At 47.3% G+C, this 144,179-nt stretch overlaps 1 protein-coding gene across 1 annotated transcript; it reads left to right on the top strand.

Annotated features, from left to right (window-relative positions):
* Window positions 1-52,964: 52,964 nt before the first annotated feature.
* On the top strand, window positions 52,965-111,679 carry LOC142314449 (calcyphosin-like protein). The gene is made up of 5 exons (XM_075352469.1): window positions 52,965-53,107; window positions 86,630-86,773; window positions 108,079-108,256; window positions 108,707-108,916; window positions 108,997-111,679. The coding sequence occupies exons 2-5, from the start codon at window positions 86,637-86,639 to the stop codon at window positions 109,096-109,098; spliced, it is 627 nt and encodes a 208-aa protein (XP_075208584.1). The 5' UTR covers window positions 52,965-53,107; window positions 86,630-86,636; the 3' UTR covers window positions 109,099-111,679.
* Window positions 111,680-144,179: the final 32,500 nt, after the last annotated feature.

Raw genomic sequence — 144,179 nt, 5'->3', positions numbered from 1 at the left:
AAAAGGGGAAGCACACTTGTAGATCTGGCCGGCCATCGTTATGCTAGTTTATTGGTTACATATAAAGATGAATGATCTGGTCTTTAGACAGTAACCTTTTGGGTGCCCTTACGTGCTATTGGTTGTATGTAGCATGTGAGGACAGAAATAGGAGAGAGAAGGTTACGAGTAGCATTTAGAAGGTGGGACGGGGGAGAGTTAGGTTAGTAAGTTATTATGATAAGCTTGTCTGAAGACATGTGTTTTTAATGTACGCTTAAAAACTTGGGGGCTGGATATTAGTTGCATTCTTTGGGGTAGTGCATTCCAGAAAACTGGCGTGGCACAAGAAAAGTTTTAGAGACGGTGGTGTGAGGTTCGTATTATGAAAGATGTTAGTCTAAGATCATTTGCGGAATGAAGGGGGTGGATAGGATGATAGACAGACATGAGGGATGAGATATATGGTGGGGCAGAGCTGTGGAGAACTTTGTGGGTTAGGGATATGAGTTTGATTGTATTCTGTAACTGATAGGTAGCCAGTGTAGTGACTGGCACAAGGTGGAGGTGTGACACCCTGGGCAAGCCAGGGGTCACAGGTCATCACACCACCACACCCTACACCCCAGTTAGGAACACCAAAGCTATCAAAATCCTTGTTGCCTTCCTCCAGGGGCTGATGTTCACACCAGGGGGTGGGCCAGGTGGTTGGCTCCGCCCACCGAGGAGTACACAGCCCTGGAGGCGGGAAGAACCAGGCAGATTAGCTCAGGGGGAGCTTGAGTGAGGAGCTAAGTGAAGGAGTAAACAGTGAAGTGTAAAGAGAGTGAAAAGTGACAGAAGTAAAGCCTGAAGTTGGTCCGGCTGTGTGCCAGGACAGGGTCAGCAAGGTCAGCAGATGGCGGTGATTGTCTGGAGGGGGACTGCTCGGAGGTTGCTGGAAGGACCGCGGACGGGTAGTGGCCCGGCGCTCTGGAGCAGTATACAAAGGACAGTCAGCACCAGGGCAGGGGCCTTTCGGATCCCGGCAAGGCTAGGAGTCGCCATAATTTGCCAAATCCGTCAGTGAAGGGGACGACTGTCTCCCAACAACCAAGTCCCGATAGAAGGCAACAGTCCAACCGTAACGGAGAGACACCGCCACGGCCAGGGCACCAGTTTCTCAGGGCCAGCGCCTGCGGGAAAAGTAGGGCTCCTCCAGCCCATATCCAAGCCGGGGAGCGGGTTACCGGTGGGAACCCATCGCAACCAACATCAACTCAGGTGCAGGACAGAGGGACCGTCACCGTCACCTACTGGGGAAAGCAAGTGCAGCCGTCCGTGGGAACCGTCTTTCCAGCCGTGTGTTTTACCGAGAACTGTGCCATCGTCTCAGGCTGAGTGAGTACCACAGTGCCGCAAGGCACAGCGCTGCCCCCCGCGTCCCTGCGCCCACCAAGCCCTGCATCACCCACCTCTTCACTGGGCCCCGGGATCACCAACCCCTACCCACGGAGGGGCAACACAACAACTGGCTGCTCCATACCATCCTTCCCAGGATCCCCATACAGAGCAGCGGTGGTGTCAACCAAATCACCACAACCGTGGGTGGCGTCACGGACAATAACCAATCCCCACATCCAAAATCCCCCTTTCACTCACGGGCGAGGAGCGCCGCTAGAGTCCCCGGGATCCGGCTCATCGCTCGAGCCACCGAGCAGCAGCAGGCCGCAGCAGCCGCGGCAGCCGGACCCGAGCAGCAGTGGGAGAGCGCGGCGTCCCCTCTTCCGCCCGCGACAACTTGGCGTCACGAACAGGATCTTACCGCTCTGCCATTGGGTAGAGGTGCGCCTTGTGACCGCCGGAGATATCCGGCTGAAAAATTTCAGAAGTCGCCATCTTTGGCGCAAAAAGTTCCCGCTCGAGCGTCTTCTCGAGTAGCAGAGGCGCGAAGGCCAAAACCCCGCCCCAATAGAGGAGGGGCCGGAAAGAAGCTAAGGGTGACGGAAACAAGATGTCTGCGCCCGACGGAGCCGCTGGAGGAGCGGCGGTCGCAGCCGCAGTGGCACCCGCGGATGGGAATGGGCCTGCCCAGGTCCCGGCCGCGCTAGCGGGAGGTGCCGCGTCCCCCGCGCTCGCTCAGGTGATGCCGTTCTCCTTGCCCTATGCGCCCGGAGCTACCTGGCTACCGCAGTATGACGGGAAACCTGACGCTTTACAGGTCTTCCGGAAAAAGCTTAACCCGTTGCTAGAGCTGTACCCCCTGACCGATAAGCAACGTGCGGCGGTAGTGCTGGGCCAGTTGACCGGTGCAGCTGAGCAGGAGGCGGAGACCTGGGCCGAGGGGGACCGGCTCTCTGTAGCCACCATCTTTGAGAAGCTACAGACTGCCTTTGAGACCCGGACTGAAGCTGAGCTGAGGATGCAGTTTTACCAGTGCCGGCAACGGGCTGTGGATAGCATTCGAGACTATGCTTTACGTCTGCAAACCGCCCTCCGCACGCTAAAGCGGGTGAATCCTATCAATGAGGCGGACAGCAACAAGATGTTAGTAGAGCAATTTGTGCAGGGGATGAGATCCCCTGAGGATCGCAAACAACTCCGGCTGTGGGCCCTGGAACACCCTGATGTGGACTTTGCTGTGTTAAAGGAACGGGCCATTAAAGCACTACAGCCCCCAGCTTCAGAAGTCCTGGAGCCAGACCCGTGGCCCATTGAAACGGCCCCCGTTGCGGTGACCCCTGCCCTACCAACCTCTCCAACACCTGCAGCCCCAAGCACCACTATGGAGGAACTGGCAGCCCAGGTCCATCGCATGGACGGAGACATCGCCAAGATTCTTGCTGCACTCCAACCTTTGACCAGATCTCAACCTTCAGCACAGATACAGCTTGCCGACAGCCCTGAGGATGTCCCCTGGATGCAGCGGAGAAGTAATAGCAACCCGCGGAGCAGACCTCCAACCTGCTACAAGTGCCGTAAGCCTGGGCATTACATCCGACAGTGCCCGTTAAACGAGCAACCCCTGGGGCCCCGGGCCAATCCTCAGGAGTAGAACCCCGTGGCCCCCCGGACTGGCGGGACTGGTATATCGGGGCCCAGCCCATCATCCCTGTGGCTGTGGACGGCATACCGGTGATGGCTCTCTTGGACACTGGATCACAGGTAACCACCATACCATACACATTGTACCAGCGGTATTGGGGGATAGACGAGCTGGCACCCCCAGATACTAGTATAACGCTAATTGCTGCCAATGGACTCCCATTGACCCAAGTGGGGTATAAACAGGTGGCTATGACAGTAGGGCAAGCTGAACTGCAACACCAGGGTATGATTGTGATCATGAATGAACCCAGTGATCATAACCCGAAGATAGTGCTAGGAACCAATGTGATGGAGCACTGCATGGGTGATGTGTTGGCCCTACTGCAACAGCTGGCCGCCACGGCGGCGGGGAGCCGACAGAGAGCTGTGCAGCGTGAGATCCGAGCCTTGATGTACCGCCAGCATGTAAGCTTAACAGGAGGAGAGATCGGTGGAGTGAGAGTGATGGATGTTGCTCCGTTGATTGTGTCCCCTAGGAGTGAGATGATGATTTGGTGTAGGGCATCATGAGGGCCTCAGGGGCGTGACTACCCTGCCATGATGGAGCCCATACCCTCCGAGCACTGGCCCACTGTAATGGCCGCCCGAGGGGTGGTGGACGTGAAGAAGGGGAGAGTGCCCGTGAGGGTGCTGAACTGTGGGGAGGAAGAAGTCAGGCTTCCCCGGTATGCCACCATTGCCAAGCTGCTCACCCTGGATCCCCACACCATCCACGAAGCCAGTCCCTCAGTCTCCCCACATACTGCCAGCACTTCCCCGCCTCAAGGGGAGGTAAATGAGTGGTACCAACAGCTACACGTGGGCACTGATGATACCCCTACACATCATAAAGCAGGGGTATACAGGGTGGTGCGGGAGTATGAACAGGTTTTCAGCAAACATCCCCTAGACTTTGGGCAGATAGATTAAAGGGGTCCAACACCATATCCCCACCGGTGAACACCCCCCTATCAAAGAGAGGTATAGGCCTATTCCCCCTGCACATTACCAGTGTGCCAAAGATATGTTGAGGAATATGAAGGAGGCAGGGGCTATTCGGGACAGCTGTAGTCCCTGGGCCGCTCCGTTGGTACTGGTCAAGAAGAAGGATGGTACCATGCGGATATGTGTGGACTACCGGAAGATTAATCAGATAACCCATAAAGATGCCTACCCACTGCCCCGTATTGAAGAGTCTTTGGCCGCACTGAGAACTGCAAATTACTTCTCTACCCTTGACCTCACCAGTAGGTACTGGCAAGTGGCCGTGGCACCGGAAGACTGGGAGAAAACCGCCTTCACCACCCCGATGGGGCTCTGTGAATTCAATAGTATGCCGTTCGGGCTGTGCAATGCCCCAGGAACCTTCCAACGGCTGATGGAGTGCTGTCTGGGACACCTAAACTTCGAGACCGTCCTATTGTACTTGGATGATGTGATTGTTTACTCCCAGACGTATGAAGCCCATCTGGAGCACCTGGCCGAGGTGTTCGCGTCCCTTGCCAAATACGGGATGAAATTGAAGCCCTCTAAGTGTCACCTGCTGAAACCCAGAGTGCAATACCTGGGGCACGTGGTAAGTGCAGAAGGTGTCGCCCCCGACCCTGAGAAGATCACTGCCATACAGGGCTGGCCGAGACCAACCACGGTGAGAGAAGTAAGGCAGTTTCTGGGTCTGGTGGGGTACTACCGGCGCTTTATCAAAGGGTACACGAAGTTGGCTGCCCCCATGCAAGATCTCCTCGTGGGACAGACCAAAGGCGATAGACCCATCGGAGCCCCACTGGTGTGGGAAGAAAAGCATGAGGAATCCTTCTGCCAGCTGAAAGCAGCTTTGACCGGAGAAGAGGTCCTAGCGTATCCTGACTATGGCTGCCCGTTCATCCTCTACACAGATGCCAGCAATGTGGGGCTAGGAGCAGTCCTGTCCCAGGTCCAGGATGGGAAGGAGAAAGTGATTGCTTATGCTAGCCGGAAGCTTCGGCCAACTGAAAGGAACCCTGAGAACTACAGCTCCTTCAAGCTCGAGCTCCTGGCATTGGTATGGGCTATCACCGAGCGGTTCCGCCACTACCTGGCTGCAACAAAATTCACCGCTTTCACGGACAACAACCCGTTGACTCACCTGGACACGGCCAAGTTGGGCGCATTGGAGCAGCGGTGGGTGGCCCGGCTAGCCAACTATGACTTCACCATCAAGTACCGAGCTGGTCGTGTCAACATTAATGCTGATGCACTCTCCCGAATGCCCCATTTGTCAGAAGAAGGGTGCGAGGATGACGACCTCGAGGAGATTGAGTTGCCTGCATTTCACCAGCCACCAACTGGGAAGGTACAGGTACACCAACAATGGGTGGACCTGGATCCACGGCCCAGTCAAGAGTGGCAGGAGGCTCAAAACCAGGCGCCGGCTGTCCACCTCGTCAAGACCCTGGTGGAACAAGGTGCTGTTGGAATGGACCCTGCCGCCCCAGCTGAAGCCCAGCGCTTGTGGAAGGAGCGGAAACGGCTGTATCTACATCAAGGGAAGCTGTACCGTGAGCTGATTAACCCGAAGACTCATGAGAAAATCTGCCAGTTGATTATTCCCCAAGCTGATGTGGCTACTGTTTTGCGGGCATACCATGATGATGCCGGGCACTTCGGGTGGAAGAAGCTGGAGATGCTGTTGAGAGAGCGGTTCTACTGGAGTGGGATGCGAGAGTTGGTAGAGGCCTGGTGCCGAGAGTGTGGTCCTTGCACACTGAGAAGGAAGGACGAGACCAGCCAGAGGGCGCCCCTACACCCAATCATCACACATCAGCCGCTGGAACTGGTCGCCCTAGACAATGTCAAGCTCACCCCCAGCAGAAGAGGGTATGCCTACGCGTTGACCATCGTAGACCACTATTCAAGATTCATGGTGGTTGTCCCCGTCAAGGACCTAACTGGTCGAACTGCTGCTCGAGCGTTCCAGGCTTATTTCTGCCGACCACATGGATATCCAGAAAAGGTGCTCACTGACCAAGGCCCGGCTTTTGAAGCGGAGGTGTTCCACGAGTTCTGCCAGTTGTACGGCTGTAAGAAGATCCGGACCACCCCTTACCATGCCCAGACCAACGGCATGTGTGAGAAGATGAACCACTTGGTCCTGGGACTCCTCAAGACGTTACCGCTGGAAGAGCGGAACCTGTGGCCGGAGAAGCTACCCGACTTGGTCGATATGTACAACAATATCCCGTCCAGCTCGACAAAGTGCACCCCAGCATATCTGATGAGGGCTCGGCCCGGCCCCCTGCCGGTGGACCTGGAAATGGGGTTGGAAGCCCCAGAAGCACTCCCTTCGACAGCTGAATGGGAAACTCGGCGGAGAGCACAATACCGGCAGATTCAGGAGTATGTGGAGAAGAACTTAAGTCGAAGTCGAGAACAGCAGGAGCAGCGATTCAACCAGAAAGCGTCTGCGGGCCCTTTCCAGCCTGGAGATGTGGTGTTAAAGCGGAAGAGGAAGACCCACAAGCTGGATGATCAATGGGAACAAATCCCATACATCATCCAACCCACAGGATGGGAAGATGGAAAGGCCTACCAGATCAGTCGTGACCAAGGGGGCACTTTGGCCACGGTTTCCCGAGACCATCTAAAAAGGTGCCCACCCGCGTTGAGGGCGACGACTGAAGTACCGGTTCCTCCACCAGCAGAGAAGGCAAAAGAGGTGATCCGCACTGTGATGGGTGACTTCCCAGCAGACTGGCCTACACAGAACGGCGCGGTGATTCTACCAGTGATACTGTTCCCACAACCTGTGGATGAAGAAGTGGTGGAAGCGGTCGACCGTGAGCCAGAACCAGTGCCAGTGCCCAGGGATGAACCTGTGCCCAGCTCCCCTATGCCTCCGCCTGCCCCACACGATAGCCGGGAGGAGGAACCGGTTGTTCCCTCTGCCCCACTGCATAGCCCCACTGACACCGGACCCCGGAGGTCCACCCGTCCCAACCTAGGTAGACCCCCACTTAGGTACAGGGAGACCGTCCTTTAAAGAGGGGGTCAGGAAGTCTGTGTGAGTTGTTTTGTTTGTTTGAAAGTTTGAAAAATGATAAATAAGTAAAATGATTACCGAACAGTTACCTGATTTACTGTGATTGAGAAAACCGGCCGTTGCCGGCACCGTTGTCCCCGTGGGACCGTTTAAAGGTTGCATAAGGGACTCCTTATGGACAAGCCCGTGAACTTGCAGGGCAACCACAAACGTTAGTGGAATGTAAATAAGTTGTTTACCGTTACCGTTTCCCGCATTACCACCTCCGGAGAGGCAGGTTGGAGGGAGGGCCCGCAGTAGAGCCAGCTGGGGCCCAGCCACCACAGGGACCGGTGGCTACCCTCTGGAGGGGAAGGACAAATCCCGCTCGGGTGACTTGTGCTGGACTTGGGTCAAGGGGTGCTGCCTGGGCTTTAGGGGCAGCATCAGGGCCAGGTTGCTTGGGTGGGAGAGAGTGGAAACCGTAGCCGTAAACCGTTTTGCAACGTTAAAGAAATGTGCCTCCCGTTGTGGGATGATGTTATGCATTAAAACCGTTACCGTTTACTTTTATATATTTTTCAGAAAATAAAACCGGTGTTGGACGGGCAGCCCGCGGACGGTCTGCATTTTGCTAAGGGGGAATGTGACGCCCTGGGCAAGCCAGGGGTCACAGGTCATCACACCACCACACCCTACACCCCAGTTAGGAACACCAAAGCTACCAAAATCCTTGTTGCCTTCCTCCAGGGGCTGATGTTCACACCAGGGGTGGGCCAGGCAGTTGGCTCCGCCCACCGAGGAGTACACAGCCCTGGAGGCGGGAAGAACCAGGCAGATTAGCTCAGGGGGAGCTTGGGTGAGGAGCTAAGTAAAGGAGTAAACAGTGAAGTGTAAAGAGAGTGAAAAGTGACAGAAGTAAAGCCTGAAGTTGATCCGGCCGTGTGCCAGGACAGGGTCAGCAAGGTCAGCAGACGGCGGTGATTGTCTGGAGGGGGACTGCTCAGAGGTTGCTGGAAGGACCGCGGATGGGTAGTGGCCCGGCGGTCTGGAGCAGTATACAAAGGACAGTCAGCACCAGGGCAGGGGCCTTTCATATCCCGGCAAGGCTAGGAGTCGCCATAATTTGCCAAATCCGTCAGTGAAGGGGACGACTGTCTCCCAACAACCAAGTCCCGATAGAAGGCAACAGTCCAACCGTAACGGAGAGATACCGCCACCGCCAGGGCACCAATTTCTCAGGGCCAGCGCCTGCGGGCAAAGTAGGGCTCCTCCGGCCCATATCCAAGCCGGGGAGCGGGTTACCGGTGGGAACCCATCGCAACCAACATCATCTCAGGTGCAGGACAGGGGGACCGTCACCTACTGGGGAAAGCAAGTGCAGCCGTCCGTGGGAACTGTCTTTCCAGCCGTGTGTTTTACCGAGAACTGTGTCATCGTCTCAGGCTGAGTGAGTACCACAGTGCCGCAAGGCACAGCGCTGCCCCCCGCGTCCCTGCGCCCACCAAGCCCTGCATCACCCACCTCATCACTGGGCCCCGGGATCACCAACCCCTACCCACGGAGGGGCAACACAACAACTGGCTGCTCCATACCATCCTTCCCGGGATCCCCATACAGAGCAGCGGTGGTGTCAACCAAATCACCACAACCGTGGGTGGCGTCACGGACAATAACCAATCCCCACACCCAAAATTCCCCTTTCACTCATGGGCGAGGAGCGCCGCTAGAGTCCCCGGGATCCGGCTCATCGCTCGAGCCACCGAGCAGCAGCAGGCCGCAGCAGCCGCGGCAGCCGGACCCGAGCAGCAGTGGGAGAGCGAGGCGTTCCCTCCTCCGCCCGCGACAGAGGCATCGGTGAAGCGGCTGGACAGGAATATGACCCCTGGCTGCTGCATTCAAGATGGATTGGAGAGGGGAGAGTTTGGTCCGAGGGAGACCAAATCAATCAATAAAGAGTTACAGTAATCCATGGAATGAATAAGAGCGACAGTAAGGGTTTTTGCAGTTTCGAAAGTAAGAAATGGTCGGATTCTGGAGATGTTTTTGAGATGTAGGTGACATGTGCGAGTGAGTGATTGTATATGGGGAATGAAGGAGAGTTCTGAATCAAATATGACCCCAAGACAGCGAGCATGCTGCATGGGAATAATGATTAAATTATCGAAGGTAATTGAGCTGTCGGGTGTAGGTTGGTTGGTAGAGGGAGGAAACACAAGAAACTCAGTTTTGGAGAGATTCAGTTTCAGATAGAGGGAGGACATGCTTTGAGAGACAGCAGACAGACAATCTCTGGTATTTTGTAACAAAGCAGGGGTGATGATTGGAGATGTTGTATATAATTGGGTGTCATCAGCATAGAAATGGTATTGGAAACCGAATCTGCTGATGATTTGTCCAATAGGGGTGGTGTATAGAGAGAAAAACAAAGGGCCCAAGACTGAGCCTTGAGGAACCCCGAAGCTGAGGGGGAGAGGAGTGGAGTGAGAGCCAGCAAAGGAAACAGTGAAGGAGCGGTCGGAGAGATAGGAGGAGAACCAGGCGAGAGCGATGTCCTTGAGGCCAATAGAGCGGAGCATGGTGAGGAGAAGTTGGTGATCCACCGTGTCAAAAGCAGCTGAGAGATCCAAGAGAAACAATAAGGAATAGTGGCCTTTAGATTTTGCTGTTAATAGATCATTTGAGACTTTGGTGAGGGTTGTTTCGGTGGAGTGTAAAGAGCGAAAACCAGATTGAGAGGGATCAAGAAGTGAGTTTTCAGATAAATAGCGGATTAGCTGGGAGTGGACCAAGCGTTCCAGGAGTTTAGAGATAAAGGGAAGCTTAGAGACTGGTCTGTAGTTAGCGGCACAGTTCTGATTGAGGGAAGGTTTTTTAAGTAGAGGGGTTATGATGGCATGATTAAATGATGAAGGAAACATACCTGATGAAAGAGAGAGGTTAAATATATTGGTTAGATAGGTAGTGACAGCTGAGGAGAGAGCCTGAAGGAGATGTGAGGGAAGAGGGTCACTGGTGCATGTTGTTGGGCGGGAAGAGGCAAGGAGATGCGTCACTTCTTCTTCTGTGACAGGCTCAAATATTGATAGTGAGCTTGAGGTGCGGAAGAGGATCGGATGCAGGCTCTGAGGGGATTTTTCAAAGATTTCTTTGCGGATGTCGTTGATCTTTTGTAAAAAGAAAGTGGCCAGATCATCAGAGCTTAGGTTAGTGACCGGGGTCTGTGCTTTAGGGCTCAGGAGGGAGTGGAAGGTTTTAAAGAGTCGTTTAGGATTGTTGGCTAGTGAAGTGATGAGAGTGGTAAAGTATACTTATTTAGCCAGATGGAGAGCAGAGTTATAGGTTTTGAGCATGAACTTATAGTGGATGAAGTCTTCAGCTGAAAAGGATTTTCTCCACAGACGCTCAGCACACCTAGAACAGCGCTGTAGGAAACGTGTTTGAAGCGTGTGCCAGGGCTGCCGCTGCCTGTGTGGTTATTTTCTGCATGTAGCTGGTGCAGCTTCATCCAGGGCACTCTGCAATGTCTTATTATAATGTGACACTGCAGAGTCTGCACAGGAGAGAGAGGAGATGGGAGCCAAGGATGACTGCAAATTGTTCATTAGCAGCTGGGTATTGATGGTGCTTAGATTTCTGTATGGGTGATAGGTGGGTGCATCCCAGGTTTCAAGACAGTTTGTGATGGAAAAGGAGAGAAGGTTGTGGTCAGAGAGTGGGAGAGGGGAATTGGTGAAATCATGAAGAGTGCAGAGGTGGTAGAAGACCAGGTCCAGCGTATTCCCATCCTCATGTATAGGAGACTTAGTGAGCTGTGAGAGGCCGAAGGATGAGGTTAGAGAAAGAAAACGGGCAGCAAATGGGGAGAGTGGGTCGTCAATAGGGATGTTGAAATCCCCCATGATGAGAGTGGTAAGGTCACAGGATAAAAAGTGTGGAAGCCAAGTGGCAAAATGATCAAGGAACTGATGGGAGGAGACTGGAGGGCGATACACAACTGCCACTCGCAGGGAGAATGGTTTGAAGAGTCTAATGGTGTGGACTTCAAAAAAAGGAAACATGAGTGAGGGTACTGAGGGGATGACCTGGAAGGCACACTGGGATGAGAGGAGCAGACCAACACCTCCTCCTGATCTGTTCTCAGGTCTTGGAGTATGTGAGAATTGAAGCCCACCATGTGAGAGAGCAGCAGCAGCAGTGGTGTCAGAGTGCTGGATCCAGGTTTCCGTTAGAGCAAGAAGGTCCAGGGCGTTGGAGAGGAAGAAGTCATGAATGTAGAGGAGTTTGTTGCACACTGACCTTGCATTCCAGAGTGCGCAATTAAAAGGGGCGGGAGAAGGTGAGCACTGGATATTGATGAGATGAGTAGGGTTTCTATGTGTTGCAGGATGAGAGTTATATGTACTAAAGGATGGGGGCCCGGGGTTGGGGGAGATGTCACCAGCAGCTAGGAGGAGGAGAAAAAAAGAGAAAGAGCAGGTGATTCGGTGTTTTGTGTCAGTGTTTTGTGTGCTGTGTGGGGGTAGTGGATGGTTTAGAATGGTTGAAAAATGTCAGTAAGGCCTCAATGTTGTACATGGGAGAGGGAAGGGGAGAGGGGCTGATATAGAGAGAAGGCACAGAATGTGTAGGAAGGGGGTATAAGTGAGGGAGTGCAGAAACCAAGACATTTAAGAAACTAAGCGATATGACAAATGAACAGTGTAATAGATCAGAACCAGAATCATGATTGTGAGATATGTATAGAGTGATATCTGAGAAAATGTATATCGGCTCAGTGGATTTTTTTCTATAAATTTATCATGCTAAAAAAATTAATGAAAAAAAATATAAAAATATTTTTTTGTGTGGTCTGTGAAGCATTTTTGATGTATGATGCCTTGAAGTATATGCAGAGAGAGGTTATTTGTACTTGGACTTTGAAGCAGATTTTTATTCAAAATCCAAAGACTTAAAATATATTTTTTCAAAACTTTGTATTGATATCAACGAGAAAACATGCCTGTAGTGGACATAGGATTTAATACATGGTGTTTATTTTCAAACTTAAAAATGAAAAAACATATCAGTTCTTCAGGTTTTCTGCTTAAAGAGAACCAACCAGCAGGATTTTCATATATAAAGTAAAGCCAGTGCTATACTGGCACTAGGAGGCTGAATGGAAGCATACCTTTTGTTCTGGATGTTTTATTTCAGAAATATGTGCAGGTAAAGTTACAGAAATGTACTGCGATTTGATTGATAGCAGCTATAGAATATCTAACATGGGCTTTTGTGATGGTGGAATATGGGGGTTGTGTATAATTTTGTGTAGGTTCATATTTTAGGCGTGGTGCTCTGTCCATTCTGTGTACATTGTCCTGTTAAGTTAGGTTAATCGCCCCCTGCCAGGCTTTTGTCCCTAAGTCTGGGGAGGGGCATCTGTGATCCATCTAAACTCTTTGATTACCTGGGAGATGATTCAGTCAGGCTGGGAAGGACAAGAGACAAGCAGGAAAATTGATCCTCTGTGGGAGAAGCTGATGCTCCCCAGAGAGACCTGGACATTTATCCCTTACTGTACTGTATCCGTGTTCCTGGACTACTTTGCCCGCTGTGTGATGGATTATTTGAGGAACCTACTGGATTGCATGGAATAAGGTTCTTTGGATTGCTCACTCATCTTTCTCTTTGTTGATTGTTTGATATCGGAGAAGGACCCCGTGACAGTTTTGTTACCTATTCCCGCCACTGTCTGGTGCCTGGCCTTGGTAGATGTTAGACTGTATGGGCTGCATTTCTAACACACCCCTATGATGTGACAGAAATGAATCACCTGGAAGGAGCCCATACAGTCTATCATGTACCAAGGCCAGGCAGGCAGAGAGGGGTGGAATAAATAGAAAAACCCAACCCACATATCCCCACCCCTGTTGCACCTGTCAATCAGATAACAGTGGATTGCTGGAACGTTACTTGCACATATTTCTGACATAAAACATCTGCTCTCAGAAGAAAAGCTATCCTTACATTCAGCATCGTAGCACCAGTATAGCACTGGCTTTACTTTATATATGAAAATCCTGATGGTTGATTCTCTTGAAGGCCCCCTTCCCTTCACACGTGCATTTAAAACACGTACATGAAAAACGAGTGCCAATGTCATTAGTGTTTTCCATCAGTGTGCCATCAATGTATCAGCTAAGTTTTTAGGGTCAAAAATGAAGTTATTACAAATCTTATCCTGTACTTGCAATGTTAAACACTTACAGCACACAGATGCCATTCATATGCTGTAGGTGTTTTTCATGGACCCATAGACTTGTATTGGACTTTGTCATCCATGTTGTCTCCATGTAAAAGCGCAAACATGTGAGCAGGACCATAAATTATAATGTGAATGTGAGGTATACCTATGCTACATGTACCGGAAGCACGGACATGTGAAGGAGGTCTAAATTACAGGTCAAAATGTTGTTGCTGAATGATAAGTAGTTGAAAAAAATACCCTATACACAAATACAGCATAACAATATAGTTATAATACAATAAATAGTGTTTCTAATGTGGATTTTGAAGAATCGTGAATATAAAAAAAAATATTGAAGCATTTCTGCTTGAGAAACAGTTCTAAATATTACTACTGAACGATAAGCATAAAAGTCTATAAATATATAAAAACACTTCAAGGTACATACAAAATCAGCAGAAAATTTTTTGAAGTTTACTCCTCAACACTATGGATAGACATGTGATATGCAAATGATGATAACATGGAAACAAAAAGGGCTGTGGATAATAAACATATCTGTCGATATATTTACATAAATGTGCGGGATTAGGAAACACTGTACATATGATAATAGCATGTAGAAAACATGGCAGTGAAAAACTGGAAGCCAGCAAGTGCAAACAATAGGGTCTTATCAGATGGCACCAAGCGGGCAACTTACTTGGAAAACTCACCTTGCATCGTTGTGTGAGTCATAACTAACCGTAGAGCGCTGGTCTCACGACACGGACTAGGGGAAGGTCCAGCATAAGGTAAAACACACAACTGGCAGAGATTACAACAAGACAAAACAGGGGTGCACCGGGGACACTTAAACAACAGAGTGCCCTAGGACTAGTAAGAGGGAAGATGAACACCTCCTCCATTTACCTGCCGCTGTACCCTGCATTCCTTGACAGTCCCTATACAAGTTCTTCACCTGTCGCTGAGCCTGAAGCCCTGAAGAGACCCTACAATAGTCCTTGTCTAGGGAGTTGGCAGGTGAAGGACACTAACCCCACCGCTGCAGTGAAACAACACACCAGGGAAGGAAGGCAGACAGGGGGGAACGCCACAACAGACTGCTACAGTCAGTACAGAAAAGACCAAAGACCAAAGGAAGAAGGGCTGTAAAATCATTATGTCAATCCCCAAAGATCTCTTATATTGCCCTTAAAGTAGGATTAAATGTCTGGAAAAACTCCATCATAATGACTACTAGAATGGTGTGTACACACACAAAAAGGAGTACGATTTCCATAAAATATAGTAATCTTTATTAGAAAAATAGAGTAAAAACACTAATACATACACAATAGTATTACATCAATTGTGAGGATAAAGGAGGACCTCTACCAAAACATCACCCCCCACAATAGTGTGTGTGTGTGCTCAATAAGAGCATATAATAATGCCTGTGACAACCATGCAGACAGAAAAAGTAAACATATCCTAGAATCAGATAGTAAACTGCTGCATTGATTGCACAGAGGCTCCAAAACTTGGCCAAGGGTAAATACCTACATACCAATCATAAGAGTAACACCAGATGGAGTAATTAATATAACTTACCCATGCAGGGACAGAAGGAGCACAAGAGCACACACAGTGGGGGGAAGAGGAACCGCAACCAATCCCGAACGCGTATCGCTATTGCTTCCTCAGCAGGACGGAGGCAGGGGTGGAAGTGCGTTCATTCCCCAGTGATCAGGTTTAAATACCCTAAGTCATTCAATCAGTCCCCAGGTGGCGCGCCAGCGTCATAGCGGTGCACGCGCAATGAGCAACCCCCAGTGATTGTGTACTTCACTGTGCAGCACTCACGCCTCAGTGCGCATGTCCCGGAAAAAGTTCCGATGACGTCATTGAGCATGCGCACTGGGCTAAAAGAGGCCGCAAGGTGCATACACCTGGAGGGACTGCCAGAGGGCGCGCGCACCAACGCATGCACGTCACAGGGGGACAGAGAGCAGCTATAAACACCAACAAAATACATAGTAAGTATAGAAGGTACAATGTAGTCCCGATTTCCCCGATGTACATGCAAAACAGACATGCACAGGTGGAGGAAATATTAACCATCTAGAGATGGATGGAATATATATATGATCATTTCTTCTCTACAGTAGGGAAAAACGATCCACCCTGGCGATAATCACGTTATTACAGCACTTAGCTAAGTGCATTACAAACATATGTGTGCATACATGTATAAATACATACATACGTCCAAGCGATTAAATATAGTAATAGCGCCAAAATTGGGACCACGGGTGGCAGAGAAGCAATCCACAGAGGTGGGAATCATCAACTAGGTTATATTCATACCATAGATGTACCATGAACATATATAATACATATACGAGGCCATATGCAGAAAAGCCACAATACGACAAGGCATATGTAAAAATTAATAAAGAACATTCAGTTCCATCTTATTATTACAAAAAGTCAAAGGTCATATGTAGTTACCACCAATGGGAAGTTGTGTCACCCGGGGTACCAAAGCAAGACAAAACATACAATAATTATACAATGCAAGAAATAGTATCAAGTAGATACAAAGTCCATAAATTCCATGTATGTATTCGTCAGCTCAAATACACTGGTGTCTCCTCCACACTAAAGATGGGGATTCGGGTAAACAGGTGGTGTTCCAGAATGCTTGGCTCCATAGGATTACAAGGGCATAAATCCAAATGATGCAACATCACTTAAAAACAAGAGAACAAACATAACACAATTAAAAATGAATCACAAAATACCATAAATAAGAGTTTACTCCTGACCCTCTACAAAAATGGGGCGAAGCTAAGCTTCTCATTAAGCCCACTTGGTGTCATGGTGCCAAGGGTGACTATCCATCTACACTCTAGTTGTGCCAGTTGTTTTTTTAGGTCACCTCCTCTGATACCACAATGTAAGATGTCAATGCCTTTCAGCTTTAGTCCAGACGCGTCACACCCATGGAAAGTTTTGAAATGTCTGGGGATTGTCCTGAGGGTTGTATCATCTGTCACCTGTCTCGAGCTTATAATATCTCGAACGTGCTCCCTCGTCCTTACCCGAAGTTGTCTTGAAGTCAAACCGACATATAGTTTGGAACAGGGGCACGTAGCGAGGTATATAACAAAAGAACTCTTGCAGGTTATGTACTTTTGGATCTTAAAATACTTTTTACCATCAGATGATCGAAACTCAGTACCCTGGACAATGGTGTTATCCTTACAGGCCAAGCATTCACCACATGTAAAACAGCCCCTTCTCCTGATGGGCTGTTGTGTCAGGAATGGATTAGTCACTTGGGCCACATAGTGGCTATCGACAAGAATGTCTCTGAGATTCCTCCCACGACGTGGTGTCATCAGGGGAACCTCCAAGACATTCCCGGCTAAGATCTTATCTGATTTTAAGATTGCCCAATGTTTTTTCAAACAATCTCTCATTCTGTCCCATTGACAATTGAATGTTGATATAAACCTAATCTCATTACTTCGACTTCTCGATCTCTTTGAGTCAACCGTTTTGAATAATAGATGTTGCCTAGTGGTGTGCTTGGCTCTGAGGTATCCCCTCTTTATATCGCGGTTACTGTATCCCCTCTGTTGGAATCTTATCCTCAGATCCTGTGACTGCCTTTCGAATTTTTGGTCCGTCGAGCAGACACGCCTCACCCTCAGAAATTGGCCCATCGGAACGGCCCTAATCGTGGACTTGGTGTGAGCCGATGTCGCATGCAACAATGAATTCACGGAAGTTTCCTTTCTATGAATATCAGTGTGCAACGCGCCATCAGCCCCCACTTTAAATTGAATATCCAAAAAATCCAGTTGTTTTTGACTTGCAATATGGGTTAGTCTAATATTCAAATTATTTTTATTCAAATAAATCATAAATTCATCCAGCAGAGACGCAGCACCTTGCCACAGGAACAGCACGTCGCCGATGTATCTATACCAACATATCACATGTTGGGAGAAGAGGACATCCGCATGGAACAACCCCCTCTCCCACATGCCCAGAAATAGATTTGCGTAAGATGGCGCACATGCTGCTCCCATGGCGGTGCCACGTCTCTGGAGATAAAATCTATCTTTAAATAAAAAAGTGTTATGAGTTAAAATAAAATCCAATAATTCTAGAACAAGTTCACGAATAGGACCGTCCAGACGACTGCCATCGAGAAAAAGGCGTGCTGCTTCTAGACCATCCCCATGTGCTATACACGTGTAGAGGGACTCCACATCCGCCGCCACCAACCACATATTAGGCTCGATGTGGAGTCCCTCCATCTTAGTCAGCACATCGGAAGTGTCACATATGTATGAGGGTAGATCTTGTACTAGGGGATTCAAGTAAAATTCCACGAATTTACAAATGGGGTCACAGATGCCACCAATCCCCGAGACGATGGGACGCCCAGGGGGATTGGTGGCATCCTTATGGACCTTGGGTAGCAAGTAAAAGGTGGGCACCTTGGGGTGCCTAACCAAGAGACCCTCCTAAAAAAGAACTGAGCTCTGCAGAATTGGCGAAACTAAACTCTGACATTGAGATTGATCTTACAAAGTGGGAGGGGGAACTGAAAACAACTAAAACTAAAAAATTCCAAAGGGATCTGACTGATCAACAGAGTAATCAGATCTACAGATGGAGAAATAAAAAATTCCCCCTGTTTCACAGGAATAGATCAAGATCTCAATCCTTCTCCTCTGCCACCTCTGGTGAGGGATCTGACATCGAGGCTACAAGAAGTGGACAAAATCTTTTCAATCTCTTTAGGGGGGGACCTAAGGAACCCTCCAAGACTAACAAGGGAAAAGGTCCCGCTAAGAGGAAAAATATATCACCTGGGGTAGCACAAGAGTCCAAAAGAAAACAAGGCCATCTTGAGGTAATTAACCTTTGAACACATATTCTCTCTGAGGCCCAAAAACAGGTTCTGGGCTTAGGTCTAACATTTGTTCCTAACAATTCCTTTGATTACTTCACGGCAGTTAAGGATCTTTACCTTTTCTCCCGGAAGTTGATCTTGAGGAAATTGCACTGTAAGAGGGACACACCTGGGACTCACCTGACAGAGGCCGAACAAGAAGCCATTTGTATACTAGAAGAATTGCTGAGGGAACAGACAGTGGACCCAGTACAAAGGTTTCCAGTTGCTTTGTTGCCCAGATCAGCCTCTTTTCCCCCCTTGTCGGTATGCTCACAGATCGAAATATTCACTAAATTGGTCCTGGAAGACTTTGGCAAGATCTCCAGGTTCAACTATGGTTATAATCTCTCTAATGACCAACGCATGGCCCTAAGAGAACTAAGAGAGATGAAAGATATTGTGATCAAGAGTGCCGACAAGGGGGGCAACGTGGTCATCTGGCCAACAGTTCTATATGAACGCGAAGCATTTTGCCAACTAAGCAATAAAACAACATATCAAAAACTAAGCTATAATCCTACCTCTGAATTTAATCAGGAATTACAGGAGATTCTGGATAGAGCTTTTGTACAGGGTACCATCCCAAAGAAAGTTATGGAGGGTCTCTTGGTTAGGCACCCCAAGGGGCCCACCTTTTAATTGCTACCCAAGGTCCATAAGGATGCCACCAATCCCCCTGGGCGTCCCATCATCTCGGGGATTGGTGGCATCTGTGACCCCATTTGTAAATTCGTGGAATTTTACTTGAATCCCCTAGTACAAGATCTACCCTCATATATACATGACACTTCCGATGTGCTGACTAAGATGGAGGGACTCCACATCGAGCCTGATATGTGGTTGGTGGCGGCGAATGTGGAGTCCCTCTACACGTGTATAGCACATGGGGATGGTCTAGAGGCGGCACGCCTTTTTCTCGATGGCAGTCGTCTGGACGGTCCTATTCGTGAACTTGTTCTAGAATTATTGGATTTTATTTTAACTCATAACACTTTTTTATTTAAGGATAGATTTTACCTCCAGAGACGTGGCACCGCCATGGGAGCAGCATGTGCGCCATCTTACGCAAATCTTTTTCTGGGCATGTGGGAGAGGGGGTTGTTCCATGCGGATGACCTCTTCTCCCAACATGTGATATGTTGGTATAGATACATCGACGACGTGCTGTTCCTGTGGCAAGGTGCTGCGTCTCTGCTGGATGAATTTATGATTTATTTGAATAAAAATAATTTGAATATTAGACTAACCCATATTGCAAGTCAAAAACAACTGGATTTTTTGGATATTCATTTTGAAGTGGGGGCTGATGGCGCGTTGCACACTGATATTCATAGGAAGGAAACTTCCGTGAATTCATTGTTGCATGCGACATCGGCTCACACCAAGTCCACGATTAGGGCCGTTCCAATGGGCCAATTTCTGAGAGTGAGGCGTGTCTGCTCGACGGACCAAAAATTCGAAAGGCAGTCACAGGATCTGAGGATAAGATTCCAACAGAGGGGATACAGTAACCACGATATAAAGAGGGGATACCTCAGAGCCAAGCACACCACTAGGGAACATCTATTATTCAAGACGGTTGACTCAAAGAGATCGAGAAGTCGAAGTAATGAGATTAGGTTTATATCAACATTCAATTGTCAATGGGACAGAATGAGAGATTGTTTGAAAAAACATTGGGCAATCTTAAAAACAGATAAGATCTTAGTCGGAAATGTCTCGGAGGTTCCCCTGATGACACCACGTCCTGGGAGGAATCTCAGAGACATTCTTGTCGATAGCCACTATGTGGCCCAAGTGACTAATCCATTCCTGACACAACAGCCCATCAGGAGAAGGGGCTGTTTTACATGTGGTGAATGCTTAATGTAAGGATAACACCATTGTCCAGGGTACTGAGTTTCGATTATCTGATGGTAAAAAGTATTTTAAGATCCAAAAGTACATAACCTGCAAGAGTTCTTTTGTTATATACCTCGCTACGTGCCCCTGTTCCAAACTATATGTCGGTTTGACTTCAAGACAACTTCGGGTAAGGACGAGGGAGCACGTTCGAGATATTATAAGCTCGAGACAGGTGACAGATGATACAACCCTCAGGACAATCCCCAGACATTTCAAAACTTTCCATGGGTGTGACGTGTCTGGACTAAAGCTGAAAGGCATTGACATCTTACATTGTGGTATCAGAGGGGGTGACCTAAAAAAACAACTGGCACAACTAGAGTGTAGATGGATAGTCACCCTTGGCACCATGACACCAAGTGGGCTTAATGAGAAGCTTAGCTTCACCCCATTTTTGTAGAGGGTCAGGAGTAAACTCTTATTTATGGTATTTTGTGATTCATTTTTAATTGTGTTATGTTTGTTCTCTTGTTTTTAAGTGATGTTGCATCATTTGGATTTATGCCCTTGTAATCCTATGGAGCCAAGCATTCTGGAACACCACCTGTTTACCCGAATCCCCATCTTTAGTGTGGAGGAGACACCAGTGTATTTGAGCTGACGAATACATACATGGAATTTATGGACTTTGTATCTACTTGATACTATTTCTTGCATTGTATAATTATTGTATGTTTTGTCTTGCTTTGGTACCCCGGGTGACACAACTTCCCATTGGTGGTAACTACATATGACCTTTGACTTTTTGTAATAATAAGATGGAACTGAATGTTCTTTATAAATTTTTACATATGCCTTGTCGTGTTGTGGCTTTTCTGCATATGGCCTCGTATATGTATTATATATGTTCATGGTACATCTATGGTATGAATATAACCTAGTTGATGATTCACACCTCTGTGGATTGCTTCTCTGCCACCCGTGGTCCCAATTTTGGCGCTATTACTATATTTAATCGCTTGGACTTATGTATGTATTTATACATGTATGCACACATATGTTTGTAATGCACTTAGCTAAGTGCTGTAATAATGTGATTATCGCCAGGGTGGATCGTTTTTCCCTACTGTAGAGAAGAAATGATCATATATTTATTCCATCCATCTCTAGATGGTTAATATTTCCTCCACCTGTGCATGTCTGTTTTGCATGTACATCGGGGAAATCGGGACTACATTGTACCTTCTATACTTACTATGTATTTTGTTGGTGTTTATAGCTGCTCTCTGTCCCCCTGTGACGTGCATGCGTTGGTGCGCGCAATCTCTGGCAGTCCCTCAAGGTGTATGCACCTTGCGGCCTCTTTTAGCCCAGTGCGCATGCTCAATGATGTCATCGGAACTTTTTCCAGGACATGCGCACTGAGGCGTGAGTGCTGCACAGTGAAGTACACAATCACTGGGGGTTGCTCATTGCGCGTGCGCCGCTATGACGCTGGCGCGCCACCTGGGGACTGATTGAATGACTTAGGGTATTTAAACCTGATCACTGGGAAATGAATGCACTTCCACCCCTGCCTCCGTCCTGCTGAGGAAGCAATAGCGATACGCGTTCGGGATTGGTTGCGGTTCCTCTTCCCCCCACTGTGTGTGCTCTTGTGCTCCTTCTGTCCCTGCATGGGTAAGTTATATTAATTACTCCATCTGGTGTTACTCTTATGATTGGTATATAGGTATTTACCCTTGGCCAAGTTTTGGAGCCTCTGTGCAATCAATGCAGCAGTTTACTATCTGATTCTAGGATATGTTTACTTTTTCTGTCTGCATGGTTGTCACAGGCATTATTATATGCTCTTATTGAGCACACACACACTATTGTGGGGGGTGATGTTTTGGTAGAGGTCCTCCTTTATCCTCACAATTGATGTAATACTATTGTGTATGTATTAGTGTTTTTACTCTATTTCTTTGTCGCTCCATTGGGAGACCCAGACAATTGGGTGTATAGCTTCTGCCTCCGGAGGCCACACAAAGTATTACACTTTAAAAAGTGTAACCCCTCCCCTCTGCCTATACACCCTCCCGTGCATCACGGGCTCCTCAGTTTTATGCTTTGTGTGGAAGGAGGCACACATCCACTCATGCATTCTCATTTTAGTTATATCGGTTGGAAGAAAAGTGGGCCCCCACGGGGCCCCCGGCATGTTCCCTTCTCACCCCACTACGTCGGCGGTGCTGTTAAGGTTGAGGTACCCATTGTGAGTACAAAGGCCGGAGCCTCATGCCGTCTCCTTCACCATCCCTTAGCGGCTCTGGGAGAAGTGGGATCCTGACCGGTCATCCATTCACTGGGACCGGGCTCCCTCCGCAGCCCCTGTGGGAATCTGTCGGACAGGAGTTTATTTATCCTCAGGGACCGGGCCCTGCAACACTAAGGTACTCTGTACCCCCATGGGGGATGTGCATAGAGCGCCTTCATCCCGGACGCTGCAGCAGCTGCTCTTTTGTGACGGCCGGCGGACTTCCGCGCCGACCACGCCTGTTTGTCGGCCGCGGTCTTAAATTTAGTCCCCGGCTTCAATTGCGGCCTAGTAGCAAAACTCCCGCCCCCGGGCCTGTCTATCAGGGGTAAGGGCGGGACTGCCGACCTGACGTCGGAGGTGAGGGCCGGAGCATCTTGTATGTTTCCTCCCCCCTCACTGATCACTGTGGGGACTCCAGATTCCCGCACTTTTCTAGACGCCGCCCACGGCCCCACTCCTCCCCAGAGAGCTCCGGCAGCCATTTCTTTGGCATTCTGCCGGTGGAGGATTTCCTGGAAAGAGCTCTGCAACGCTGGGAGACCTAAGGCAGGGAATCTGGAGGGCACACACTCCGCTTTTTAGCGGTCGGTAAGCCACACCGGTCACCCGGTGCTGGTCCCCTCAGGGTGCTGGAATAGATACTATATATATATATATTTCTGTTCGGTCGGGCTGTATACACTCCCCATATACCCTCAGTGATCACTCTCCTAGGAGACAACAGCATGTCGTCCACAAGGAGCAAGGGTGCCAAGGCACAGGGTTATTTTGCGACCTGTACCTCTTGTGCGGCTAAGTTACCTGCGGGTTCCACCTACCCTCACTGTGAGCAATGCTCAACCCCTGTTTTGCTTGCTCAGCCGGAGCCTCATTCACTAGTGGGCCCCTCGGCTCAGGTAGAACCCCTTACTCTCCCTGTCCAGGCGGCAGGGACAGAGTTTGCAGTTTTTGCTGAAAAACTCTCTGAGTCACTCTCACAATCCATGGCTCAGTCTATGGACAAATGGTCTGCCAAGCTGCTTGAAGCTTTGCAGTCCAGACCGGCCCTTACACAGGCCCCGGGCCCTGTTGGATCTTCGCCTCCAGGCCCCTCTCTGTCCGCGCCGCAGCACGTTCCCAGGGGGGGCCCTAGGTCTCACGTGGAGGACTCCGGTCCGGACCGCAGTCCCAGACCGGCTAAGCGGGCCCGCTGGGAATCTTCCTCGACTTCTTCACGCTGCTCGGGTTCCCAGCTTGAGGACTCTCTGGAGGACGAGGCGGACGTCGCAGCTCAGGGCACTGACCCTGACGTTGCTCTCAATCTTGACACACCTGAAGGGGACGCCATAGTAAATGACCTTATCTCGTCCATCAACCAGGTGTTAGATATCTCTCCCCCGCCGCCACCTGTGGAGGAGTCGGCTTCTCAGCAGGAGAAACACCAGTTTCGGTTCCCTAAACGTACACGGAGTGCATTTTTCGATCACTCTAACTTCAGAGATGCTGTCCAGAAGCCCAGAGCGGTTCCGGACAAGCGCTTTACTAAGCGCCTTACTGACACACGTTACCCCTTCCCCTCTGACGTTGTTAAGGGTTGGGCTCAATGTCCCAAGGTGGATCCCCCAGTCTCTAGATTGGCGGCTAGATCTGTGGTATCGGTTGCAGATGGCTCATCGCTTAAGGATGCCACTGACAGGCAGATAGAGCTCCTGGTGAAATCCATCTATGAAGCCACGGGCGCGTCTTTTGCCCCGGCTTTTGCAGCCGTGTGGGCACTCCAAGCTATTTCAGCTTGTCTGGCTGAGATTAATGCGGTCACACGTAATTCTGCTCCGCAGGTTGCGTCTTTGACTTCTCAGGCGTCAGCTTTTTCTTCCTACGCCATGAACGCAGTTCTAGACTCTGCTAGCCGTACAGCGGTGGCATCCGCTAACTCTGTGGCAGTCCGCAGGGCCATGTGGCTGCGCGAATGGAAGGCAGACTCGGCTTCCAAGAGGTTCTTAACCGGTTTGCCGTTTGCTGGCGACCGCTTGTTTGGTGAACGATTGGATGAGATTATTAAGGAATCCAAGGGAAAGGACTCCTCCTTACCCCAGTCCAAACCAAAGAGACCTCAGCAACGGAAAATACAATCGAGGTTTCGGTCCTTTCGTCCCTCCGCCAAGCCCCAATCCTCTTCGTCCAGCAGGCCGAAGAAAGGCCAGAGGAACTCTTATGCGTGGCGGTCCAAGTCACGCCCCCAAAATGCCGCAGGAGGCACTGCTTCCAAGGCGGCCTCCTCATGACTCTCGGCATCCCCGAACCGCATCCTCGGTCGGTGGCAGGCTCTCCCGCTTTTGCGACGCCTGGTGGCCACATGTTCAAGACCGATGGGTGAGAGACATTCTGTCTCATGGTTACAGGATAGAGTTCAGCTCTCGTCCCCCGACTCGTTTCTTCAGAACATCTCCGCCCCCCGAGCGAGCCGATGCGCTTTTTCAGGCGGTGAACGCTCTGAAGACAGAAGGAGTTGTGATCCCTGTTCCCCTCCAGGAACATGGTCGCGGCTTTTACTCCAACTTGTTTGTGGTTCCAAAGAAGGACGGCTCGTTCCGTCCCGTTCTGGACCTCAAACTGCTCAACAGACATGTGAGCACCAGACGTTTTCGGATGGAATCTCTCCGCTCGGTCATCGCTTCGATGTCACAAGGAGACTTCCTAGCATCGATCGACATCAAGGATGCTTATCTCCATGTGCCGATCGCACCCGAACATCAACGCTTTTTGCGTTTCGCCATCGGGGACAAACACCTCCAGTTCGTGGCATTGCCTTTCGGCCTGGCGACAGCCCCACGGGTGTTCACCAAGGTCATGGCATCTGTTGTGGCGGTCCTACACTCACAGGGCCACTCGGTGATTCCCTACTTAGACGATCTCCTGGTCAGGGCACCCTCTCAGATGGCGTGTCAAGACAGCCTTTCCGTCGCTCTGCCGACTCTCCAGCAGTTCGGTTGGATCATCAACTTCCCCAAATCCAAGTTGACACCGACCCAATCACTGACGTACCTTGGGATGGAGTTTCATACTCAGTCAGCAGTAGTCATGCTACCACTGGACAAACAGCTTTCGCTGCAGGCAGAGGTGCAATCTCTTCTTCGGGGTCAGTCACACCCCTTGAGGCGCCTCATGCACTTCCTGGGGAAGATGGTGGCAGCGATGGAGGCAGTGCCCTTCGCGCAATGTCGCAGGGAAAATCCTTCCTACCCCCCACCTGGGCTGTGGTCACCACGGACGCGAGCCTGTCGGGGTGGGGGGGTGGTTTTTCTCCACCACAGGGCTCAGGGAACCTGGACTCCGATAGAGTCTTCCCTTCAGATCAATATTCTGGAGATAAGGGCAGTGTATCTAGCCCTATTGGCTTTCCATCGGTGGCTGGAGGGCAGGCAGATCCGGATCCAGTCGTACAACGCCACTGCCGTCGCATACATCAACCACCAAGGCGGCACTCGCAGTCGTCAAGCCTTCCAGGAAGTCCGACGGATTCTGCAGTGGGTGGAAGCCACAGCTTCCACCATCTCCGCAGTTCACATCCCGGGTTTAGAAAACTGGGAAGCAGATTTTCTCAGTCGTCAGGGCATGGACGCGGGGGAATGGTCTCTTCACCCAGACGTGTTTCGAGAGATCTGTCGCCACTGGGGAACGCCTGACGTCGATCTCATGGCGTCACGGCACAACAACAAAGTCCCGGCATTCATGGCCCGGTCTCAGGATCACAGAGCTCTGGCGGCGGACGCATTAGTTCAGGATTGGTCGCAGTTTCGACTGCCCTATGTATTTCCTCCTCTGGCGATGCTGCCCAGAGTGCTGCGCAAAATCAGGTCCGACTGTCGTCGCGCCATTCTCGTCGCCCCAGATTGGCCGAGGCGGTCGTGGTACCCGGATCTGTGGCATCTCACGGTGGGTCAACCGTGGGTGCTCCCAGACCGCCCAGACTTGCTGTCTCAAGGGCCGTTTTTCCATCTGAATTCTGCGGCCCTCAACCTGACTGTGTGGCCATTGAGTCCTGGCTCCTAGCGTCTTCAGGGTTATCTCAGGATGTCATTGCCACCATGAGACAGGCCAGGAAACCAACGTCCGCCAAAATCTATCACAGGTCTTGGAGGATCTTCTTATCCTGGTGCTCTGGTAAGGGTTTTACCCCCTGGCCCTTTGCCTTACCCACTTTTCTTTCATTCCTTCAATCCGGAATGGACAAGGGTTTATCTCTCGGCTCTCTCAAGGGACAAGTGTCGGCGCTATCCGTATTTTTTCAAAAGCGCCTAGCCAGGCTTCCGCAGGTCCGCACGTTCCTGCAGGGAGTTTGCCACATAGTCCCACCTTACAAGCGTCCGCTCGAACCCTGGGATCTTAACAGGGTGCTATTGGCTCTTCAGAAACCACCTTTCGAGCCGCTGCGGGATGTCTCTTTATCACGTCTTTCGCAGAAGGTGGCATTTCTAGTGGCAGTTACATCGCTCCGTAGAGTATCGGAGCTGGCAGCGCTGTCATGCAAAGCCCCCTTCCTGGTTTTTCACCAGGATAAGGTGGTTCTGCGTCCGGTCCCGGAATTTCTCCCTAAGGTGGTATCCCCTTTTCATCTCAATCAGGATATCTCCTTACCTTCATTTTGCCCTCATCCAGTTCACCAATGTGAAAAGGATTTGCACTCGTTAGATCTGGTGAGAGCACTCCGGCTCTACGTATCTCGCACGGCACCCCTGCGCCGTTCAGATGCGCTCTTTGTCCTTGTCGCTGGCCAGCGTAAGGGTTCGCAGGCTTCCAAGTCAACCTTGGCTCGGTGGATCAAGGAACCGATTCTTGAAGCCTACCGTTCTTCTGGGCTTCCGCTTCCTTTGGGACTGAAAGCACATTCTACCAGAGCCGTGGGTGCGTCTTGGGCATTGCGGCACCGGGCTACGGCTCAGCAGGTGTGTCAGGCAGCTACTTGGTCTAGTCTGCACACTTTCACGAAACACTATCAGGTGCATACCTATGCTTCGGCAGACGCCAGTCTAGGTAGGCGAGTCCTTCAGGCGGCGGTTGCCCACCTGTAAGAGGGGGTCGTTTTCGGCTCTTTTTTATCGAGGTATTCTTTTACCCACCCAGGGACTGCTTTTGGACGTCCCAATTGTCTGGGTCTCCCAATGGAGCGACAAAGAAGAAGGGAATTTTGTTTACTTACCGTAAATTCCTTTTCTTCTAGCTCCTATTGGGAGACCCAGCACCCGCCCCTGTTCCCTTCGGGCTGTTTGTTCTTTTGTGTACACATGTTGTTCATGTTGAATTGTTCTTTTGGTTCATGGTTTTCAGTTCTCCGAACATCCTTCGGATTGAATTTACCTTAGACCAATTTATAAGTTTCCTCCTTCCTGCTTTTGCACCAAAACTGAGGAGCCCGTGATGCACGGGAGGGTGTATAGGCAGAGGGGAGGGGTTACACATTTTAAAGTGTAATACTTTGTGTGGCCTCCGGAGGCAGAAGCTATACACCCAATTGTCTGGGTCTCCCAATAGGAGCTAGAAGAAAAGGAATTTACGGTAAGTAAACAAAATTCCCTTCTTTTCTAATAAAGATTACTATATTTTATGGAAATCGTACTCCTTTTTGTGTGTGTACACACCATTCTTACAGTCAGTACAGAGACTGCAACCACCGCTGCAACATCAACAGAGGGTTTTAAGCAGCTCTTTCCACCTCCAGGAGTCTCCTAATGTAACATGGACTTTGCGACATGGTCCACCTCCATGGGCTTGTATGAGGTGGTTGTCCTAGTGGGGTGGAGCAACATGGGTATCTGAAAGGTGGGTTCCAAAGGTGAGGCTCTCCTCTCCTGGGTAACCTCCCTGGCATGCTCGTGGAAATGTAAGTCAATACGGGTTGCCAAGGAGGTCAGGTCATCCAGGATGGAAGGTACATCCCGGCTGGCCAGTACGTCCTTAATTCCCCTGGACAACCTCTCCCAGAAGGGGAGGTTCCTTCTGAGTTTGGAGGAGAGAGTAAGGATCTCGATGGCGTACTGCCCTACCGTGAGATTCCTCTGGTGGATTCTCATGAGTGACGAGGCGGTGAAGGCAAGGCGTCCTAGCTCATCGAATACCTTGCGGAAGGTAGTTAAAAAAAAGACAGGTGTTGGATGATCGGATCATTCTTCTTCCAGAGAGGATTCATCCATGCTCAGAGCTCAAACTTAAATAGATAGATAAAACAAGCGCACTATGAGAAGCACCCGTGGAATCCTTTTAGCGTTTAAAATATTAGAATTGCTCACCTTTGTTGGTTGTGCGCCCCCGCACAACTTCAGTGTAAGCTTATCAGTCTGGAGTTCCTCCGAGCAGATCCTGTAACCAGGCTTCAGGAGTCCAGATTTGGGGTAACGTTGTCAGCTACTGATTTCCACCGGCACCATGGAATTCAGGTTTTTTTTCCTTCAATCCTCCAGCTACCAGCTGGATTTTTTGATATGTCAGCAGGTCCTTTGCAGCTATTACCGATTCCCAATGGGGAGGGGGTATATGAAAAAATTCTTTCGGTCTAATATAGCGCAATAAGGATATATGCTGATATTAGTTATTTAAACTTTATTAATTAGGCGCTCCTATTATTACAACGCGTTTCAGCGGAATTGCTTTCATCAGGTAAAATAGGAGCAGTATAAAAGGATCAGTATAAAACTTCTTATATAGATTAAAAGACTAAAGCTGGTGTCACACATAACGACGACGACAACGACGTCGCTGCAACGTCACCATATTCTGTGACGTTGCAGCGACCTCAACAGCTACGTCGCTGTGTGTGACACATAACAACGATCAGACCCCTGCTGCGAAATCGCTGCTCGCTCCTGAATGCTCGAAGTCATTTTTTGATCGCTGCTATCCCGCTGCGCCATGCTGATAAGCTGATAATCCTTGTGTTTGACACCGCAGCAGCGACGCTACGCTACGTCTGAAACCACACAACGACCGTCGACGTCGCTATGATCGCTGCTCCGTCGCTGCTTTTTCTAACATGTTTGACAGCTTACTAACGATCATCGATGGTCGCTGCTACGTCACAGAATATGGTGACGTTGCAGCGACGTCGTTGTCGTCGTCGTTATGTGTGACCCCAGCTTTAGGCTCTGTGCGCACTAGAAATGTGAATTTTATCAAGAAAATTTCTTGAGAAACTTCTGGGAGTGGAAGATTTCCGCACCTGCGGAAAAATCCGCGGCAAAAACGCATGCGGATTTGCCGCGGATTTACCGCAAGTTGCTCCCTGCGGTTTTGCAATAAATAATATAGATAATCGATAGACAGATAATGGATAGAGTGAAAGATGGATAGATAAATAGATAGATAGGCCTGTTTCACACGTCAGTGATTCTGGTACGTTTGTGCTTTTTTTTAAACGTACCAGAATCACTGACATACGCAGACCCATTATAATGAATGGGTCTGCTCACACATCAGTGATTTTTCACTGCACGTGTCTCCATGCGGCGTACCCGCGTGTGCGTGATTGCCGCACGGAGATATGTCCATTTTTTTCTGGCATCACTGATGTCCCACGGACCACGCAGTGGTGTGGTCCGTCAAACACGTGCCAGAAAAAAACGTGCTTTTAAAATAAAAAACATTTTTACTCAACCGGCTTCAGCGGCGCTCTCTGCAGCCCGTGCAGCTTGCTGCTTCTGAGCCGGCTGATACTGTCGCGCATATTCATGATGCGCGACACAGCCGACCCGGAAGCAGCTGCTGCGGGGGTCAGCGTCGGCCGGATGCTGCACCGCGGGAGCGATCAGCACCATAGAGAGCGGGCCACGGAGAATGGAGCCCGGATTGCACTTAGACAACACACGTGTGCCGTAATCAGGGCCGGATTATAGGCGGGGCAGGCGGGGCTCCAGCCCAGGGGCCCCCACCAAAAGAGCTTCTAAGGGGGCCCCCACCACCAGGGCCATACTTGTCAGCATTTTTTTTTTCTTCACACCCTCTCCCCCTCCGTAAAGACAGTCTAATAAATCAGCTGTGTTTTCGGAGGGGGGGGGAGTGGGGCAGTGCACCGGCATTTATTTGTATCTGCGTCTTTAAGACGCAAAAACAAACTGCGGGCACAGGACGCTGAATGACCCCGGAAGTACCAGTGCTTGCACTTCCGGGGTCAGAGGTGTGCCAATGACCTCCCTATGTGCTGCGGCCGTCATGGGCATACCCAGCGAGGGGCGGGGGGCACCTGCCCCCCCCCAGAAGCAGGGACATGGTGTAATGGGCCGCTGTATGTGCAGCCACGCTCCTCCGCAGTGTGTGCATGCAGGCCCGACACACTAGCTGCAGCAGGAGGCAGCGCTGTGCTGTGCCGGCTCTGCTGTGTGCTGTGTGTCCGGCATGCACACAATGAGGAGTGCAGCGGAGCCGGTGCTCGCAGCTTCCTCCTTCTTCCTATTCAAATGTATTTGCGTCTTTCAGACATAAATACATTTGAACAGCGCGCCGGGACTGGGCCCCGCCCCCGACATGCAGCAACGTGATGAGATCAGCACCTTGCTGACGTCATCACAGTGCTGCGGGCGCCGGCACACAGGGGACATCAGATGGTAAGCGCTCCATGAAGGAGCCGAAGAGACAGGTTTAAGTAATGATGATGAGTGGGGAGGGGCTGAGGACACAGAACGGGGAACATCTGTGAAGGAAGTGGAACACAGCTTTGTGGCAGGCAGAGGAGGAGTACTGTGTTCCGAGGGAGGGGGGGAGGCAGGAGTGTGTAGGGATGGGGCAGTGTGATTTGTGTGTGTAGGGGGTGATGAGGGTTGCATTGTATTGTGTGTGGGGGGAGGGGTAATGGGGGTGCATTGTGTGTGTGTGTGTAGAGGTGATGGGGGGTGCAATGTGTGTGTGTGTGTGTGTGTGGGGGGGTGATGGGGGGATGCATTGTGTGTGTAGGGAGTGATGGGGAGATGCATTTTGTGTGTGTAGGGGGTGATGGGTGGGTGCATTGTGTGTGTGTGTGTGTGTGTGTGTGTAGGGGGTGATGGGTGGGTGCATTGTATGTGTGTTTTGTGTGGGGGGAGTTATGGGGGGTGCATTGTATTTGTGTGTGTGTAGGGAGGAATGGTGGGTGCATTGTATTTGAGTGTGTGTGTGTGTGTGTGTGTGTGTAGGGGGTGATGGGGGGTGCATTGTGTGTGTAGGGGGTGATGGTGGGTGCATTGTGTGTGTAGGTGGTGATGGGGGGTGCATTGTGTGTGTGTGTGTGTGTGTGTGTGTTTGTGTGTGTGTGTAGGGGGTGATGGGGGGGTGCATTGTGTGTGTGTGTGTGTAGAGGTAAAGGGGGGTGCATTGTGTGTGTGTGTGTGTAGGGGGTGATGGGGGGTGCATTGTGTGTGTGTGTGTGTGTAGGGGGTGATGGGGGGTGCATTTTGTGTGTGTAGGGGGTGATGGGGGGTGCATTGTGTGTGTGTGTGTAGGCAGTAAAGGGGGGTGCATTGTGTGTGTGTGTGGGGGTGATGGGTGGGTGCGTTGTGTGTGTCAGAGCTGTGTGTGTCAGAGCTGTGTGTGTCAGAGCTGTGTGTGTGTCAGAGCTGTGTGTGTGTCAGAGCTGTGTGTGTGTCAGAGCTGTGTGTGTGTCAAAGCTGTGTGTGTGTCAGAGCTGTGTGTGTGTCAGAGCTGTGTGTGTGTCAGAGCTGTGTATGTGTGTCAGAGCTGTGTGTGTCAGAGGTGTGTGTGTCAGAGCTGTGTGTGTGTCAGAGCTGTGTGTGTGTGTGTCAGAGCTGTGTGTGTGTGTCAGAGCTGTGTGTGTGTGTGTGTGTCAGAGGTCTGTGTGTGTGTGTGTGAGAGCTGTGTGTGTGTGTGTGTGTGTCAGAGCTGTGTGTATGTGTGTGTCAGAGCTGTGTGTGTAAGAATCAGTCTGTGCAGCACCCCAGAACTATATGGGTCCCCCAGAGCGCTATGTCACCTATCCCAGTAATGAGTACACCACCAGAGCTGTTTGCCACTCCAGTAACGTCTATGCTCCCTGCCCCTCCTGTAATGTATATATTGTAGCCCCCAGCCCCTCCTGTGATGTATATACAGCAGTGCTGTCAGTGTGCAGTCATGTCTGTTAGTGACAGCCATCGTGAAACACAGCCACATGTCCTAAAGGAGCTGGACGGAAACAAGCGGGAGAGGTGAGTGAGGCTGCTGGCGATTTCCCCATATTAATACCTGTAAAGGCTCATGCACACGTAACTGCTGAATATTCTGCAGCGATTTGACAGCACATGTGCGCGTCAAATCGCTGCAGAAACACTGCATAATGGATGCAGTTTTTCTTTACAAAAAATGCCGATTTCATGCGCTCTGGCTGCTGCCCCCGCCATAGACAGAGCGGGAGCTGCATCCATAGCACACGGAATAATTGACATGCTCATTTTATGAACTCACAGATTTGGGTCAACATTTTAGCACCCAAATCGCTGCGTTCATAAAAGCAACGTGCGCACGTGGCATGCACAATCTACATAGATTGTGCTGGGGACGCAGGACGCATGCATTTACACTGCAGTGCTATACGCAGTGTAAATGCATGGAATTACACAACGTGCGCACGAGCCCTAATGCGTCTGTGTCTGCATGTGTGTCAGTGTATATGACTGTGCATATATTTGTCTGTTTATATGTATTTTTCTGAATTTGTCTTCAAATATGTATATATGCGTGTCTGTGTGTGTATGTGCGTGTCTGTGTGTGTATGTGCGTGTCTGTGTGTGTATGTGCGTGTCTGTGTGTGTATGTGCGTGTCTGTGTGTGGATGGGGTCCACTGAGACTCTTTCACCCGGAGGCCACAAAAACCTGGAGCCGGCCCTGGCTGCCTTAACATTGGGATCAATAAAAAGTATGTGAGTAATGTTCTGTACGCACGTTGCGTATTTGCATGCAGTTACGCTGCGATCTGCACCGCAGCGTAACTGCATGCGTCCTGCGTCCCCAGCACAATCTATGAAGATTATGCAGGAGCCGTGTGCATGTGGTGTATTAGAGCGCAGCGATTCGGCTGCTGCCTGAAGCGCTGCGCTCTAAGAAGTGACATGTCACTTCTTTCATGTGCTTTGGATGCAGCCCCTGCTCTGTCTATGGGAGGGGCTGCAATCAGAGCGCATGAAATTGGCTTTTCATTACGGACTCTTTCTGTAGCGATTTGAAGCGCATGTGTGCTGTTCAAATTACTGCAGAAATTTCTGCAGAGACAAATGCAACGTGCGCACATAGCCTAACTCTACTATCTGTGTATATGTGACGGATGTGAGTGATCCTGGACTGTGTCTGTATTGTAGTACTGTAAATCTGAATGTGGCAGAACAGGATAAGATAAATGTTCATTGGATTTATATCTAAATGCTACGGTTCGCGCTCTACTGTTATGGCTAAAAATGTTAACGTTATGGGGCCCCCACCAGATTTTCTGCCCAGGGGCCCCCACCAACCTTAATCCGGCTCTGGCCGTAATTCACGACACACGGAGGGACATGTGCGTGTTTTACATGCGAGTGAAAAACGTCAGTGTTTTTCACTGACGTGTGAAACGGGCCATAGATAGATAGATAGATAGATGAGAAAGACCTATAGAATGTCCCACTTCCCTGCATTTTCTAAGCTGGCACCCTTTAGTGACTTTCATGTGGCACTAAAGGGTGCTTAGCCTTGTATTTAGCCATAAAATAAATAAATAATTAAAAAAAAAACGACGTGAGGTCCCCCCCATCTTTTGTAGCCAGCTAGGGTAAAGCAGTCGGCTGAAGCCTGCAAACCACAGCTGGCAGCTTCACCTTGGCTGGTAATCCAAAATAGAGGGCACCCCACGCTGTTATTTTATATTAAATAAATAATTTAAAACAAAATCGTGGGGTCCCCCCCCCAAATTGGATCACCAGCCAAGGTAAAGCGGACAGCTGTGGTCTGGTATTCTCAGACTAGGGAGGTCCACTGTTATTGGACACTCCCCAGCCTAAAAATAGCAGGCCGCAGCCGCCCCAGAAGTGGCGCATCCATTAGACGTGCCAATCCTGGCGCTTCGCCCCAGCTCATCCCGCGCCCTGGTGCGTTGGCAAACGAGGTAATATATGGGGTTGATGCCAGATGTGTAATGTCCCCTGGCATCAAGCCCTGGGGTCGGTGAGGTCAGGCGTCTATCAGATACCCGACATCACCAACCCAGTCAGTAAGAAATAAAAAATAGACAACAAAAAAAGTTTTATTTGAAAAAACACTCCCCAAAACATTCCCTCTTTAACCAATTTATTGACAAGAACAATCAATTCCACGTCCGGCGTAATCCAATAAGGGGGGGGCACGGCGATCCATACCATAGTCGCTGTCCCAGTCAATGAAGAACAGAATGTTCCCCATTGGCTGGGAGAGCAATGCAGTGACCTGAGCTAACATCAATAGGTCAGCCCAGGTCACTGCAGGGGATGCCGAGCGCTGCCATCAGGAGCATAGATGAGATCATTACCTTCTGTGATCATCTCCTGTACTGCTGACGTCAGCGCTGTCACTGACTTCTATGCCCGCCGCCTTGTCAGAAGTATCGCGAGAGCCCGTGACGTCACCGCTAGTGACAGTCTCGGGCCGCTCGCGAGACGAGCATAGACAGCAGTGACAGCGCTGACGTCAGGAGGCAGGAGATCGTCACAGCAAGTAATGGATCTCACCTCCTGACAGCAGCGATCGTCATCCCCGCGGCTCCCAGCACTGCAGGGTGTCAGTGTCTGCCTGCGCTGCCGCGTGACAAGCTGCTGACACTGCGGGCAGACACTGACACCCTGCAGTGCAGTGTCAGTGTCTGTCTGTGTCAGTGTCTGCCTGCGCTGCAGCGTGACAGGCTGCCGATACTGCGGGCACACACTGACACTGCGGGCAGACACTGACACCCTGCAGTGCAGGCAGCCGCGAGGCCGGAGCAGGACACAGACTGCACGGGACAGACCTGGAGGTCGCACGGAAGTGCTTCTGTGCGGTGTCCAGGCAGTGTGACGTCTGTGTTTACTCTGCTCCGCTTCCTCTTCCTGGCATAATGACATCGCTTCCTGCAAAACCGCAGGCAGCGATGAGCATTACCGCAGGTAAATCGCGGCTATACCGGGGGTATACCGCACATCATTTGCTACCTGCTGTATACCCCCGGAATTTCGCGATTACATTACAGTGAATGGAGTGAAATTCCGGGGGTATACCGCAGCTACCTGCGGAAAATAATGGACATGCTCATTTTCTCAAGAAAGTTTCTCGAGAAAATTTTCTCAAGGAAATTTCTTGAGAAAAATCCGCAGCGTGCGCACAGCTATTTTTTTTTCTCATAGGATTTGCTGGGAAATGTCTGCACAAAGATTGCAGACATTTCTCAAGAAATTTCTGCAGAAAATCCGTGGGTAAATCCGCGGGTAAAACGCACTAGTGCGCACATAGCCTAAGTCTTTTAATCTATATAAGAAGTTTTATACTGATCCTTTTATACTGCTCCTATTTTACCTGATGAAAGCAATTCCGCTGAAACGCGTTGTAATAATAGGAGCGCCTAAGTAATAAAGTTTAAATAACTAATATCAGCATATATCCTTATTGCGCTATATTAGACCGAAATAATTTTTTCAGAGCTCAAACTTGGCAGCACAGAGGTGGTGGTCCAGACGTGGCAGCACGAAGGTGGTGAATAAGATGTGTCAGCATGGAGGTGGTGGTAGTGAGCAGACTCTAGGACAAAACACAGGTTAGGAACACGAGAAATGTTACTGGGACACAACAAGCAGAAATAGATACTGTAGCATAATGGGACCTGAAAACTAACAATGCACTCAGGCGCCTCACCTAAGTGGAGACAGATGTAAATACCTTTAGGGCAGGGGTGGGGAACCTTTTTACTGCCGGGTGCCATTTGGAAAATTCTACCAACCTTCGGGGGCCACAAAAAATTATCAATTTGAAAATGACCCAGCTACAGTATATTTGGTCAAACAATTAACTCACCCCTATTCCCCTACTGTGGCGGCCAGAGCTGCTTCTCTTTGGTGTGGCTGTAATGTTTGCTTCTCACAACTGCTTTTTCAGGTTTGTCTTTTTCTGGAGCGCAGGCAACTCTTCATGATAATAAGATTGGGAAATCATATATATCACACAGGAGACACTGTACATAAACACACACACACAGCCCCTACACACTGGCCGTATACTGTACACAGCCCCGACACACTGGCCGTATACTGCACACAAACTTGACACACTGGCTGTAAACCACACATTGTAATCACACACTGGCCAAATACTGCACACAGCCTTGAGACACTGGTCATATTGTACACCACCCATGACACACACTGGCCATATACAGTACATGCACAGGAGATACTCTATCTGTTGCGCCCTGGACAAGCCAGGATGTCACAGAACAACACCTACACACCCCACACTCCTGGTCAGGCACACCAAAGTCAGACAAAAACCCTTGTTGCCTTCCTCCAGGTGGCCCCGCCCACCGAGGAGTTCACAGTCCTGGAGGCGGGAAAAGTAAGGCAGAGATTAGTTTGGAGGAGAGTTGAGAAAGGAGGAAAGTGGCAGTTAAGCAGCCTGAAGTTGGTCCGGGTATGTGGCCCGGACGGATCAGCAAGGTTGGCAGACGGTGGTGACCGTCTGCAGGAGTGGCCTATTGGAGCTAGCCGTAAGGACCGTGGATGGGCGGTGGCCCGGCGGTACTGGACCGGTACGCAAAGAGAAGCCAGCACCATCCGGCAGGGGCTTACGGACCCCGCAAAGGCTAGGAGTCGCCGTGAATTTGCCAAATCCGTTAGCGAAGGGAACCTCCTGGGTTTCCCAGCAGCCAAGTCCCGTCAGAAGGCAACCGTCCAACCGAGAGAGGGATACACAGTCACCGCCAAGGCTAAAGTTCCCAGGGCCAGAGCCTACGGGCAAAAGGGGCTCCTTCAGCAACCCATCCAAGCTGGGGAGCGGGTTACCGGTGGGAACCCATTGGAACCGTTACACTACATAGGTGCAGAGAAAGGCAGTCACCATCAACCTGCCGGGAGGAGAAACACCGCAGCCGTCTGTGGGACCCGTCCATCCAGCCGTGTGTTTTAATGAGAACTGTGTCCTCATCATTGGCTGAGTGAGTACCACCGTGCCATGTGGCACAGCGCTGTCCCCGCGACCCTGCACCTCACCAGGCCCCATAACCCGCCTGCCATCCATCCCTACCCCATCACCGGGACAACCAACCCCCTACCCACGGAGGGGAGAACTAACATCCAGGCTGCTCCCAGTCATCGCTCCCGGGATCCCCGTCCAGAGCAGCGGTGGTGTCACCAATATCACCACAACCGTAGGTGGCGTCACGGACAATAACCAAATCCCCACAATCCAATCTCCACCCTTTTCACTCACGGGCGAGGAGCGCCGCTCGAGTCCCCAGGATCCGGCCCACCGCTCGAGTCACCACCGAGCAGCAGCAGCCGCAGCAGCGGCCGGACCCGAGCAGTGGGAGAGCGCAGCGTCCCCTCCTCCGCCCGCGACATATACTGTACACAGCACTCACACGCCATATACACAGCACACACACGATGTATACACAGCACACACAAGCCGTATACACAGCACACACACATCGTATACACAGCGCACACACACGCACGCTGTATACACAGCAAAGGCCGTATACACAGCACACACTCCATATACATAGCACACACACAGCACAGGCCGTATACACAGCACACACTCCATATACACAGCACACAGCACACGCCGTATACACAGCGTACACACAGCACGCGCCGTATACACAGCGCACACACAGCACGCGCCGTATACACAGCACACACACAGCACACGCCGTATACACAGCACACACACAGCACACACGCAGCACACGCCGTATACACAGCACACACACACAACACAAACATACTGGACATTGAAGTCACAAATACATTAGATACAGTGCCTACAAGTAGTATTCAACCCCCTGCAGATTTAGCAGGTTTGATAAGATGCAAATAAGTTAGAGCCTGCAAACTTCAAACAAGAGCAGGATTTATTAACAGATGCATAAATCTTACAAACCAACAAGTTATGTTGCTCAGTTAAATTTTAATAAATTTTCAACATAAAAGTGTGTGTCAATTATTTTTCAACCCCTAGGTTTAATATTTTGTGGAATAACCCTTGTTTGCAATTACAGCTAATAATGGTCTTTTATAAGACCTGATCAGGCCGACACAGGTCTCTGGAGTTATCTTGGCCCACTCCTCCATGCAGATCTTCTCCAAGTTATCTAGGTTCTTTGGGTGTCTCATGTGGACTTTAATCTTGAGCTCCTTCCACAAGTTTTTAATTGGGTTAAGGTCAGGAGACTGACTAGGCCACTGCAACACCTTGATTTTTTCCCTCTTGAACCAGGCCTTGGTTTTCTTGGCTGTGTGCTTTGGGTCGTTGTCTTGTTGGAAGATGAAATGACGACCCATCTTAAGATCCTTGATGGAGGAGCGGAGGTTCTTGGCCAAAATCTCCAGGTAGGCCGTGCTATCCATCTTCCCATGGATGCAGACCAGATGGCCAGGCCCCTTGGCTGAGAAACAGCCCCACAGCATGATGCTGCCACCACCATGCTTGCTGTAGGGATGGTATTCTTGGGGTCGTATTCAGTGCCATCCAGTCTCCAAACGTCACGTGTGTGGTTGGCACCAAAGATCTCGATCTTGGTCTCATCAGACCAGAGAACCTTGAACCAGTCTGTCTCAGAGTCCTCCAAGTGATCATGAGCAAACTGTAGACGAGCCTTGACATGACGCTTTGAAAATAAAGGTACCTTACGGGCTCGTCTGGAACGGACACCATTGCGGTGGAGTACGTTACATATGGTATTGACTGAAACAAATGTCCCCACTGCCATGAGATCTTCCCGGAGCTCCTTCCTTGTTGTCCTTGGGTTAGCCTTGACTCTTCGGACAAGCCTGGCCTCGGCACGGGTGGAAACTTTCAAAAGCTGTCCGGGCCGTGGAAGGCTAACAGTAGTTCCATAAGCCTTCCACTTCCGGATGATGCTCCCAACAGTGGAGACAGGTAGGCCCAACTCCTTGAAAAGGGTTTTGTACCCCTTGCCAGCCTTGTGACCCTCCACGATCTTGTCTCTGATGGCCTTGGAATGCTCCTTTGTCTTTCCCATGTTGACCAAGTATGAGTGCTGTTCACAAGTTTGGGGAGGGTCTTAATTAGTCAGAAAAGGCTGGAAAAAGAGATAATTAATCCAAACATGTGAAGCTCATTGTTCTTTGTGCCTGAAATACTTCTTACTACTTTAGGGGAACCAAACAGAATTCTTGTGGTTTGAGGGGTTGAATAATAAATGACACTCTGAATAAACTTTTCACAATTTAAAAAAAAAATAAAAAAAGAAATAACATTCTTTTTTGCTGCAGTGCATTTCACACTTCCAGGCTGATCTACAGTCCAAATGTCACAATGCCAAGTTAATGCCGAATGTGTAAACCTGCTAAATCTGCAGGGGGTTGAATACTACTTGTAGGCACTGTATATGGTGGTATATATTAGATATAAACACACTTAGCTCACATATAAGTACCTGATGCTTAATTGCCCTGTAAGACCAAGTTCAGCACAAGTTCCTGCCTGACGCATGATTTATGCAGCAGCTCAGCTCAAGGGCTGGCTTCATTCTCGTCTTAGCTCTCCTCTGCGGTGCTAGACTTGAGCAGCCGAGCACAGAGGCAGAGTGCAAAGAATGGGAGGGTGACAGGCAGAACGAACGGCACTATACAGGCCCATCCCCCATCACTGCTTCTAGCTGCAATCTCACAGGGAGCATGTAGGAGCCAGAGGGAGGGAGGAAGTCCCACCCCTAGTGCTGTCTGCCGGCCGGCAATAGACAAGATGAGTGGCTGCTCGAGCACCGCATCCACCAGGAATCTGCCCCAGGGGCCGCAGAAAAGGTCATCGCGGGCCGCATACGGGCCGGAGGTTCCCCATCCCTGCTTTAGGGTAATGGGTGTACTAAGGAAACACTTCCGGGTAATGAGACATCGACCCTTTAAGAAAGGGGGCGTGGTAGCGCGCACCCAATGGGCACTCAGAAAAGGTCTGCGTGTGGCCTGGAAACAGGAAAAGGTGGCGGCAGACCCCAGGGACAGGAAAGGGGTGCGTGGAGCCACCGGGCAGGTGAGGAGAGCATCGACCCCCTCTGAGGTCTGGGAGTTGTTTCCATCCCTTTTGTCTTCATGAAGTACAGATGCCAGGATGAGATTTCACGTCCCATCTTTCCAGATTTCCCTCTTCTCCATATTCATCAGCATTTTACAACACAATGCCCTTGAAAATAACAGGATCATTATACTGCCCCATAAATATCTCCCATGATGTACCCTGGAATAAATAATTGCTGTGCTTCCATCACAAATATCACCCCCATAAACTGTCCCTTGCCATAATATTTGCCCCACGCCGTCCTTCATCATTTTCCCCCACGCTGCATCTCTCCATCATATTGCCCCCAGACTGCCTCTCTCCATCATATTCTCCCCATGATACCCCTCTTCATCAAATTCTCCCCATGCTGCCTCGCTCTATCATATTACTGCCAGGCTTCTTCTCTCCATCATATTCCCCCAGGATGCCTCTCTACATAATATTGCCTCCTGGCTGCCTCTCTACATAATATTGCCTCCAGGCTGCCTCTCTACATAATATTGCCTCCAGGCTGCCTCTCTCCATCATATTCCCTCCAAGCTGCCTCTCCATCATATTCCCCCCAGGCTGCCTCTCCATCATATTACCCCCCAGGCTGCCTCTCTCCATCATATTTCCCACCACTGCCCCAGTGTAAAATATTACACACACACTCTGCCCCTCTGAATAAAGTACTCCCTGTAATTTCTCTCGCAAAGCTGTGTCCCCTTTCAGTTTCACCCATTTTGTGCTCTACCCACTTATCCACATTAATGACACATGTCATCTTCAGCTCCTCTTTGAGTGCTTACCGGTAGAGATGAGCCACCCCACTAGTGTTCGAGTTCGGTTCGGTACATCGAACGGCGGGTGTGTTCGTCAAACGTTCGACAAACGTTTGACGAACACCTTTGAACCCCATTGAAAACAATGGCACACAAACACATACAAACACCTAGAAAACACCTTCTAAGGTGTCCAAAAGGTGACAAACAACTCAGAAGACACCACAAACACATGGAAAAGTGACAAGTACATATACTCATGCTGAAAGAAAAGAGCTGGACGAGTAAAAAAAAAGGAGAAGACACAGATATAGGCATGTCATGCCCTTCTAAAATCATGAAAAACACAGCAAGGGGACTCACACAAGAGTCTCCACTTTTTAAAAAAATTGGGCCATAGTCACCACTTAAGTGGCATCATTTGTCAGTTGCAAACTTAACATGTTGATTTGCATGAAGCACAATCAAAAATACACAAGCCTTTACTCTCCCCAGGATGACACAGGGGTAGAGAAGTCCTTGCGGATCCATGACTTGTTCATCTTGATGAACGTTAGTCTGCCCACATTGTCACTGGACAGACGCATGCACTTATCTGTCAGCACACACCCAGCAGCACTGAAGACACGTTCCGAGAGCACGCTGGCTGCGGGACACGACAAGATCTCCAAGGCGTAAGTGGCGAGCTCAGGCCATTTTTCCAGATTGGAAGCCCAAAATGAGCAAGGCTCCAGTTGCAGAGTCATGGTATCTATATTCACTTGGAGATACTCCTGTATCATCCTCTCCAGGTGTTGACTATGTGTCAGACTTCTTGTGTCTTGTGGCCTTGCAAAGGATGGTCTAAAAAATTCATGAAGTCATTCCATAAAATTGCTGTTACCACCAGATATGGTGTTGCTGGTACGGTTTGAGTGATGATGACTCGACAGTCCCATGGTTGCCAAGTTAGAACTGTGAGATTCACTCTGTGCACCACTGGTGTTTAGTGGCAAAACCGAGCTAAGATTGCGTAACAGCTTCTGCTGATATGCCTGCATACGTGCGTCCCTTTCTATGGCTGGAATTATTGCGCCAAATTTTGACTTGTACCGGGGATCTAAGAGTGTGGCAACCCAGTAGTCATCATTACTTCGAATTCTGACAATCCGAGGATCATGTTGTAGGTAGTGCAGCAAGAAGGCGCTCATGTGTCTTGAGCATCCAGGAGGACCAAGTCCTTGCTGTGTTGATGGCGGTGAAGTGAGAATCATGCTTCCTTCCTCTGCCCTCTCCCCCCAACCTCACACAACAGAAATGTGATCAAGGTCTCCCTCATCTGCTGAGACTTCCATGCCCATCACCAGTTCGTCCTCCATTTCTTCCTGGGCTCCGGCACCTTCCTCAACAGTTTGGCTGCTACCATGCGCCCTTGTTAATCCCTCTCCCCCACCATCCTATGCCTGCCGCCTTGGTGCTGCTGACCGTCTGGACCTTGTAGATCTTGGTATTCCTTTCGCATATATATCCTCCTGTACTTCCTCCCCTTCCTCTTGTCCCACCACCTGACTCTGAATACTGTTTAGAGTGTGCTCCAGCATGTAAATGACTGGAATTGTCATGCTGATAATGGCATCGTCAGCGCTAAACATCTTCGTCTCCATGTCGAAACTGTGCAGAAGGGTGCATAGGTCTTTGATCTGAGACCACTCCAGCAGCGTGATCTGCCCCACCTCTGGATCTTGTTGGCCCAGGCTATACGTCATAACGTATTGCACCAGGGCTCGGCGGTGCTGTCACAGTCGGTGCAACAGTTGAATTCCAGAGTGTCGGCACATCGCATTTCAGCCGGTGAACCGGCAGGCCGAAAGACTTCTGGAGCGATGCAAGTCATTCAGCTGCGGCGTGTGAACGGCGGAAGTGAGCACATAGTGACCATGCCCTCTGCAGAAGCCCATGTAGGCCGGGATAGTGGGTTAAAAAATGCTGGACAACAAGGTTCAACACGTGAACCATACAAGGCACGTGTGTCACATTGCCCCGGCTAAGAGCCGCCCCTAGGTTTGCAGCATTGTCGCACACGGCCTTACCTGGCTGCAGGTTGAGTGGGGACAGCCATTGATGAAACTCCTTCTCCAGAGCTGACCACAAATCGTCAGCTGTGTGACTCACATTTCCCAGACATTTCAACTTAAAGACCGCCTGATGCCATTGAGCTCTGCTGCCAGCATAGTACGGAGGTGTGCGGGATTCCTTGTGCGCAGTTACAATGTGGATGGCCTGACCAGACAGGCTTTGGGCAGAGGTGGAGGACCCAGATGAGGTGGAAGAGGCAGAAGCAGTTGAGGAACTTCTACATACAGAGGATTGACACACAACTCGTGGGGACGGCAAGACTTGTACAGCAGACCTTTCTCCATCTCTCACCATAGTTACCCAGTGCCCAGTCAGTGACATGTAACGCCCCTGTCCATGCTTACTGGTCCAAGTATCTGTGGTGAAATGCACCCTGTCACACACAGAGTTTCTAAAGGAAGCGGTGGTGTTGTGTGCGACATGCTGGTGTAGCGCAGGCACACCTTTCATGGAGAAGTAGTGGCGACTGGGCATCGGGTACTGGGGCACTGTGACAGACAAAAGGTCTCGAAAATCCTGTGTGTCCACCAGGCGGAAAGGCAGCATTTCTGTAGCCAACAGCTTGCAGATGCTGAAAGTCAACCTCTTAGCTTTGTCATGGTTAGGAGGAAATGGTCTTTTACTTGTCCACATCTGAGGGACCGAGGGCTGGCTGCTGTGCTGAGACGGCGTTGAGTAGGGTGTCCCTGGAAAACTGCTGGGCTGTGAGGAAAGTGGAGGTGGAGACATAATGTCGCCTTCATCCAAAGGTGGTGCCCTCGATGTCTGCGAGAGCTCAACACCAGCAGCTGTTTCCACTTCCAAAATAACTGACAACCTGGCAATCACACTGCCTGTTGTGGGTAAAGAGGTGGAAGGTCTGCGTCCAAAAGCACGAGTGACTGCTGTCCCCACAGTCACAGAGGATGAAGCGCACATGGATGCACTTAAAGGGGTAGACGGTGGTTGGCCGGCTCCGCTAGGTCGCATTGAAGCACAGTGAACTTCCCACTGCGACTTATGCTTCATATCCATGTGACGGTTCATGGACGAAGTACTCAAACTAGTGAGTTTTTGGCCTCTACTTAGAGATTGGAGACAAATCTTACAGATGACATGATTTGGGAGATCCTCTGCGATGTCAAAAAAGGACCAGGCTAGGCAAGGCTTAGAGCCCATGCGACCTGCAGAGCCACCCCGACTTCTGCTCAGAGGCAGAGTTGTGGCTGAGGATGCAGTTGTTGACGTGCTTCCAGTACTCTGTCTCTGTCCAGGAAGGCGCAACCTAACCTCGTCGTCAGTAGCATCCTCCTCCACCTCCTCTGCTGACCTCATCGACTGCCTGACTTTGGGTTGACAGCAAGTGGGATCTCCAACCTCATCATCACCCTGTCTGTTGGTGTGACGCCCTAGCCTATCAGGTCGTCACAGGACATTGTGCAATCTGCCCTTCTGCATTGTGTCCATCTCCTCCTTGGTTATGGGTCCCTGGAGTTTGGTGTTGCTAAGAACAAGCAAATCAAAAATCCTAGAAACACTCTGCACCACACCCACCAGACACACCAATGGGTAGCCTCAAGGGAATAGGGCCGCCCACTGGGGGTTGGTTAGGGAGCGTCAGGAGAGTCAGGAGTAGTCAGTTGTGTGGTGACTCTCAAAGACAGACGTCACAATTTAGTTGGAGGAGGTTAGGAGCTGGGCTCCTCAGTTACTAGGTGGCAGACGTTGGTTTGGGCCTGGTAGGAGCTGGAACCCCGGTTGCAGGGGATCATGTCAAGGGGCACGGAACTGCCGAGCAGGACATCTGGTGGCCTTGAGCCATCTCCGGGCAGGGGCCAGGGCACGGTGGGGTACGTGGACCCTAGGCCGGGAAGTAGCTTCAAGCGTCCTGGTAATTTACCCGACGAGGGCGAAGACTTCATGCTTCGTCCTCCACCCGCTCCAAAATCGGGGTACTAGCGCAACGAGGAGGATAGTAGAGTCATGGCCAAAAGTTTTGAGAATGACACCAAAATTATATTTTCACATGATCTGTTGCCCTCTGTTTTTTAATTGTGTTTGTCTGATGTTTACATCACATATAGAAATATAATTGCAATCATATTATGAGTACCAAAAGGTTATATTGACAGTTAGAATGAGTTAATGCAGCAAGTCAATATTTGCAGTGTTGACCCTTCTTCTTCAGGACCTCTGCAATTCTCCCTGGCATGCTCTCAATCAACTTCTGGATCAAATCCTGACTGGTAGCTGTCCATTCTTGCATAAGCAATGCTTGCATGTTGCCAGAATTTGTTGGTTTTTGTTTGTCCACCCGTCTCTTGATGATTGCCCACAAGTTCTCAATGGGATTAAGATCTGGGGAGTTTCCAGGCCATGGACCCAAAATCTCTATGTTTTGTTCCATGAGCCATTTAGTGATCACCTTTGCTTTATGGCAAGGTGCTCCATCATGCTGGAAAAGGCATTGTTGGGCGCCAAACTGCTCTTGGACAGTTGGGAGACGTTGCTCTTGGAGGACATTCTGGTACCATTCTTTATTCATGGCTGTGTTTTTAGGCTAGACTGTGAGTGAGCCGATTCCCTTGGCTGAGAAGCAACCCCACACATGAATCGTTTCAGGATGCTTAACTTGGTAGCGCTCACCTCTTCTTCTCCTAATAAGCTGTTTTCCAGATGTCCCAAACAATCGAAAAGGTGATTCATCTGAGAAAATGACTTTACCCCAGTCCTCAGCAGTCCACTCCCTGTACCTTTTGCAGAATATCAGTCGGTCCCTGATGTTTTTTCTGGAAAGAAGTGGCTTCTTTGCTGCCCTCCTTGAAACCAGGCTTTGCTCAAGCAGTCTCCGCCTCACAGTGCATGCAAAAGCACTCACACCAGCCTGCTGCCATTGCTGAGCTAGCTCAGCACTGCTGGCAGTCCGATCCCGCAGCTGAAACAGTTTTAAGATACGGTCCTGGCGTTTGCTGGTCCTTCTTGGGCGCCATAGGAGCCTTTTTGGCAACAATGGAAGCTCTCTCCTTGAAGTTCTTGATGATGCGATAGATTGTTGACTGAGGTGCAATCTTTGTAGCTGCAATACTCTTCCCTGTTAGGCCATTTTTGTGCAGAGCAATGATGGCTGCACGTGTTTCTTTAGAGATAACCATGGTTAACTGAAGAGAAACAATGATACCAAGCACCAGCCTCCTTTTAAAATGTCCAGTGGTGTAATTCTTACTTAATCATAACTGATTGTTTGCCAGCCCTGTCCTCATCAACACCCCCACCTGTGTTAATGGAACAATCACTAAAACAATGTTAGCTGCTCCTTTTAAGGCAGGAATGCAATGATGTTGAAATGTGTTTTGGGGTTGAAGTTCATTTTCTTAGCCAATATTGACTTTGCAAGTAATTGCTGTTAAGCTGATCACTCTTTATGACATTCTGGAGTATATGCAAATTGCCATTAGAAAAACTTAAGCAGTAGACTTTATAAAAATTAATATTTGTAGCATTCTCAAACCTTTTGGCCATGACTGTACTTTCCCAATACATAGTCCAGAAAATCCCAAGCGTGAACCCTGAGAGCAAGCTCACTCCGTTAGCCATACAGGTGAGCGGGACCCGACTAGGTCTATATTACAGGGGCCAACGAGTAAAGAAAGTGCCAAGGAAAAGGTCACAGGCTAACAAGCAATACCATCGGGCACGGGATCCCAGTGTGCTCCCTCCCTGCTACAGCGGTGCTAAGAATTCCGGTTTACAAGTTGTCGGTGTTAGCGTTATTGGACTGAGTGAGTATGCAGTGACCCCTTTCCTCACCAACGGTGCTCCCCTCTCACCATCACCAAGCCGCGGGGCACTTCCCCCTACCCACGGAGGGGTTAACACATGTGGCTGCCATTCCATCGCCACTGGGCGCTCCCAACAGCAGCGGTGGTATCTCACCTTACCACACACCGTGGGTGGTGTCATGAACTATAACCACAAAATCCCCTGTAAATACCCCCTTCTATTTCGAGTGTCCGCTCGGCCCCTCTAAGGTCCGGAGACCGCTCGAGCCACCGTGGATCCGGATCCGAGCCGCAGCCCAACTGCTGGCGCTGGGGCGGTACATTTGCACTCCCCTCGTCCTCAGAGCCAAACTCTTCCTGCCCTGACCGAATACTAAGTTATCATTCCAATCAGGTATCTTAGTCTCATTGTTATCAGCATGTTCCTCATTGTCTCCACCAAGAGAAGTTACAGTTTGGGAATAAAGGTCTACATTATGTTCAGAACCTTCTTCATCTGGGCCTGAATCTGACTCACAAAGCTTCTGGGCATCAGTGCAGGTCATTTCCTTGTCTGGACTCAGTGCAGCTTTGGAGCAGACCTCTGATTCCCAGGCTATAGTGTGACTGAACAGCTCTGCAGACTCAACCATCTCTGTTACCTCATACTCTGCAGGGTGGGTGGAGACTTGAGAGCTGGTAGAAAGCAAGTGCGATTGGGGTGACAAGTCAGAGGACTGGAGTCTTTGGGATGTTGATATTGAGGTGGAGGAGAGGCCACTTGATGGAGCACTTGAGATCCATTCAAGCATCTGCTGTGTTTGTGCCTCATCTACCTTTGGTAGCAATGGTCGTTTATATAACAAAGGGATCATATCAGATTGTCCACGGAAAGTAGTAGACATCTTACTTTGGCTGGAAGATGGTCTTTCTTCAGCAGATGTTACTGTTGCTTTACCACCTATCCCACGGACACAAACTTTTTTTCCCCTTTCCAACACGCCTGTTCCCCTCTCCACCAACATCTGGCCTTTTGCCACTCATTTTGTTTGTGAACAAATTGGACACTGTTTGTTGCAGTTAAAAATTGGATAGTAGAAATGGAGAGGTGGTGTAGAATGGAGAGGTGGTGTAGCTTTCTTGACAGCAGAGGTACGTCACTGACTATCACAGACACTAATACTATCCCCCAAAGAATTGCCTGCACTTTTTGCAGTTAAAATTGCGTAGCAGAAATGGAGAGGTGGTGTAGAATGGAGAGGTGGTGTAGCTTTCTTGACAGCAGAGGTACGTCACTGACTATCACAGACACTAATACTATCCCCCAAAGAATTGCCTGCACTTTTTGCAGTTAAAATTGCGTAGCAGAAATGGAGAGGTGGTATAGAATGGAGAGGTGGTGTAGCTTTCTTGACAGCAGAGGTACGTCACTGACTATCACAGACACTGATACTATCCCCCAAAAAATTGCCTGAGCTGATTTAGACAGACGCTGTGAAAAACCCTTGCACAGCGCTGGCACAGACCTGCCTAGCAAAAATGAGTATGAACTGCTCTAATCTAGCCCTGAAAAGAGCTGAAATTACAAGTAGTCCCTAATCCCTAAACCGATGTCTCGATTGCACTGTATAAGTGTATAGCGCCCACAGCAGCAGCAGCATCGGGAGCGGTGACTGATACACACCCGCAGCACTGAGATAATGGCGGCGATGGGGAAAAGGGCCGGGTCTTATAGGGCAAGGACATGTGACATGCACAGCCAATGAAACATGCCCTTGCTTGTCTGGCAAAAATCCACTTTGCTGTGTGTGTTCCTGTGATTGGCTCACAGCCTGGCCCGTCCCACTGTATGCGCGGTTAGGAAAAAAAAAAAATGGCGAACGCCATTCTTTCAGCACTCAGCAGCACTGATCTAAACCCCGTCCCCCCCGCACACTGTACGCTGAATTTTGATAATATCATTATTAACAGTGACTGACAGTATTACAGTGAAAAGCCAGCTGGTAACTAGCTACGCTTTTGGCGATCAAACCATTATCGAACGGTAACTCGAACGGTCGAAGGTGAAGCAAATCGTTCGAGTTCGTTGAACGACTCGAACATCGCCCAAAACAACTCGCATTTGAAATTGGCGAACGGTTCGCTTCGAACATCGCTCATCTCTACTTACCGGTGACCGACGTGTCTCTGCTCGCCATCAGCAATGTGATAACGTCAGCTAGGTGCTGACCTCATCACACTGCTGCACATCAGGCTCCCAGTCCCAGCACTACACTGATCAACTATATTCACTTCTTAAACACGCCTATACATTTATTAGGAAGTAGGGAGCAGCGTCAGACTCCCAGCTAAAATCAGCAGGGCTGGGACAGTACATGACAGGACAGGTCCTCCTGATTTCAACCTTGCAGCGCAGCATGATCGAGTGCTGAAGGCAGCATGCTGCAGAAGAGTGGCGATGCCCGTAGATTCAACATCCCACAACAGGCACCAGCCCTTCTGGCATTTGACAAAATTTCCCTATGGCCAGTCCGGCCCTGCATGTAGGTCATCATACTGTGAAGGGGGATCCATATGCGAATAATAATGTGTGGGGGACTGTAGGGACATTATACTGTGCAGGCGGCTGTGGGGGGGATCATTTTGTGTATGGCTGTTGATCGTGGTACTAAGGCTGAATAACAGGAGCAGTATGATTTATAAACTTTGCAAAAAGCAGTTAATTAGATGATTTTGATTAGTTGCTATTGATAAGAATACATTTTACAATAAGCCCTATTGTAACATGTATTAGCAGTAGCAGCTAATGAGCAACTTAAAACGGCACACTATTAAATGATAAAACAAATAGAACATGATAATAATAATGAGCAGAATTAAGTTCAACATGTTGGTTCGGTCCTCCACAATAGTTATGGTTTCTGATGTGGCCTCTCAGGAACGGAAAATTAATTGCACATCCTTGGGTTATGTTCTAAATAGAGGGAATTATGAATCTTTAGGTACCTATTAGACAATGAAGAAGAGGAGAAGGGCAGGGTTGTCCCTTGGGTTGTGCTCTGACGTATAATGACGCAGGAGGATGCTGATGTTACTAGGGATACAGGGTGTATACAGTAGTACAACTTCATTGATCAGCTGTAACTACTGAGTGTGCCCTTCTCTGTATCTGACAAGTTGCCCAGCTCATATACAACTAGCAAATACAGGTAAGATTATTATACTGCTATCTATACTGTTAATATATACTTTTTTCATCCTTAGTGAAACATTTTGCTTGTTAAAAAGTTAGCAAAGAAAAAAGGGATGCCCTTCAATGATCATAAACGTGTACTACTCAATTAAGGTCATAAACAAACATTGAAGTACATTAAAGCTATGATTTCAGCTTCTTGCGCATAAACAGCCCAGGATTCCTAGTCACAGGTGCTTAGAGTAGCAAATAAATAGTTGTCTTATCACCCAATTTTGCCAGAACCAAATATAGCTAATAGTGAGAATGTTGATTGTAGGGCAATGCAGTTATATTTTTAATTACTTCTTTAAGTTTAAGTAGAAATGAGCTTTAAAGTCTTTTTAGACTGTAAACTATGTTAATATTACTTGCTAAGATCCTATCTAAAGTGATACAATTGTTAGGGTGAACTCTTAACCAGAGATCACTAGTTGCCTGCTGCCTGGCCGAATTGGTGTATACCAAGTGCATGCATAAAAGAATTCACACCAGACACAGTCGGATATGAAATCTCTTCTTGGTCACAGTAAAGATGGCACCGAACAGCCCGAGTACAGAGCGTGCATCTCCTGATATAGGCTAGGGGCGTACACAAGTTCAGATATGCCCATTTAGTGGGACAGTTCATGGGCTAGCCAATGGGGAGATCCGTGTTGCTGTTGATGGGTGGGTCTGACTTCAGATGACATCATGGATTCCTCTACTGATCTTTGGGTTGGTCTTCTAGCTTGACCAGGGGTCCTCCTTATATGGTGGTCTTCTTACATCTGGACATTCCTCGCATTCCAGGCAAGGTGTGGAGAACAGGAAATGACAGCCATCTTTAAATCTGTGTCATGTGTATGATCTGAAACCTGAATTATGTAAGCAAATCGACATATTTCCCACAATCCCTTGTCAAGAGGTTAATTAAGTATTTCATCTTATGGCCCTCCTCAACACAATAAATACAAAATATGTTCACCAATGAGAAAGGTAAAAGAAAACAAAAAGCGCACCGATCTAAATTCGTAGGTGAATGTTATATTTTCATACACTCACCTTTAGCAAGACTTGTTAACTTGCTTATCGATCCTTTAGGACCTCACATCTCAATGGAGAGTTCTCCTTCCCAAACAGTATGCTGCAGACTCCTGGTGGCTATCCTATAACTCAGCCCGATTTACCATAAGAAAAAATATCAATGTCAAATCCTCCAGGCTGTGTGCGCTCCCAAACATTTTGATCATACAGGCTGTAATTATTTCCTGCACAATTTATTATTTTTACAAGAACAAACAATGCGTTTCGACAAAGAAATGTCTTCCTCAGGTATATTATCACAATATACGTGAGGAAAACATTTGTTTGTCGAAACGCGTTGTTTGTTTTTATAAAAATAGTAAATTGTACAGGAAATAACTACAGCCTGTATGATCAAATTGTTTGGGAGCGCACACAGCCTGGAGGATTTGACATTGATAATTACAAAATGGAATTGGTCTAATAGAGAAATAGAGAACCATAGGAAAACCCAGAGCACCCAGGATTCACAACTAATATCTAAAGACCCCCATATACAATAGACTAAAGTTGGCTGAACCTGATGATTGGCCGACAGTCTAACGAGTATGGGGAGAAAAATTGATTGAGAAAACTGACCCAGCATGTCTGATTTAGGACTTTTGATCTTCGAGGAGAAAAGCTACCACTAAAGGGTCTAGCAGCAGCTCTCTCATAGAGAAGACATAAATGTTGCTACCTATGCTGAAGTAGGGGAAGATAGCCATCAGGCGAGAAGTTAGCCAAACCACGAATCGGCTTAGCCTTTTAATGTTTCTGAGGGGCGCTATTCCCTTTTCCAAGATCCTATCTCAATATGTAGTAAGCATAATAATAATATTAGCAAATACCTCTAATTAGAAATGTATAGTTCTCCTGATATAGCCATGTCTCTTACCTCATGTGCAGGGCATTGCAGCTTAGGTATCCATGATTACGACCATGAGCAACTACTATACTAACTAACTATATGAGTGGATGTAACAATGGATACCTAAGCTGCAATGCCCTGCACATGAGGTAAGATTCATGGGTTCATCAGGAGAACTATACTAATTTTCTAATTGGAGGTATTTGCTAAAATTATTATTATCACGCCTACTACATATTGGGATAGGATCTTGGAATGGGAATACCTCTTTAAGTCTAATTCTGTATAAATGTAAATTATACCAAATATGAGTGGCACGTTCCTACAAATGGATATCATGTAGTTAGGAGGAGGATGACTAGAACAAACAAAATAGGTGAATATTGTTTATAGTACAGTATAGTATAGTATAGTAGTTTTGTTACCCATGTAATTCTATATTTTTCAACTTTTAAATTCAATGTTATCACTGCTCTGCTATGGGGACCAGGAGTCGAGGGGCACGATGCCGGTCAGCACAAGGCCCCCTCGCCTCCCTTGTCATCACAATTTCAGTGGTATCCGCATCTTGAGGATGCAGATACTGTTTAAATAGATTGATGGATGAGTGAGCAGAAAGCTCTGTGATTCACCATTCAGCCTACGTGTGAGTCTGAGACTCCGGGCACTGCAGATGCAATGACATCACTACATCATGCCTGCTGTTCTGCCTCAGTACTTACACTGCACAGACCATAGCCGCACCAGGGGAACAGGGCGAGGTGAGTAATTTTTTATTTTTATTTGAAATGTCAGTCATTTTGGGCTTTTGTGGCCTAATCATAATGAATATTGAAGTGGTGGGGGCCAATAATGCTGAGTAGAGGGCTGGTGGGGGCCGTTATACTGAGTGGAAGTCATTACAATGAATGAGAGGCTGTGAAGGATATAATACTGTGTAAAGAGCTGTGGGGGACTGTGAGAGCCCACATATTGAGATGTAGACTGTGAGAACTCCCACATTGAGTTGGGGACTGTGAGAGCTGCCTTATTGATTTGAGGACAGTGAGGGTCCCCATACTGAGTTGAGTACTGTGAAGGCCCCCTTACTGAGTTTTGGACTTTGAGGGGTCCCATAATGCCTGGCGTGTTGTGGGGATTCTCATCCTGAGTGGAGCCTGTGGGGCTCCACATTCTGTGTGGGCACTGTGGTGGCTGTGGGGTATCATTTATGAAAACATTAAAAGGTCAGATGAGACCAAAGAAGATGTTTTTGGGCTAAATGCAAAATGCTATTGTCGCGGGCAGGGGGTGACTGACCACATCAGGGAAGGCTACCCGAGGTGCTCGGTAGAGATGAGCGAACCGGTCCCGGTTCGGCTCGAGGTCGGTTCGCCGAACGGAGGTCCCGTTCGAGTTCGGCTCGTCGAACGTTCGACGAACCGAACTCGAACTGCATAGGAAACAATGGCAGGCAATCACAAACACATAAAAACACCTAGAAAACACCCTCAAAGGTGTCCAAAAGGTCACAAACAACTCACAACACAAACACATGGGAAAGTGACAAGGACATATACTTATGCAAAAACAAAAGAGCTGGACAAGGAAAAAGAGGAGGAGACACAGATATAGGCATGGCACGCCCTTCTAAAGTCATGTAAAACACCGCAAGGTGACTCCAAGCGGAGTCTTCCTTTTTTCAAAAAATTGGGCCCCACACACACCCACCCATTCAGTGGCAGCACTTGTGCCCCAGTTGTACACTTCACAGCTAGATTTGCATCAAGCACATTCAAAAATACGCCATAATTAACCGTCCCCAGGATGACACCAGGGTAGGTAGCAAAGTCTTTCCTGATCCCAGCTCTGTTCATCTTGGCTTCTTTTAAAAACACAGCAAGCAAGGGTTACTCCAAGCGGAGTCTCCCTTTTTTTCCAAAAATTGTGCCCCACACACACCCACCCATTCAGTGGCAGCACTTGTGCCCTAGTTGCAAACAGGATGTTTTGATTTGCATCAAGCACATTCAAAAATACGCCATAATTAACCGTCTCCAGCATGACACCGGGGTAGGTAGATAAAGTCTTTGCTGAACCATGACTTGTTCATCTTGGCTTCTTTTAAAAACAATGTAAGCAAGGGTTACTCCAAGCGGAGTCTCCCTTTTTTTCCAAAAATTGTGCCCCACACACACCCACCCATTCAGTGGCAGCACTTGTGCCCTAGTTGTACACTTCACAGCTAGATTTGCATCAAGCACATTCCAAAATACGCCGTTCTTATCCGTCCCCAGGATGACACCGGGGTAGGTAGCAAAGTCTTTCCTGATCCCAGCTCTGTTCATCTTGGCTTCTTTTAAAAACACAGCAAGCAAGGGTTACTCCAAGCGGAGTCTCCCTTTTTTCAAAAAATTGGGCCACACAGACACCCACCCCATCAGTGGCAGCACTTGTGCCCTAGTTGCAAACACGATGTTTTGATTTGCATCAAGCACATTCAAAAATACGCCATAATTAACCGTCCCCAGCATGACACCGGGGTAGGTAGATAAAGTCTTTGCTGAACCATGACTTGTTCATCTTGGCTTCTTTTAAAAACAATGTAAGCAAGGGTTACTCCAAGCGAAGTCTCCCTTTTTTCCAAAAATTGTGCCCCACACACACCCACCCATTCAGTGGCAGCACTTGCGCCCTAGTTGTACACTTCACAGCTAGATTTGCATCAAGCACATTCCAAAATACGCCGTTCTTATCCGTCCCCAGGATGACACCGGGGTAGGTAGCAAAGTCTTTCCTGATCCCAGCTCTGTTCATCTTTGCTTCTTTTAAAAACACAGCAAGCAAGGGTTACTCCAAGCGGAGTCTCCCTTTTTTCAAAAAATTGGGCCACACAGACACCCACCCCATCAGTGGCAGCACTTGTGCCCTAGTTGCAAACAGGATGTTTTGATTTGCATCAAGCACATTCAAAAATACGCCATAATTAACCGTCCCCAGCATGACACCGGGGTAGGTAGCTAAAGTCTTTGCTGAACCATGACTTGTTCATCTTGGCTTCTTTTAAAAACAATGTAAGCAAGGGTTACTCCAAGCGAAGTCTCCCTTTTTTCCAAAAATTGTGCCCCACACACACCCACCCATTCAGTGGCAGCACTTGTGCCCTACTTGTACACTTCACAGCTAGATTCCAAAATACGCCGTTCTTATCCGTCCCCAGGATGACACCGGGGTAGGTAGCAAAGTCTTTCCTGATCCCAGCTCTGTTCATCTTGGCTTCTTTTAAAAACACAGCAAGCAAGGGTTACTCCAAGCGGAGTCTCCCTTTTTTTCCAAAAATTGTGCCCCACACACACCCACCCATTCAGTGGCAGCACTTGTGCCCTAGTTGTACACTTCACAGCTAGATTTGCATCAAGCACATTCCAAAATACGCCGTTCTTATCCGTCCCCAGGATGACACCGGGGTAGGTAGCAAAGTCTTTCCTGATCCCAGCTCTGTTCATCTTGGCTTCTTTTAAAAACACAGCAAGCAAGGGTTACTCCAAGCGGAGTCTCCCTTTTTTCAAAAAATTGGGCCACACAGACACCCACCCCATCAGTGGCAGCACTTGTGCCCTAGTTGCAAACAGGATGTTTTGATTTGCATCAAGCACATTCAAAAATACGCCATAATTAACCGTCCCCAGCATGACACCGGGGTAGGTAGATAAAGTCTTTGCTGAACCATGACTTGTTCATCTTGGCTTCTTTTAAAAACAATGTAAGCAAGGGTTACTCCAAGCGGAGTCTCCCTTTTTTTCCAAAAATTGTGCCCCACACACACCCACCCATTCAGTGGCAGCACTTGTGCCCTAGTTGTACACTTCACAGCTAGATTTGCATCAAGCACATTCCAAAATACACCGTTCTTATCCGTCCCCAGGATGACACCGGGGTAGGTAGCAAAGTCTTTCCTGATCCCAGCTCTGTTCATCTTGGCTTCTTTTAAAAACACAGCAAGCAAGGGTTACTCCAAGCGGAGTCTCCCTTTTTTAAAAAAATTGGGCCACACAGACACCCACCCCATCAGTGGCAGCACTTGTGCCCTAGTTGCAAACAGGATGTTTTGATTTGCATCAAGCACATTCAAAAATACGCCATAATTAACCGTCCCCAGCATGACACCGGGGTAGGTAGATAAAGTCTTTGCTGAACCATGACTTGTTCATCTTGGCTTCTTTTAAAAACAATGTAAGCAAGGGTTACTCCAAGCGAAGTCTCCCTTTTTTCCAAAAATTGTGCCCCACACACACCCACCCATTCAGTGCCAGCACTTGTGCCCTAGTTGTACACTTCACAGCTAGATTTGCATCAAGCACATTCCAAAATACGCCGTTCTTATCCGTCCCCAGGATGACACCGGGGTAGGTAGCAAAGTCTTTCCTGATCCCAGCTCTGTTCATCTTGGCTTCTTTTAAAAACACAGCAAGCAAGGGTTACTCCAAGCGGAGTCTCCCTTTTTTTCCAAAAATTGTGCCCCACACACACCCACCCATTCAGTGGCAGCACTTGTGCCCTAGTTGTACACTTCACAGCTAGATTTGCATCAAGCACATTCCAAAATACGCCGTTCTTATCCGTCCCCAGGATGACACCGGGGTAGGTAGCAAAGTCTTTCCTGATCCCAGCTCTGTTCATCTTGGCTTCTTTTAAAAACACAGCAAGCAAGGGTTACTCCAAGCGGAGTCTCCCTTTTTTAAAAAAATTGGGCCACACAGACACCCACCCCATCAGTGGCAGCACTTGTGCCCTAGTTGCAAACAGGATGTTTTGATTTGCATCAAGCACATTCAAAAATACGCCATAATTAACCGTCCCCAGCATGACACCGGGGTAGGTAGATAAAGTCTTTGCTGAACCATGACTTATTCATCTTGGCTTTTTTTAAAAACAATGTAAGCAAGGGTTACTCCAAGCGAAGTCTCCCTTTTTTCCAAAAATTGTGCCCCACACACACCCACCCATTCAGTGGCAGCACTTGTGCCCTAGTTGTACACTTCACAGCTAGATTTGCATCAAGCACATTCCAAAATACGCCGTTCTTATCCGTCCCCAGGATGACACCGGGGTAGGTAGCAAAGTCTTTCCTGATCCCAGCTCTGTTCATCTTGGCTTCTTTTAAAAACACAGCAAGCAAAGGTTACTCCAAGCGGAGTCTCCCTTTTTTCAAAAAATTGGGCCACACAGACACCCACCCCATCAGTGGCAGCACTTGTGCCCTAGTTGCAAACAGGATGTTTTGATTTGCATCAAGCACATTCCAAATCCACAAGCATTTACTCTCCCCAGGATGACACAGGGGTTGTAAATTCCTTCTGGATCCATGACTTGTTCATTTTGATGAACGTCAGTCTGTCCACATTGTCACTGGACAGACGCGTGCGCTTATCTGTCAGCACACACCCAGCAGCACTGAAGACACGTTCAGAGACAACGCTGGCAGCTGGACACGACAAAATCTCCAAGGCGTAACTGGATAGCTCTGGCCATTTTTCTAGATTTGAAGCCCAAAATGAGCAAGGCTCCATTTGCAAAGTCATGGCATCGATGTTCATTTGTAGATACTCCTGTATCATCCTCTCCAGCCGTTGACTATGTGTCAGACTTGTTGTCTCTGGTGGCCTTGCAAAGGAGGGTCTAAAAAAATTAAGAAAAGATTCCATAAAATTGCTGTTACCAGCACCAGATACGGTCCTACTGGTACGTGTAGACTGTTGAAGATGACGAGACCGTCCCATGTTTGTCAAGTTACAACTGGGAGATTCACTCCCTGCACCTGCACGGTTGTTTGGTGGAAAAGCGGATCTAAGATCGAGTAACAGCTTCTGCTGATACTCCTGCATACGTGCGTCCCTTTCTATGGCTGGAATTATGTCACAAAATTTGGACTTGTACCGGGGATCTAATAGTGTGGCAAGCCAGTAGTCATCATCACTTCTAATTTTGACAATACGAGGGTCATGTTGGAGGTAGTGCAACAAGAAGGCACTCATGTGTCTTGCGCAGCCATGCGGACCAAGTCCACGCTGTGTTTGTGGCATAGAGGTGCTAACCGTTCTTTCTTCCTCTGACATTTCCCCCCAACCTCTTTCAACTGAAATTTGACCAAGGTCTCCCTCATCTGCTGAGTCTTCCATGTCCATGGGCAGTTCGTCCTCCATTTCTTCATGTCCTCCTGCACCTTCCTCAACATCTCGCCTGCTACCATGCGCCCTTGTTGATCCCTGTCCCCCATGCTCCCATGCCTGGCGCCTTGGTGATGATGAACGTCTGGACCTTGGTGATGTTGTTGTGTCTTGCGCATATGAATCCTCCTGTAGTTCATCCCCTTCCTGTTGTCCCACCCCCTGACTCCGAATAGTGTTTAGCGTGTGTTCCAGCATGTAAATGACTGGAATCGTCATGCTGATAATGGCATTGTCAGCGCTAAACATATTCGTCGCCATGTCGAAACTGTGCAGAAGGGTGCATAGGTCCTTGATCTGAGACCACTCCATCAGGGTGATCTGCCCCACCTCTGTATCTCGTTGGCCCAGGCTATACGTCATGACGTATTGCACCAGGGCACGGCGGTGCTGCCACAGTCGCTGTAACATGTGGAGAGTTGAATTCCAGCGTGTCGCCACATCGCATTTCAGGCGATGAACCGGCAGGCCGAAAGACTTCTGGAGCGATGCAAGTCGCTCAGCTGCGGCGCTTGAACGGCGGAAGTGAGCAGACAGTTTTCGTGCCCTGTTCAGAAGGCCATCTAGGCCGGGATACTGTGTTAAAAATTGCTGCACGACAAGGTTCAACACGTGAGCCATACAAGGTACGTGTGTCACCTTGCCCAGGCGAAGGGCCGCACCCAGGTTTGCAGCATTGTCGCACACGGCCTTACCAGGCTGCAGGTTGAGTGGAGACAACCATTTATTAAACTCGGACCGCAGAGCTGACCACAACTCCTCAGCTGTGTGACTCTTATTCCCAAGACATGTCAAGCTAAAGACCGCCTGATGCCATTGCGCTCTGCTGCCAGCATAGTAATGAGGGGTGCGTGATTCATTCTGCGCAGTGAGAACGCTGGTGGCCTGACCAGGCAGGCTTGGGGCGGAGGTGGAGGACCCAGATGAGGTGGAGGATGCAGAAGCAGTGGCGGAACTTGGACAGACAGAGGATTGACAAACAAGTCGTGGGGACGGCAAGACTTGTGCAGCAGACCCTTCACCATCTATCACCATAGTTACCCAGTGCCCAGTGAGCGACATGTAACGTCCCTGTCCATGCTTACTGGTCCAAGTATCGGTGGTGAAATGCACCCGTTCACACACAGAGTTTCTCAATGAAGCGGTGATGTTGTGTGCGACATGCTGGTGTAGCGCGGGCACACCTTTCTTAGAGAAGTAGTGGCGACTAGGCATCTGGTACTGGGGCACAGCGACAGACATAAGGTCTCTAAAATCCTGTGTGTCCACTAGGCGGAAAGGCAGCATTTCGGTAGCCAACAGCTTACAGAGGGATAGAGTCAACCTCTTAGCTTTGTCATGGGTCGCAGGAAGTGGCCTTTTATTTGACCACATCTGAGGGACAGAGATCTGGCTGCTGTGTGTAGACGGTGTTGAGTAGGGTGTCCCTGGAAAAATGCAGGTTTGTGAGGAAAGTGCAGGCGGAGACATGATGTTGCCTTCATCCAACGTTGGTGCTATCGATGTCTGAGAGAGCTGTACACACTCACTTGTTTCCCCTTCCAAACCAACTGACGACCTACCAAGCAAACTGCCTGTTGCGGTTACAGTGGTGGAAGTTGTGGGTGGAAAAACAGGTGTGACAGCTGTCCCCACAGTCCTATAAGATGACGAGCGCGCGGATGCACTGGAAGGGGCAGGCGGTGGATGGTTCGCTCCGCTAGGCCGCATTGCAGCACGGTGAGCTTCCCACCGGGCCATATGATATTTATTCATGTGACGATTCATGGAAGAAGTTGTCAAACTGCTGAGGTTTTGACCTCTACTAAGAGAACCATGACAAATTTTACAGATCACATAATTTGGGCGATCTTTTTCTATGTCAAAAAAGGACCAGGCTAGGCAAGGCTTAGAGGCCATGCGACCTGTTGATCCACCCCGAATAATGCTCAGAGGCAGAGTGGTGGCTGAGGATGCAGTTGTAGACGTGCTACCAGTACTCCGACTCTGTCCAGGAAGGCGCAAGGTAACTTCGTCATCAGTTGCATCCTCCTCCACCACCTCTGTTGACCTCCTCGAGTGCCTGACTGTGGGTTGACAGTAGGTGGGATCTAGAACTTCATCATCAATTGTTGTGTTTGCACTCCCCTCCCCCTCAGACCGAGCCTCTTCTTGCCCTGACAGAATATTTAAGTTGTCATCCCAATCGGGTATCTGCATCTCATCTTCATCAGTATGTTCCTCATTGTCTATAACCACAGGTGTTACAGTTTGTGACAAAGGGTCAACATTATGCTCAGAAACTTGGTCCTCACGGCCTGAATCAGAGTCACAAAGGTTCTGGGCATCACTGCAGACCATTTCCTGTTCTGTACTCACTGTAGCTTGGGAGCAGACCTCTGATTCCCAGGCTATAGTGTGACTTAACAGCTCTGCAGACTCAGCCATCTCAGTTCCACCATACTGTGCAGGGCTGATGGAGACTTCAGAGCTGGGAGAAAGCAAGTTTGATTGGGATGACAACTCAGAGGACTGGTGTTTTTTGGATGCGGTACTTGAAGTGGCTGAGAGGGCACTTGTTGGACCACTTGAGATCCATTCAAGCATTTTCCTTTTTTGGCCATCATCTACCTTTGTTCCTGTTGTTCGTGTCCGTAAAAAAGGGAGCACATCGGATTGTCCACGGTAAGTAGTAGACATCTTACTTTTGCTGGTAGATGGTCTATCTTCAGCAGATGATAATGGAGCTTTGCCACCTTCCCCACGGACAAAACCTTTTTTGCCTTTTCCACCACGCCTCTTCCCCTTTCCACCAGCATCTGTCATTTTGCCACTCATGTTGATTGCGACAAGATTGTGCACTGAAAATGTGGTAGTAAAAATTGAGAGGTGGTGTAGATTGCAGTGGTGGTCTAGCTTTATTAACAGCAGAATAATAAAGAATAAATATCCCTGACAATGCAACTACGGCCCTTAAACTGGCAGCAAAAATTGCTATTATAATGGCTTAGTTATAATGAGTTGTAGTGTGCAATGCAGGCAGAGGTGCTGCAAATGTCTTTGCACTAGTGTGACTAGACAAATATCCAATAGCCACGTTTAGGATGCCACTAGGTACACTGAGTGTTTGCTAGTATAATGGCTTAGTTATAATGAGTTGTAGTGTGCAATGCAGGCAGAGGTGCTGCAAATGTCTTTGCACTAGTGTGACTATAGCAAAGTCCAATAGCCACGTTTAGGATGCCACTAGGTACACTGAGTGTTTGCTAGTATAATGGCTTAGTTATAATGAGTTGGAGTGTGCAATGCAGGCAGAGGTGCTGCAAATGTCTTTGCACTAGTGTGACTAGACAAATGTCCAATAGCCACGTTTAGGATGCCACTAGGTACACTGAGTGTTTGCTAGTATAATGGCTTAGTTATAATGAGTTGGAGTGTGCAATGCAGGTAGAGGTGCTGCAAATGTCTTTGCACTAGTGTGACTATAGCAAAGTCCAATAGCCACGTTTAGGATGCCACTAGGTACACTGAGTGTTTGCTAGTATAATGGCTTAGTTATAATGAGTTGGAGTGTGCAATGCAGGCAGAGGTGCTGCAAATGTCTTTGCACTAGTGTGACTATAGCAAAGTCCAATAGCCACGTTTAGGATGCCACTAGGTACACTGAGTGTTTGCTAGTATAATGGCTTAGTTATAATGAGTTGGAGTGTGCAATGCAGGCAGATGTGCTGCAAATGTCTTTGCACTAGTGTGACTAGACAAATGTCCAATAGCCACGTTTAGGATGCCACTAGGTACACTGAGTGTTTGCTAGTATAATGGCTTAGTTATAATGAGTTGGAGTGTGCAATGCAGGTAGAGGTGCTGCAAATGTCTTTGCACTAGTGTGACTATAGCAAAGTCCAATAGCCACGTTTAGGATGCCACTAGGTACACTGAGTGTTTGCTAGTATAATGGCTTAGTTATAATGAGTTGGAGTGTGCAATGCAGGCAGAGGTGCTGCAAATGTCTTTGCACTAGTGGGACTAGACAAATGTCCAATAGCCACGTTTAGGATGCCACTAGGTACACTGAGTGTTTGCTAGTATAATGGCTTAGTTATAATGAGTTGGAGTGTGCAATGCAGGTAGAGGTGCTGCAAATGTCTTTGCACTAGTGTGACTATAGCAAAGTCCAATAGCCACGTTTAGGATGCCACTAGGTACACTGAGTGTTTGCTAGTATAATGGCTTAGTTATAATGAGTTGGAGTGTGCAATGCAGGCAGACGTGCTGCAAAAGTCTTTGCACTAGTGGGACTATAGCAAAGTCCAATAGCCACGTTTAGGATGCCACTAGGTACACTGAGTGTTTGCTAGTATAATGGCTTAGTTATAATGAGTTGGAGTGTGCAATGCAGGCAGACGTGCTGCAAATGTCTTTGCACTAGTGGGACTATAGCAAAGTCCAATAGCCACGTTTAGGATGCCACTAGGTACACTGAGTGTTTGCTAGTATAATGGCTTAGTTATAATGAGTTGGAGTGTGCAATGCAGGCAGAGGTGCTGCAAATGTCTTTGCACTAGTGGGACTATAGCAAAGTCCAATAGCCACGTTTAGGATGCCACTAGGTACACTGAGTGTTTGCTAGTATAATGGCTTAGTTATAATGAGTTGGAGTGTGCAATGCAGGCAGACGTGCTGCAAATGTCTTTGCACTAGTGGGACTATAGCAAAGTCCAATAGCCACGTTTAGGATGCCACTAGGTACACTGAGTGTTTGCTAGTATAATGGCTTAGTTATAATGAGTTGGAGTGTGCAATGCAGGCAGACGTGCTGCAAAAGTCTTTGCACTAGTGGGACTATAGCAAAGTCCAATAGCCACGTTTAGGATGCCACTAGGTACACTGAGTGTTTGCTAGTATAATGGCTTAGTTATAATGAGTTGGAGTGTGCAATGCAGGCAGACGTGCTGCAAATGTCTTTGCACTAGTGGGACTATAGCAAAGTCCAATAGCCACGTTTAGGATGCCACTAGGTACACTGAGTGTTTGCTAGTATAATGGCTTAGTTATAATGAGTTGGAGTGTGCAATGCAGGCAGAGGTGCTGCAAATGTCTTTGCACTAGTGGGACTATAGCAAAGTCCAATAGCCACGTTTAGGATGCCACTAGGTACACTGAGTGTTTGCTAGTATAATGGCTTAGTTATAATGAGTTGGAGTGTGCAATGCAGGCAGATGTGCTGCAAATATCTTTGCACTAGTGGGACTATAGCAAAGTCCAATAGCCACGTTTAGGATGCCACTAGGTACACTGAGTGTTTGCTAGTATAATGGCTTAGTTATAATGAGTTGGAGTGTGCAATGCAGGCAGAGGTGCTGCAAATGTCTTTGCACTAGTGGGACTATAGCAAAGTCCAATAGCCACGTTTAGGATGCCACTAGGTACACTGAGTGTTTGCTAGTATAATGGCTTAGTTATAATGAGTTGGAGTGTGCAATGCAGGCAGACGTGCTGCAAATGTCTTTGCACTAGTGGGACTAGACAAATGTCCAATAGCCACGTTTAGGAAGCCACTAGGTACACTGAGTGTTTGCTAGTATAATGGCTTAGTTATAATGAGTTGGAGTGTGCAATGCAGGTAGAGGTGCTGCAAATGTCTTTGCACTAGTGTGACTATAGCAAAGTCCAATAGCCACGTTTAGGATGCCACTAGGTACACTGAGTGTTTGCTAGTATAATGGCTTAGTTATAATGAGTTGGAGTGTGCAATGCAGGCAGAGGTGCTGCAAATGTCTTTGCACTAGTGTGACTATAGCAAAGTCCAATAGCCACGTTTAGGATGCCACTAGGTACACTGAGTGTTTGCTAGTATAATGGCTTAGTTATAATGAGTTGGAGTGTGCAATGCAGGTAGAGGTGCTGTAAATGTCTTTGCACTAGTGTGACTAGACAAATGTCCAATAGCCACGTTTAGGATGCCACTAGGTACACTGAGTGTTTGCTAGTATAATGGCTTAGTTATAATGAGTTGGAGTGTGCAACGCAGGCAGACGTGCTGCAAATGTCTTTGCACTAGTGGGACTATAGCAAAGTCCAATAGCCACGTTTAGGATGCCACTAGGTACACTGAGTGTTTGCTAGTATAATGGCTTAGTTATAATGAGTTGGAGTGTGCAATGCAGGCAGACGTGCTGCAAATGTCTTTGCACTAGTGGGACTAGACAAATGTCCAATAGCCACGTTTAGGATGCCACTAGGTTCACTCAGTGTTTGCTAGTATAATGGCTTAGTTATAATGGGTTGGAGTGTGCAATGCAGGCAGACGTGCTGCAAATGTCTTTGCACTAGTGGGACTATAGCAAAGTCCAATAGCCACGTTTAGGATGCCATTAGGTACATTGAGTGTTTGCTAGTATAATGGCTTAGTTATAATGAGTTGGAGTGTGCAATGCAGGCAGACGTGCTGCAAATGTCTTTGCACTAGTGGGACTGTAGCAAAGTCCAATAGCCACGTTTAGGATGCCACTAGGTACACTGAGTGTTTGCTAGTATAATGGCTTAGTTATAATGAGTTGGAGTGTGCAGAGGGCAGGAGGGTACAGTGCCAGGATTGTGGGGCTCTGGGTAGAGGAATGGAAGCCTGCCTTTCTATTCCCTCCTAATAGGGAAATGCAGGGAGGAAATCCATGACCTTGGCTACACAGACGCTGTCGCTGTTTTCAGGACCTGTCACCTATGGCTCTGACCCTGCCGGTTTGAGCCCTTAAAAGGACTGCTAGAAAGTGCTCTCCCTAAGCTGTCCAGCGCTGTGTATGGAGCGCATACAGCTGTATCAGCGATAGGACAAAGGACGGAGCTGCGACAGTGATGTCTGACACCAAAGACGCAGAAGAGATAATGGCGTCCTGGAGGAAAATGTCCGGTTTTATAATGCAGGGACATGTGACATGGACATCCTATCACACATGCCGTTGCTTCTCTGGCTAAAAGTCCACTTAGCTGTGTGTGTGTCTGGGATTGTCTGGGATTGGCTGACATGCTGGCCCGCCCCACTACACGCGCGCGCTTAGGGAAGGAAGACAAGGAAAAAAAAAAAAATGGCGATCGCCATTATAGAAACAGCAGTGATCTGAAGGCGCTGTTCACGCACACTATACACTGAAATGTCATAATAGTGTGATTCACAGAGTGACTTACACTATTACAGCAGAAACCAAGCTAGGAATTAGCTGTTTTTTTGCTGCTAGAACCGTTCTCGAACGTTTCTAGAACTATCGAGCTTTTGCAAAAAGCTCGAGTTCTAGTTCGATCTAGAACAGGCCCCAAAATCACTCGAGCCTAGAACTGGAGAACCGCGAACCGCGCTCAACTCTAGTGCTCGGATCAGGGATCGTGGCTGGGGCTCAAGTGGCAGCCAGATCCAGGGCTCGTGCAGCGACCCATTGCCCACAAAAATGAAAAAGGGGTATTTATAGGGGAAGAGTTTGTCAGTGACGCTGTCAGTGGGTTGCGGTGATAGTTGGTGACACCGCCGCTGCCTTGGTATGGGACGCCCAGGGCTGATGGAGCAGGGCAGCAAGGTGGAATCCCCTCCACGGGTAGGGGAGCTGTAGTCGTGGAGCCCGAAGGATGGTGTGGGGTAGCAGGGAGCAGTCTTTAGGAATGGACCGGATGGTACCGGTGTACTCACTGTGGTAATAAATCACACAAAGTCCATGTGGTAAACCAAGGCTGGATGCCGGGAGCCTCTGGAGGGGTGTGCTTGAAGCGGTCCTTGCCCTGGGGTCCAGGTACCCCGACTGTGCATGGCCTTCCGGACCGGATCCCCGCTGTCGGCACCAGCGGGCTACAACCCTGCCCCGGTCCACTTTAGGTCTCCCGCGACCGGATCTCCGTCACCTGTGGCCCTGCTCTGCCGTCTGCCACCTAGTCAGCTCACGTAGTCCAGGTAGTTCAGGAGCGCCAACCCCTGACCACCACTTCACACTCCTCTCACCTCCTCTGTCAGTACTCAACTCTCTAAACAAACTGTTGTGTTCCCTCCCCTGACATCTCAGGACCCCTAGGTGGACGTTTCCATCCGCCTGGTCCCGCCCACTGGTGTGTCCCTATTGTCCCAGGGGGGTGACTAGGCTTTTGTGGCTGGTGTTACCTGTGTGTGGTGTTGTGTTGGTAGGCCAAGGAGGTTGGAGTCCTGCACCAGAAGGATTTGTGCAGTCTCTGTGACAACCTGTTTTTTCACACTATGTGTACTAGAAAACTAATATTGGTCACACTTAGTATACCATCTCCAACGTCAAACATGGTGGTGGCAGCATCATGCTGTGCAGATGCTTTGCTTCAGCAGGCACAGGCAAGCTGGTCAGAGTTGATGGGAAGATGGATAGAGCAAAATACAGGGAAGTAAGAAAAAAATTAGGCTAAAAAGACTTGAGACTGGGGTGTAGGTTCACCTTCAAGCAGGAGAAGGACTCTAAATGTAGCGCCTCTGAAGCTCTAGTCGCTACAGGGTACTGCAACTGAGTTAAGGAGCAGTATCTATCTGGGGTAAGTGACAGGAGGTTTGCCGATGCTCACACCAGACACACACATTTCACGTGCAATTACGTGCCTTCCCCACAGGAGGGAGTGGACTGGGGTGGGCTGGGAGAGTCAGCCATCCAGTAGCATAGGATTTCCCAGTCACCAGGAATGCACCAGTGTGTAACACCTGCCTGGATCCACAGACTCAGATGGGCTGTAATGGACAGGCTAGAGGGAAGCCACTCACCAAGCAGTACCCTCAGAACCCTGAAACCCTTTAACCCCTATACAGGGATTAGGAATTACACAGGGCCCTGGAGATCACTACCTGTGGAAGGCTGCAGTCTGAGAGAGTAGTCGTCAGGCAGGGTCAAACCATGAATTGCGGAACAGGGACAGAATCGGCAGGCAAGGACGTAATCGGAAACAAGCAGAGGTCAAAACCGGATCGGGCAGCGAGGTACAAAAACAGCAGGCAGGAGGGTAGTCAGGAAACAAGCGGTAATCAGCACACAAAATCACAGGACGAAACAGGAGCCAGAATTTTCAGAACTATGTCTGGCAGAGGTCAGCAGACAAGAGGGTCATTAAAAAGGGTGTGGTGTCTTCCCATAGGCTGTAGCTGAATGATGGTACTTAAGCTGGGAGACACCCGCCACCTACAGTCAGCCAGTGGCACGGCAGATCCCCAGGAAACCCAGACCAGTGGATGAACGGAGCCTGCGCCCACCGGCATCGACTCCTCTCCCATCACCAGCACTATCCACGGCAGGAGCACTGCGTTGCCTGGCGATCGGAGTAGAAGTTGATGGAGCGGACTCCGGTGGTGACGTAACACAGTGCTAGAGGGACGAGACAAAGCTCACCTTTCTGCTGCGGAGCCTGGGGCTTGTGAGCAGGAGCTCAGCATATTCACTTGATAGTGAGGACAAACAGGACATTTACACTGATATCGGTAACCGCCTGAAACTTGCACCGGTTAACCAGAGACTTACCAGCAGTGAACCAGGACACTCTCAGGCAATCTCCTAACCATTGAGTAAACACCTGAACCAGAGCTCTTGCCTCATCTCCCTTATTTACTGGCGAAGCCGTCCTGCACTCCGTCGCCTACGGCCCACTGTCAGCCAGCCAGCCTCCCTCCCAGGGCAACCACTCCACCTGTGGGAAGTGACTCCATCTTGGCTGCAATCAACATCCACCCCTGGTGAGAAGAACCCTGCCGCGGCGGCCCCCTTACCTGGCCGCACACCACAGGTGGCATCATGTATGAACACTAACCTAAATCCCCTGTAAATACACACCATTACAAAAAGGGCCCAGCGCACGGAACCAGGCAACAGCCTCCACCGTGACTTTCCCAAGAGAGACACTGCCCGGGACTGAGTACCCCATATCCCTTGGCGCGACAACCCTTTTTCCTGGCGTCACATGTAGCGCCCCTGAAGCTCTGGTCGCTACAGGGTACAGCAACTGAGTTAAGGAGCAGTATCTATCTAGGGTAAGTGACAGGAGGTTTGCCGGTGCTCACACCAGACACACACATTTCACATGCAGTTAGATACCTTCCCCACAGGGGGGAGTGGACTGGGGCGTTCAGAGAGAGTCAGCCATCCAGTAGCATGGGATTTTCCGGTCACCAGGACAACCACTGGGGGCGAGTGCCACATGGGGTATAAGAGGAGGTAGCCATTAGACATAGAGAGTTTTCTAGACAGACGTCCCCTAAGACCAGAGTGGGTGCAGGAAAGCACCAGTGCTGGAGGGACAAGACACAGCTCACCTTTCTACTGCGGAGCCTTGTGAGCAGGAGCTCAGCCCAGGTTCCTTCTGCCAGTCGCTTGATAGCTTGGACAAACAGGACATTTACACTGACACTGGTAATTGCCTGGAACTTGCACTGGATAACTTGTCTACTTACCAGCAGTGAACTAGGACACTCTCAGGCAATCTTCTAACCAGTGAGTAAACACCTGAATCAGAACTCTTGCCTCGTCTCCCTTATTTACTAGCGACGCCGTCCCACGCTCCGGCGCCTATGGCCCACTGTCAGCCAGCCAGCCACCCTCCCAGGGTAACCACTCCGTCTGTGGGGAGTGACTCCATCTTGGCTGATGAGAAGAACCCTGCAGCGGCGGCCCCCTTACGTGGTCGCACACCACAGGTGGCGTCACATATGAACACTAACCTAAATCCCCTGTAAATACACCCCATTACAAAAATGGCCCAGGGCACAGAACCGGGCAATGGCCACCACCGTGACATTCCCAAGAGAGACACTGGCCAGGACCGAGTACCCCATATCCCTGGGCATGTGACATAAAGATACTGGCAGGGCTACAATTGATGGTTTAACTCCTTAACGACCGCCGATACATCTTGTAACGGCGGCAGAAGGTACTTATTCATTTGCACCGCTTTTTCATGGCGTTCAGGATAAAGTGTATAGCATCCCCCAGTGTCGGAAAATCTCCAGAAATTCAGATACTGGGGGTAGCTGAGACTCTCGAGATCACGATCAGGGTTGTTTTTTCCAGTCCCCAGTCACGTGATCACCGTTACAAACCGTGTAACAGTGACCATGGGAAAGTTAATGCAGCACTGCTAAAAAAAATGATTCATCTGCCATGTGGTATGATCAAACATGTCAGATGGGAGATAAATGTCCTCCCCCGGTCCCCAGTGTGGCCACAGTCTGCTCATCCCACCGATCCACGTCCTACTTCCCAGTCCCCCTTCCGACTAACTAAAATGGCTGCCGCTGCCCTAGTGGTGTTCCTGCTACATTCATCCTTCTTCTTTGATTTTTGTGCCCTTTGATATAGCAGATGGCACTGAAAGGTCCTCCAAGGTCACCCCCTGTCAGGCTGTCACCCCCCCGGTCTCCTCCGGGCTCCTCCGTTACCTTCTGCAGCGTTGGTCCCCTGCACCCCTCCTACTCCTTGTCTTCAGCAGAAATGCTGGCCGCATGTGCAGTCAGCTTACTGCAGGATCACACTGGCTTGCTGTGATCTAGTTGTCATCCTTGGAGTGCCGGTTTCTTCTGTGATGGGCCCCATCCGGTCCCGGATAATTCGGAGGTCACCGCCAGTGTTGTGGAGCGTAGGCCCTTCCTTTCTTGCGCTTTCTGTGTGGATACCCGTGACCTGAAATACTTGGGGACCCCTGTTCGGTATTAAGGTTCCAGGCAGCGTAAATCCGTTTGGGGCTTGACCGTGATCACAACTCCGGGCCCTATGTTGTAACTGTGTTCCGTGATCTAGTGTTGGCTAGAGGGACATAAAATCCCCCTGTCCAGCAGATGCTGGTGGTGCAACTTGAAGTATGCACCATATTAGGGCTCTGCACCCTGTACTGCGCCGGTTCCAAGGGTGCAATTAAGCTCTCCCCTCAGCAATCGAGTTTCTCCTCTGTGCCACAGCTTCCACTGGTAAGCTCTCCTGCTTCCTTCCCCTGCGACCGTGTTGTTCTGTGTCCCAGACTATTCTCAGGTAAAAACTGTGTGTTCCTCACTTCATGCTGCCCCCACCTTCCTGATGACTCACTGGTGCTGGGGAAGTTCCATTGCTATGGTGACAACCTCCAGCCCAGTTGCAGTGGTTGATGCTAAGCAGTGTGTTATGTAACTGCTTACTGACTTCCTGGCTGTGTTGTGTAAGTGAAGACCACCAGTGGTTAACCCCTACCTTATCCGGGATGAGTACTTAAGTGAAATGCAATACCCAGTGGTAACTGAGCATCAGGGGTGCCACATTTCCTCTTGAAAAAGTGAGAAATTTGGTACTAAAGCAAGATTTTTGTGAAAAAAAAATGAAAATTTTCAATATGACAATCTAAGTTTATCAAATTTTGTGAAGTACCTGTGGTTTCAAAATGCTCACCATATCCCTGGATATAATCCTTGAGGGCTCTAGTTTCCAGAATGGGGTCACTTGAGAGGGAACTCCACTGTTTAGACACCTCAGGAACTCTCCAAACGTGACATGGCATCCGCTAATGATTCCAGCCAATTTAAATTTTTGTTTGTGTGTGTAATGTTAAAAACTGTGGAAAAGTTCATGAAGTATGAAAACTTTTTTCAAGGCATTGAATATTTGTATAGCTTGGGGTGTTTTTGTTTTTTTTGGGAGGGAAGGGCCCAATTAAATGAGGTCCTGTGATTTCTATGCATGCCACTGAAGTGATCTGTGAATCAAAGACGCAGACGCACCTCTAATGCCGGCGTCACACAGGACGATCTATCATGCGATCGCACGAGCGATCGTACCCGCCCCGCACTTAGTTGCCCGTGGAGCACAAAGTCGTTAACCCCCTATCACACGCACTTACCTCCCAGGCGACGTCGCTGTGGGCGGCGAACATCCTCTTCCTGAAGGGGGAGGGACGTTCAGCGTCACAGCGACGTCACACGGCAGCCGGTCAATAGAAGCGGAGGGGCGGAGATGAGCGGGACGTAAACATCCCGCCCACATCCTTCCTTCCTCATTGCCGGCGGCCGCAGGTATGCTGTGTTCGTCGCTCCCGTGGTGTCACACGGAGCGACGTGTGCTGCCTCGGGATGAAAAACCGGAGCACAGAAGGAGGACAGACATTTTGAAAATGAACGACGTGTTAACGAGCAACGATAAGTTGAGTATTTTTGCTCATTCACAGTAGTTCGGAGGAAGTGTCACACCGTACGATATCTCTGACGATGCCGGATGTGCGTCACTTATGACGTGACCCAGACGACATAACGCCCAATATATCGTACCGTGTGACGCCGGCATTAGTATAAGTTCTTGTGAATCAATCAGAAATTCTGACAATTTTCCACAATAAAATAGACCTTTGAAGATTTTTAGATCTAAAGCATGTCAATTTTTATTATGGAAAGCTTAAGCATTTATTGTGCATTTTATATACATCTGTGACCTAGTCTCCCAGTACCTACCTGCACGCAACCTTAGATCCTCACAAGATCTCCTTCTCTGCTCCTCTCTTATTTCCTCTTCCCACAATCGTGTACAAGATTTCTCCCGTGCATCCCCCATACTCTGGAACGCTCTACCTCAGCACATCAGACTCTCCACTACCGTGGAAAGCTTCAAGAGGAACCTCAAGACCCACCTCTTCCAACAAGCCTACAACCTACAATAGCCCTCAGCCCAGTAGACCACTGCGCAACCAGCTCTGTCCTCACCTATTGTACCATCACCCATTCCCTGTAGACTGTGAGCCCTCGCGGGCAGGGTCCTCTCTCCTCCTATACCAGTCTGTCTTGTACTGTTAATGATTGTTGTACGTATACCCTCTTTCACTTGTAAAGCGCCATGGAATAAATGGCGCTATAATAATAAATAATAATAATAATAATAATATATTCACCTTAGCAATCCCTTGGCTTTCCCAAGGATATATTTACACTGGTTTCCATGATGTCTGTATACTGACCTCCAGCAATAACATATCGTGTAAACATGTGACCACTTCCGTGTGCACATTTCCCTATGTGTCATCGGTGAAGACGGATAGCAAAGATTGGTAATGGTGGTTTTTAAAGAAACAACTGTTGAAAAATCTGCAATCTTCATAAAAAATCCACACATTTTGAATGTACAGCAACACACACTAAAATTAACCTTAGGGTTCAGAGTCTCTCTTCGGACATCTTACAAATGTATAGATCTGTCACTGTGCTTGCATATGGTGTTTTCCGTGTGGACAATATATTCTCCCCTAAACGCAATGCTTTTTGGGAAGAATTTGGGATATGTAATTTGATGGAAAATGTAATGATGTTTTATGCCTACAAATGCTGAAGTATAGATCTCTGAATCTGTCCCGATCAACACAGCAGAAATTCATGGTGGGGTGCACAAATCCTTAAAACCCAAGAGTGCTGCATAAAGTACAAAAACCCTACACTGTAATGGCACTGCTGCTCTGCTCTCCACTCTGTGTTACTTGCAGGTATCCAGCCAATAAGAAAGTCATGTTATGGCTGCAATTAGTGACAGCTGATCACTGCAACCTTCACATTTTACTCCAAAATATAGTTCTTTTTCTCAAAATAACATATAAAGGCTGCAACTGGTCAGCGTCTACTGATTGGCTACAGCAGTCACGTGACATTGTGCCAGTTTGGGAAGTAAATAGTGGACAACCACTTTAAATTTTTAAAAATTAAAAATTTTTCCTAATGTATCACATCTCTAGGCATTTTCTGGGATTTGGCATTGCTCATTATTTACTGTAAGATCCGCATAATATACAAAAATTACAATGATGCCCTTTAATAAAATGACAAATTTTGACATCAAATTTGACAAGTTAAAGGGACTTTGTCACCAGGATTTTGCATTGTAAGCTGGAGACAGCATGTTACTAGGGTGAAAAACAGGAAAAAAAAATGTGTTTCTCTTATCTGTGTACAAGCTATTGTTTACTCATAGTAAAGGGTTTATTGATCTTTGATTAAGATTGGTGTGACTTCTCTGCAGTCAGCAACGCCCCCTGCTGTGATTGACACCTGACAGTCAATGCACAATCTCTATTGAGAGTCTGGTGTGGGCAGCTCTCAGCTCTCCTAAACTCAATTCTGAGATAAAGTCAGAACAGCTGCACCCTGTAAAATAAAAACGGTTAGTTTCAGAATCTCTTTGCCTACATTATGCTGCTCTCAGACAAAGAAGCAAAAACTTGGTGACAGATTCCCTTTAATCAGGGCAAAGGGCCCCCTTAGAATCCATCCCACACAGAATTATACCTTCAAAATTCCCCAAGAAAGCCAGACTAAGGACAGAAATTACTGGAACCATGTTCTGTGTCCTGATGAGATATTAATGGCCTTGTGTTGCATTATTTTGAGGGCACACCAAACAGTCATATATTTATTGTGTATATATATAATAAATATAAATATATATATATGTGTATATATATATATATATATATATATATATACATAAAAATACATACACAAGATACACAAGTACGTTTCAATAAATTAAAATATCATCAAAAAAGTTACTTTATTTCGGTAAATCAATACAAAAAGAAAAACACATATATTATGTAGAGTCATTACACACAGAGGGATGTATTTCAAGTGTTTATTTCTGTTAATGTTGATGATTATGGCTTACAGCCAATGAAAAACCCTAAAGTCATTATCTCAGAAAATTAGAATATTATATAAGACCAACTGAAAAAATGATTTTAAACTACTGAAAAGTATGCATAGTAATTGCACTCAATACTTGGTCAGGGCTCCTTTTGCATGAATTACTGCATCAAAGAGGCGTGGCATGGAGGCGATCAGCCTGTGGCACTGCTGAGGTGTTATGGAAGCCCAGGTTGCTTTGATAGAAGCCTTCCGCTTCTCTGCATTGTTGCTTCTGGTGTCTCTCATCTTCCTCTTGACAATACTCATAGATTCTCTATGGAGTTTAGGTCAGGCGAGTTTGATGGCCAATCAAGCACAGTGATACTGTGGTTATTAAACCAGGTGTTGGTACTTTTGGTAGTGTGGACAGGTGCCAAGTCCTGCTGGAAAATAAAATTTCCATCTCCAAAAAGCTTGTTGGCATAGGGAAGCATGAAGTGCTCTAAAATTTCCTGGTAGACGGCTGCACACAATGGACATACACCAGCAGATGACATGGCTCCCCAAACCATCAATGATTGTGGAGACGTCACACTAGACCTCAAGTAGCTTGGATTGTGGCCTCTCCGCTCTTCCTTCAGACTCTGGGACCTTGATTTCCAAATGAAATGCAAATTTACTTTCACCTGAAAACAACACCTTGGACTACAGAGCAACAGTCCAGTTCTTTTTCTCCTTGCCCCATGTAAGACGATTCTGGCATTGTCTATTGGTGATGAGTAGCTTGACACAAGGAATGCATAAGTTGTAGCCCATGTCCTGGATATGTCTGTGTGTGGTGGCTCTTGAAGCACTGACTCCAGCAGCAGTCCACTCGTGAATCTCCACCAAATTGTTGAATGGCCTTTTTTAACAATCTTCTCAAGGCTGTCATTATCCCGGTTCCTTGTGCACCTTTTTCTACCACACTTTTTCCTTCCACTCAACTGTCCATTAATATGCTTGGATACAGCACTCTGTGAACAGCGAGTTTCTTTAGCAGTAACCTTTGTTTACTTACCCTCCTTGTGGAGTGTATCAATGACTTCCTTCTGGACATTTGTCAAGTCAACAGTCTTCCCCATGATTGTGTAGCCTACTGAACCAGACTAAGGGACCATTTAAGTCAGTCTTACTTGGTCTGGGGCTCCATGCAATATCTCACCTCGTGGTGTAAGAATAAATCTGAGAAAGGTTAGGAATCAGTGCAGGACATGTGAGGACCTGGTCAATGACCTTAAGAGAACTGGGACCATAGTCTCAAATATTACTGTTAGTAACACACTATTCTGTCATGGATTATAATACTGCAGGGCACACAAGGTCCCCCTGCTCACGCCAGCACATGTCCAGGCTGATTTGACATTGACCAGCAACCATTTGGATGATCCAGAGGAGGCATGGGAGAAAGTCATGTGGTCAGATGAGACCTAAATAGAACTTTTTGGTATCAACTACACTCTCCCTGTTTGGAGAAAGAAGAAGGATTACTACAACATTTTCCCAACCTTGAAGCATGGTGGTGGAACATCATACTTTGGGGGTGCTTGTCTGCAATGAGGACAGGATGACTGCACCATATTGAAGGGAGGATGGATGGGGTCATGTATCGTGAGATTTTGTCAAACAACCTCCTTCCTTCAGTAATAGCATTAAGATGACTTGTGGCTTGGTCTTCCAGCATGACAGTGATCCAAAACACACAGCAAGGGCTTCCGTAAGAAGTATTTCAAGGTCCTGGAGTGGCCTAGCCAATCTTCAGACCTGAACCCAATAGAAAATCTTTGGAGGAAGCTGAAAGCCTAGTGACAGCCTCGAAACCTGAAAGATCTGGAGACTATCTGTGAGGCCTGCGACACACATCCGTGCTGCCGGTACGTGTTTGGTATGTTTTTGCACGTACCGGCGGCACGGAGACACGTAGACCAATGCTACCCTATGGTAGCAGACACACACACGTAAAAACACACGGAACGTGTGTCTGTGTCGTTTGTACGTGTGTGCGTTTTCCCACACAGTCGACATGTCCATTTTTCGCCAGCATCACGCAGGCACGGACCCGCTAAAGTCAATGGGTCCTCACCAGCACGGACAGCACACGTAGCATATCCGTGTGCTACACGTACCGTCCGTGTGCGTTTTTTAGTGAGCAATGTCGGTCATTCTATTTTTTATGTGGTTGTCAGTCAATTTACCTTTTTTTCTGTGGTTGTCAGTCAATATCTCTTTGTCGGTCGGTCTGTATCTCCCCCTATCTCATACTTACCGATCCCTGATCACCAGCGCGGCGAAGAACAGCTGTGCAAAAGATACGGCGGGTTTAACTATTTTGAAAATGCCGGCCGCTTATTATGCAATCTACTATTCCCCGCTTCCCCTGCCCACCGGCGCCTATGATTGGTTGCAGTCAGACACGCCCCCACGCTGAGTGACAGCTGTCTCACTGCAACCAATCACAGCATACGGTGGGTGTGTCTATATCGTGCAGTAAAATAAATAAATAATTAATTAAAAAAAACGGCGTGCGGTCCCCCCCTTTTTTGATACCAGCCATGGTAAAGTCACACGGCTGAAGGTTGGTATTCTCAGGATGGGGAGCCCCACGTTATGAGGAGCCCACCACCCTAACAATATCAGTCAGCAGCCGCCCGGAAAAGCCGCATCCATTAGAAGCAACATTTCCGGGACTCTACCCGACTCTTTACGAATTGCCCTGGTGCGGTGGCAATAGGGGTGATAAGGAGTTAATGGTAGCAGCCCATAGCTGCCACTAAGTCCTAGGTTAATCATGGCAGCCGTCTCCCCAGGATAACTTCCATGTTTAACCTGTTATTAAAAGTAAATAAACACACACATTCACAAAATCCTTTATTTAGAATAATTAAAACAAACAAACACCCTCGTTCACCAATTTAATAAAACCAAAAAACCCATCCAGGTCCGCCGTAATCCATGGATGTCCAACGGTGCTCTCAGCTCTGCTACATGAAGGTGACAAGAGCGGCCACACACAATGACTGCTCTCTATCACCTCCAAGCAGCAACTGAAGTGAGCCGCGCGATCACCGATGACGTCAGTCAGGTTACTTGTGGCCACCGCTGGATCCTCTACCTGTGACAGCGAGTCACCCAAGTGACTGAAGTGAGCTGCGCGATCAGCGAAGAAGTCACAGGTGAGTTGCGATCTCGGGTGGGTGACTCCAGCTAGCCGCGTGTAACCTGAGTGACGGCAGCGCTAATGTCGCCGCTAATTTCAGTTACTCAGGGGATTAGAGGATACTGGTGATTCGGTGATTCCATCACGGATGTCCACTAATCAGGACACCACACACAGACAGAGCCGCGGTATGACAATGAAGTCGGGTGAGGTTCACCCGAGTTCATTCTCATCGCTCGTCTCTGTCTGTGTCGGCTGTCAGCGGGTATGTAGCAATGATATTTTACAACACACACAGATCAACACATACAGACACCACACGGACATTACACATACGCATACACGGACATTCCACACGCACACACGGCAAGCATATGCCATCACACAGATGTCACACGTACCGGAGAAACGCCCATAAAAAACGGAACACGGACCCGAAAAACGGAACGTGTGACACGGACGTTTTTTATGCGGAAGTGTGTTTAAGGCCTCTGGACAAGTGTGCCAAAATCCTTACTGCAGTGTTCAAACTTAGTCAACAACTACAGGAACGTCTGACCTCTGTAATTGCAAACAAAAGTTTCTGTACCAAATATTAAGTTCTGTTTTTCTGTTGTTTCAAATACTTATTTCATGCAATCAAATGCAAATTAACTCTTTAATAACATACAAAGTTATTTTCTGGATTCTTTTGAGGATTTTCTCTTTCAAAGTTGAAGTGTACCTACGATAAAAATCACAGACCTTACCATTCTTTGTAGGTGGGAAAACCTGGCAGTGTATCAAATACTTTTTTCCCAATATAATATATATTTTTATATATATATATATATATATATATATATATATATATATATCTCATCATACGGGGAGTGTAATAAAAAAAAAAATCCAAATTTATGTTAGTTCATTAAAAATCTATTAAAAAACCTTTCAGACAAGCATGCTTGTCTGCATTTTTTTTTAATGGACTAAAATAAATTTGGATTTTTTTATTACACACCCCGAACGATGATGCTGGATACTTCTTTTGACTCACGATGGTGTAAATCTCAGTACCTGCTTGTATTATTTATGTATGCTTGTGTTTTATTTATATATATTATTTTTATAACACATGCATACATAAATAATGTGTTATATATATATATCTTGAAAAATTCTGACTCTCAGCACATCCACATTTTATTAATCTTGCACTTAAAGGGGTTATCCGGCTTCTTTGACATTTTTTTTTATTTCCCTATTGGGCTACATTGGGGCAGGTAAGTAGATAGAGACCACTTACCTGCCCTGCTGTCAGCCCCTCTCCCCCGGCTCAGAGCGGTCATGTGACCGCTCCTGCCACGATTTTGCTGCTTCCGGTCATTTCATGTCAACATGGGCAGGGCCATGTTGACATGCAAATGTGGAAACAGCATGTCACCTCCCTGCTGGGTGTTCACAGTGTGATGAGCCCTGCCCCCATCCCTGCACCCTCCCACACATTCCCCCGCACCTCTTTTACTCTCCAGTAACCTCCCCCTGCACTGCTGTGGAGTCCGTGACCTGGGGGCAGGGCCTGGCGGCAGCTGCCGTGGTGTCAGCTCCAGCACCGGGCCCCCTGCTCAGGATCGCACATTCAAATGTACCGGCATCACAGATCACAGATGCCGGTACATTTGAAAGTGCTGATGAGAAGCAGCACAGCGCTGCTTCTCATCACTGTCCCTCCCGCTGTCTGTGCTCTCTTCAGCACAGCGGTGACGTCACTACTGTGCTGATATGTCCAGGGCACAGACAGCGTGCGAACGTGCAGGAGCGGCAGGGACCGAGGAAGGGTGAGTATGTATTCCACATGTGTTCCCGATGGGGATGGGAATGGGGATGGTTGCAGAGCCATATGTGTGCGTGAGCAGAGCCATATGTGTGCGTGTGCAGAGCCATGTGTGTGCGTGTGCGGTGCAGAGCCATATGTGTGCGTGTGCAGAGCCATATGTGTGCGTGTGCGGTGCAGAGCCATATGTGTGCGTGTGCAGAGCCATGTGTGTGCGGTGCAGAGCCATATGTGTGCGTGTGCAGAGCCATGTGTGTGCGTGTGCGGTGCAGAGCCATATGTGTGCGTGTGCGGTGCAGAGCCATATGTGTGCGTGTGCGGTGCAGAGCCGTATGTGTGCGCGTGCGGTGCAGAGCCGTATGTGTGCGGTGCAGAGCCATGCGTGTGCGGTGCAGAGCCATATGTGTGCGGTACAGAGCCATATGTGTGCGTGTGCGGTGCAGAGCCATATGTGTGCGCGTGCGGTGCAGAGCCGTATGTGTGCGGTGCAGAGCCATGCGTGTGCGGTGCAGAGCCATATGTGTGCGGTACAGAGCCATATGTGTGCGGTGCAGAGCCATATGTGTGCATGTGCGGTGCAGAGCCATATGTGTGCATGTGCAGAGCCATGTGTGTGCGTGTGCGGTGCAGAGCCATATGTGTGCGTGTGCGGTACAGAGCCATATGTGTGCGGTGCAGAGCCATATGTGTGCGTGTGCAGAGCCATATGTGTGCGTGTGCGGTGCAAAGCCATATGTGTGCGTGTGCAGAGCCATATGTGTGCGTGTGCGGTGCAGAGCCATATGTGTGCGTGTGCAGAGCCATATGTGTGCGTGTGCGGTATAGAGCCATATGTGTGCGTGTGCGGTGCAGAGCCCGATGTGGGGCTGTTATTTTCAATTCTGTAGTGATACGAGGTCAGGTGCTGGGGAAGAATACTGACAGGGAATGTGTGTGCAGGGGGTGGGCAGGGGGCGAGGCTGGACACTGGGGAGGGGCTGGACACTGAGGCTGGGTGGTGACAGCTCTGACTGGGAGGTTTTGCACAGGAAGTGGTCAGTTTGCTAGAGCTGAATGTAAACAAGAAGCTGCAGAGAATAAAGGGATAATTCAAGAGGAACAAAAGTTAGAAAACAGAAAATAACAATGTAAGTGTGATTTATATGACAATACAGCACAGATAAACTCAAAAATTTTTGTTAAGCTAATGTCGGACAACTCCTTTAAGATTTCATTTAAGTGGCTACCAAATATTTGAATGGTCACATTTTCATGTATTTGTCAGTTCAAGGTTTAAAGTCAAATCTTCAACCCAAAAATGTTTTATTTCACTACCTTAAAGAGAGGGAAATACACAATGGGTTGAATTCGTCATGAATGGAATTTTTAAGTCACTTTTCTTTTCACTGCGTTGCTATTATTTGCTACAAATTTATTAATTGTGTGATAAATTTGGCCCATCTGTAGATATAGGGTAATTCTTCAATCCAGAGCTAATATTCCACTTTTTCACCCAATTTGAGTAAGAATTAAATTTTTTTTATGGGAAACTCTAACAAGGTTTTGGTTACCCTATATGAGAGCAGCATGATGTATGGGCAGAAACACTGATTACAGCTATATTTCACTTACTAGGCTGCTTGGTGAAGTGTTTATAAAATGCCCGTTTTATCTGCTGCCGATCTAACACTTCTCAGAATGCTGAGCGCTGTATGACCCCACCCACAACAATGATTGGCAGCTTTCTGTGTACACTGTGCATTAGCAGAAAGCTACCAATCAGTGGTAGAGGCGGGTTATACAGAGCTCAATAATATGAAGGATTACATGATAGCAGGTGTACTAGTCCTCTAGTGATACTCTCATGCTGACAAAACAGTTATTTTATCAAAACTACAGTAAGCAGCCCAGTAAGTAATCAAAGTCTTTATTGCTATATTATGCTGTACTCAGATTAGGTGGCAAAAACCTGGCGACAGATTCCCTTTAAAAAGTTGCAGTCCATGAATCTGCCTTACAGCTTATTTGCATAGTTCACCTTGTCCATTTTCCCACCTGTTTTTCGTACGTGGCAAGAGTGGCGCAACACAGCCAAATAATTTGTGCAAAATTGGTGCAAAACAATTTGTGGCTTTTAGACACTAGAAAAAAGGCACATTCATGATTATTCCACCACTTCCCCTCTCCCCGATATGCCAAGTTTGGTTTTAATTATATGTGTTTTGCTTATTAGTCGATTATTTTCCGTCTTTCATTGTAAATTATACGATAGTACCCATTTATAGAGGACGGAGGATGTTGCCGATGATTTAGCAGCAATAATTACTCTGAGTTATAAAAGGATAATGCTGGGTTTTATTTATGGTGTTTGATCCCTACATTCCTAGATGTAAACAAATATCAACAAGGGAATTCACAGGAGAGGAAAAAAATCCTGAGGGATAATTACAATAGCAACAGAAGCTAAGAAACCATAAGAAGCTGAGTCACTGAACTATATACACTCCAGGGTAAGACAAGAATAAAGTCAGGATGGCTGCAAAATGTAGCTGATGTTTGGGGCGCGTTCAGATGTCTGTACTAATCAGTCCGTGATCGGACCACAATGCATGGACTGGCCGCTAGTCTCACTACCTGAAAGGGATAGCTGCATAAAAATATACAGTGTGTCCACCCATATCCTGTCCACCGCCATTAACTTGAGAACGGTGGCAGCTATAGGCATAGAAGTGGTGTCTAGGTATAGTAAAGTAGCCATGCGCTACGCAATGAAACCACCTATGGCGCCACCTGGTGGAAAACAACGGAGTTAGCAATTTTATCTCGAAGTTAAAGTTAAATGCTGAAACGATGTATCACTAAATTCACTAGGTGCAACAATTCTGACAGAGGTTTTAGATTTAGCATGTAGTAGAGCTCAGAAAGCTGCCCCCGCCCACACCAGGCTCTCTATGTACATTGTCTATAGACAGTGAGCTGCTAATCACAGCAGAGGGCATGTTGGACTGCCCAGCTTAAGCTGCTGTAGTCTAAGCAATCATAATCTCCTGGTGCTAAAACAAACATTGCAGCTAAACAACAGCATTGATCTTAACCCCTTCACGACCGGCCTATTTTTCTCTTTCCGGTTTTTTTTTCGCCATTCTTCTTCTGAGAGACGTAACTTTTTTATTTTTCAGTCAATATGGTCATGTGAGGGCTCATTTTTTTGCGGAACGAGCTGTAATTTTAAATTAAACAATAAGTTTTACCATATAGTGTACTGGAAAACGGCAAAAAAAATCCAAATGCAGGAAAATTACAAAAACGTGCGATAGCACTATTGTTTTTGAGATATTTTATTCACTGTGTTCACTATATGGTAAAACTGATGTATGGGTGTGATGCCTCAGGTCAGTGCGAGTTCGTAGACACCAAACATGTATAGGTTTACTTTTATATAAGGGGTTACAAAAAATCGTTTGTCCGAAAAAAGTGGCGCACGTTTTACGCCAAATTCCGTGACCCGTAGCGTTCTCATTTTTCGGGATCTATGGCTCAGTGACAACTTATTTTTTGCGACTCAAGCTGACGTTTTTAACTGTACCAATTTTGCGTAGATGCTACGTTTTGATTGCTTGTTATTGCATTTTGCACAAAAGGTGTGGCGACAAAAACAACATAATTTTGTCGTTTGGAATTTTTTTGACGCTACGCCGTTTACTGATAAGATTAATTGATTTTATATTTTGATAGATCAGGCGTTTCTGAACGCAGCGATACCAAATGTGTGTATATTTTTTTAACCCTTTAATTTTCAATGGGGCAAAGGGGGGTGATTTGAACTTTTAGGTTTTTTTGTTTTAGTTTAACTTTTTAAAACTTTTTTTTTTTATTCTACTAGTCCCCCTAGGGGGCTATAGCGATCAGCAATCCGATCGCTCTGCCCTATCTGCTGATCACAGATACACAGCTGTAAAGAGCAGATACGCTCACTTTCTGCTTAACTCTGCTCTGAGCCGAGGGAAACTGAAAGTAATTCATGTGTAATACAAGAGTCATCACATAACCCTGTGCTACGATGACAACCACCGGAAGTCACGTGATCATGTGTCGCCCCCATGCCAGCAGCCGGCGCTGCTCGGATCCGGGCCTTCAGGGGTGGTGGCTCGAGGGTCTCCGGACCCAAGGGTCTTGTGGACACGCCGAATAAATGGGGGGACATAGATGTACGGGCTGGGCCGTAGTAAGTTCGTGAAGCCACCCACGGTGTGTGGTGAGGTGGGACACCACCGCTGCTGTTACGGGGTACCTGGGGGAGATGTTGTGCAGCAAGTTGTTAACCCCTCCGTGGGTAGGGATGGTGGCCCCGAGACCCGGTTGGCGTGTGCAGGGGAAGGCGACCGCAGGGGGTGCTGGTGTACTCACTGTTAGTAAAACACACAAGTCTCTGGTAAACCAAGGTGATGGTGGCCCGTGCCATGGCCGGTTGCGTTCTGGTCGGCCATCTGGCTGGTGGTCTCTATCCTTGTCCTGCACTGCTGAGTGAAAGGTGGACTTTCCTAGTGTGAAACTCAGGAGTCCGCTCCCGGCTGGATGTGGCCTAAGGAGCCGTGCCCGCAGACGCTGGCCCTTGGGATCTATGGGCCCTGACGGTGACCTCTTATCCCAAATTGGTGGGCTGTTGTCTTTTATGAGGGACTTTGGGTGGGACAGAACCTCTAGTCCTGGCCTCAATCGGTTAATTAACCAGCTCCAGTTGGTTCTGGTCCTGGCTTCAGGGTCCGAGTACCCCCCTTTGTGCTACGGTTTCTGGGTCGGTTCCCTGTGTCGGTATCGGCGGGCTACAACCCTGTTCCGGTCCACCTCGGTTCCACTGAGCCGTCTTCCCGTCTCCTGCTGACGGAGACCACCGTCTGCCTCCTAGCCAGTGGCACCAGGGCTCCTACCCTGGTACCGTTCAACTTGACCTTCACTGCTGGAGCTACACTTAGCTCCAGCCCACACTCCTCTCCAAACTGAACTCTAAAGCTTAACTACTCTTTTTCCCACCCCGGGCTGTCTGGACCCCTGGGTGGGTGTGTCTCAACTGCCTGGGCATGCCCACTGGTGTGTCTATCTTTCCCTAAGGCCTGCAACACACATCCGTGCCTCCGGTACATGTTTGGTACGTTTTTGCACGTACCGGAGACACGTTGACCAATGTTCCCCTATGGTAGATGGCACACACACGTAAAATCACACGGAACGTGTGTCCGTGGGGTTAGTATGTGAGTGCGTTTTCCCACACGGCCGACATGTCCGTTTTTGGCGATCAGCACGCAGGCACGGACCCGCTAAAGTCAATGGGTCCGTGCCTGCACGGACGGCACACATAGCATGTCTGTGTTCAGCATGTACCTTCCGTGTGTGTTTTTAAACGAACGATGTCGGGTTTTTGTTTTTTTGTTAAATGGCAGTCTACTTACCTTTTTTTCTGCTGTTCTCAGTCATCATCCCTTTTGCGCTTGGTCTGTATCTTCCTCTGTCGCATACTCACCATTCCCCGATCATCAGCGCGGTGAAGAACAGCTTTTCCAAAGATACGCGGCTTCAATTAATTTGAAAATGCCGGCCGCTCATTAATCAATCTCGTATTCCCTGCTTCCCCCGCCCACAGGCACCTATGATTGGTTGCAGTTAGACACGCCAACACGCTGAGTGACAGCTGTCTCACTGCAACCAATCACAGCCGCTGGTGGGCGGGTCTATACTGTGCAGTAAAATAATTAATTTAAAAAAAACGACATGCGGTCCCCCCCAATTTTGATACCAGCCAGGGTAAAGCCATACGGCTGAAGGCTGGTATTCTCAGGATGGGGAGCTTCACGTTATGGGGAGCCCCGCCGCCTAAAAATATCAGCCAGCAGCCGCCCAGAATTGCCGCATCCATTAGATGCGATAGTTCTGGAACTTTACCCGGCTCTTCCCGATTTGCCCTGGTCCGTTGGCAATCGGGGTAATAAGGAATTAATGGCAGCAACCCATAGACATCCCCAATGATTAACCTGTAATTTAAAGTTAATAAACATACACAACGAAAAATCCTTTATTTGCAATAAAAAAGAATAACAAATACCCTCTTTCACCAATTTATTAAGCCCCAAAAACCCATCCATGTCCGGCGTAATCCACGGAGGTCCCGTGTCGCTTCCAGCTCTGCTACATGAAGGTGACAGGAGCTGCAGAAGAACACCGCCGCTCCTGACAGCCCCACGCAGCAACTGAGGTGAGCCGTGCGATCATCTGTGCTGTCACTGAGGTTACTCACGGCCACCGCTGGATCCTCCACCTGTGACAGCAAGTCACCCTAGTGACAGCGATGAAGTCAGAGGTGAGTTGCGGTCTCGGGGGGAGGACTCCAGCTGGCCGCGGTTAGCCTGAGTGACAGTAGCGCTAATCGCACTGCTCACTTCAGTCACTCAGGGGATTAGCGGTCACCGGTGAGTCCTTCACGGGTGACCGCTAATCAGTACGCGACACCCAGACAGAGCCGTGGTATGACAATGAAGTCGGGTGAAGTTCACCCGAGTTCATTCTCATCGCGCAACTCTGTCTGCTCTCAGCCGACATGTATCAACGACATTGTGCATCACACACGGAACATTTCACACAGACATTACACGTACGCATACACAGCTATTCCACATGCACACACAGCAAGCATACGCCATCACACGGATGTCATACATACTGGAGAAACGCCCATAAAAACAGAACATGGACCCGAAAAACGAAACGTGAGACAAGTACGTTTTTTATGCGGAAGTGTGTTTTAGGCCTAAGGGGGGGTGACTAGATTTTCTGGTTGGCTGTGTGTTTGCTAATGAGGGAAGGTGTAATGCGGGGGCCTAACTGTGAATACCTGGTTTGGCCACGGCGTCACAATCACATCACGTGACTTCCGGTATCGGCCGGTAAGTAAAAGTTTACCGCCGATGCCGTTATAATGGCGCTGTCCCATATTGACAGCGCCATTTAAGGGGTTAAACGACACGAGCAAATAACGATTCTGCACGTGCCTAGCAGGCACACATCTCAGCTGTGAAAATCAGCTGAGATGTGCGCCAATCGCGGCAGGCTGCTGGCAGCAGACAGCGGGCAGTAACATTATGACCGCTAGGATGTAATATTACTGCACGCGGTCATTAAGGGGTTAATAAGAGAGGTATCACTGAAATCTGTGTTTTACCCCTACTGTATAAACCTGTAAAGGGGGCTGATTACCTGGCTTCTCTTTAAAGCTAAGCTAACAGTTTTCTGTCATGACCTATGCACTAAAATGAGTCAGGCCCATCCTTCATTTACCTCACATGTGACACATTGTTACAAGAAGCTCTCTTCACCTGACAGAAGTGGAGCTGCTAGGAGTGGCGCTGCTAATTTATGATTGGAACACATTTAATAATTCACATATATTATGGTAGTAAATGTATATTTTCCATATGTATTGTATTCAACCATCCTAACTGAAATGCTGTTCTGTTTTTGTAGGATCATCATGGCTGCAGTATCCCAATTCGAGCGAGACATGATATCTAAAGCTCGACGCCAGATTCCCCAGTGTCAGGACCCTGTAGAGAGGCTAAGGCTGCAGTGTCTGGCAAGAGGGGCATCTGGAATAAAAGGGCTTGGCAGGTAAGCTCACAAAATGCTAGTCCCTACTTTGAGGGGATTTTGCCATATCTGACAATAGACATTCATAGCAAAATATATCTTTTATTGGTTAATATCTAAAGGCCAAGCTATATGAACAGTTGGATCCTGCTAATAGTGGCAAATCTCATTGTTACACTTCAGCTGTATCTGTATCCTGGATGTCTGCCGCCCCCATCAGCCGGGCTGCTCGGATCCGGATCCGCAGTGTGGCTTGAGGGATTCTACTGCACCCGGGAGTCGCGCGGACACTTCAAATAAAAGGGGACGTATTTGTACGGGATTTGCCGTAAACTGTTTGTGATGCCACCCATGGTGTGTGGTGAAGTGTGGTACCACCGCTGCTGTTTTGGGACTCCCAGGGGCGATGGGATGGCAGCTGGATATTAACCCCTCCGTGGGTAGGGATGGATGCCCCGGGGCTCAGTGTCTCTATGCCGATGATAGTGACTGCAGGGGCCGGCGCGCCCGGTCGGACCGGGGGATGTTAGGTTACTCACGGTTGAATAAATCACACAAGTCCAGTGGTAAACCAAGGTGCTGGTGGCCGGCCGCCGTGGTCGGGTGTATCTGGTCCCACACCCAGGCTGATGATCCGTAACACTTTCCTCTGCACTCAGTGTGTGGTGTGTTGGACTTCCCGGTGTGAAACACGGGAGTCCGCTCCTGGTCCTTTTTGTTGGGAGCCTTGCCCGCTGACGCTGACCCTTGGGATCTTCCGGGCCCTGGCGGATGCCCTATCACTCTCGGTGGGTGGTTGTCTGCTTTTGGGACTTTAGTTGGGACAGGACCTATAATCCTGCCCTCAATTGGTTAATTAGCTAGGCCGTTGGTTCCGGTCCTGGCTTCAGGGTCCAAGTACCCCCTCTGTGCACGGTTTCCGGGTCGGTTCTCCGGTGTCGGTACCGGCGGGCTCCAACCCTGTCCCGGTCCACCTCGGATCTCCGGCAGTCGTCTTCCCGTCTCCTGATAGATACGGACCACCGTATGCCACCTAGCCAGCAAGCCGGGGCTCCAACCCCGACGTCTTTCCTTTCTGACTCCGCACTTCATTGGAGCTACACTGCTCCCCTCCTCTCTCCACTTCACTCCAACTTCCACTTGCACTAGAACTTGACTCACTCTCTTCCCGCCACGGGTTCTCCAGACCCCAAGGTGGGCATTCTCCATCTGCCTGGTCCCACCCACTGGTGTGCCTTTCTTACCCTGGGGGGGTGTGACTAGGGTTTCAGGTCGGCTGTATGTAACCCTGTGTGGGAAGGTGTTGTGCAGGGGCCTCTCTGTGTGACTACCTGGTTTTGCCAGGGCGCCACAGATGCACTTAGTTTAAAACGATGATGGAACATTTTCCCTGTGACCTCTCAGTGCAGCGGGCTTGATGATGTCACTCATTGCACCCGCTGTGCAGAGCCTCAGAACACACACTGAAGAGACTGGAGTGGGAGAGAGAAGCTGTTTTCTAGTTTGTTTGTTTGTTGACTACTTATGTGAGGATATACCAGGAGAAGGAAAAAAATCCAGCACTCGTGTCCAGAAAATATATTAAAACTTGCTTTTTTATTCAATATTCATGGTAAAATGGAAATGGATCATATCCACAAGGTATAAAAAATCCCCATACCTTTATACCTTGTGGATATGATCCATTTCCATTTTACCATGAATATTGAATAAAAAAGCAAGTTTTAATATATTTTCTGGACACGAGTGCTGGATTTTTTTCCTTCTCCTGGAGTTTCTTGGCCGGGCCGGCTTCACCGTGCACCTGTCCTTCATTGGAGTCTCCATGTGATCTGGGTGAGCTGATTTTGTTTTTCTTGTTTCACTTATGTGAGGATATACTATATGCTGATAATATACTGTGGGGCCATCATAAAGCGTGAGAGAGTCCTGGCTACCATCAACTGTATGTGGGAAGGACGGTAGGGATGATAAAACTGTATGGGGCTTTGGGGGCCATCAAACTGTGTCAAGGGTTGGGGGGGATTATACTGTATCTAGGGTTGTAAGTGGCATCATACTTTGTGAGGGCCATTATACTGTATGGAGGACCATAAAGGGTTATTATACAGTGTGGAGGTCATTATAATGTGTGAAGTGCTATGGAGGCTATTTTACTGTGTGGGGGCCACTATACTACCATATGTGGAGGACTGTGGTGATGCCAATATATTGTTTGGAGGGCTGTGTGGAAGTCATTATACTATGTGAGAGACATTTAAATGTATGGGGGACATTATTTGTGTGGAGGCCATCATACTGTGTTGAGGACTGTGTGGAGGCTATTATAATGTGTGGAGGTCATTATATTGTGTGGGGGCCATTATGTAGTATTGGGACATTGTGGGGCATCATACTTTGTGGGGCGGTACTGTTGGGTTATCATACTGTGTATGTGGAGGGTACTGTGGAGGAATTTACTGTGGGGGTATCATACTTTGTTTCGGGGGCACTTCTGTTAGCATCATATCTTATGGGGACCATGAAAAGTGTATTGTAGTGACTGGGAGCACTAAGAGACTTAAATAGGAGCAAAATTACTTTGTAAGTATCATACAGTTTGAAGATATACCCTTCTGTGACTACAACTATCCACCGTGACTCCACCAAATAGTTTTTTGTTTTGTGGAAGTGGTGGGACCCTGAGGAGAAAGGGGCCAAAATTAGGACTATTGCTATGGGCCTCCTTGCTTTCTAAAGATGCCTGTCACACAGTGGCTGCCGGGGTTCAGCCAGGTACGCGGGAACCCCCGGCTAGCGCCGCAACACACAGGGTACACAATACGATGTTGGGCCCTGGCGCTAGGGAAAGGGGAGCAGGGTCACCTTCTAAACTCACCTGAGGCTGATCCCTGCACTCCTTAATGTCCCTATAAGGGTTTTTTCACCCCATTGTCGATCACTTGCCTATCCCTATCTTTTCCCTGGACTCAGCCCTGTATAGTGCGTAGGGCAGCGGGAACGCTAGTCTCAGTCTAGGTTAAAGACACTGAGAGGATAAGACAGACAAGGGTAAAATAAAAAGCAATCATACAAAGCACTCCAAACAACAAGAGGTAATAATGAGGAGCGGATCAGAGGGGAAAAAAACAAAAAGGACAAAGGAAGGGAAAAACTCAATACAGCTTTCCCATAGCAAATGTTTTCTGAATGGCTTCCTGGTCCTCAGATCACAGGTTTCCCCTAGAAGCAAGCTAAACAGAAACTATCACCAGCAATTACATGAACTAGAAGGGAAGTCTTTATTGCAGAGGTAATTAGCAATAGATAACAGGTGGCTATTGCTTTCATTCAGAATTCAGGAACCAGAGTATAGGTAAGTTCACACAGTGCGTTTTTCGCGGCTTTTTTGCGCGTTTTTCGGGTGCGTTTTTGCTCAAAAAACTGCATGACTTTGCTTACCCAGCAAAGTCTATGAGTTTTCATTTTTGCTGTCTGCACACAGCGGGATTTTTTAGCTGCATTTTTGTGGTGCCCACAAAAACGCAGCATGTCAATTATTTTTGCGTTTTTCACTGCGTTTTCCACCCATTGAGCTCAATGAGATGTTCAAAAACGCAATGAAAACAGCAAATTGCAAATATAGCTGCGTTTTAGTGCGTTTCTATGACTAAAAACGCAGCTATAGATGCAAGGGGTGGGCAGTAAAGTGACATGTACAGGAAGAGGATTCCTTCTGTCAGTAAACACAGAAGCGTGAATCCTCCCCGGTACCGTCACCGCTGCGTCCACCTCCAGTCCTGTGCATGTCAGCTCCCATGCGCACCATGGCCGGGCGGGAGGTGGAGACAGCTGTGAAAACAAAAGTGAACAGTAGAAAAAAAAATTTCATACTCACCTGTCTGCAGACTCCCGGTGCCATGCCCGCTCCCAGCTTCTCTCCCGGTACCGCCGCTCCGGCTGTGTGCAGACGGCCAGGACACCGCCGATATCTGCAGGACCTGGCGATGGATCACCTGATGCAGTCACCTGACGCATCAGCTGATCGTAAGTCTCGCGGTGACGCCGGCGCCCGGCCGGCTTCACCTATCAGCTGATGCCATTAGATGACTTTATCACTGATTACCGGCAGCTCCTGCAGCGATCGGACGGGATCAGACTCCGCTCCAGGAGCTGTTGGTAATCAGCACATAAGTGAGTATTTTTTTTTTTTTGCACTGATGCATCAGCTGATTGTATAAACGGCTTTTATACAATCAGCTGTTGTGTGATGTGATTCACATCCTTGATCCTGACACTTCATCTGATCGCTTTGCCTTCCAGCAAACCGATCAGATGATATTGGATCCGGATTGGACGGCGTGGGACCCTTGACCCAGGATTTCAATAAAGATGGAGTCACTAATTGTGTTGTGTTTTATTTCTAATAAAAATATTTTTCTGTGTTGTGTTTTTTTTATCTTTACTAGAAATTCGTGGTGGCCATGTCTAATATTGGCGTGACACCATAAATTTCGGGCTTAGGGCCAGCTGATAATATACAGCTAGCCCTAACCCCATTATTACCCAGCGAGCCACCCGTCACCAGGGCAGCTGAAAGAGTTGGATACAGCGCCAGAAGATGGCGCTTCTATGAAAGCACCATTTTCTGGGGTGGCTGCGGACTGCAATTCGCAGCGGGGGTGCCCAGAAAGCATGGGCACCCTGCACTTTGGATTCCAATCCCCAGCTGCCTAGTTGTACCTGGCTGGACTCAAAAATTGGGCGAAGCCCACGTAATTTTTTTTTAATTATTTCATGAAATTCATGAAATTAAAAAAAAAAGTGCTTCCCTATATTTTTGGTTCCCAGCCGGGTACAAATAGGCAGCTGGGGGTTGGGGGCAGCCCGTACCTGCCTGCTGTACCTGGCTAGTATAGAAAAATATGGCGAAGCCCACGTCATTTTTTGGGGGGGGGGGCAAAAACCTCCTGCATACAATCCTGGATGGAGGATGCTGAGCCTTGTAGTTCTGCAGCTGCTGTCTGCTCTCCTGCATACACTATTGGATGACGTATGCTGAGCCTCGTAGTTCTGCAGCTGTCTGCTCTCCTGCATACACTAGTGGAGAATTAAGAACAAATTGAAGAAGGAAATGACATCAGACCTTTTTTTTCAACAATCTTTAATGGCATTGTTCACTGATAAAAAACGCATAAAGACGCAGTGAGCAAAAACGCAGCAAAAAACGCACCAAATCACGGCAAAAACGCGTGTGTTTTTGACGTGTGTGCGTTTTTGTGCGGCTTTTGCCGCAAAAAACGCACAAAAACACAGCGTCAAAAAAACGCAGTGTGTGAACCTAGCCTATCTACTTAACTTTAGCAGCACTGGAAAAAGGAAAATCTGCACAGCCAGCAGTATTAACCAGAGCAAGTGTGTATAAAGCCCTGCGCTGTGATCTCCTGACACCAGAAATAGGAGGGACCACTCTCTGTTGTGGTACCCTCGTGACAATGCCCCTATATATGTAGTACAGAGGTAGAAGTCACAGCCCATTACTGGTGCTTGATGGGACCAAAATTTAATTGGCTACATAAGAAGATGGAAATATTAGAAAAAGGGGTTCATAAGTTTTTGCCTATGCCATTTTGATAACAAATATGTTTCTCACAACTTATTAGTTATCTACTGCTTACAGAACTTATATGTTTAGTAATAAATTAACATTTGGAAACATCTATTGTTTTTTGGTGTAATTACTTAATTAAAATATGCAGCTGTTTATGTCTGTACTTCCAAGAAACTTTAAGGCGTTTTCTTAAGCTTGAACATTATTGCCTCTACATCAGATCTACATCAGATAGGGGATAATTTCCCGATGACTGAATGTCTCATCATCAGAACATCCAGTGATCCCAAAAACCAGGTCTCAGAAGAACTCCATGTGAATGGAGAACTAGTCGGTCATACACACTGCTGCTCCATAAATTCCTAATGGGACTGCCGGAGTTAGCCAAGTTCAACCCTTGGTTGGTCTTCAGCAATCTCATAAAAATTAATGGGGCTCTTCAGGGATTGACATTCAAACTTGAGAATACCACTTAAAAACTCTACTTTTGTGGACTTTGACCTATAGTCAATTAAACATTTTTAAAGAATTCAACCAATGCTGAATTATTAGGATCATTCCTGTTTTCCCACTTTAAATAAAATATAATTAAAGTCTATAAAAAAATGAGAATTCAGTGTAGGTGATCTGTTTTGCTTTCTCCAGAGTTGAAAAATAAATTATTTCTGCACCTCACTTTTTTACATCTTTGATTTCCCACATTCACTACCCTTAAAAAGGAAATGTGGGTGGGAATAACTAGAGGTAAATCAAAGAAAAAAAGAACAAAAAAATTCAATGAAAGCGCCACAATAATTAAATATTACCAATACCTTTAAAAATCCCATTACTATGTTCCCTGTTACTATGTGATAAAAAAAAATTACAAATCCAATTTTTTATGGACCTATGCAGTTTGAAAGCAACATAGATGGGCCAATACATTAAACCCACCAAAAGTGATACTATTTTCAAAATAGCTTTCATGAAATATGTTAAACTTTAAGGTCCTTTTTGGGAATTAATGCTAGGTGGAATGAACAAATTAAAACTTGAAATTTTTCTACTAAAATGTTGAAAATGCCCCAAATTTACAGAAGGGGTAATAGGAGAAAATGGATATTAAAACCTCTCTTTAACACAGTGATATCACATATGTGGTCAAAAACTGTTGTTGGGGCATATAACAGGACCTGAAAGGGAAGAATGATATAGGATTTTTGAAGTGCAAATCTGGCTAGCATAGATTAAAGATGCCATGTTGCATTTGCTGAGCACCTCAGTAGACACCTCCACAAGTAACCGAATTTTGGAAACTAGACTTTCTCAAAGAAGTAATCTAGGGTTGTGGTCAAAATTTGCAACCAACCGGTACTTTATAACATTGGGACCTGAAATTAAAAAAATAAAATTCCATTAAAATAGAGTAAATTTAAGTATTATAAAATGGTGTTAGTAAGGGCTAGGGGGCTGCAAAAGGAAGCAAAATGGTGATTAAAGCAGGACAATTATCCTTATCGAGTTTCCATGCTGCTGTCACACCATTTCCGACTCCACTCACTAAACCTCATGAATATTCACTGCTTCCACACTCACCCTCTGTGACAGTGTCTGTGCTTGGTTGCAGGCAGATTGCCGGCATTCCGGTTGCCCTCACATTAGCTGTCTGAGTTCCAAAGTGGAGTGTTAAATTTAATAGATAATTGGAAAAATGGCATAAGGACCCCCATATTTTGATATCCAGAGCAGATAAAGTAGACAGCTGGAGCCTGCGGCTCCCAGCTGTGTGCATTATGCTGTGTATTATAATACGAGTGGCCCCATGTGGCTTTTTTAAAATAATTTAAATAATTAATTTTAAAAAAACAGCATGCGGTCCCCCCCAAATTTTGATACCCAGCCAAGGTAAAGCAGACAGCTGGGGGCTGGTATTCTCAGGCTGGGGAGACCCATAGTTATTGGGTCCTCCCCAACCTAAAAATAGCAGCCTGCAGCCGTCCCAGAATTGGTGCATGCATTACATGTTCCATTTCTGGTGCTTACCTGATTCATCCCGGTTGCCCTGGTGCAGTGTCAATTGAGGTAGTGTAAGGAGTTAATGACAGCTGTTATTTGTCAAAACATGATAATGAGACCCCCCCATTACTAATCATGTAAGTAAAAAAAATAAACACAAAACACTGAGAAAAATCCTTTATCAAAAGAAAAAAACAAGAAAAAAACCCTCTTTCTCCAATTTGTTGACCCCCCAAACCACCCCTGGATGTCCAACGTAATAGACACCACAACAATCCCAGCTCTGCTACATATGAGGTCATGGTGCGTGGTCACTTTAGAAAACATGACCAGTCACTGCGGCCACGGAACACACTGACAGAGCAGCAGCTGTGAGAGTCATGATGTCAGTGAATTCAACTGAGGTCACAGCTGGTGGTTCCCACGGTACCCCAGCTGTGACCTCAGGTGAGGACTTGTTTTTAAAGGGATAGTTGAAGTTTTTATTGGTACCATTTTGGGATACATAACATTTTTTTTTATCATTTTTAAGACTAAGTTGACATATATACTATGTTCTATGCTGAACACTTACATCTGTTTTTCCTTATACATTTTTAAAATTTGGACAAAACCATTCTTTATATTGAGTCAGATAAAGTCACTTTGGATGCTGTTTAACCTATGTTTCGCTGGAGTTCCATCTTTTTAGGTATGCAAACAACTGTGGTGAATTACATTTTTGTTTTCTAAAAAGAAGCCTAAACAGATGGGACATTGTCAGAATAGAGCCCAGACTAATCCCAAAGTAAGAGAGTGGGGTAACTCCAGCACACTACTAATTTCCCGTAAGAACCAAAGAGACATAGTAAATTGAAAAAAATCTTTTTCTCTTTATTTTGCTCGTGAAAAGGTGAAAAATAGTGCTATACAAAAGTCCGCCAAAAAGTCCGCCGACGTTTCGGCCAATTGGCCTTCCTCAGGTCAGACAAGCTGCATATTTACAATGGTAAAGATACAAAATAAAACAAAGAGACATCAATCAATGCAGGTAAAAAGGTATATGTAGATACAGAATTACATACATGAGTAAGTACATATGAGGATACAGAGAATCAAATGGGGAGACCATGATACAGTGTCAGGGGTATCAATCACAATAGAGAGATAATGTCAAAAATTAGAGAGACCTTTTCAGAGAGAGGGCAAGTAATGTTAGTGTAAATACATATAGAGGGTACCTCTTGTCAGGAGGGCACGGTGGGTACGATGTTCCTATGGTAACCACAATGTGGTGACTGGGAATTAGATGTGGGGTCACCTCGTACCGTCAGATAAGGCACAAGACCTGTATGTGGAAATAGAATGAATGGAACACTAGAGGGAGATATAGTGGGAGATGTAGGGGAAGGACAGTTATCCAATGGGTCACCTGTGTTGAGGCAGGCTTCTAGTATACTTTATTGTGAAGGGATCATTACATGTCCATATGTTCCATATGTGCCGCAAGCACGCTTGGGTGCTCAAGAATCCTTTCTATTCCAAGGTGGTTATAGTTGCGCCATATTATAGATATAGGGGAAAAGGAACAATGAGTATTAAAAGGGGAAAAAAAGGGGGAGAGGGAAGGTATAATAAAGTCTAGAAGGATAAGGAGGGGTTAAAGATGTATCATACCTCGAGTAGCAATTCAATACCAAGGACTGGAGAGCGGAATATAGTCAGAGGGTATATAGAAGAAGGCAGGATCTGACCCAGGTAGTTACCTGTATGAAGGAGAAATTGACTATGAGGAATATGTGATGTGTCACAGGTGGTGTATAAATGGAGGAGAGAAACAGATATGTACCTATGGCTACAAAGGTTAGGCATAGGAGAAGGTCCAGGAGGGTGATGGGAGTCCGGGCGACTACCGTCTGAAATCAAAAGGGGTAAGGGCTAAGGTCAGTATGAGAGGTGTCAGGGGAAAGATCTGCTGCTGTCCAGGTGAGCCACTTACCATGTGTCAGAGGTGCTGGGGGACTGAACCGCGCGTCCTGTGGAGTGCAGCCCGTGTAAAGAAGTGAAGTGTTTATCGAGGATGGTGCCGCAACGTCACTTCCGGTTACGGGATGAATGGAGGAAGTTGAAGGAAAAGCAGTGTTGTACCGCGCATGCGCGGGTGGGGATATACATGGTGGTAAGCAGTGAGGGCATGATGACGTGCGTTACTACCGCTGTTTGGAACGCGGAAGTGAGATGGTGAACCGCACGTGTAGGGGGGCCGTACCATGAGGTCACATGATAGCGGATGGCCAGTAATCAGGACGAGAGTGCTGCTCCAGTGCTTGAGCTGGTGATAGGCTGTAGAGGCTAAAGGGGTGACGTGCGTGTTCTGCCACAGGAGTGGTGTTAGTTCTGTGAAAGAGAGGGATAAGGGGAAGTCGTTAGAAACATAGATAAGATGCATGATACATATGTATAACATATAAATGCGCATAATGGAGTGACAAGATAACACCGTATACACTGGGAGTGTGTTCTCATAGTATAGGTATATAAATGTATAGATAGTGGTGGTATTGAAGTATTTAGATGGTAACCATGCTATGTAGCTCAAATGAGAAACAGTAGGGAGTCCATAAGCTACATGTCCAAATGATTGATATGCATATGCGTAGAATGATCTCTGCAATGCGATAATTAAACTTAGGGACTGACACAGTGTTGACGGCGTTATCCTGCATACAATATGTGATTAAGCAATAGTAGAAAAGACATCATTATGATTACCAGATGGTGAGCCGCAGTAAACATACAGGGACTGACTTGCACACGTATATGAAGGAAAAAAACATTTTATTAACATAAAGCATATAATGACCATGGAACATATATGGATGTAGACCTCAGAAACCAAGTTCATACTGTATTTACGATTTAACCCATGGGGTTCGAGGGTGCCCAGGGTATGAATCCAACGAGATTCTCTTTCACGGAGTAATTTGACCCTGTCACCTCCCCTACGGTTGACACCCACATGGTCAATAACCTGGAACTTCAGTTGGGAAATCCTATGGCCAGCTGACATAAAATGGAAAGGAATGGGTAATAGCGTCCTACCGCATCTAATGTCGGATTTGTGTTTTTCAGAGTGACCCATTACCTACAATATAATCACATTGATACTCCTGTATATACCACCATTTATTCTGCTATCCAATATCAGGTATGACATCTCCTATTGCCTCGCTTTCCCCTATCCTTTCCCCAATTCATTCTCATCTCTTATCCCTTTACACTTCAAATATATCTCACCCCTCTCTTTCTCTACTCCCTCATCTCCTGCTGCTCTCCAGAAGAACATTTTCCACACATGACCTGCACACGTACAATATACGACCACATCCTTATCCATAAGTCACAATACCCATTCCACTTATATGTATTTACACTAACATTACTTGCCCTCTCTGAAAAGGTCTCTCTAATTTTTGACATTATCTCTCTATTGTGATTGATACCCCTGACACTGTATCATGGTCTCCCCATTTGATTCTCTGTATCCTCATATGTACTTACTCATGTATGTAATTCTGTATCTACATATACCTTTTTACCTGCATTGATTGATGTCTCTTTGTTTTATTTTGTATCTTTACCATTGTAAATATGCAGCTTGTCCGACCTGAGGAAGGCCAATTGGCCGAAACGTCGGCGGACTTTTTGGCGGACTTTTGTATAGCACTATTTTTCACCTTTTCACGAGCAAAATAAAGAGAAAAAGATTTTTTTCAATTTACTATGTCTCTTTGGTTCTTACGGGAAATTAGTAGTGTGCCGGAGTTACCCCACTCTCTTTATTGACTGTTTTCTCCTGAGCACCTACGCGAGGTGAGGCGAGGTCTTTCTCTTACGGACTAATCCCAAAGTAACTCTGTCTGCCTCAAAATAGTGATGGTTCCATTGGGGGTTACATCTGAATCACATTTTTCTGAGGTACCTGCACAGAGTATGGCACAGAATAAATGTGAACTAAGCCTTACACTGATTTTTAGGAGGCAGAATGAACAAACAAACGGCAATTCAACAATTGCTAATATTTATTTTTATATCACTCTCCATACATTATAAGGTTACGTTCCCATTATCAGGATCAGTTTAGTTATTGACGCTGCAAAATTTCTGCATCTTAGTTTACTTGTGTTTCTTTCATTGTATTTTTGTCCGTTGCGTTTTTAATTGCTTTTATGACTGTTTTTTGTCTGCTTGGTGCGTCATCCTTAAAATACAGCTTTTTTTTTTAACTTCATTTAGTTGTAGATTAGGTGCAAATTACATGAGTTTTTGGTGCGTTTCCACCATGTAAACACACAAAAAAATGCATGTGTGTATGTTACATGTGAATTTTTTGCATCTAATCCAAGTCTATGGGGAAAATCTGCGCAAAAAACTGAGCATTCAGACAAAAGAAATTCACACGCTGTGGCTTGGAAAAACACTTTGCAGGTTAATTTACTCAGCGTAAAATAGAACTACAGAAGGCCTGAGAATTCTATTAATCCCATCCACTTTGCTTATCCTGTAAGACATTGTGTTTTAGAAGCAGTGAAAATATTAGTCCTCAACGCGAGTAAGGCTGTGCTCACATCAGCAGTATTTTGCCGCATACGCTACCGCAAGTGACCGCATCTTGCAGCGATTCCATAGGAAATTAATGGAGCTGAAACGCATTTGTGACAGATCCGGTTTTGCGGCAAAATACCGCTGATGTGAGCGCGGCCTAACCATGATCTTGGGAACGTGCCCTAAGTGATTGGGTCAGTACTATAACAGTGATACCAGATGTAAATAGTTGTTTTTATGTTTTGCTACTTTTACTCAAAAATTGTTTTTAGATGCCATATTCTGTTTATTTTTTGACAAAGCTTGTTTTGTGCAGAATGAGTTGAAGTTTTTATTAGTATCATTTTAGGGTACATAATATTTTATAATCACTATTTATTCTGATTTGTTTGCTGCAAAATAAACAAAACTCAACAATTCTGGATTCAATTTTATTAAAGATGGCTGAGCACTAATATACTTGGGTGCTCGGTCCTCAAGTCAGTCAGATTAGATACTCTGAAAGTGCTCAAGTCAAGTAACGAGTTTAAGGAGTCAATGATTGGGCAGCTTGCCTCTCCGTCCACATACAGCCAGCTATAAACAGGGCATTTCTGGGGGTAGGGCAGGATTTTTTCTTTTTGTTGTTTTATACACTACAGCTGAAAACATTGGTTTACCCCCAGTGAGACCCGTTAAGAGACTGCGATTCGTCGTCCCTGGGGTGTCTGCACACATTATGCAGTGAAGCAAGCCTGTGCATTGTGGTCATTGCTTAATGGGCAAAATATCTGAGCATCCATGATACTCAGCCGAGCTTTGAGAGTACGCAAGTGACACGCCCGTACCAGGGCCGTGGGGTGATTCGTTACCGGGCAGCGGTTCTGTTCCTGGGGTGCCGTGGTGGCATGGCCAAGCTCCGTGACCCCGGCGGTGTTGTTTAAATATAAAGGGGATGATGACAGTTTATTCATGACGCCATCTGTGGTATGCGGCAAGTTAGGTGCCACCGCTACGACATGGCGCTCCCCAGGGCAGATGGTTAAGCAGCTTAGATGGTGTAGCTCTCAACAGGTAGAGCTGGGCCCCAGGGCGGATTGGGGTGGTAGTAGTCTATGATTGCAGGCGCAGGCGAATAACAAAGCGACACAGGGATGCAGTGTCAAGGTGTTTTACTCACTGTTGGAGGTTCCAGGGTAACACGACATGCCAGTGACTGCCTTTGGAGTGCCCGGGCTTTACTGTGATGGGCTCCAGCTGATCCCGGGTAGTTCAGAGGTCGAGTCCGGTGCACCGTTCTTAAGTGTACCTTCCCTGGTCATCTTCCTGTGCGCCCTCCTACCTTGCGACTTTGCTCACTGAACCCTGTGCCCGTGGACCCTGTTGGGGGGCGTGAAGCTCTATCCCTTGGTCCTTTTGGGTCGCCTTACAGTGAATTCGTGTGTGAATGTGGCTGCGGTGTTTGAAGTCACCTCAGCCACTGGTTTTGCTAGTGGAGTACATAGGTTCTTCTCCTCTAATCTAGGGATCAGTCCCCGTGTTACGACCTAGTCCTCCCACCCGTAGATTATATGTGGAACAAAGCCACGGGAGGTTAACTCCCGTGGTCTCTAGGACCCCTTCTGTCTGTGCTCGGGCCGAGCGGTACCAGCTCCAGGCCTCGTGTCTTCGCTCCTCCACTACTCCTTTCCTTCTTTCTCCACACTCCACAACTGACTGAATGAATCTGTCCCCACTAGTAAAGGGTGCTTTACACACTGCGACATCGCTACCGATATATCGTCGGGGTCACGTCGTTAAACACATCCGGCGCCGGTAGCGACATCGCAGCGTGTGACACTGTGACACCAAGGAGCAACGAGCAACGATCGCAAAATCGTTCAAAAACGGTGATCGTTGACTCGTCGCTCCTTTCCGTAATATCGCTGCTGCCACAGGTACAATGTTGTTTGTCGTTCCTGCGGCATCACACACCGCTATGTGTGACACTGCAGGAACGACGAACATCTCCTTACCTGCGTCCTTTGGCAATGCGGAAGGAAGGAGGTGGGCGGGATGTTACGTCCCGCTCATCTCCGCCCCTCCGCTTCTATTGGCCGGCCGCTTAGTGACGCCACAGTGACGTTGCTATGACGCCGAACGCACCTCCCCCTTGAAGGAGGGATTGTTCGGCAGTCACAGCGATGTCGCTGACAAGGTATGTGAGTGTGACGATGTCGTAGCGATAATGTTCGCTACGGCAGAGAGCACCAAATGTCGCACGGACGACGGGGGCGGGTGCTATCGCGCTCGACATCGCTAGCAATTGCTAGGAATGTCGCAGCATATAAAGCACCCTTTAGTCTCCAACCCCCAACTTGGCTTTGGGTATAATCACGCCCTTGCCACGTCTGATGAGGTGTTACTGAATGAGGGTGTTATGCTTTGCGTAAACCAGTTGTGACCTCCTTCTTACCCAGGGTGGAATACCATACCTCTGGATGAGGTGCAGTACCTCTGTGGCGACTGAAGCCTCAGAGGCGCCACACAAGCACCTCCATGCTCGATTCAGTACCGAGCACTTGGGATCATCAGTAATTTTTTTTTTTTTTTTTTAAGCCATTCAGTGTGTGGTAAAAGAAAAGTAACATTTTTGTTCTTTGGGTTATTACAATTATAGAAACTTTGCAATTTCACTTTTTGTTATATACATGATTATTTCATTTGTGCGAAATGGAACACAAAAAAAAAAAAGAGACAAAAAAATGCAAATTGGATATAATTTCACACAAAGCTCCAAAAATGGGCTGGACAAAATTGCTGGGACCCTCAACTTAATATTCGGTTGTACACCCTTTGGAATAAATGACTGCAACCAATTGCTTCCTATAACCATCAACAAGCTCCTTACACCTCTTAACCTGAATTTTGTACCGTTCTTCTTTTCCAAACTGCTCCAGGTCTCTCATATTTGATGGGTGCCTTTTCACAACAACAATTTTAACATCTCTCCACAGGTGTTCAATGGAATTTAGATTGGACTGATTGCTGTCGCTTCAGAACTCTCCAGCTCCTTGTTTCCATCCTTTTCTGGATGGTTCTTGAAGTATGTTTGGGGTCATTGTCCTGCTGGAAGACCCATAACCGAGGACACAAAAGCATATTTCTGACTCTTGGCACTATATTACAACCCAAAATCCTTTGGTAATCTTCAGGTTTCATGATGCCTTGCACACAGTGAAGGCCCCAGTGCCAGAGGCAGAAAAACAATCCCAAAACATCTGTGAATATTCACCATATGTGACTGTAGATACTGTGGTCTTTTCTTTGTAGGCTTCATTACATTTTCAGTGAACAGTAGAATGATGTGATGTACCAAAAAGCTCATCTGTCCACAAGACGCTTTCCCAGAAGGAGTTTTGCTTACTCACATACATGTTGGCAAACAGCAGTCTAGCATTATTATGTCTCTGTGTCAGCAGTGGGGTCCTCCTCGGTCTCCTGCGATAGTGTTTTATTTCATTCAAATGTCGTTCACGCTGACACTGATGCCCGCTGAGCCTACCGAAGAGCTTTTTGGGAACTTTATTAGTGCTGCTTATCCACCATCTGCATTACCCTGCATTGAAACTTTTCATCAATTTTCTCTGCTGACCACATCCAGGCAGATTAGCTGCAGTGCCATAGGTTGTAAACTTCTTGATTAGGTGGCACACTATGGACAAAGGAACATCAAGAGCTCTAGAGATGGACTTGCAACTTTGAGATTGTTGATATTTGTCAACAATTGTGGTCCCCAAGTCCTCAAGTCCTCAGACAGTTCTCTTCTCCTCTTTCTGTTCTCCATGTTTAGTGTGGCACACACAGACACACAATGCAAAGATTGAGTCAACTTCCTATTTTGTCACTTGCTACAGGTCAGTTTGAACGAGCATCGAATGCTCGTTCAAACCTAAAAGTGCCAACAACAATGAATGTGCAGCCCATTTTTGGAGTTTTTCTGAGAAGTTATGTGCAATTTTCCTTTTTTTCTCTTTTCGTTTTTTTTATGATGTTCCAATAAACACAAAGGAAATAAACATGTGTATGACAAAACATGTGTGATTGAAATAGTTTTCCGGGAGAAATACTTCATTGCCTGGAACAGATTCAAGGATGCCAACATATTCAGCCATGACTGTATATATATTTTGTGTATTCTGTGAGCTGTAGCTTCTTTTATTTGTCTGCCAATAGCAATATGAGGGCTTTTTTTGTGGGACAAGTTGACGCTCCATTTTCTATGAATCAGTATGATGAGAAAGATACAATTTTTGCATGTTTTTATTTTTATATATTTTGGGTTTTTTTGCTGTGTTCACCATACAGGCTAGATGTAATTACTTATGCCTTTTATACATTGGGGCATTCTGGATGCGGATATATTTTTGCTATTTGTTTGTGCTCCTTTTTTGTTTGGGGGGGTTAGATTTCATTTTTACAAACATTGTTGAACTTTTCTTTTACATTTTTGCTTAGTCCCATGAGGGGACTTAAATGTCAGAGTCAAGATAAGATTAAAGAGGTTAACAATCTAGACGCTGCTGTTGTACGTGATAGCTGCATCTTGGGGATAAAATGGCCTAAATTGATGCTAAAACTGATTGTGGCCGATACAGCAGGGTGATATCTACAATATACAGCTGACACCCACTGTATTTTCACTTTTCAGAAAAGGTTATTCACTTAAGGGAATCTGTCAGCAGGTTTTTTCCCTTTAATCTGCTATAAGCAGTAGGGACAGAGACCCTGATTACAGTGATTTACTGTATCAATTAGTTTACTGGGTGCCGCAGTTGTGATAGTCTTTGTGCTCCGGATGTTGCAAAGCTCGAAATATTGAGCACCTGCCCACAACAATTAGCAGCTTTCTATGTAGAATGTATAGTCACAGAAAGCTGCTAATCAGTGCTGGGAGTATGGTTGAACTAGGTAATACATGGGCTGCTTGTCCTGTAGTGATAATCTCCTGCTGACAAAACACTGATTATTAATATTATAATTATTATAGCGCCATTTATTCCATGGCGCTTTACAAGTGAAAAGTGTATATGTCGCGGGCGGAGGAGGGGACGCTGCGCTCTCCCACTGCTCGGGTCCGGCTGCTGCTGCGGCGGCTGCTGCTGCTCGGGGGTGCCTCGAGCGGTGGGCCGGATCCCGGGGACTCGAGCGGCGTTCCTCGCCCGTGAGTGAAAAGGGGATTGGATTGTTTGTGGGGATTTATTGTCCGTGACGCCACCCACGGCTGTGGTGATAATGGTGACACCACCGCTGCTCTGGACGGGGATCCCAGGAGCGGTGACAGGGAGCAGCTTTGTTAGTTCTCCCCTCCGTGGGTAGGGGGTTGGTTGTCCCGGTGATGGGGTAGGGATGGATGGCAGGCGGGTTACGGGGCCTGGCGAGGTGCAGGGTCGCAGGGGCATCGCTGTGCTGCACGGCACGGTGGTACTCACTCAGCCCAATGATGAAGACACAGTTCTCGGTAAAACACTCGGCTGGATGGACGGGTCCCACAGACGGCTGCGGTGTTGTTTCTCCCGGCAGGTTGATGGTGACTGCCTTTCCCTGTACCTAAGTACGGTTGATGGTTCCGATGGGTTCCCACCGGTAACCCGCTCCCCAGCTTGGATATGGGCTGGAGGAGCCCCTCTTTGCCCGCAGGCGCTGGCCCTGAGAAGCGGTTGCCTTGGCGGTGGCGGTGTCTCCCTCTGTTGGTTGGACTGTTGCCTTCTGTCGGGACTTGACTGTTTGGAAACCCAGGAGGTCCCCTTCACTAACGGATTCGGCAAATTCACGGCGACTCCTAGCCTTGCCGGGGTCCGAAAAGCCCCTGCCAGATGGTGCTGGCTTCTCTTTGTGTACCGGTCCGTCCACGGTCCTTACGGTAACTTGGATAGGCCACTCCTGTAGACAGTCACCACCGTCTGCCAACCTTGCTGATCTGTCCGGGCCACACACCCGGACCAACTTCAGGATGCTCTTTTACCACTTTCCTCCTTCTACTTCAACCTCCACAACTAATCTGACTGTTGTTCCCTCCTCCAGGACTGTGAACTCCTTGGTGGGTGGAGACCAACCGCCTGGCTCCACCCCCTGGTGTGGACATCAGCCCCTGAAGGAAGGCAACAAGGGTTTTGTGTTCTGGCTTTGATGTGCCTAACCGGGGTGTAGGGTGTGGTGGTGTAATTACCTGTGGCCCCTGGCTTGTCCAGGGCACCACATATACATAAAAACTAGTATTGAAACAGCAAAACACAGCCTAGTAAGTGTCACAATGCTGGAATCAGGATATCTACTTCTATATCATGGTGCCCTCAGTTTACATAGCAAAAACCTGGTGACAGATTTCCTTTAAGCTTCATCATCTTGAAAAATCAGTGCTAAGGAATAAGCACTACCATCAATAGTCACATGATCAATGTCATATTTAGCATTATTCAATTAGCTCATGGATGCACTACACAGGACTGATCATTCAGTATACTTTTCTGATATGCAGAGACAGTGATTTTACTGAACTGTGTAAAAAAGCTTTTAAGTGGCATTGTAGCACCCAGGGGTACTCGGTTCCGGGCAGTGTCTCTATGGGGAATGTCACGATAGTGGCCGTTACCTGGTTCCATGCCCTGGGCCCTTTTTGTAATGGGGATATTTACAGGGGATTTGTGAATAAAGTTATTCGTGACACCACTTGCGGTGATGCGGCTAAGTGTAGGGAACCACCGCTGCAGGTTTTGCTGGGGCTGATGGAATGTGCAGCTCTGATGACTTGGGCCCTCCGCAAGTAGGGTATTACCCCAGCGGGTGTATTGTGCAGTGGGCGTCAGAAGAAGGAGTCCAGACAGGTATTCAGTGCAATTGGTTTACTCACTTAAGATGTTAACTGGTTGCCCGAGGCCAGCTAGTTTCACCTCCAGGTCCCCATTGTCCCAGTGCCAGTCTTGTTCTCTGGTACCTTCTTCCCCTGCACCTGTCTCTGGTCAGTGGGTCCCCGTGGTATTGAACACTGGGGGTCCCCGGTTTGTGGTTTGTCCGCCTGACGGTAGCGTGAATCATGTGGGGATGGAGTCTCTGGTCCTGTCCCCGGCTCTCTCTTTGCTACTGAGTCTTCGGATTCTTTAGGGTCAGCAAGGTCCTTGATGGTCCCCTTTGATGTGCAGGTGTTACCAGGTTGGCTTGAAGTTCTTTCCTGTCCTAGGGTCCTGTACCCCTTTGGTGCTTAGTTCCAGGAGTACTCCACCGGCAACCACCTCTCCTCGGTACCAGGTCACCGTTAACCCGAGTCAGGATGCTCCTTAGTTTCACCCTCTACCTTCACCAGACTTAGACTGACTTCAACTCACTCCTCTCCACAGTCTGCCCCTCCCACCTGGTCAACTAGTGGACTGGAATGGCTCCACCTCTAGGCGGATTTCCATGGTCCCACCCTAGCTAGGTACCATTGTATGGGGGATTGTTGGGGAAAACTGGGATTACCTGGGTTTTTTGTGTTAGTGGCACTGGGGTTCTGGGTCCCTAAGGGGGTACGCCCTGCATCCTTGTGGGGATGCAGAACCTTGTAACACCCTGAGGTGTTCAGGGACGCTACAGTATCACTTGTGATTGTAGTTCCCCTTTAAAGGGTTATTCTCCAAGATGCTATCCTAATATGTAGTAGGTGTAATAATAATAATATTAGCAAATACCTTCAATTAGAAATGTAGTATAGTTCTTCTGATTTACTATGGCGCTTACCTCTATTGATGGGCGAACTCGAACTGTAAAATTTGGAGTGTCCATGCAACGAGCGGTAACATCATGTGCAGTTACTTAGGTGAGGTTACTCAGTTCAATGAGGTCACCTGAAGTCAGGTTACCTGCAATCACAGGTGATGGACCGTGGGAACCTCCAGCTGTGACTACAAATAACCTGAGTGACGTCACCGCTCATCACTGCAGCTCATTCTCTGCCTGAAGCTCACAGTGAGCAGTCATATTCTATGCCTGCGCACTGTCACTTTACATGTAATAAAGCTGGAATTAATGTGGGACCTGTGTGGATTACCTCGTACCTGAGTGTTTTGGGGGTTAATCAATTGGTGAAAAAGGGTCGTTTTTTGTATTTTATTTCAAATAAAGGATTTTTTTCGGCCTCCCATTACTAATCTATGGCTTAGTGGCAGCTGTGAGCTGTCATTAACCGCTTATTACCCCGACTGCCACCACACCAGGGCAATCGGGATGAGCCGGGTAAAGTTCCAGGATTTTCGCATCTAATGGATGCAAAAATTCTGGGCAGATGCAGGCTGCTATTTTTAGGCTGGCGCAGGGCTCAATAAGCATGGGTCTAACCAGACTGAGAATACCAGCAGCTCCCAGCTGTCAGCTTCATCATGGCTAGGTATCAAAATTTTGTGGGACCGCAAGCCATTTTTAAAATTATTTAATAAAATCATTTAAAAAAAAAAGCCTCATGTGGTTCCTCTAATTATGATACACAGCCAAGATAAGCACACAGCTGGGGGCTTCAGCCTGTAGCTGTATGCTTTATCTGTGCTGGGTATCATAATATAGGGGGACCCTAAGCCAATTTCTATATCTATTTATTTTTTACACCAATATAGATGCAGATGTGTGTGATTGAAAGCAGTCAGGCATGCTGTCACACAGGCTGAGGGCGCTATCTGACTGCAACCAATCAGAGATGTGGGGACTGTTGGTGGGCGGGAGAAGCATTGCATATGCATGAAGATAAGAGCAACCCTGAAAGTAGTGTCAGTGGCCTCGGAAGCAGTATACAACCGTACGGAAACCAGCAAGTATGAAGCGTTTGCTACATTACCACTATCCCTTCTACCACCATTTTCAAGTCCCTGATTCAGATCCCTATTGACTTATTTGGGGATCAGCATCCAGCCAGATATCCGGGATCAATACCGGGCTCGAACCGGCTGGATTTTTCAAATGTAATTTCTCTGACATGCTGGAGCCATTCAGAGAGTAATATGGCTGCAGTCAGGCTGCGATTCTTACTGCCCGCAGATAGGGCAGCATTAGTTCCCTGACTAATTCCCTTTAAGAATTGTTGATATGTTCTTGAAATAAATTTTGGGTGGCTTTACTTTTGACTGAATCATCTCTATTAGTCACACTTATGTACTTTCTTCTTAACAAAATACAGAGCTTTTCGTATCATGGATGATAATTACAGTAATTCATTGGATTTAGAAGAATTTACCAAAGGACTACAAAATTATGGTCTTTCCCTAGAACCGGAAGAAATACAGGACATTTTTGTGCAATTTGACAAAAATGAAAATGGAACCATAAACTTTGATGAATTCTTGAACTCTATCAGGGTAAGAACAAATAACAGACAATAACTACTTATGTATTTTGGAAATGCTTGACATAATTGTCAAAACTGATAGTTAATCATTTTTTCCTCAAACCATATGTAGAGCATGATACACTATATATATATATATATATATATATATATATACATATATAAAAAAAAATCGCCAAAGACCAACAAGGACAAGATAATGCATATGTAGACTTTGAAATTACTATAGACTTTATAGACTCCTCAGTGTCCCCCTGCCCAGTGTCTCCTGACCAGAGGTGGTCAACCATGGATCCCAAATAGCATCACCTTTTAGTCACTCATTGAATACATATAGCCAATATTCCTAAGCTTTGCCTCCATTATCATAACTGTCCATTCATTGTCTACTGGTTGTGGGTATAACTAGTATAAGATACTAATAATGTATTAACAGTGCATGAAAATTCTGTCTCTGCAGCCTCCAATGTCTAATTCTCGCAGACAAGTTATAATACAGGCTTTCCATAAAATGGATAAGACAGGCGATGGAAAAATCACAATAGAAGACCTAAAAGGAGTCTACAACCCCAAATATCACCAGAAGTATCAGAACGGAGAATGGAATGAGAGACAAGTGTTCCAACATTTCTTGGAGAACTTTGATTCACCCAATAATAAGGATGGAGAGGTATGGCTCACGCATAAATCACTATAAAAATATGGATTCATATCAGGCAGCAGTCCCTTCATATTTCCTTTTCTTCTTAGGTGACAGAAGAAGAATTCCTGAATTATTACAGTGGGGTCAGTGCCTCTATAGACAGTGACGCATACTTTGTGGTGATGATGAAGAATGAATGGAAAATTTAATAGATGTGTTTCCTCTTCAATTTACAGGCACACTATATACCACCAACAAAAACATGCTTTTAGCAAAATGGATGATGTTTTCCCATTAATTTACATGTAGAGGCATTGTACTGACAACTTTATTTCCAAATTTTAATAAGCCTAATTGCCTAATTCAATAGATGATCTTGTCCTACATAGCACATTTTACTTGTACCATGTGTATACTGTGGAAGTGCTCTATGCAACATTAAAAGTTAAAAAAAAAATCTACCAGGTTACTACCACTAAGATATGCCATGACTTACATTGCTTAAATTTTGCTGCATATTCACTAATATCCAGAATGAAGGAAAATCAGTGCTAGTTAAATGCTGCATTACTTATCTACAAAGTGGAACATCTAGTCTTCCACTATGGAAGCAATTACGTGGTCCTCTTAGTTCTTATTATTTGTTGGGTTGGAGGCAGACAGTTACTTTGTCCTTTCCCCTTATGACTGGCAAGGGCAGACAGTTATTTTGTCCTTTTTTCTTATGATTGGCGAGGGCAGACAGTTACTAGGTCCTTTTCCCTTATGATCAGTGAGGGCAGACAGTTACTTTGTCCTTTTCCCTTATGATCAGTGAGGGCAGATAGTTACTTTGTCCTTTTCCCTTATGATTGGCGAGGGCAGACAGTTACTAGGTCCTTTTCTCTTATGATCAGTGAGGGCAGACAGTTACTTTGTCGTTTTCTCTTATGATTAGAGAAAACAATTAATCAGTTACTTTGTCCTTTTCCCTTATGATCAGTGAGGGCAGATAGTTACTTTGTCCTTTTCCCTTATGATTGGCGAGGGCAGACAGTTACTAGGTGCTTTTCTCTTATGATAAGTGAGGGCAGACAGTTACTTTGTCCTTTTCCCTTATGATTGGTGAGGGCAGACAGTTACTAGGTCCTTTTCTCTTATGATCAGTGAGGGCAGACAGTTACTTTGTCCTTTTCTGTTATGATTAGAGAGAACAATTAATCAGTTACTTTGTCCTTTTCCCTTATGAACAGTGAGGGCAGATAGTTACTTTGTCCTTTTCCCTTATGATTGGTGAGGGCAGACAGTTACTAGGTCCTTTTCTCTTATGATCAGTGAGGGCAGACAGTTACTTTGTCCTTTTCTGTTATGATTAGAGAGAACAATTAATCAGTTACTTTGTCCTTTTCCCTTATGAACAGTGAGGGCAGATAGTTACTTTGTCCTTTTCCCTTATGATTGGTGAGGGCAGACAGTTACTAGGTCCTTTTCTCTTATGATCAGTGAGGGCAGACAGTTACTTTGTCCTTTTCTGTTATGATTAGAGAGAACAATTAATCAGTTACTTTGTCCTTTTCCCTTATGAACAGTGAGGGCAGATAGTTACTTTGTCCTTTTCCCTTATGATTGGCGAGGGCAGACAGTTACTAGGTGCTTTACTCTTATGATCAGTGAGGGCATAAAGTTACTTTGTCCTTTTCTCTTATGATTAGAGAGAACAATTAATCAGTTACTTTGTCCTATTCCCTTATGATCGGTGAGGGCAGATAGTTACTTTGTCCTTTTCCCTTATGATCAGTGAGGTCAGATAGTTACTTTGTCCTTTTCCCTTATGATCAGTAAGGGCAGACAATTACTCGGTCATTTTTCCTTATGACTGGTGAGGGCAGACAGATACTTTATCTTTTTCCTTTATGAGCGGTGAGGGCAGACAATTACTTGGTCCTTTTTCCTTATGATTGGTGAGGGCCAACAGTTACTTTGTCCTTTTCCCTTATGATCAGTGAGGTCAAATAGTTACTTTTTCCTTTTTCCTTATGATTTGTGAGGACAAACAATTACTTTGTCCTATGCTCTTATGATTCGTGAGGGCAGACAATTACTTTTTCCTTTTCCCTTATGATCGGTGAGGGCAGACAGTTACTTTGTCCTTTTTTCTTATGATTGGCGAGGGCAGACAGTTACTTTGTCCTTTTCTCTTATGATCAGTGGGGGCAGACAGTTACTTTATCCTTTTCTCTTATGATTGGCGAGGGCAGACAGCTTCTTTGTCCTTTTCCATTATGATTGGTGAGGGCATGCAATTATGTTGTCCACTTTGTTCTTGTGATTGGCGGGAGGTCTCATCCATCATGTTATGGCATATCCTAGTAAATATTAAAAGGTAGCAATACACCTTTAATACTCTTTTCATTTTCCTGGATAATGTCTTGACTCTGGATAATTATATAAATAAGACAAATGCTCCTTCTTTCCCCTGCATGGAAAAAGTAACAAGAATATGTATGTTTAATAGTAAACAATAGTAAAGATAATAATCGGCTGCTTAACTAACTTTTTACATGGGTTGACTTTGTTCAGTAACAAAAGCAATTTTTTGCCAGTCTATAAAGTTCACCCTGTTGTTAACTATAAATGCACTTTTTGGCCATCAGAAAAGTTAGAGGACTACATAGACTGGCCTGCTTTACATCCAAAGCTTAGATGTTATAGAATAGAGGTGATAGATGGTACATACTCCCATATATTTTATGTGTATGTGTAGCACGGAGGATAATGAGTCACACAAATAAACTTCAATTTGTCAATATATTCATTTTGTGCCATCTTTATTTGCATGTATGGTAAGAAGCAATGTAACATCAGTGATGGTTAAGTGAATCTGTCAGTTACACAAGCCATCCCTCTGCTCTGTTTGTGCATATATTTGTGTTTCTTCAGATATTTTGTCATACCATGCCTGATGAAGGGACCTGATATGTCTCGAAAGCTTGCTTTGTAATATCACTTTATTTTATTTTAGTTAGCCATTAAAAGGTATCACAAGATTATGATTTTGTTCCTCTCACTGAGAACATTCAATAATTTGACAGTTACACACGTACATCACATATATGACCTTTGATTACTGGGACTAATCTGCTCTCTTATTAGTCACAATGGCAAAAACAATACTGTGCAGTTTGGTTACAGGAAAATCACTGAAAAGGATTCAATATTACACTAGTGTTGCAGACCCTTTATTCTTAGGACTGGCATGGTTCTCAGAGTTAGGGCGGCTTTGCACACTACGACATCGCAGGTGCGATGTCGGTGGGGTCAAATCGAAAGTGACGCACAACCGGCGTCATTTCCGATGTCGTAGTGTGTAAATCCTGGATGATACGATGAACGAGCGCAAAAACGTCATTATCGTATCATTGGTGCAGGCTCCGACATTTCCATAATGCCGGTGCCGCGACAGGTACGATGTTGTTCCTCGTTCCTGCGGCAGCACACATCGCTGTGTGTGAAGCCGAAGTAACGAGGAACATCTCCTTACCTGCCGCCGGCGGCTATACGGAAGGAAGGAGGTGGGCGGGATGTTTACATCCTGCTCATCTCCGCCCCTCCACCGCCATTGGCCGCCTGCCGTGTGATGTCGCTGTGACACCGCACGACCCGCCCCCTTAGGAAGGAGGCGGGTCGCCGGCCAGAGCGACGGTCGCAGAGCAGGTGAGTGCATGTGAAGCTGGCGTAGCGATAATTATCGATACGCCAGCTATCACAAGATAATGTACCTGCGACAGGGGTGGGGACTATCGCGTGCGACATCGCAGCATCGGCTTGCGATGTCGCAAGGTGCAAAGCCCGCCTTAGGACCCCCACCGATCATAAAGTGATGAAATGTACTATTCTATAAATTATATACTCTTCTAAATTTGCAGTTCTCTCTAAACTTCTAGCCACTCTGCCACATCAGGGAAAGGTAGGGCTTATTCTAATATAAGCCTGTGCATTATATCAGCTCTGTAAGGCTGTGTGCCCACGCTGCGTTTTTGCTGAGTTTTTCTTGCATATTTTAAGCAATACTGCAAGGAAAAATGCATCCCAGCAAAGCTTATGAGAATCCTGACTTGCTGTGCACATGTTGTAGACTTTTTCCTTACAGATTTTGGTGAAATCTGAAGCATATCAATTCTTTCTGTGTTCTGCTCATATAATCCACTGCAGTGCTCGAGCTCGATCACTACAATAGATGTCTGACAGTGCTGCACTTGCAGCTCTGCCACTTCGCTTCACACACCATGCATCCAGCATGGTCTGTGAGGCTCTTCGTAGCTCATTAACCCTGGGGTCATCAATGATCGGTTCCCTGTGATCGGATTACAGGGACCCGATTGCCAGGGAAAAGGTAAACGATTCCTCTCACTGCCTCCTGAATGCTGCAATTGATTGCAGCATTTAAGGGTATAAACTGCTAGGAGCGGCGCAGATACCGCTCCTGGCATTGAGAGCCAGGTCTCAGCTGTAACCTCAGCTGGAGACGCGGCGGCGATTGCGGGGGTATAGGGCAGGAAACCTCATGATCGCCATGACATGAAAAAACGCATGAGATAAAATGCAAAAGCAGTGTTTTTTTATTGTTGCATTTTTCCTGCCAAAACATGCAGTTTTGTTTGCAGAAAATCTGCACACAAATCTGCTATGTGGGCATATACCCTATAAGTGTTTATCATCCCTAATCTGTGAAATTAATACAAAGACTTGTGAAAGTATTCGCTTCCCTTGACTTTTTACCTATTTTGTTACATTACAACCTGTGTGTAAATATTTTTGTAATCTGATTGGTGTGTGATGAATCAGCACTAAAAAGTCTAAATTGTGGAAGTAAAGTAAGAAAAATATAGGTAAAAACGTAATTTATGGGATAAAATAAATAAAATTTGACATCTCCATATGCCATATGTATTCACTCCTTTTGCTATGAAGCGCCTAAAAATTTTGGTACAAGAAATTACTTTCATAAGTCACATGCTTAGTGATAGGAAGTCCACCTTGTGCAATCTATGCAAGAGGCACAACCAACCAAACAATACCATGAAGACCAAGAAGATCTCCAAACCAGTCAGAGATGAAGTTGTTGAGACATACAAGTCAGGGTTTGGTTCTAAACAAATATCCCAATCTCTGATGAGAATCATCAAATCCATTATCACCAAATAGAAAGAACAAACCTGCCAAAAGAGGGCCACCCATCAAACCTCTCAGTCCAGGCAAGAGGGGCATTAATCAGAGAGGCAGCACAGAGACCAAAAGTAATCCTGAAGGAGCAACAAAGTTCCTAAGAGGAGACTAGAGTATCTGTCCATACAACCACAATAAGCCATACACTCCATAGAGCTGGCCTTTATGGAAGAGTAGCAAGAAAAAAGGCTTTACCTAAAGCCAAAAAGTATAAGGCTCGTTTAGAGTTTGCCAAAAGACATGTTGGAGACTCCCCAGATGCATGGAGGAAGGAGCTGTGCTCAGATGAGACCACAATTGAACTTTTTGACCACCAAGGTAAATGCTATGTCTGGCACCAAACCAACACAACTCATCACTCCAATAGCACCATCCCCACATTGAAACATGGTGGTGGCAGCATCATGCTGTGGGGATGTTTTTCAGCAGCATGGACAGGGATAATGGTCCGAGTCGAGGGGGAGATGGATGGAGCTAAATACAGGGATGTTTTTGAGAAGTTGTGTAAGGACCTACTAGGAACCTGTTAACGTATGACTCTGTGTGTATACATGGATGTGAAGATTAATTTAAATCCACAAGGTTTTCTATAAAAACTTTTCAACTGCCACAAATCAGAAGGGGTAATGTTGCGATCCATACTTTTAAAAGTCAAGAAAAACAAAAACACAAAGCATAAGCCCTATAATATGTAAATGGTAGTATTAAATGTAAATAGCATAGGGTACTTGGTTAAAGAGAACCAAAGACCAGGATTTTGCTATGTAAAGTAAAGGCAGTGCCATACTGGCACTAGGATGCTGGATCAAAGCATCCTCTTTGGTGAAAGATAGGATGCTCAATTGGTGAAATATCTGTAATCAAAGCTCCAGAATTGCCTTGCACCTTTATTAATGTGTGAGAGGGGAGCCAGCACGATCTGAAAATGGCATGCATCATATAAAAAGTGCAAATTCACAGATTTATTCCAACTGTACTGTAATATAAATGAGATTTTTAGCAATAATTGATCAATTCTTTGAGCCACCCCTGCCAACGTCACGGCAAATCTCAATAGGGGGGTCCTACTCTATATTCTGTATTTCATGTGCCATGTGGCCTCCTAGATAAAGTTAAAAGCAGAACCATAATGGAGCACACATACCTGTAACCTGTATATATAATCGCTTCTATGTTGCAAAAAGAGGCAATTGTGGATAGAGGCCAGCCCAGGTCCCAGCATGTGGAGCAAGCTCTACACATACCAGGACTATATCAGAACTGACCCTCCCAGTGCCAGACAGCAACCATTGATAAAGGCGGACCAGATCCAAGTATGGTGCTTAATTAGCAATGCCTGTGGAAAGGGTGAGGCAACTGAATGTGTACAGCTACCAACAGGAGGAATATATTGCAAACCAAGATCAGGCGTGCATACCATGGTGGTGACTAGAGTTGAGCGCGGTTCGTGGTTCGAGGTTCTCCAGTTCTAAGCTCGAGTGATTTTTGGGGCTGTTCGAGATCGAACTAGAACTCGAGCTTTTTGCAAAAGCTCGATAGTTCTAGATACGTTCGAGAACGGTTCTAGCAGCAAAAAGCAGGGCTTTTTACAGCTAGAGTGAGCAGGAGCCATTGCTGGCAGCCTGCCAGAAGCTGGTAACCAAGATAAACATCGGGTATCCAAGCAAAGCGCTTTGGTTAGTAACCCGATGTTTATCTTAGTTACGTGCAGGAAGCCCACACTTTCCCGCTCAGCTCGCTCCGCCCCCTCCTGCCCGCGGCATGTACACATACATACACACACACACACACACAAACACCCCCCCCCCGCCCCCCCGCCCGCTCGGCTTACCTGCGGTGATGAAGTCCCGCCATCCCGACCTCAGCGCTGTCACTTTCCTCCATGGCCGCCGCTTGTCACATCACCTCTCGCTTCCGACCCGAGACTGACTAGCGGTGACGTCACGGACCTCTCGCGATACTTGAGGGGAAGGCGCCGGTCATTGACCTCAGTGACAGGGGCTATCGGCAGTGCTGGAGATCAGCGCAGGTAATGTACCTCGCTGACAGCAGCACTTGTCACCCCCCTGCAGTGACCTGGGCTGACCCATTGATGTTAGCTCAGGTCACTGCACTGCTCTCCCAGCCAATGGGGAACATTCTGCTCTTCATTGACTGGGACAGTGTGGATCGTCATGGCAACCCCTTGGATTACACCAGACCTGGATTTGTTTTTCAATCTAATAAATTGGTTAAAAAGGGAATGTTTTGGGGAGTGTTTTTTCAAATAAAAATGTGTTTGTCGTCTATTTTTTTTTATTACTGACTGGGTTGGTGATGTCGGGTATCTGATAGACGCCTGACCTCACCAACCCCAGGGCTTGATGCCAGGTGACATTACACATCTGGTATTAACCCCATATATTACCCCGTTTGCCACCGCACCAGGGCGCGGGATGAGCTGGGGCGAAGCACCAGGATTGGCGCATCTAATGGATGCGCCACTTCTGGGGCGGCTGCGGCCTGCTATTTTTAGGCTGGGGAGATTCCAATAACCATGGACCTCCCTAGTCTGAGAATATCAGGCCCCAGCTGTCTGCTTTACCTTGGCTGGTGATCCAATTTTGGGGGACCCCTACGTGTTTTTTTTTTTAATTATTTATTTAATTTAAAATAACAGCGTGGGGTGCCCTCAGTTTTGGATTACCAGCCAAGGTGAGGTTGCCAGCTGTGGTCTGCAGGCTGCAGCCGTCTGCTTTACCCTAGCTGGCTACAAAACTAGGGGGAACCCTACGTCATTTTTTTTTTCATTTTTTTGGCTAAATACAAAGCTAAGCACCCCTTAGTGCCACATGAAAGGTACCAAAGGGTGTTCCACTTTTTCTCCATTTTTTTCTCCACTTTTTCTCCACTTTTTCTCCACTTTTTCTCCATTTTTTTCTCCACTTATTCTCCACTTTTTCTCCTCTTATTCTCCACTTTTTCTCCACTTTTTCTCCTCTTATTCTCCACTTTTTCTCCACTTTTTCTCCATTTTTTTCTTCACTTTTTCTCCACTTTTTTCTCCACTTTTTCTCCTCTTATGCTCCACTTTTTCTCCACTTTTTCTCCTCTTAATCTCCACTTTTTCTCCACTTTTTCTCCACTTTTTCTCCACTTTTTTCTCCACTTTTTCTCCACTTTTTTCTCCACTTTTTCTCCTCTTATGCTCCACTTTTTCTCCACTTTTTCTCCACTTTTTCTCCACTTTTTCTCCTCTTATGCTCCACTTTTTCTCCACTTTTTCTCCACTTTTTTCTCCACTTTTTCTCCTCTTATGCTCCACTTTTTCTCCACTTTTTCTCCACTTTTTCTCCACTTTTTCTCCTCTTATGCTCCACTTTTTCTCCACTTTTTCTCCACTTTTTTCTCCACTTTTTCTCCTCTTATGCTCCACTTTTTCTCCACTTTTTCTCCTCTTATGCTCCACTTTTTCTCCACTTTTTCTCCTCTTAATCTCCACTTTTTCTCCACTTTTTCTCCACTTTTTCTCCACTTTTTCTCCACTTTTTTCTCCACTTTTTCTCCACTTTTTCTCCACTTTTTCTCCACTTTTTTCTCCACTTTTTCTCCTCTTATGCTCCACTTTTTCTCCACTTTTTCTCCACTTTTTCTCCACTTTTTCTCCTCTTATGCTCCACTTTTTCTCCACTTTTTCTCCACTTTTTTCTCCACTTTTTCTCCTCTTATGCTCCACTTTTTCTCCACTTTTTCTCCACTTTTTCTCCACTTTTTCTCCACTTTTTTCTCCACTTTTTATCCTCTTATGCTCCACTTTTTCTCCACTTTTTCTCCTCTTAATCTCCACTTTTTCTCCTCTTATGCTCCACTTTTTCTCCACTTTTTCTCCACTTTTTTCTCCACTTTTTCTCTACTTTTTCTCCTCTTATGCTCCACTTTTTCTCCACTTTTTCTCCACTTTTTCTCCACTTTTTTCTCCACTTTTTCTCCTCTTATGCTCCACTTTTTCTCCACTTTTTCTCCACTTTTTTCTCCACTTTTTTCTCCACTTTTTCTCCACTTTTTCTCCTCTTATGCTCCACTTTTTCTCCACTTTTTCTCCACTTTTTCTCCACTTTTTCTCCTCTTATGCTCCACTTTTTCTCCACTTTTTCTCCACTTTTTCTCCACTTTTTTCTCCACTTTTTTCTCCACTTTTTCTCCACTTTTTCTCCTCTTATGCTCCACTTTTTCTCCACTTTTTCTCCACTTTTTCTCCGTTCTTTTTCTATGGTCGGTCTACCCATTAGCTCTGCCATGCATACTGTAGCTCTACACCTACTGCACATGTTACTTTATGATTGACATCTCTTTCGTACCAGAGCTGTCTAAGCCTACTCTGACCCCATATTTGTCATTACTATATTGTCCTTGTATTGTATTATGACATTTGTATCATGTGTTTCATTTCTTGCTGTGTTGCAATTTTTTTGCTGCATCCCAATTGTACCTCTACATTGTTCGAGTTTATGTTATTGTTCTCTCACTCTTATGTGATACTGATTATTGTCATTTTTCATGATTACATGCAGATAAGTCCAATCTGACGAAGGCTCAGGCCGAAACGTCATTTGTAACTTGTTTTGGACAAAAACATATATGCTTATGAAAAAAAAAATTTCTTCATACGGACCAATAAAGAGTGATTTTGCATTACTATCCATTGTGACTTACTGACTTAGTCTGGGAGATATAGAGTGCCGAGGTTACTCACTAATTTTATCTATTATTACCTCTGAGCACCTATATACCAGTGAGCAGAGCTTCCTCTACAGTAGTTCTCCTGATTAGGCATGCCCTTACCTCATGAGCAGGGCATTGCAGCTTTGGTAGCAACCATTACGACATGGACTCTGCTGCTGTGGACCCGGGGAGAGTGAGTGCAGATTCATTGCACCCACACTCCTCACATGAAGGGTCCGCACTCCTAGAAAATGGGGGATACGTTCCCTGAGTGTCTCCCCCCCATATTCTAGACGGTCCAGAGTCGTCGTGGGACCCCTTTATTTTTTTTCTTACAATAAATTGGTGAAAGAGGAAATGTTTTGGGGACTGTTTTTTCAAATAAATTTCTTTTGTCGATTTTTTGTTTTTGTTAGTACTGACAGTTTATGATGTTGGGTATCTAATAGACGCCATGACATCACAAACTGCTGGGCTTGATCTCAGGTGACTTTACAGCTAGTATCAACCCGATTTATTACCCCGTTTGCCACTGCACCAGGGCACGGGATGAGCTGGGGTGAAGCGCCAGGATTGGCGCATCTAGTGGATGCGCCACGTCTGGGGTGCCTGCGGCCTGCTATTTTTAGGCTGTGAAGGCCCAATAACTATGGACCTTTCCACCCTGAGAATACCAGACCACAGCTGTCCGCTTTACCTTGGCTGGTGATCCAATTTGGGGGGGACCCTACTTTTATTGTGTAATTATTAATATTTATAAAATAATTATAAAAAAGAGCCTGAGGGGACCTCCACATTGGATCCCCAACCACGGTAAAGCTGCCAGCTGTGGTTTTCAGGCTACAGCCGTCTTCTTTACCCTAGCTGGCTATCAAAAATGGGGGGACCCAACGTAATTTTTTTTTTTTAACTATTTTTTAAATAGAAAAAATTAATGGGCTTCCCTGTATTTTGATTGACAACCAAGGTAACGGCAGGCAGATGGGGGTGGCAACCCATAGCTGTCTGCTTTATCTGCGCTGAGAATCAAAAATTCCGCGGAGCGCTACGTCATTTTTTTAAAGATTTATTTTTACAGCACTGTGATGTCCAGCAATCAAAATACAGGGAAGCCCATTTTATTTTTAGTTATTTAAATAAATAATTAAAAAAATATATATGGGCTCCCGCTGCATTTTTTGTATTGCTAGCTAAGGGTAATCCAAGCAGCTACTGGCTGCTAACCCCCACTGCTTGGTGTTACCTTCACTGGCAATGGAAAATCCAGGGAAGCATTTTTTATTTTTTTTGCCAAAAAACTACAAAAAAAGGACGTGAGCTTCGCCATATTTTTGTATGCTAGCCAGGTATAGCAGGCAGGTGCTGGAAGAGTTGGATACAGCGCCAGAAGATGGCGCTTCTATGAAAATGCCATTTTCTGAGGTGGCTGCAGACTGCAATTCGCAGCAGTGGGGCCCAGAAAGCTCAGGCCAACCGGTGGTGCGGATTCCAATCCCCAGCTGCCTAGTTGTACCTGGCTGGACACAAAAATGGGGCAAAGCCTACGTCATTTGTTTTCTAATTATTTCATGAAATTCATGAAATAATAAAAAAAGGGCTTCCCTTTATTTTTGGTTCCCAGCCGGGTACAAATAGGCAACTGGGGGTTGGGGGGCAGCCGTACCTGCCTGCTGTACCTGGCTAGCATACAAAAATATGGCGAAGCCCACATAATTTTTTCACGGGGCAAAAAACTTCTGCATACAGTCCTGGATGGAGTATGCTGAGCCTTGTAGTTCTGCAGCTGCTGTCTGTCTGTATGGAGAAGAGCAGACAGCAGCTGCAGAACTACAAGGCTCAGCATACTCCATCCAGGACTGTATGCAGAAGTTTTTTGCCCACCAAAAAAATGACGTGGGCTTCGCCATATTTTTGTATGCTAGCCAGGTACAGCTGGCAGACACGGGCTGCCTCCAACCCCCAGTTGCCTATTTGTACCCGGATGGGAACCAAAAATATAGGGAAGCCCGTTTTTTTTAATTATTTCACTTATTTCATGAAATAATTAAAAAACAAATGACGTGGGCTTCGCCCTATTTTTGTGTCCAGCCGGGTACAACTAGGCAGCTGGGGATTGGAATCCGCAGCACAGGTTAGCCCGAGGTTTGTGGGCGCCTCTGCTGCGGATTTCAGTCCGCAGCCGTCCCAGAAAATGGCGCTCTCATAGAAGCGCCATCATCTGGCGCTGTATCCAACTCTTCCAACAGCCCTGGAGCCGGGTGGCTTGTTGGGTAATCATGAGTTAATACTGGCTTTGTTTTACCAGCCAGTATTAAGCCAGAGATTCTTAATGTCAGGCACGTTTGACCCGGCCATTAAGAATCTCCAATAAAGGGTTAAAAAAAAGACACCACACAGAGAAAAAATGCTTTAATAGAAATAAATACACAGACACATTAGAGACTCCATCTTTATTACCCCCTGTCAGCCCTCCACGATCCTGCTCTTCTGTCTTCTTTCTTTCTAGTGTAGTAGTAGTGACGATTGTAGTGAGGATGAGATTCACCAGCTCATCACTTGGGGCTGGGGAACCTCCATCCTCACTACAATGCTCACTACAATCGGGAAGCAGCGTGCAGCCTTCACTCCGTGAGTGATCAGTGCTGGCTGCTAGCGGTAACGCTGACAGACGTGTTACCATAGCAACGGTGCTCTCGGAGCCACGGTTAGCGGTGACGTCACTGCTAACTGCGTTGCTATGGCAACGGTGATCTCCGTTAATGACCGGCTGTGTCAGCCGGTCCCTAACGGAACGGGGAGTCGACCGTGTGCTAGAGCATGTCGCCGGTACACGGCGATACACATATGTGCACCGTGTACCGGAGAGATGCACTCGCAGGTCCTACATGACGTGTCATAGTCATGTGACCAGTCTGTAGCCAATGAGATAATAGCCACGTGACTGGTCACATGGCTATTTTGACGTCACGATAGGTCCTGCTTCTCTGCTGGCAGTGCAGGTCACCGGGAGGATTCAGCGATCATCGGATGGAATAGCGGCAGGAGACAGAGTGCAGAAGGGATCGCGAGGACCGGTAAGTGTTATGGCAATGTTTATTAACTGTTTGTGTACATTTATAATGCATTTTTATGTGTTTGTGATTGCCTCCCATTATAGCCTATACGTTCGAGTTCGGTTCGTCGAACGTTCGACGAACCGAACTCGAACGGGACCCCCGTTCGGCGAACCGGCCTCGAGCCGAACCGGGACCAGTTCGCTCATCTCTAGTGGTGACCAGCCACCAGACATTTGTAGCATAACTACAACCAAACAGAGAGAGAGAGGGGAGCCAGCACGATCTGAAAATGGCATGCATCATATAAAAAGTGCAAATTCACAGATTTATTCCAACTGTACTGTAATATAAATGAGATTTTTAGCAATAATTGATCAATTCTTTGAGCCACCCCTGCCAACGTCACGGCAAATCTCAATAGGGGGGTCCTACTCTATATTCTGTATTTCATGTGCCATGTGGCCTCCTAGATAAAGTTAAAAGCAGAACCATAATGGAGCACACATACCTGTAACCTGTATATATAATCGCTTCTATGTTGCAAAAAGAGGCAATTGTGGATAGAGGCCAGCCCAGGTCCCAGCATGTGGAGCAAGCTCTACACATACCAGGACTATATCAGAACTGACCCTCCCAGTACCAGACAGCAACCATTGATAAAGGCGGACCAGATCCAAGTATGGTGCTTAATTAGCAATGCCTGTGGAAAGGGTGAGGCAACTGAATGTGTACAGCTACCAACAGGAGGAATATATTGCAAACCAAGATCAGGCGTGCATAGCATGGTGGTGACCAGCCACCAGACATTTGTAGCATAACTACAACCAAACAGAGAGAGAGAGGGGAGCCAGCACGATCTGAAAATGGCATGCATCATATAAAAAGTGCAAATTCACAGATTTATTCCAACTGTACTGTAATATAAATGAGATTTTTAGCAATAATTGATCAATTCTTTGAGCCACCCCTGCCAACGTCACGGCAAATCTCAATAGGGGGGTCCTACTCTATATTCTGTATTTCATGTGCCATGTGGCCTCCTAGATAAAGTTAAAAGCAGAACCATAATGGAGCACACATACCTGTAACCTGTATATATAATCGCTTCTATGTTGCAAAAAGAGGCAATTGTGGATAGAGGCCAGCCCAGGTCCCAGCATGTGGAGCAAGCTCTACACATACCAGGACTATATCAGAACTGACCCTCCCAGTGCCAGACAGCAACCATTGATAAAGGCGGACCAGATCCAAGTATGGTGCTTAATTAGCAATGCCTGTGGAAAGGGTGAGGCAACTGAATGTGTACAGCTACCAACAGGAGGAATATATTGCAAACCAAGATCAGGCGTGCATAGCATGGTGGTGACCAGCCACCAGACATTTGTAGCATAACTACAACCAAACAGAGAGAGAGGGGAGCCAGCACGATCTGAAAATGGCATGCATCATATAAAAAGTGCAAATTCACAGATTTATTCCAACTGTACTGTAATATAAATGAGATTTTTAGCAATAATTGACAATTCTTTGAGCCACCCCTGCCAACGTCACGGCAAATCTCAATAGGGGGGTCCTACTCTATATTCTGTATTTCATGTGCCATGTGGCCTCCTAGATAAAGTTAAAAGCAGAACCATAATGGAGCACACATACCTGTAACCTGTATATATAATCGCTTCTATGTTGCAAAAAGAGGCAATTGTGGATAGAGGCCAGCCCAGGTCCCAGCATGTGGAGCAAGCTCTACACATACCAGGACTATATCAGAACTGACCCTCCCAGTGCCAGACAGCAACCATTGATAAAGGCGGACCAGATCCAAGTATGGTGCTTAATTAGCAATGCCTGTGGAAAGGGTGAGGCAACTGAATGTGTACAGCTACCAACAGGAGGAATATATTGCAAACCAAGATCAGGCGTGCATAGCATGGTGGTGACCAGCCACCAGACATTTGTAGCATAACTACAACCAAACAGAGAGAGAGAGGGGAGCCAGCACGATCTGAAAATGGCATGCATCATATAAAAAGTGCAAATTCACAGATTTATTCCAACTGTACTGTAATATAAATGAGATTTTTAGCAATAATTGATCAATTCTTTGAGCCACCCCTGCCAACGTCACGGCAAACCTCAATAGGGGGGTCCTACTCTATATTCTGTATTGCATGTGCCATGTGGCCTCCTAGATAAAGTTAAAAGCAGAACCATAATGGAGCACACATACCTGTAACCTGTATATATAATCGCTTCTATGTTGCAAAAAGAGGCAATTGTGGATAGAGGCCAGCCCAGGTCCCAGCATGTGGAGCAAGCTCTACACATACCAGGACTATATCAGAACTGACCCTCCCAGTGCCAGACAGCAACCATTGATAAAGGCGGACCAGATCCAAGTATGGTGCTTAATTAGCAATGCCTGTGGAAAGGGTGAGGCAACTGAATGTGTACAGTTACCAACAGGAGGAATATATTGCAAACCAAGATCAGGCGTGCATAGTATGGTGGTGACCAGCCACCAGACATTTGTAGCATAACTACAACCAAACAGAGAGAGAGAGGGGAGCCAGCACGATCTGAAAATGGCATGCATCATATAAAAAGTGCAAATTCACAGATTTATTCCAACTGTACTGTAATATAAATGAGATTTTTAGCAATAATTGATCAATTCTTTGAGCCACCCCTGCCAACGTCACGGCAAATCTCAATAGGGGGGTCCTACTCTATATTCTGTATTGCATGTGCCATGTGGCCTCCTAGATAAAGTTAAAAGCAGAACCATAATGGAGCACACATACCTGTAACCTGTATATATAATCGCTTCTATGTTGCAAAAAGAGGCAATTGTGGATAGAGGCCAGCCCAGGTCCCAGCATGTGGAGCAAGCTCTACACATACCAGGACTATATCAGAACTGACCCTCCCAGTGCCAGACAGCAACCATTGATAAAGGCGGACCAGATCCAAGTATGGTGCTTAATTAGCAATGCCTGTGGAAAGGGTGAGGCAACTGAATGTGTACAGCTACCAACAGGAGGAATATATTGCAAACCAAGATCAGGCGTGCATAGCATGGTGGTGACCAGCCACCAGACATTTGTAGCATAACTACAACCAAACAGAGAGAGAGAGGGGAGCCAGCACGATCTGAAAATGGCATGCATCATATAAAAAGTGCAAATTCACAGATTTATTCCAACTGTACTGTAATATAAATGAGATTTTTAGCAATAATTGATCAATTCTTTGAGCCACCCCTGCCAACGTCACGGCAAATCTCAATAGGGGGGTCCTACTCTATATTCTGTATTTCATGTGCCATGTGGCCTCCTAGATAAAGTTAAAAGCAGAACCATAATGGAGCACACATACCTGTAACCTGTATATATAATCGCTTCTATGTTGCAAAAAGAGGCAATTGTGGATAGAGGCCAGCCCAGGTCCCAGCATGTGGAGCAAGCTCTACACATACCAGGACTATATCAGAACTGACCCTCCCAGTGCCAGACAGCAACTATTGATAAAGGCGGACCAGATCCAAGTATGGTGCTTAATTAGCAATGCCTGTGGAAAGGGTGAGGCAACTGAATGTGTACAGCTACCAACAGGAGGAATATATTGCAAACCAAGATCAGGCGTGCATAGCATGGTGGTGACCAGCCACCAGACATTTGTAGCATAACTATAACCAAACAGAGAGAGAGGGGAGCCAGCACGATCTGAAAATGGCATGCATCATATAAAAAGTGCAAATTCACAGATTTATTCCAACTGTACTGTAATATAAATGAGATTTTTAGCAATAATTGATCAATTCTTTGAGCCACCCCTGCCAACGTCACGGCAAATCTCAATAGGGGGGTCCTACTCTATATTCTGTATTTCATGTGCCATGTGGCCTCCTAGATAAAGTTAAAAGCAGAACCATAATGGAGCACACATACCTGTAAGCTGTATATATAATCGCTTCTATGTTGCAAAAAGAGGCAATTGTGGATAGAGGCCAGCCCAGGTCCCAGCATGTGGAGCAAGCTCTACACATACCAGGACTATATCAGAACTGACCCTCCCAGTGCCAGACAGCAACCATTGATAAAGGCGGACCAGATCCAAGTATGGTGCTTAATTAGCAATGCCTGTGGAAAGGGTGAGGCTTAGACTTAGAATGGTGTTCCAAACGTTATTCCTTATTGTTAGTAGTTTTTCGTTTGTGAACCCTCCCCAACCACACCTATTGCCAATCCATATCATACGCATAAATAGCCTGGGTCTCAGCTTCCCATACACGGTAAGTTTTTTAACTGCATGAGAGGACACACACAAGCTAGGGGCCCCAACATAGAGAAATACTTTGGCGTAGTGTTGGGGCTCTATTGCATTGATCAATTCAGTAGCTAAATTTCTCTTGATTCATATGTTCATGGCAGTAATGCAGATTCCATTTTTCACATTTTCACTCTTACATATAGCTATTGGATTTTTCAAGTCAGTATTCACACAGCAGTTTCTGCTATTTCATGTATTCCCCTTACATAGTCACTGGTGTGCATACCTTATCTCCCCATAGTGATGTTTTTTTAGGTTTTTGCACCCAGTTCAGACTTAGAATGGTGTTCCAAACGTTATTCCTTATTGTTAGTAGTTTTTCGTTTGTGAACCCTCCCCAACCACACCTATTGCCAATCCATATCATACGCATAAATAGCCTGGGTCTCAGCTTCCCATACACGGTAAGTTTTTTAACTGCATGAGAGGACACACACAAGCTAGGGACCCCAACGTAGAGAAATACTTTGGCGTAGTGTTGGGGCTCTATTGCATTGATCAATTCAGTAGCTAAATTTCTCTTGATTCATATGTTCATGGCAGTAATGCAGATTCCATTTTTCACATTTTCACTCTTACATATAGCTATTGGATTTTTCAAGTCAGTATTCACACAGCAGTTTCTGCTATTTCATGTATTCCCCTTACATAGTCACTGGTGTGCATACCTTATCTCCCCATAGTGATGTTTTTTTAGGTTTTTGCACCCAGTTCAGACTTAGAATGGTGTTCCAAACGTTATTCCTTATTGTATCATGTGACATGTCACACAATCCTCCTGATAGATCATGTGATACACTGAACAAAGACATAAACGCACCTTGATGAGGATGATGAGCAGCAGATGAGCTTACCTGAAAAGACGGCCAGAGAGCCCCATAGGGGTGAACAGGCCCATGACGATCGGGAGGGTTAGGGTAGGAAAGAGTTAACTTTGTCCATACGGTATATCCATATCCAGTTGCTTTATTTATATCATTAACTAGATATGGCTGGCTTCTTGGCTACAGGACTGGACACAAGTGTGTGGGCTTCAGAAGCTAGGGAGGTCTTTTCAGAAGGGACCTTTACACAGAAGAAATACACGCCATCCCTAAACGGTGCCTTCAGGGAACTTACAAAAGTATATAAAAACAGAATTACTTCATGGTGGGAGGTTCAATCACTTGAAAGTTACTTAAAGGATAGAATTGTACCTCGCAATCTTAGAATATCCCTAACCCCTAATTTTCGCTATAAAAATTCAGAACTGACTATAAAGTGGCAGAAGGAAATAACCGAGTGTTCTCTAAAATTGATGTTATTATTATTGGAGGAAGAGAAAAAGAACTTAGCATCTCTAGATACTCAATTGAAAGAGCAAACGGAGGTCACTAGGAAATTTGTAAGCGAAAGTGAATTTGCGGCAAAAGAGACGGCTTTACAAAATACTATCGAGAAACACCAATACCATCTAAAAGAAAAAAAGCATAAATTTTATGTGAGGGATAAACAAGATTTCCGTGATAATAAAGCATACTTGTTCCCAATAAATAGATTCAATAAACCGAGTGACACAGAAGGGACCTCGACAGATACGGAAGCCTCAGATACAGAGGGTGGCAACCGTAACCGTAAAAATAAAAATAAAGGTAGAGGGAGATATCAGAACAGGGGTGGCCATAATCCAGGTCATTTTTTAGACCAGGGCCACTACTTGCGGAGCAAAAAGACCCCCCCGAATGTGTTCCCACAATCAGATCAAACCAGATAATTAATCTGTCCAGTAAAACTTTGTCCGCCCCAGCTATGACGGTCCTCAGCAAAGGACTCTCGTTTGTTCCTACGACGGACTTTAATTTGTTTGAGGCGGTCAAAGATTTGAATCTATTTATTAGAAAATTAAAATGGAAAAAACATTTTTCTCTTGAAAACAAAAAAGTCTCTAGGGAAATGGGGATACCAGAGGACATCCTTGAGGACGTGAGGTTCCTATTTAACCTGGCCGACCTGGATCCGAATTCGGTAGGAAAAGGTCCGTTTACTGACCTTAAATTGAAAAGCAAAAAGATGCCACCTATCACCAGTGATGTCAATCCCATTGACATTTTTTGTAACTTAGTGACTAGGGACCTTGAATCCCTCATGAGTAAACATAGGAGAAAGTTTAATTTAACCAAACCTGAAATGGACTCCCTGATGGATCTAGAAGGGGATGATGATATAGTCATTAAGGAATCTGACAAGGGGGGAAACGTTGTACTAATGGACACGTGTAAGTACAAGACCCTATGTCTAGATATCCTTAAGGATACAGACAATTATGAAAGACTTAATGGTAATCCCACCACTGGTTACATAAAGGGACTACGAGTAATTCTCGATAGAGCACTGGAGAGTAATCTCATAGTCAAGTCCGAGTTTGAGTTTTTGCTGCCAACCACCCCAATCATTCCAACTTTCTATTGTCTCCCAAAAATTCATAAGGGGCTTGATCCCCTACGTGGGAGACCTATAGTCTCCGGTATTGGCAGTGTGACCCAGAATGTGGGGATCTATGTAGACAAGGTATTGAGACCCTTTGTGTTGGCCCTTGGGTCATACCTGCGTGACACCACGGATCTTTTAAAAAAATTGGAGGGCGTGGTGTTGGACGATGAGACTCTACTTGTGAGTATAGATGTTGAAGCACTATATTCATCCATAAAACATCAAGATGGTTTGAGGGCAGTTGAATACTTCCTCAGTAGTAGAGGCAGACAGTATGATGGTCACAATGGTTTCATTTTGGAATTACTAAACTTTGGTCTCAGATGTAACACCTTTACCTTTGGGGGCTCTTTCTTCCACCAGCTCAGGGGTACAGCGATGGGGAGCCCTAGTGCCCCGTCGTATGCTAACCTGACCCTGGGCTGGTGGGAGGAGACTATTGTTTTTGGAGAGGACTCACCCATCCCAACTGACAAGATACTCCTCTGGTGTCGTTTTATAGACGATGTGTTCCTATTGTGGAGGGGTGATGAGTCTGAACTCTTAGATATGGTTGGAATGCTCAATATCAATACACTTGGCCTAAAATTCACTTTCGAATGGAACAAGGACAGACTTCCGTTTCTTGATGTACTGATTGAGAGAGGTATGGACGGCCAAATCAGGACCAGCACATACCGAAAACCAACAGCAACAAACTCTCTTTTGAGGTGGGAGAGTGGCCACCCCAAGAGCCAAAAGAAGGGGATTCCAAAGGGCCAGTTTTTGAGACTCAGAAGAAACTGCTCGGAGACCCCCCTTTTTTTGGAACAGGCGGCTGACCTGAATAAGAGACTAAAACAGAGAGGATACCCGGAGGGGGTCATTGACCAAGCTTTTTCTGAAGCGAGTGTCAGAAACAGGACATCCTTGCTAAATTCGGCCCCACGGAACAGCCCGAAGGATGAGGTGGTACGCTTTGTAACTACCTACAATAATGGGGCTGAGGACTTTCGTAAAATCCTCAAAAAACACTGGTCAATCCTTGGGATGGACAATGACATTGCACCCGCCCTAACACCGTCTCCCACCATTACCTTCAAAAAGGCACGTTCTTTAGGTGACAGATTGGTGCACAGCCACTTCATCCCCAAAAATCCCTCATGGATCCGAAGTGAGTTAAAAGGCTGCTACAAATGTAGTGGCTGTGTGGCATGTGGCTCCATAAAGGTGGGGAAAAAATTCCATTCTGTTGTGACCGGCAGGGATTACACCATTAAGCATTTTATCAATTGTAGATCAAAAGGCGTTGTTTATAAAGCTACCTGCACATGCCCAAAGGAGTATGTGGGAAAAACTAAAAGAGAATTTAGACGTAGAGTGGGGGAACATCTAAGGGACATCCGTAACAAAAGTGACACCCCATTGGCAAGGCATATTGCCGAAAAACATAATGGTGACCCCAACTCCGTCCATTTCCAGGGAATTGATCTGGTCCCACAACCTTTGAGAGGGGGAGACTGGGACAATCTTATCCTAAAGCAGGAGACGAGATGGATTTTCTGGCTCAGGACAGTGAGTCCCCTGGGCCTAAACGAGATGCTATCTTTTGCACCCTTTGTGTAACCCAGTAACAGGGTGAGGTTTCTGACAGGGTTATACGACGGCCGAGTGGGGGCACCATCCACCGTTTCCTTTTAGGGTGCCGACCCCCACATGATAGGCAGGTGTAAGATCAGATTTTAGGGCCATTTTACATGGTGATGGGTCTTTTTCTATTCCCATCCGTTTTGGCCCGGGTACCTTCTTAACTGTTCCTGACCGGATTTTCCCCCCTAAATTGGTCATTATAATCCTCGGGTCCCTTCTCCCCGCCCCTCGGCCCTCCCCCCCTCCCCCCCCCCCCCCCCTCCCCCTCCCTCTCCCTAGCTTATCTGTACCATAACGTAGGAAGTGTTGTTTAAGTTGTCCGCTTTACCATGATGGCACAGTCATATTTAACCTGGATCATCTGTGTCTGGGATAGTTTGTCCCAGGGCATGATGTTGTGGAATATTTACTATGTCAATATTCCTGTACACGATGACAGCAGGCGGATGCGCCGACTGCAATGTAAGATGCAGCGGCCATACATCTGCGCATGCGCGGAGCGTCCTGCGTTCCAGGACTCTATCCTGGGTCGCATGCGTCTCAACACGGGATGACCCGCAGGAAGTGGGCGGGCACCCGTGGGACGGATGTGACGTCACACGCCTACCCTCAGAGCGGCAATGCTCTGTTATTTAAACTGTATGCCGGCGCTCGGCACGGTGGCGTAGTACCAGTTAGTGCCACGTGTCGGGACCCTGGTGAGTACATAATTCACATTTGGCCCTCTGAACTGAGGCTGTTTGATATATGTGAGACTGGCTATTTTTGCTTGATTACTTATTTTAACCTTTTGGACCCATATAGTGGCTGATGTGCCGGTCCCATGAGGGACACATTAATGTGGCATTGGATGTGGATGGGTGTCTGAACTCTGCGGCGGATATGCCGTTTTACTGGAAGATATCATAATTTTCTCTAATTCTCCTGATGATTAATTGAAACGCGTTGAGAATTACAAGTTTTCGTTGATATGACATCGGAGTTGTCTATGAGGGATTCCGTGGATTATATGTGGAAGCCATAGGACCTCGACATAATGTGGCAACTCCGTTTGTTTACACTTACTGCGGCTAAGGAACACACACCCCTGATGATTTGAATTGAAGACGGGTGAGATTGTTGCCTTTTATTTCCCTATCATATGATACCTGATGAGGGTTACATATTGCCGATTACTCTACTGCCTACTATTTATTGTTATCTGTGACAGTACAATCCTAATACCAGAGACATAGGATATCACAGCTGGTGACAATTTTAGGCGCATTTGCGCTATATATGTTTGTTTTGGTCCTATTACCTTTTATTTAATATTATTAAAAGTTATATTTTAGGCGTAATTATTTATTGGTGGATTACCAAGCTATATTACTACTTTGTCCATACGGTATATCCATATCCAGTTGCTTTATTTATAGGAAAGAGTTAAGTGCTAAGGTTGGAGGCACATAGGGGCTGCCTGATTGGTGGGAGAGTCGGGAAAAGGGATTGGGTGAGGGACAGGATATGGGAGGGTTGGTGTGTGGGTATAAAGGGGGCTGTGCAGAGGTCACTGCCCCTTTTGACCTACGGACAGCGTGTCCCCTCTGCGCTGCTGCCTCCCTGACTGAAGAATGGTGGCGGTGCTGGAGCTGGGGGGGGGGGGGGGGCATCTGAGGACATCGGCGAGGACGCGTCTGCAGGGCTGGAGCGGCTTCTCTGCTCCTGCGCCCGGAGCTGCGCTGCACGCTCGGCGGGCGCGACCGCCGGAGCGTTACTCCCCCGTCGGGGGGGAGAAGACAGATTTAGGAGCCCCTTCGGGGACCCTCCGGGGCAGCGGAGTGCACCTCACCTGTGGACGTGCCTCCGGCCGCCGGGAGGAATCCTCGTCGGAGATTCCGCGGGCCGGGGGTGGGCGGAGCTTATGCGAGGCCTACTTCCGGTCTGCGGCCTGCACGGCCACGGACCAGAGCAGCGGCAGCCCCCAGTGAGGTGCGGGCTGGGGGTGGCGCCCGGCACCACAGAGCGGACGGGGAGACTCCCTGCAGACGGCAGGGGAGAGAGCATGGATGGAGGGACGGATCGGAGCGGTAGTCGGAGGGTGCTGGTGGCAGGGTCTTGCGGTCGGCAGGGCCCTTGCGGCGGTCGGTTATTACGGTACCTCCCAGCAGGGATCAGGCTGGGGGGTGTTCCTGGCATCCGGACGGAGAGGCACGGCCTTCCTGCAGTCGGCAGGGAGGGGGACCACCGGGGGCTACAGAGATTACAGCGGTGCAGCAGGAGGGGGCAGCAAAGAAGGATGGCGGCAGGACGCCGCTCCGCGGCAGGAAACAGAGGACAAATAGGAGGTGCACGGAGGAGCAGGGTGCGGTGACCGTGGGGGTTGACGGCCGCAAGGTGCGGGCTGTCCCCTCGCTGATCCCCCCAGCGGACTTCAGCAGCTCCTCTTATTCGGGCGAGGAAGAAGGACCGGAGGAGGCGGCAGGACGGATGAACGGCAGCAGGATGTTCGCGGTACGGCTGCTCCGGATTCGGTTCAGAGGCAGCCCGGTGAGAGAACAATCAATATGTTTAATGTTGTGGGTAGTGTTAGCGGGGACAGGGGTTCCACCGCGGGGAGTGGTTTGCCGGGGGTTTAGTGCGGTCGGTCAGTCGGGGTTACCCGGGGCGGAGTTTTGGGGGCAGCTGCTAAGGGTGTTGTAGGGATCGTCGGCTGGGCGGTCAGGTCGAAGCGGGCCTGGGTCCCTGGCGGGGGGCGTGGGTGGGTCCCACGGTCAGGGTGGCTGCCGGTGGTACCGGTGCGCGAGGTAGAGACTTAGGAGGTTGTGCCGGCGGTCGTTGCGGGTCAGGCGGACTGCGCGGCGGCCGTGGCGTGGGTTAGCGAGGAAGTGGAAAAGGATGATGAGGTGGTGCGTTTGGATGATAGGGCACGGAGCGAAGTTACGGGTGCTTTGGGAGTCCGTTAGGGGGGCATTTAAAAAAGGAGGTGAGGGAGTAGATAAGAAAAAGGGAGTATGGGGAAATATTTTCACTGCTTCCCTTGGAAAGTTTAATTTGGATACGGTGAAGGCAAGTGAATCTAAGAGATAAGGAAGTTCAAAAAAAAAAAGAAAAAAGGGGGAGGGGTAGGTTGATCCCGAGGACGCTTACTAGCTGGCATTGGAAGGCTGCGCGGCCGGGCATCTGGTGGGAACACAAAAAGAAATGTTTGGGGATGCGCGTGATAACGGCTCCGGCGCAGCCCCCTTTTTGAGGTGGTGCCAGGGGCCCGGGTGCAGGGGCACGGGGCCCGGGTGCAGGGGCGTGTTGTAAATTTAGTGAGGGGCAATGTAAGTTTGGGGGCAGCGTGTCGGTTCAAACACGAGTGTTCCGGTTGTGGAATTTTTTTCCCACTCTTTGGACAGGTGTTTCAAAGGGGGAATGAAAAGTCGGGGGAAGGTTTTTTGGTAACAGGAAGGACGCTAGTGAGGGTCGAGGGATGCGTCCCTATTTAAATAGATATCCGGATGACCGGGCGGCGGAGCTGTTTGCTACGGGTTTTATGGTAGGTTTCCGGGTTCCGCTTGATTTTGGGGCGCCAGTGTTTCGCCCGGGTAATTCGGGGTCCAAAAAAGGACATCCGGAGGTGGTGACGGAAAGGCTGCAGAAGGAGGTGGAGCGGGATGGATGGCGGGTCTGGTCCAGGACCCGTCACCCCCCAACTTGAAGGTTTTCGCTGCTGGGAGTGGTACCCAAGAAGGAGGCGAACGAGTACCGGCTCCTTCATCATCTCTCTTACCCGGCTGGGTTGTTGGTGAACGGCGGGATTTCACCCGAGTGCCGGCGGTCTGTTATGTATCATTTGACAAGGCGTGGGAGTTAGTGTGGGTAGTGGGCAAGGGGCCCCGATGACCAAGGCGGACGTGGAAGCAGCTTTACGGTTACTTCCGGTGCACCCGGAGAGTTTTTGCACCTTTGGGTGCAGGTGGGATGGGCAATACTATGTGGATCAGTGCCTGCCCATGGGTTGTTCTATTTCGTGCGCTTAGTTTGAAGCGTCAGTTCGTTTGTGGAATGGGTAGTCAGGGATGTGGCGGGTGTCCACTCAGTGATACACTATTTGGATGATTTCTTTTGCGTGGGCCCAGTGGGCTCCTCGGTTTGTTCCTTGCTGTTATTTACATGAGAACGCATTGCAGGAAGCCTGGGGATTCGGTGGCACGGGGGGAAGACAGAAGGGCCAGTGACGTCCTTGTGTTTCTTGGGCTTTGAAATTGACACGGTGGCTATGGTATGCCGATTGCCGGAGGACGAGCTGCGTGTTTGAAGGTGTCGGTGCAGTTGTTGCACTGGGGTAAGAAGGTGCGGTTACAGGATTTCAGTCGGTCCTTGGGAAGTTGAATTTTGCCGGTCGCACTAGGCCTATGGGGCGAATATTTAGCAGGCGTCTGGCGAGCGCAATGGCAGGGGTGATTGCTACAATTATGTGTCAGAGTGTCAATGACAATGAAAGAAGGTTTGCTGGTGTGGGGCTGCATTCCTTGAATGATACAACGGACGGACGTTATGGGTGAGCAGGGCAGTATCAGATAGCCAGCCGGAGCTGTTTATTGATGCGGCGGGGGCATCAGGTTTTGGGGCAATTTTACGACGCATCGGTGTGTGGGCTGATGGCCACGGCTTTGGGTGGAAAAAGGGGTTTGTGACATATTTGGCGCTGGTGGAAATGTTCCCCCAGCATAGTGGTATTGGAGTTTTGGGGCCCAGAATTTGCGGGCAAGAAGCTTGGTGTGCATTGTACTGACATGGTGGTGGTGTATTTCGATCAATTCATGGTCTTCAAAAACGCTCCCGGCGGTGTGCTACTTGAGACATCTAGGTTGGGTTGTTTAGAACCCAACAGGTGCGTGGTGGCGCAGCATGTGCCTGGAGTGCAAAGTGAAGTGGCTGATGCGCTCTCGGTTTCAGTTCAACAGGTTCAGGCGAATGGTGCCTGGAGCGGACAAGGTGGGAGAACTATGCCCGGCATGGCTGTGTGACCTGGCGTCGGGTAGCATTTGAGGGAATCAGGAGACCGGTGACTGAGGCTACTTGTGCCGATGTCAGGCTGTGTGGCGAGAATGGGAGGAATTGGAGGAGGCGGCTTTTATGGAGCTTGGTTAGACAGGCTGAGTGCTGGGGGTTTTTGTCATTGATTAGCTGGGATTTTTTCAGCAGGCCGGTCCGTTTCGGTGATGATTACAAGTTGGGCGGTGTTGGCCTTCTTGTTAAAAGGCAAGGGGTTCGGGACGTGGCAAAGGATTTTCTGGTGCGGTGGGGGATAAAGGGTTTTCAAAGGACGCGTGGTCGCGAGACAGGAGACGGCCACTATTGTTTCCGTCGTTGATTGGTTGGTGATGTGGTTGGGGGATATCGGCTCGTCCGATTAGGTACGAGGCTGTTTAAGGTTGCCTTCGTATTGGCATTTTTGGGGTTTTCTGCATCAGAGAATTTGGTAGCCCTGCCAGGCATGCGGTGGGCGGGCTGTTATTAGAGGTTGTTACGCTTGGTAAGGATGGCGTGAGTGCCGGTATGGTTTTCGATAGACAGACCAATTAGGTGGGGGACGTCTGGTGACATTCTTTGAATTGCCAGGGCACCACCTATGCCCAGTGGGTCAGGTGGTGGAATTCTTGCAGGTGTGGGGTGGCTACCCCGGTGTTTCTTTAGACATGTGGATGGATATGCCTTATCGTGAGTCCAGTATGGCAGTGTTGAAGAAGGCTTTAGTAAAGGCCGGGGGAGTAGCCAAGGGTTATGGGTCCCACTCCTTTCGGATTGGGGCAGCGACCGAAGCGGCTAAGTGGGGGGGCTGAGTGAGGATGGGACCCGGTGGATTGGGAGCTGGGATTCCTCCGGGTTTCGTTTGTATATTAGACCACATCTGATTAGGTGATGTTTGGTGACAGGGGGGGGTCCTTTATTGAGGACGGTTTGGTGGGCAGTCTCTTTGTACGGAGCGGCGATGTGGGAAGCCCGTGTAAAAAATGGCTCGGAGTTCGGGGCATGACTTGGAGTAGAGTTCGTCCTGAATTGGTGTATTATAGCCGGATTGACAAGGAACCTGTGGTTTTAATGCTGCAGGTGGGGGGGAATGACTTTGGAGCGTGGATGGTGTGGGAGTTAAAAGGGAGAGCAAGGTGGATTTACTTCATTTGTGGAGGGCGTTCCATGGCATGGTGATTGTGAGGTCCGATATGGTAGCCCGAAGGCAGTGGCGTTTTAGGAGTGGATCGGATTAACAGGGCCTGGGAAAAATGGAACCGGGCGATGGGCAGGTTTGGAGCGTGGAACGGAGGTTGGTGGTTCGATTCGAGGAGTTGGAGAAGTACACCGAGCAGTATTTGAGGCGTGATGGGGTCCATTCTCACGGATGGCGGTTGGATTTGTGGAAGTTGGGTTTGAAGGATGGAAAGGAACGAGCATTGGGGGTGTGGGGGGCCCGGGCCAAGTAAGGTGTCACTTGGCCGGTCTGTGGCGGGGTGATAGGTCCGTTCAGAGAGGTTTGGTGTACCGACAGTAGGTTTGTTGGTATGAAGCCACTCAGGGGGAGTGGCTTTGAGTTGGATGGGAACTTGTAGGCGGAGGTCCTGCAGGTTCTGGGGAGGGGTAATTAACGATGGAACGTTAATTACCCTACACCTCGGGTCGGTTTGGTCACGGCCGAGGTGGTCCCCTGGGCCGGTTGGAGGTTACGGCCGGGGGATAGGAATGATGGTTTGGCTCTCGGATGGACCTATCAGGTGTCATTTTGTGGAGAATATGTATATATGTACAGGTTCAGGTGTTAATGGGGTGGCATGTTGAGCCACAAGTTTGGTACATATATACTGTTGAATAAAGCTGTGGCCATTCGGCAATAAAGTTGGAGTCTGTGTCGTTACTAATATGTTTAAATTAAGGGGAAGTTTGTCACTGGAGACCCGTTTATCCCTTATAGATACGTCAAGACGGCCAGAGAGCCCCATAGGGGTGAACAGGCCCATGACGATCGGGAGGGTTAGGGTAGGAAAGAGTTAAGTGCTAAGGTTGGAGGCACATAGGGGCTGCCTGATTGGTGGGAGAGTCGGTAAAAGGGATTGGGTGAGGGACAGGATATGGGAGGGTTGGTGTGTGGGTATAAAGGGGGCTGTGCAGAGGTCACTGCCCCTTTTGACCTACGGACAGCGTGTCCCGCCCACCCGCCCTGCAATAATGTAAAAAAAAAAAAAAAAATATATATAAATAAATAAATAAATAAAAAGGATAATAATAATAATAAAATGAATAACGAGTATATATAAAAAAAAAAAAAAAAAAAAAAGAAATTAATAAAAAATGGAAAATAAATGTGAAATATATAAAAAAAAAAAAAAAAAAAGGAATGTTGTTTTCTTTGGAGTTGTTGTCACAGCGGGGTGATAGGTCTGTTCAGAGAGGTTTGGTGTACCGACAGTAGGTTTGTTGGTATGAAGCCACTCAGGGGGAGTGGCTTTGAGTTGGATGGGAACTTGTAGGCGGAGGTCCTGCAGGTTCTGGGGAGGGGTAATTAACGATGGAACGTTAATTACCCTACACCTCGGGTCGGTTTGGTCACGGCCGAGGTGGTCCCCTGGGCCGGTTGGAGGTTACGGCCGGGGGATAGGAATGATGGTTTGGCTCTCGGATGGACCTATCAGGTGTCATTTTGTGGAGAATATGTATATATGTACAGGTTCAGGTGTTAATGGGGTGGCATGTTGAGCCACAAGTTTGGTACATATATACTGTTGAATAAAGCTGTGGCCATTCGGCAATAAAGTTGGAGTCTGTGTCGTTACTAATATGTTTAAATTAAGGGGAAGTTTGTCACTGGAGACCCGTTTATCCCTTATAGATACGTCATGGTTTCCAGCAGCTTGTGCAGAAATTCTTTCGTTATGCAAACTGATTGTTGCAGCAGCTGTCCGGGTGGCTGGTCTCAGATGATCTCGGAGGTAAAGACGCTAGGTGTTGAGGTCCTGGTGGGGATAAATGTGGTCTGTGGTTGTGAGGCTGGGTGGATATACTTCCAAATTCTCTGAAATGACGTTGGAGATGGCTTATGGTAGAGAAATGAACATTCAATTAACGGGCAACAGCTCTGGTGGACATGCCGACAGTTGTACACTCTTAAAACTTGTGCCATCTGTGGCATTCTACTGTGTGATAAAGCTACACACTTTAGAGTGGCCATTTTTTGTGGCCAGCCTAAGGCACGCCTGCTGTCTAATTAGCATCTTAATCTGCTACACCTGTGAGGAGGATGGATTATCTCAGAAATGGATAAGTGCTCACTTAGGCCCATTTCACACATCCGGCATTTCGCCGCATTGCCGGATCCGGCACACTCCAGTACAGTGCAATACAATACAATGGCATCGCGGCAAGCTCCGGTCACATGACATTGTACAGTATTAACACTGTACTGGAGTGTGCCAGATCCGGCAATCGGGCGAAATGCAGGAGGTGTGAAACGGGCCTAACACAGATTTAGACAAATTTGTGAACAATATTTGAGGAAAAAAAGGCCTTTTGTTTATACAGAAAAAGTATCTTTGTGTTTGGCTCCTGAAAAATGGGATCAAAAACAATTGTTGAATTTATATTATTGTTCAGTGTAGATCATGTGATTTAATGCACAGGTACACATCTGCAGACAGAAAACACGTGTCGCGCTTTATGTACAGCGCTATACATAACAGTGCTATACATAATAAAAAAGGGTGGTAAATTAATTTTCCTGAGGGGGCTACATAACAGTAGGGGAGGCCTGAAGCATTAGGCTGAAATTAATTCTGCTCAATATTAATAGTAACATATTAACTATAATTATTTTTTATTAATATTAATTGCATCAATTAATATTGAGCAGAATTAAGTATGCTGAAACCTCCCCTATATAAAGTATGAGCCCTCACATAGACCCCTATATACAGTATGAGATCACACACATCACCCCCTATATACAGTATGAGCCCACCTACAGTCCTGTATACAGCTTGAACCCACACATAGCCCCTATGCATAAGCCCCTACATAGCCTCCTATATGGAGCAATAGCCTTCTATATACAGTATTAGCCCCCACACATCCTCCTATGGACAGTATGCGCCTCCACATAGCCTCCCATATACAGTATGAGTCCCCACGCATGCCCTTATATACAGCATGAGCCCCCAAATAGCCTCCTATATGCAGCATGAGCCCCCCACATAGCATTTTAAATGCAGTATGATCCTCCACACATTCTCCTATATACAGCATGAGCCCCCAAATAGCCTCCTATATGCAGCATGAGCCCCCACATAGCATCTTAAATGCAGTATGATCCTCCACACATTCTCCTATATACAGCATAAGCCCCCACATATGCCCCTATATACAGCATGTGCACCACATAACTTCCTATATACAGCAGGATCCACCTTACATCCCATAAACATATATTAAAAAAACACATACATTGCTTCCATTCCCCCGTAGCTCCACTTCTTCTTGATGTTGGTGCACATGTCACGGGGGTGACTGACCACGTCAGGGAGAGCTACCCAAGGCGCTAGGATCCGGGATCGTGGCTGGAGCTTGAGTGGCAGCTGGATCCGGGGCTCGTGCAGCGGCTCGTCGCCCACAACAACGAAAAAGGGGGGTATTTACAGGAGAAGAGTTTGTCAGTGACGCCACCAATGGGTTGCATTGATGGTTGAGGACACCGTCGCTGCCTTAGTATGGGACGCCCGGGGCTGATGGAGTGGGGCAGCTAGGTGGAATCCCCTCCACCGGTAGGGGAGGTGTAGTCCCGGGGCCCGGAGGATGGTGATGGAGATGTGAGCAGTTTTGAGTCATGGACCGGATGGTACCGGTGTACTCACTGTGGTAGTAAACCACACAAAGTCCACAAAGGGGCCCTTCCTCCTGCACTTGTAGTTTCTTGTGTGTTGACTTAAGCCGCATAAAACGGGAGAAATCCGCTCCCTGTGTTTTGTGCACTGTGAGAGCCATTGCCCGCAAAATCTGACCCGGGGGATCTCTGTGGGCTCTGGCGGACACCCTATCCCCCTCATTGGGCTTCCGTTTCGCTCTCTGGGCTACTCGTGGGACAAAGTCTGGAACCTTGTCCCCAGCTGGCTAATCGGTAAGGTGCTTGAAGCGGTCCTTGCCCCCTGGGGTCCAGGTACCCCGACTGTGCACGGCCTCCGGACCGGATTCCTGCTGTCGGCACCGGTGGGCTACAACCCTGCCTCAGTCCATTTTAGGTCTCCCGTGACCGTATCTCCATCGCCTGTGGCCCTGCTCTGCTGTCTGCCATCAAGTCAACTCAGGTAGTCCGGTAGTCCAGGGGCTCCAAGCCCTGACTACCACTCCACTCCTCTCACTTCTCTGCTCAGACTCAACTCCCTCACTTTTCTCACTGTACTCACTTGTTCCCTCCCCTGACACCTCAGGACCCCTAGGTGGGCGTTCACATCAGCCTGGTCCCGCCCACTGGTGTGTCCCTATTGTCCCGGGGGGATGACTAGGCTTTTGTGGCTGATGTTACCTGTGTGTGATGTGTTGGTAGAATCCCAAAGCAAAGGTGACTCCTGCACCCAGGAGGGGTACAGTCTGTGACAACCTGGTTTTGCCAGGGCATCTCACACACATGCTGGTGCCTGTGCCGTCTGATGACGTAATCACGCTAGCAGCGATAGCTCTCCTGGAGCTGGACTTGCAGTTCTGTATTGCTGGTAGAGTAATCCTAAGAAAGTACCCTCGGAAATGGGAGAGATATGTATTGTTGCCTAAAACATTATAATGAGGGCAATCTGGCCATAACCCCCCCAGAGCGTCAGGCCCCAAGCGATAACCCAGATCGCCCTCATTATAATCCACCGATGAGTGTAAAAGCCATCCCACTTTCACAGGTTGTACGCAGCCATGTCGGTCCTACTCTAGTATTAAAACCTTACCTTGAGTCAGTGACATCAATGTGAATAAAGGCAGCGGAAGGATAAGACCCAACTGCAGACACCTGTCCATGGGAAGCTTTATAGATGAAATGCCAAGCACAGAGAGATTATGAATCTTTGTGTAAAGTACAAAAAATACAGAAAAGAAAAAAGAAAAAAATGAGCCAGAGCATAAGTTGGTATAAGTGCAATACTGAGACATGAGCATCCACATAGCCTCCTATTTACTGCATGAGCCCCCACATAACTTCCTATATAAAACATGAGCCTAAATATAGCCTTCTACATACAGCATGAGCCCCCTCACAGTCTCCTATTTACAGTATGAGCCCCCACACATTCTCCTATATACAGCATGAGCCCCCACACATGCTCTCATATACAGTATATGAGCCCCCATACATTCTCCTATATACAGCATGAGCCCCCACACATGCTCCCATATACAGTATTTGAGCCCACACATATTCTCTTATATACAGTATGGTATGATCCCCCACAAATTCTACTTCCTATATACACTGTGTGCAGAATTATTAGGCAAATGAGTATTTTGATCACATGATAATTTTTATACATGTTGTCCTACTCCAAGCTGTATAGGTTTGAGAGCCAACTACCAATTAAGTAAATCAGGTGATGTGCATCTCTGTAATGAGGAGGGGTGTGGTGTAATGACATCAACACCCTATATAAGGTGTGCTTAATTTTTAGGCAACTTCCTTTCCTTTGGCAAAATGGGTCAGAAGAGAGATTTGACGGGCTCTGAAAAGTCCAAAATTGTGAGATGTCTTGCAGAGGGATGCAGCAGTCTTGAAATTGCCAAACTTTTGAAGCGTGATCACCGAACAATCAAGCGTTTCATGGCAAGTAGCCAGCAGGGTCGCAAGAAGCGAGTTGGGCAAAAAAGGGTATTGGTATGGGCTGCTATCATCAAACATGAACTTGTGGGACCTTTTCTGATTGAGGATGTAGTGAAGCTCAACTCCCAGACCTACTGCCAGTTTTTGGAAGAAAAGTTCTCCAAGCAGTGGTACAGGAAGAAGTCGGTATCGTTCAAGAAAAACATGATTTTCATGCAGGAAAATGCTCATCACATGCATCCAATTACTCCACAGCGTGGCTGGCCCTTGTTCATCTGATCTGAACCCCATAGAGAACCTGTAGTCCCTCATAAAATATAAAATCTACAGGGAGGGAAAACAGTACACCTCTCAGAACTGTGTCTAGGAGGCTGTTTATATATCTGAGTGGTATTTATCCATATTCACATTTCCGGCTGCTATTCTTTTTTGGTGATTTTACTGTGGTATATGTGTTTTTAATTCCACTGTCTGTGAAATAAAGAATTGTCACTTTTGCACTTTACACTCCGTTTTCTCCTGATTTATTGATTCATGCTGGAGTGGTTGCCACACAATTGGTTTCCATATTTATGGACCTTTTTGTGTATACCTAGATATAGCTAGTAAGGGTATTTGTCTTATTTCTTATACAAGTGTGTAGCATGATCCCCCACATAGCCTCTTATATACAGTACTAGAAGGTGGCCCGATTCTACGCATCGGGTATTCTACAATTTACGTATTGTGTAGTTCATGTATGATTTTTGTTTTATATATATATATATGTATATATATATATATATATATGTTGTTGTGTGTAGTTACCAAGTGTTTGTATAGGGCGCTGTACATGTTCTGGGTGTTGTCTGGGTGTGGCGGGGGTGAGAGCGGTGTTGTATGTGTGTTGCGTGTGTTGCGTTGTTTGTGGAGCGCTGTGTGTCTGTAGCGTTGTGTGTGTGTGTGTTGCGCGGTTTGTGTGGGTGTGGTGTGTTTTGGGGGGAGGTATGTTTTGTGCAATGTGTGTGTTGTGCGGTATGTGCGTATATTTATGTATGCCGCGGTGTTTGTGTGTTGGGTATTGTGTGTGTGCGGCGTTGTCTGTGTGTGTGGGTGTCTGTGTATGGCGGTGTTTGTGGTTCCCAGTGTGTGTGTGGTGTGTTGTGTGTGTGTGTTGGGGGGAGGTGTGCACCTCCCATCGTGCTCCGTCCCCCATGCTGCGCACCCCCCATCGTGCCCCATCTCCCATGCTGCGCACCCCCCATCGTGCTCCATCCCCCATGCTGTCCACCATCCATCGTGCTCCATCCCCTATGCTGCGCATTCCCCATCGTGCTCCATCCCCGATGCTGCGCACCCCTCCATCGTGCTCCATCCCCCATGCTGCCCACCCCCCATCGTGCTCCATCCCCTATGCTGCGCATTCCCCATCGTGCTCCATCCCCCATGCTGCGCACCCCCCATCGTGCTCCATCCGCCATGCTGCGCACTCCCTATCGTGCTCCATCCCCCATGCTGCGCACTCCCCATCGTGCTCCATCCCCCATGCTGCGCACCCCCTATCGTGCTACATCCCCCATGCTGCGCACCCCATCATGCTCCATCCCCCATGCTATAATAGTTCTCCTATTATACTCAGAGAGGAGTATAATAGGAGGACTATAATAGGAGGAGTAGTCCTGGGGGAGAGCAGTATAATGCCGGCTCCCTGCACGTGTGTACCAGGAGCCGGTGTACGCTGGTAACTATGATACACATCGGGTAACTAAGGGACCTTAGTTACCCGATGTGTATAATGGTTACCAGCGTTCACCGGCTCCGTCAAGATCCCAGCATCGCTAGGTTATGTCTGGCGCTGCTGGGATCGTGACGGAGCCGGTGTACACTGGTAACTATGATACACATCGGGTAACTAAGGGACCTTAGTTACCCGATGTGTATAATGGTTACCAGCGTTCACCGGCTCCGTCAAGATCCCAGCATCGCAAGGTTATGTCTGGCGCTGCTGGGATCGTGACGGAGCCGGTGTACACTGGTAACTATGATACACATCGGGTAACTAAGGGACCTTAGTTACCCGATGTGTATAATGGTTACCAGCGTTCACCGGCTCCGT

The sequence above is a fragment of the Anomaloglossus baeobatrachus genome, chromosome 1 (assembly GCF_048569485.1).
Source record: "Anomaloglossus baeobatrachus isolate aAnoBae1 chromosome 1, aAnoBae1.hap1, whole genome shotgun sequence".
Lineage (NCBI taxonomy): Eukaryota > Metazoa > Chordata > Amphibia > Anura > Aromobatidae > Anomaloglossus > Anomaloglossus baeobatrachus.
Note: the sequence above shows the minus strand (reverse complement) of the source record. Positions and strands in the feature narration are given on the sequence as shown.

Excerpts from the sequence above, each read along its gene's own strand:
- LOC142314449 (XM_075352469.1), top strand. The coding sequence starts at position 86,637 with ATGGCTGCAGTATCCCAATTCGAGCGAGACATGATATCTAAAGCTCGA. Across the intron at positions 86,774-108,078 it reads GGAATAAAAGGGCTTGGCAG|AGCTTTTCGTATCATGGATG; the intron begins GTAAGCTCACAA and ends AACAAAATACAG. Across the intron at positions 108,917-108,996 it reads CCAATAATAAGGATGGAGAG|GTGACAGAAGAAGAATTCCT; the intron begins GTATGGCTCACG and ends TTTTCTTCTTAG.